This window comes from Lates calcarifer, linkage group LG11 (assembly GCF_001640805.2).
Source record: "Lates calcarifer isolate ASB-BC8 linkage group LG11, TLL_Latcal_v3, whole genome shotgun sequence".
Lineage (NCBI taxonomy): Eukaryota > Metazoa > Chordata > Actinopteri > Centropomidae > Lates > Lates calcarifer.
Window position 1 is genome coordinate 17,664,925 of NC_066843.1, and position 106,807 is coordinate 17,771,731.

General features: G+C 40.3%; 5 protein-coding genes and 2 long non-coding RNA genes across 8 annotated transcripts; 5 read left to right on the forward strand and 2 right to left on the reverse strand.

Annotated features, from left to right (window-relative positions):
• Nucleotides 1–297: 297 nt before the first annotated feature.
• Nucleotides 298–2,596, reverse strand: LOC108898622 (uncharacterized). Its single transcript, XR_001963464.2, has 3 exons — nucleotides 2,530–2,596; nucleotides 2,125–2,197; nucleotides 298–529 (listed from the first exon to the last, which is right to left on the reverse strand). It is a non-coding gene; the product is annotated as an uncharacterized LOC108898622 (long non-coding RNA).
• A 10-nt stretch (nucleotides 2,597–2,606) lies between these two features.
• LOC108898623 (uncharacterized) lies at nucleotides 2,607–15,083 on the forward strand. The gene is made up of 3 exons (XR_001963466.2): nucleotides 2,607–2,736; nucleotides 3,424–3,503; nucleotides 14,895–15,083. It is a non-coding gene; the product is annotated as an uncharacterized LOC108898623 (long non-coding RNA).
• Nucleotides 15,084–22,368: 7,285 nt separating this feature from the next.
• ntn1b (netrin 1b) lies at nucleotides 22,369–65,994 on the reverse strand. The gene is given in 8 exon segments (XM_051074005.1): nucleotides 22,369–24,896; nucleotides 30,697–30,771; nucleotides 33,021–33,074; nucleotides 35,016–35,165; nucleotides 40,851–41,039; nucleotides 64,500–64,749; nucleotides 64,751–65,545; nucleotides 65,735–65,994. Coding segments are annotated over 7 exon segments (1,803 nt in total). The 5' UTR covers nucleotides 65,516–65,545; nucleotides 65,735–65,994; the 3' UTR covers nucleotides 22,369–24,576.
• Nucleotides 65,995–67,871: 1,877 nt separating this feature from the next.
• On the forward strand, nucleotides 67,872–78,466 carry LOC108898700 (phosphoinositide 3-kinase regulatory subunit 5-like). Its single transcript, XM_018698695.2, is given in 19 exon segments — nucleotides 67,872–68,034; nucleotides 70,455–70,557; nucleotides 71,005–71,105; nucleotides 71,205–71,273; nucleotides 71,391–71,529; nucleotides 72,563–72,632; nucleotides 72,794–72,971; nucleotides 73,067–73,238; nucleotides 73,428–73,496; nucleotides 73,603–74,297; nucleotides 74,299–74,454; nucleotides 75,255–75,380; nucleotides 75,718–75,849; nucleotides 75,992–76,085; nucleotides 76,187–76,263; nucleotides 76,375–76,474; nucleotides 76,558–76,640; nucleotides 76,746–76,864; nucleotides 77,693–78,466. Coding segments are annotated over 18 exon segments (2,622 nt in total). The 5' UTR covers nucleotides 67,872–68,034; nucleotides 70,455–70,457; the 3' UTR covers nucleotides 77,835–78,466.
• Nucleotides 78,467–78,528: 62 nt separating this feature from the next.
• On the forward strand, nucleotides 78,529–86,054 carry pik3r6b (phosphoinositide-3-kinase, regulatory subunit 6b). Of its 2 annotated transcripts, none has more exons than XM_051073837.1 (20): nucleotides 78,529–78,743; nucleotides 78,969–79,048; nucleotides 79,185–79,277; nucleotides 80,034–80,149; nucleotides 80,296–80,364; nucleotides 80,513–80,648; nucleotides 80,771–80,840; nucleotides 80,949–81,132; nucleotides 81,752–81,899; nucleotides 82,000–82,092; nucleotides 82,195–82,552; nucleotides 82,710–82,806; nucleotides 82,896–83,009; nucleotides 83,111–83,221; nucleotides 83,894–83,996; nucleotides 84,103–84,176; nucleotides 84,297–84,387; nucleotides 84,510–84,562; nucleotides 84,696–84,796; nucleotides 84,884–86,054. In XM_051073837.1, exons 2-20 carry the CDS (start codon nucleotides 79,033–79,035, stop codon nucleotides 85,026–85,028), a joined length of 2,172 nt encoding a protein of 723 aa, XP_050929794.1. In that variant the 5' UTR covers nucleotides 78,529–78,743; nucleotides 78,969–79,032; the 3' UTR covers nucleotides 85,029–86,054. The 2 variants fall into 2 exon arrangements, with proteins under 2 accessions (XP_050929794.1, XP_050929795.1); XM_051073838.1 differs by having other exon boundaries at nucleotides 80,034–80,137.
• A 110-nt stretch (nucleotides 86,055–86,164) lies between these two features.
• On the forward strand, nucleotides 86,165–90,780 carry mfsd6l (major facilitator superfamily domain containing 6-like). The gene is given in 3 exon segments (XM_018698674.2): nucleotides 86,165–86,325; nucleotides 87,470–88,729; nucleotides 88,731–90,780. Coding segments are annotated over 2 exon segments (1,830 nt in total). The 5' UTR covers nucleotides 86,165–86,325; nucleotides 87,470–87,535; the 3' UTR covers nucleotides 89,367–90,780.
• A 712-nt stretch (nucleotides 90,781–91,492) lies between these two features.
• Nucleotides 91,493–101,562, forward strand: zgc:171844 (uncharacterized protein LOC100151763 homolog). The gene is given in 7 exon segments (XM_051074091.1): nucleotides 91,493–92,112; nucleotides 94,534–94,654; nucleotides 97,766–97,839; nucleotides 98,578–98,692; nucleotides 99,404–99,429; nucleotides 99,432–99,473; nucleotides 100,294–101,562. Coding segments are annotated over 7 exon segments (576 nt in total). The 5' UTR covers nucleotides 91,493–92,033; the 3' UTR covers nucleotides 100,413–101,562.
• Nucleotides 101,563–106,807: the final 5,245 nt, after the last annotated feature.

A 106,807-nucleotide genomic window follows, 5' to 3' on the forward strand; every position in this document is an offset into this window, starting at 1 on the left:
TTCTGTCTGGTTAAGATGAACTCTTCTTTGAAGTCTGTGCAGGTGAAGGAGAAGATTTCTGCTGAATCAGTACGTCTACCTACGACCACGTGGTAATCTAACCATGCACCTGCAACCACAAAATGCAAACTATTACATTCTATAAATCTACAGATTTCACAAGGGCAGCAATATCATGTTTGACCTCATTATTCAAAACAAAATGCAAGAGTGGATCCTATTTTATTTTGTTCCTGGAATAATCGTTCTTAGCTACCAAGAGTAGAGTTACTCAAAAACAGGGCAAAGGGATTCTTGTCATTTCTGGCTTTACTTTAAAATCAAATCAGGACGAGGTACAGGTCTCAGTAAACAAGAACTAATTTGCTCAGTTGCATCAATTAGACTGATGATGTCGAGTCATATTTAGACCTGAGGAAGAGCAACTGCAGGGGAGATCCCTCGGTGTGGTCAGTCATATCTGTGCTTCATTTGTTGTCTGTATATTCATGTCCTCTTCATGAGTCATCTGCAACTTGGATCCAGGGGCCTGTACCACAAAGGAAGTTCAACTTAGTCTGACTCTCTTGGGGTTATCTGGCTTCAGTGAACCTAACATCAGCTGTCCTGGATAACCTGGCTGGTTCGTCAACTGGCTCTGTTAACTCTGGGTTTACCTATCTAGCTACAAGCCTGTTCTTGTGAAAGAGGTGGAGTTGTTAGTGAGAGGTGACCTTGTCAGAACCATGGATGTAATGAAGTAATTCACGCGATATAAGTGCTTTATAACTGTGAGTAAATTTTGTTACATCAACAGCAGAAAGTGATAGAGTGGAACAAAATGTTGCCTTAACCCACTCTGGAGAAGATTAACCCTGCAGCATGAGTTACCATGGTGACCTATGCCTGATACAGAATAACCTGAGTTGAGCGCAAAGATAGCTGCATAACCCCACTAATCTGACTTCATTAGTTAGATGTTTGATTTCACTACATGATGTTAAATGTCCATGTTTGCTTGATTAATAATGAATGCAATGTTGTAATTCAGCTCTTGGCTTTCGCAACAGTGTCAACAATGTGACAGGCTGTGCTCCGGTGACATTCTTATGTTTCTAATTACATTTCTTTGTGTGTTATTGTTACAGTGATATTTCTTGGGAATATAACGAGACTGGCCTCAGAACAAGACTTTAGGAGTCACTGAGCAGCATAACCAAAGCCTGGTCTTAAAATCCATGAAAAATTTATTGGATGACGATGATAGCTGCTCTGGTGCTCTGCATCCAACTTGGCTGAACTTGAACTAATCTGCAAGGAAGAAGGGGAGGAAATCCAAGAATGCAGCCAGGATGACACAAACTCCTCTGACAAAGACTCAAAAGTCTTAATCACTGCTTCCACAAAGTACTGACATACTGAAATTTGTCATATAGTACGTTATATTATTGACAAAAATCAAGCTCACAAAAAACATGCAAACCCTTCTCTTCATCAACAGTGAGCCTCTCGCAAGCAAGTTGACATCTACATTTGTCGACTCTGTCCACAGGCAATATGAAAACAATGTGTATTGTTTTTGGCCATTTGTTAACTTACTCTATTTTCATTCTCCTACACTAAATCTCAAGAGAAAGAAATAACCAAGTAACTAAGCTCCACTGGTGATTTGCAGTATCACATTTTCCAGCTTCAGTGACCTGGCCAGCGGCTCCAAATGCAGGCCAGATTCTTGAGCTAGTGATGAGATATGCTACTTTACCAACTTCCTGTATTTATATAAGATGATATTCCTTACATTACATGATCCTTCCTGCCTAGTTCATCAGATAGAGCTTCATAGCCTGGAAGGCTGACACAGTGTGGACCACTAAGAATAATTTTACATCGGCCTCTGAGGCTAAACCTTATCTGTCAAAGCAGCTGGGTAGTTGAGTACAGTCTGTAAAATGATTTATATATAGGCCACTCTCTCTTTTGGTAACGTCATATGTCAGTGAAGGCGTGACTTTGACTATTCAATTACTTAAAGCGATTTTTGTTGATGACATACTAATATGATAGAGTCTAAAACAATGCTTTCAATGTAAAGTATCAACCTCTAAAATACATTCCTTCTTTCGTTTTCATCTTTCTTAACCTTACCTCCAGTGTAATAAACTACAGCAGTGATTGCCAGGGTGGAAGTCAAGGTCTCTCAAGGTGCTAAAAGACAAATCTGAGGAATAGTGAAACAATTAACAGGTCAGATTAGAAAAGGTTAACAAAGACCCCTGTTGCAGTAAGTTTTAGTTCTGCTAGGTCCGTGGAAAAGCTAAGAAACATCAGCATTGGTTTGTCAGCAGCTATTCTCAAGTCAACTAAGAAGTTGGTTCTGAATTTCGCCTTTTTAAAATAGAGGACAAATTTTATATACTACGTGTAGTATTTTCTTTGGCATCAAAAAATTTGTACAGCAAATCATGAATTTGCTGAATTAGTAGATAAATTACATGTTTGCAAGAGCCTGAAATACAGTGTGTGTGTTGTAACAATAAAAAAACTTCTAACCTTTCAGTCCTGTTTTGTTGGTTCCGGCGTCAGTTGTTCAAGCGGAAGGAGGTGTTTGTAATTAGCCTAATTTGATACACCTGTCGCACGTGAAGACAGTGTCACCAGTGGAAGGAAAAATTTCTCCAAAACTTATTTGCTATTAAATACAGCAGACCTTTTCTCACGGAAGACATTGTGACATGCCGAGTTTGAAGAGGCACAGGTGTAAGTAATAAAATCAGAGATGGCTTATTTCAATTTAGCTGCTTCGGTTTCAGGAAACATGCTAACCTCGTTGTGTGCCTGTCATATATTAGCATTATGGTAATCGTCTTCACAAGAGGCACTGTAGTTCGTTAATGTGATTAGTAGCAGCTGTCAAAGTCAATGAAAGAAATAGAGAGAATAAAAATACAGATACGATGTTTAAATCTTGTTATCAACCCGAGAAACTTAAGTGAAGTTGTAGCTGAGATCTATTTTTTCATGCGGGAGAATACATTTCATACTTAGGATGTCTCACGACTCAAAGTAGACCGCAGAGGTGTCTGTCTGTCTGTCTGTCTGTATGTATGTATGTATGCTAGCTATGATAAACTGTAATCCACTCTGGTTAAAAACATAGAATATGTTTTTACAGCTCCCCTGCATCCTGGATGTACAGTGAATAAATGAGTAAATGATCAATATACTGTATTTCATAATATTTGAAACATTTTGTTTTATATTGTAAAATTATCGTATGTATTGCATTCAAATACCGACAGTGCAGAATGTGTTTTCAGGGTTCTAAATCTAGTCAACACATGAACAATTTTGATTAATTTTGACTCATAAGTGTAAATATGTATGGGGCAATGCAAGTAAAATAAATAAGAGAAATGTATGTGACAGATTATTTTTTATTTGCAGGTTGGTGTTGAATTCTTTGAACATGCCTAGAGGACTCCATAGTATTAAAATATAAGAACCCTTGTGCTAACAAGATGAGGGTGAGTTCACATGGACTGGAGCAAAGTCCCACACTGTCTGAAGCATAGTTTCCTGATGCTGGTGTGTGACAAAAAGATCACAGTATGTGACATTTCATTTGATTTGATAAAAGTCAGCTGATGTCTCTGTGGTACATTTCAATGGCAAACAGGCGCTCTGTTTGTTCCTTTGTGTTTTGCATAATGTGTCGTGAATCAGTGCCCCTTGACACTTCAACAAAAGTGAGGTTCATGCTAGAGCAGGCGCTGCTCAGAGCGGCGCAGCACAAAGGTCTTTATTGGGGTCACATTCAGCTTGGCAGACCACCCAGCTGTGTGGGTGGAGACCCATTCATGACTATGTACCCACAGCTTTGCCATGGTGACAAATGAGGAAAAAAATAGTCATAATTCTCTCTTAGACATAAATGATCTGTGGCACCTTCGCTCAAAGAGCCTTCAGTTACACTCTGCAGCTGACCTCCAGGGTGGCATCTCAGCAGGGTGAATCATGCCAAACATAAAAGGCACAAAACTGCAATTCAAAAATGCCTTTAGAACTCATTGTATGAAACATTAATCTTTGAGTAGGAAGCATGACCAAAAAACACTGTCTCCCTTTATGGATTTCGATTCAGAAGTAGAATTTTTGTTCCCACCCATAGATCCATACTACTTCTGCCCTGCAGAGGGCAGTATTTAGCAGAGAATGGTGGAAGAGTATCACTGCCCATGGAAACTTCTTGTGGAAATGTTACTGGGAGTCCAGCGTAGGATCAGTGAGTGAAAACCGCAGAGGTGGCCCAGAATCATTATGCTGTAGGCTTTGGCACAGCTGATCCTCTAATTATGAATGACTTCAGGCAAATTGTTGTAATTTGTGCTGCTGGCGCGTCAGAGTCAGTCAACACAGTGGTTTGTTTTGAAGTGCAGAATGTTTTATTGACTGCTGAGTGTCATCCATCTTTGTCATATTTTCACACAGATAATATAATAGTCACAGTGATTGAACCCTCTCTGTGTAGTGTGTTGTATAGCAAGTTAAGCTTTATTAAAACCTCTGTTTCCAAAATAAGTTTTATCAAACAAAACTTGTTGTAATTTGACCAAAACATTTAAACTCCTCACAAGAAACTCTTCACCCTGCACAAAGTCTATCTAGCTTTTTGGGAATTTGTCTGACTTTGGCCAAGAGAAAGCTTAAAGACACAGTGTGGGGTCTCTTCACAAAATTATTCATGCTTGAATTATCTAAGCTTTCCTCTCACAAATAATAGTGTTCAAAACCAATTTTCGCAACAGCGTGTTAATTGAGAAAAACAAACTGAAAACAGGATGCCCCATTATTGCAGTATTTAGGCTTCACTTTTCTCTGTGGCTCCACTGATCTGTGATGGTGCCGTTGTGCCCTTTAGATGTGTCTGATTGGCTCAGCCAGTCTTAGCGCAGGGATAATTGGATAATCTTCTAACACCATTGCTTCACTGCTGGAGCCTAGGTGAAGGATTACACAAATATCTTTGGGTAAAACAGTTTAAAATCAAAAGTTGCAAAGGGAGATTATAAGCACAGACAGGACTTCTCAGATTCTGTGTTTCCAGACAGTACTCTTCAGCTTTTAACTCCTATTGCATTAAGGTGTTTGGTGTTATTGTGGCAGGACATAAAGCAGATACTGTATGTGTTGAAAATTGTGGTATGTGCTTGATCACCTCTGTTTACAAAGAATTTCACATGATGTAGTAGAAGCACACAGCTATGTTTTTGCAAAACCACAAAATAAGCTCTTCCTCATTTCACTTCATTGGCTGAGCTCCGGTCTTAAATGAACACTCACCAGCCATCCCTGACAAAACACAGATGTTTATGCAGTAAAGGTGATGCATGGAAAACACTGTGATCCATAACTGTGATTGTGTTTATGATGTATGTTCTCAGAGATGGTTTTGTTATTATTACATGCTTCATGCTACTCTATAAATATTCTATTTGTCATAACTACAGATGTGTTTTCAAGTTAAAACATCATGTACAGTAATTGCTCAGTACAGGTGATATTTAGAAATGTGATTTATATTTAAAAATGTAAACAAATTACATAGAACATGCAGTATAGTGAGTATATTGGCCAGGAATGTCATGTTAAGAGCTCGTACCAGGATATCCTTGCAAAGAATTCCCAGTGTGGAAGGGTGGTGGCTCCTATTCCATGTCACCAGATTCTGGAGGTATCCTTGTGAATGTGTATGTTTGTGCAGTGTTGAAGTCCACTTTGAACAAGTCCAAGTAAATTTCACCAAGTCTAAAGCTGGTTGAAACTGAATCACACACACTGTCCAAAAACAATAAGACTAGGTGGCCGTAGTGATAGTTGGATTATTGTCTGGTATGTGCACCTCCAAATGTTAGACTGGAAATATATTAAACCTTATGGTTAGTCTTTGGTGCGACCCAAAAGTTGAGATGCAGGTCTGTCTTCCAATTTTCACTTTGTCTAATATTTTGACTTACGAGCAAATACCTGCAGTCAAATAGTCAAAAAAATTATGTCCTGTGTGCATTTCTAGCCACTTTTCCTTGACCTAGATGGAAAACGCCATGATGTCCAGTGTAACCCAAGCTAAAGAAGATGAGAAAGGAAGCATTGAAGCACCTATTCTTAGCACTTAGAGAATTCAAGCACCTTATCACGAGATAAGGTACTCCTGGGTCATTTTACTCGGTTCAGAACCTTTTTAAGCAAGAAAAAAACAAAAAACAGTTTGACCGCAGCTTTAGTCTTGTTAACATATTTCTTTTTTTTTTTTTTTTGGAAAGTCAGGATCCAGCAATGGCTGAGAGTAATCCAGCATTTTCAGGCTATACTCAAGTGCTACAGTATGTGCGCCTGTGTCTCTGTGTGTTAGGATAAGTACAAGCAAACAACAGACATAAAAATTTATGTGTGCCACTATGTTTCCATCTGTTTGTTTACGCTGTGTGTGCGCGGAGGTCTTTGAGGTATTTCAGGAACATAAACTTGTCATTAATGAACACCATTAGTGACGATCATTTAGGGTGCACCAGCGGCTCGGTGCAGTAAGACATTGCAAAGGAATGCAAGATGTAAGCCCAAGTTAATCAGCTCCTCCACTGCTTTCCTTGGCGTTGGCCAGGCCCACCACAATGCCACAGCCCCGGAGGACAGCGTAATTACAAGCTGCTATCTCGCTAAATAGGGCTCTTGCTCCTATGCAGAACAGTGATGACATGATTAGTGTTTTCCTGCTCATCTAGGCCTTGTGAATGAGGATGATGACAGCTGTATGTGGCTGGGGAAACAGCTCTAGATTGTTCCTCAGTGCCTTTTAAACATAACAACACCTACCACAGTGAATGCTTCTTGTGTGAGCTGCCGAGATGAGTGTTAGCAGAATAACAGCAGTCTGTCTGCATTCCCTCATTACTAAGTTGAATTTGCGGTCTTTAGTATCAAAGAGTACATGATTTTTGGGGGCAAATGAAGACAAATTGTGTTGTCTTGTGGAGTAATAAGAGGAGTATCTTCTCCACATACTGTATAACTAACATTTATCGTAGCACAGACAGGACTATGTTTACTTTTTCAGCAAGAAAAACAGGCTGTTCCAAGAATATGAGTAAAACATTAGATAAAGCTCTAAATTAGATGATGAACAGCTCAGTACAAATTCTTTAAACAAACCTGCTGAAATTCAATAAATTAAGCCAAATAGTTTGCCCTTGGTATTGCACCATCTTCAAAAAGTCAAGCTTATAATCATACTATGCTCTATATTTTATATCTTCCATTCTCTTAAAAAAAGAGCTTTTATGGAAAATTTTACGAGGCTTTCCATTAAAAGAAGACCTCTGTGCTACAGTATCCTTGTCCCTGACACCTGTAGAAATATTAAAGGGAACTTTGCACTCCATTAAATGTGAGGCCCAGTAAGGAAGTGGTGGGTTCTCTCCTCAGAGTAAATCCTCAATGTGTAGGCAGGCCTTCACCCAGAAAGGCCTGAACTGGGATCTGCCACAGTGTGAGTTACTGGCACTCTCCTCTGTCCTGCAGGTGCTGGTTTGTGTAGCAGGGGAGCTGGTGGGAGCTGGCGTAGGTCGTTGGAGGAGGTTCTTGTAGGGAGTGAGTGATGTTCGATCTAAACAGCATGTACAAAGAAGTCAGGAGGAAATGGTTTTGGCCTGAGCGGTGAGGAAAGAGGCTGTTAACAGTATGCTCCAATAATATTTCCATTAACGACTTCTCATTAAACTCCTTCTGTTTTCAGCTGCTAAAAGAGGCTATAAGCTCCCTGCATTACACCAGTTCCATTTCAGCGTTTTATTAAAATATACGGACTGGGGGTCTTTTATAATATATAACCCTTTCTATCACATAACTCATCTGATTTTTCTAACTCACGCTTTCCTGTTGAGTGGATGAAATGTCTTTAAAGTGGTTTTACAGTATCAGTGCAGTGCAGAGGTATTCCATCCCCGGCGAGATTTGCTCTTGTTATTTTTAAACTCCAGAGGTTACTTCGATCCATAAATCACCTGGCCCGCGGTGTCTAAACGTTCCGGCTCAGCCTGCCTGTCCGATGGTGGATTTATGATCCGCGGGTGTAGCAGCAAGCGCCAGCACGGTCTCCTCTGGGCTCACTGGTGCTCTCCTGTGCACTTGTGTACATATTTAGAAAAAAGTGTGGGGTGGCTGAGTGCTGTTCGGTTGTGGGTCAGACAGCCTGAGCTATCTGTTGTGATGCTGCTGCACCTCTCTGGCTGCTTAATGAGACACAGCACTAAAATCTGAGCTCACAACTGCAGGAATCTTTTATAGGTGGGAAGAATCAACACTAAAAGACTTGGGTTCAGGACAACTAGAAGCACACAGATAATATGTAGAGCTGAAACCTGAGGAACGGCTCGGTGATTGTAGAAGCCGTGCTGTGGGGTCTTTTTTTTCACTTTCACATTCATCTTGTGAAACTATGTGCTTTCGACAAAGCTTGGCAAAGAGGTAAATAGCAATAAAAGAGGATTGGACCGTACATGTTTCCCTTGCCAAGTGTTGGAAAAAAGATCTTCCCTACATTGAGCGTCTGGCAACAGAGCCTTGGCTGGTGATGTCATCTCCAGGTCCACAGTTTCTGTTTGTTTCACCTCCATTATATGTGAAGGTTCAACAGACCTGAATCTCTTGTGGCTTCTACACCGAAACACATTTTCCCTTGATCAGTGTCCAGTTCAGGACTTAGAAGACTTTAAAGTTGATTTTTTTTAAAAAGGAAAGAAAAAAGAGCAGATACAAACTTGGTGCTCCTCTGTGACGCGTCTCTGTAGTCTCTGTAATGCCACTCATGCCTCACAAAATTTGGATTTGGCCAAATCTTGACACATTTATTAGCCCAACAAATATGACGACATACGATTCTCTCCATCTCTACTGACACTGATAGCAGCTCATAGCAGGTTGAACTGAGAACAAAGACTTTAAGGCCTCAGGAGTTAGAGGAAGTGGATGATTGGTGATTTGCAGGCCCACAATGGCAAGCAGAGGGCAAAGAGTATGCTTTTAGGTTGGCAGTATTAGGTGGCACTTTGGTCTAGACTGAATGACTATTAAATGGACAACAGATGACATATCAAGCAAGTTTCATGTACACACGCATATTTTTGTAATACTGTCTGAAACTGGTAGTCACCTACAGACTGCAGTGATGCACAGTAGGACTCAGAAATCATACCAAGACAAAAAGAAAACACTGGAGGCCTACATGATGATTGATGATTCAGTCAGTGCGCTGCAACGTGTGAAGATGTCAACAGCCAACTCTGCCACTGTGACATTTAACTCCTATGGTGGAAATACAGCACATTTACAGTTGGTTCCTACCCATGGTGCCAGGAAGAATTTGTCCTTTGCTGCTTCTCTGCAATGTGTGTGTAAGAGGATGTATGTTTCCTGTCAATGAAGAGTAGTCTTCTTATTTCCTGTGTGGATGTTTCAAACATTTCTACACAAACATTTTCATTGGCCCCAGAGCTGATTTTTCACCACAAAAAGCTTGGACGTGCCAGCCGCCGTGTTTCCTCAGCTGGTGGATAACCTCCACTCCTCACGCATCTCTCCCTCTGCCATCTATTTCCTCCTCTCTGCCTCCTACTGACCCATCTTTCCGCACATGAATAGGCAGTCAACATGGCTGACTGTGGCACACACACTTTGCTCTGAGCTCAAGTCAAGTAAATTAAATATGATGGACAGGAAAGAAAAACTCATTCTGAACTAATCAAACTTTTTAACGCAAGACAACAGACCATTTGCTAACCCTCTCCTCTGAACAGCGATTATTCAGCTGTAACTAGGTATGGCAGGCCTGTCAGGCTTTGTATTTTATCCACGTTGAAGTGATGTGCATTCAGATGTCATAAAGATACTATGCGTTTAAAGGGTGGGGCTTTTTAGCCTTTCCAAAAATACAGGAGCAAAAGTGCAAGGAATTGATAACTGATTTAACAGTAACAGTGAATGTGCTCTTAATCTAAGATGCAATCACTGGCATGTCCAGCTGATTGGCTTTCTACTAATAGTAGTGAGGCAGCATTACCTCCAAAGCCAAGAAATCTACACTGTGTAATGTTGCTTTAATATTTTTAGTTGATATATGCTATGTTACCAAGCAGAGAAGACCAATGTCAGAGGTGGGAGCTCACATCTGTCAGTCAATACTTGATTGTACTTCTGGTGTAGTCCTCTTACACTGAGGTTTCCAGCTAATATTAGCTCCTGGCAGATGTTCCTATCGCTGACTCACTTTAAAATGAGCCACAGTGAAACTTGAAAACTCAAGAGCATTTTCAACCAACTCACAGAGTTAACGTCAGCTGGTTAATAACAGCTGGTAAAGAGTCATTTCAGAACGACATGGCTTGTCTGTCTGAAGTTAAGGACCTATTATTTCATTAAGTATCATAAATAGAGGTAAATCTGCCATTACTATCACTTTAAACTGGATATATGCTGTGCGAAACTGGAAAACTTGACAAAAAACCTGAAGAGGAACTAATGGGGAAGAGGCTTAGCCTTTGCTAACTCGCTCTCTTACTGTCATGGTTTTGTTTCCTTTGTAAACTTATTTTCATTCCTTATGCTAACCTAACTGGCTGCAAGTGGTAGTGTCACATTTACCATACAGACTCAAGACACTTACATTCATTACTTAACATTCAATTGCTTACCTTGAATTACATCTTAGGGAATGAACTACTTACATTGATTCACAATTTAAAGCAGTCTTCAACAGAATTTACTTCTGCATTACAAAATAGAGCAGGAATTATTGTTGATTTCTCTCTTACAGTATATCTGAACACATTGCTCAAGCCTGTTCTCTAGCATCAAAGCACACCTAGACACCCACCTCAGTGACCTCATCTGTGTATGCCTCACTCTGGCTATGGCGACGTGGCAGGTTAGAAATGAGGAAGCCAAGGGTGAGAACAACGTTCTGAGTGAGACTTTGAAGTTCCTGCATGCTCTGGAAACAGGGCAAGGAATCACCTGCCATAAAGAAGTGTGCGTAAGAGCTGAGCTATTTGTTCTGGTGCCTGGGTGGTTATGGGTCCCCAGGGAGGGCTGGCCCGGGCCCCTGTGAGATCACATCAGTGTGGATCGGGCAGGAGTCCACCCGGAGGTGGAACTAATGGGCCCATGTGTTTGCAGACACTTCTAAGAGCCAGATGCTGGGAAGAGAGACGTCCATTGAGTTTTTCACAACACCTCCCCTGGAGAGAAGAGAGGGGAACCCAGTCAAGCTTCACACGCATGCTGGACATAGAAATCAGTGTATACAGATACACATACCATGTTAATTTGGTTTTGTACAGACAGGAATGCTCTCTATTACACAAAAACACACACACGCCTTTAGTTTGTTGAGTCTACACGGAGACTGTTTCCACTCTCGCTCTCACTGATGCAGCACGCAAGGTGAAATAGTCTAATAAAAGGGATTCGGGGCTCACATCTATCTATTCCATATGATCTGCCTGCCCCAGTAAAAGTCACGTACAGACTCTGGTGCCTGCAGTTTGCCGTATTATTGATGCAGTCTTGACCTCTCCGATCTGACGTCTTATTCAGAGTGGTTAATGATTACCATCTTTCAATGTGTTTCAGCTGTCGCAGCGGTAATCCCCCCCTCCCCCTGCTCCATTGGAAGGATTTTTCCTGTGGATGTCAAGGTCTGGACGTTGTTTTGACCTTAACTCTGTCTCTCTCAACATGGGATGGTCAGTCATTAGCTCATCGGTCGATTCTAATGTAACATAAGCAACAAATCTGTGGCAGTGATATATGGATGTGAAACTCAGATTAGGACCAAGACAAAAATAATTGAAGGCTTTAAGTGTCTTACATAGCTTACTGTCTTCCAATGCGTTAACTCTTTTCCATTTGTTTTACTGGTCATAACAAAGGGAACTCATATTTCCAGTGTGTCTCATCTTATTTATTTGGGCTTTTCTTTTAATAGACTATGGCTTACGAGTGTTAATAGCTGCCTTGTAAATCTCAAACAAAATGAGCAACACTCACTAACTCCACAAGAATTCATGCTGTCAAAAGCTACTAGACACATTAAAAGATAAATAATAAGGTTTGAAAAACGAGATATCTTGACAGAATCAGAATCAGAATCAGACTTTGCCAAGTAAGTTTCCACATACAAGGAATTTGTCTTTGTATATCTGCGCTAAAGAACAGTGATAGTAAACAAAGACAGATATAGAGAAGTAGAAGTAAAGCTGAGGAGTAGAAAGAGCAAAAAGCAAATACTATATTTACAAGGAACATAAACATATACACAATGTGACAGGACGGCCAATGAAAGTTTCTTCCTTTTAGGCTGATACACACTCTGCACTCTTACATGGTGATGTGAGAAAACTCCATGTGAAATGAAGGGGAATGTGTCTGTCACCAGTCCCCACGCTACCCCATCCAGTCCAAACCGGAAGACTGGTGCAGTCCAGAGAACACAGATAATGTGACGCCTCCCTTTTCCTTGCTTGTATATAACATCCTTGAGTTCTGTCTGGATCAAAGCAGAGATGGATCGCACACATCCTCAGTAAACCCCAGAGACCGACTGTCTGGAGGCCATCTCAGTGTCAAAGAGACTTGGTCCAAGCGATCCTCTGTGGTTGAGAGAAAAGCTTGGCTGCTGAAAGTGGTGGAGGATCACTGCACGGAGGAAAAACAAGCAGAAGTGAAGAAAGGGGGTCAGCAAGGCCTCAGTAATGATTGCTTAATAACAAAGACGGAGGTGAGAATGAATCAGAGAATAAGTACAAGACAGGAAATAATAATCTGACTCAAACTTGATCCATTGTCTGCAATACAAACTACACTAACAGGCGGGTTTAGAGACTTTTCAGTGGGGTGGGGGCAGCACTGGCTCAAAGTTAAGAGTCACATTTTAAAACCCTGATTCTTGGCATCAGTCACCTATAAATTAATTTCAATTCAAATCATTTACATTAATAATTGTTTTTGGTCATTTTGTGTCTCTTGTTTTGCATGCCTCTGTAGTTGTTTACATCTTTTTATGGTCATTTCTGTCTCTTTTTGGTCTTCATATGTCCCTTTGCTGTCATTTGGCATCTTGTAACTGACGTTTTGCGGGTCATTTGCAGGAGACATGCATGTAGACAGTGCTTGTCAAGGAGCTAAAAGACTCATACCTCCCCCTGTGAGATATACATGCATTGAGATGTACTGACACACTCTGGTACTGAGTTCGTGTCATTACAGGTCTTTGGTTTATCAAAGTTTCCCTCAACTCCATGAGGACAGCTTAGTTGTTAAATTGGTCTGAATGTGGAGTGCTTGTTTTCCCCAGCAAAACAAATCTGGGACCTGGTGATTTACAGGCATGGCTAATTATGACCACACACACACATACATATATACAGTATGTATATATAAAATATATAACATTATATAACATCAATTTCTTATTCAGGTTTACTGTATTATGTACTCTCTTTCATCAAGGAAAAAGAAGCTGTTGTCCAGCTGGAATTAGACACCACACATCAGTCAGGAATCTTAAACATGATTGGATGAGCAGAGAGTCTGACTCAACAGCACTGAGCTGTTTTCCTTCCCTGGCCACAGAGGACGAGCCAAGGGCTGGACGCTGTCTGCCTCTGGCCAGTCGCTCACAGCGGGAACCACAGCACTTCCCCCTAGATTTGGAGGATTTTTTTATGCTTGTGTTGAAAGATCCCCTATTGCACATTTAATGCTGCGCACAGAGCAACAAGTGTATCAGCTTCTAGGCTAAGTCTTCACTGGAGATCAGGACAGGCCTGACTGGACTGAGTGAAACAGTCAACATGACAACACCAGTGTTGTGGAGTTTGTGCGCTGTAACTGTGAGAGACTAACTGAACAGATGGTTGGGCAATCACCAAGCCACTTTAATTTAATTTAGCTTCGTAGGGTTTAGTATTTAGCCATGCCAGCGGCGTGGCTGTATGGTTGGCAATGTCAGTCCACCACTTTGTTTCCAGACTAAAATTCAATCGCTACTGGGTGGATTGGCATAAGATATTTGTACAAGTGGTCGTGGTTCCCAGAGGATGAAGCCTGCTGTCTTTGGCGATCCCCTGTCTCAACAACTAAAGGATGGATAACCATGAAATTTGTTTATGCACATTCATGTTCCCGTCAGGATGAACTGACTGCTCCTCTAACCTTTCATCTCATGCCCTCATCTGCTCAAAAGTTTTACTTGTACAAAACTTTGGTTTATAGCCAAATACTTGCAAAATTAATGACATCCCCATCAACTACAGCTGTATTTTGTCCTGATGTTTATGTTAATTAGCATGCAACTTGCTAAACCAAGTTGATGAACAACATTATACCTGTAAAACATCAGCATGTTAGCATCACAGACTGACTGAATGAAGCACAGCTGTATTTAGAGCATTAGCATCTAGCTGAAAGCTCACATAACTGGTAGCATGACTGTCACCTCTTAGTCACCATTATTATTATACTAATTATATTATCAATATCTAATTGATTTCACTGGTACTGCATGTAATAATTTATCATGATATTGATTTTAGGTCACTCTCCCCACTGCCTGTTGTACACTGTATTTCCATTCAACTCTCATTAAGCTGTGTTGAAAAAGTGACACCTGGTTTACAGTACAAACACAAAACTAAAACATTTTCTGGTTGTCAAAACAAAATTCAGTCAAGGCACTGAGGGATCTCTGTTGAATGTTCTTCCTTAAGAATATTCTAACAATAATCCTTATATTCATACAGCAAGAAGCCCAAGGTCACCATCCTGAAGGTGAACGTGTGTGTGTGTGTGTGCTGTCTGTGCAGGTGTCTGTAAATGGATTCCCTCCTGGCTGGCCGTCTGACCCAGGTCCTCCCCCTGTGACCCTGTGGATGATTGCTGTGACTGAGACGTGTTTGATCCCTGTGCTGATGCTGGGCTTTTGATGGTTTCCCCACTTTGATGCCATGACAAGATTGAATCCAACCACCCTCTGTGAAACACACACACACACACACAGGTAGGATTTTACAGACTCACACACCCACAGTTGACCGTATAGCACCATCAGACCTCGCATCTGAACAGGAGGTGCTATTTCCTTTCCTCTCTCTTTTATCTTGAGCATTGATATTTGTTGTATTTCTGACATTTTACATCCAGGTATTTAATACCCTGTGAGGCTTTGGGCTATAACCCTCAAACCTCACAAATATAATATTTTATTATCTACTTATGTTTTTTTATTCCTGTTGACAAAGATTTGTCTTCCTATGAGACCAGTTGCTACAGTGCTTTTTCTTAATACAGAAAAGTCATGGCTTTAAAGTGAAACACAAGTTTTCTCCTGTAGCTCTACACTGGTTTTTATACAACAGTTCTGTTTCCTGGCTGTTTGATGTCTTCCTGTATTAATCTGAGCAAGCAAGGAGCCTGATTTACTAGCGACACAGGACCACTTTACTTTTACTCCACTTTTATGTCAGGTTCAGTAGGAAGGAACAACATACTGACTAATGGCGAAAGCAGACCCAAACCCTTAAAACATACAGCTTGTTGAAATGAAATTCAACAGTTTCTGGTCATATAGTTACAGTATATGAAGACATTTTCATCTAACATGATTTATTGTTCTGGAAACTTTAGCAAAGTTTGAAGTGACCAGTGAGTCAAATATAAGTTGTAATGATGGAACCTTTTTGAGATTGTTGTTTATGAGAGAAAAAGTTTATGTCGCAGCCACTCTGGAACCTAAAGCGAGACATCCTGAGAGTTATAGGTCTACCCGTCTACATGAATGGCTTTCCTAACACTAAATCTCAACATAGGTCAACACTGTTTTCCTACGTTTCTGTCTCACTCTCGACCCAGAACTGTCTGGTACCTTCTCAGAGCTCCATAGATGGGCGAAAGTAAAGAGGGAAAAATGGCGATAGAAAAAGTGATTGTGAAATGTGGGAGCGAGGAGCGTTTGGCAGGGCTCATCTTGTTTGCTCAGTAAACCCCCGAGGCCTGTGTTTTTTCGCTGAGGGAAATGCCCGCATTGTTGGGCCCGGAGACCGTGGTTACGGGCCAGCCCGGGGCCCAGCCAGGCAGGTTGGGACAAACAACAAGATGAAGGTCAGCTAATATAGCAGTTAATTCCACTTCCTGGTCCCCATGACACCCAGGCAGGGTTTATTTGAAGATCCCAGACCCTGAAGTCACTCTGCACTTTGTTTAGTCCATGAGTATTTTTGGTCTGAGCCAACACTTTCAGATATTAATGTATTCGGATAAGAAGGAAAGGAGGGTGGAAGAAAGTGGGAAGGGGGAAACAGCCAAGCAGTGAGGAGGAAAACTTGAGATTTGCACACATCTCTCTGTCTCTGTCTCACATTTGCAATCGTTAATCATAAGTTTTCGCGTAAATACACATAAAGCAAAAAGATCAGCCTAGGTATTGTACTGTACTGGAGTTTTGGGGCTGATATTGGCATCTATATCTGTGTCAGTAGCTTTTTTTTTTTTTTTTTTTTTTACAAACAATCGTGATATAAATCCTTTAAATTTGTTAAATTGTGACCAAGCTACATACTGAGCATACATTTTTCAGGAAATAAATTAATTTGTCCCTGCTCTCTGGCGGACAAACTATATGTTTCCTCAAACCCAGTTTGGCATTTCTGTCCTTCAATTTTTTGTTACTAATCAGCCGACACATACATAGATACTGTTACATGTGGGATAAGCTAATTTCAGCCATTTTGTTGACCTGGCTGATTTAAAGAGAAGTTCAAAATTAAGAAAAAGACTAATTAAGATCAACAACAACCAACAAACCTGCATGGTTAAAGCTGTGATCCTTAAGATTTCAGTCCTCATGGACAAAAACATTGCATTTCCTGTTATGTTTTTCACAATAAAAGCCACCCTGTGTTGAATGCTCACTGTAGTCGCAGCAGTTGGCAATGCATTAGCCATATATTAATACAATGCTGATACATGCAGCCTCATAGAGCTGCATGTATGGCTATACTCTTGTCATTTTGTGCCAACAATTTAGTCTTATACCCCAATAGCATCTTATGAATGATAATGTAATGTAGAGTTGAGAGAATGAACAGTTAACTGTGAGGCTGATATCAATTAGATAAAATTACCAGCAGTAACACTAGATCACACCATTCCCTATGATCACCTCATGTGAAGTAAGCAGTTTGAATCCAGTGTGAGAATGAAAGACTCCACTACTAGTAATGATAAATTAATATACAGAATTGTTATTACTGACGGTAAATACACTGAAAAAAAGGATTTGGTGTAATGAAAATCTTTAGGACAGTAACTTTAAAGTCACATTTAAATGGTATATAAAATGTCAAATTGCTTTCAGTGTCTGTTAAACTGTGTTTGATGTCCTCTTGTCCCCATTAAAACCTGGAGGGTGAAAACAGGATGCTCTTATGAGGCAGCTGAAGGACTGTCCTCATGGCGCAGACTCCAATGAGATCCATCCACTCTGGCATCGTCTGGACCTGCCAGTGTGTGTGAATAGACATTAAAAAGAGCTGGTTTATGAGCTGATTGTCTTACTGATCATTTAACTCGGACCTTGAGAATGCAGTGGGGGGACGGGTGGGATGGGTGAAAAATATAGTACACACCATCCAAAAGCCAAGTGGCTTAATCCTGTATGGAAATGGTAATGAGAAAAAAGAGGACTAACTCTGTCTGTGTGCACTCTCCTATCCAGGATGGGATCGAGGCCTCTCTAGTGGGGCTTCTCCAGGATGCATAAGAAGAGCCTTTGTGCTCCAATCTAGTAAGCCAGAAATACAGCTTTTGAACCATGTGCATTGAAAGACAGAAAAAAATGGAGAGGCAGTTTGGGAGAGAGTGAATGAGTGAGTTAAGGGGTGGGGGGTGTTGGAGGGTCTTTAAAGGTGTTCGTGTCTAAAGCAGAGGGTTTAATACATTTGAAATCTGGATTGTGTGTCTGTGCATGTGTGTGCGCACATATATGTTTTTTCGCCTGTGTGTGTCCATGTATGTGTGTGTGGTGGTCACACAGTGGGCTGATATCAAGTACCTCTTTAAGCCCTCCTTCCATCTCCAGAGGTGCTTCAGTCTTTGTTCCATGGAGCCCCATTCCCCCGTTCTGCTGCAGCCTGACTGTGAATGAAGCCTGGGAAGCAAAAGAGTGGCCATCGTATGGAAGATGGCGCTAAAAACAGGAGAGTGCACAATGCAGCACACCACCTGGTTGTGTACAGAGATTGCAGTCAAATAGGTGACAATGAGGGAAGTGTGTTTGCGTCTCACATACGCACAATAGTGCGCAAAACACAATTTGAGCCAAATTCCTGAGGTGTGTTTTGTTAGTATTGATATTTATTTATTTCAGGTGCTCTTCACACACATTTGAATTAATTGAAATTTACACCACATTTGTATATTATATGATTGTGTTCTCATCATTGAGAGAAGCAAAGTAAACAGGACTTGGAAATACATTTAGTCAGCTGAGAAAACACAGTGTTATATTGTTCTCTGTTTAGTCGGGTGTTTAGGAGCAAACAAAACAGCATCTGTGGTGTAGCTCCAGTTTTACGGAGGGTTAAGAAGAAGGAGCAGGAGGCCAAGTGGGTTTCAGAAAAACAAAAGACCATGATTGCATATAGTTTTCCAGCTTAAAGTGGCAGTAGTAGAGATCTCATGCATAAAACCAGACTTGAAAACTGACGAGACTTGATTGAAATGATTGAACATCTTCGCCTGACTCTGCCCCAGATGAAATGTGGTGGTAGTGTTAAATGAAGTCCTCCTTTGACAGTCACTTCCCCTGAGGTTCAGGGCTCGTCTGTGAATAGAGATTAGAAATGGTGGCACTGAAGGTCCATAGCCGCAGGGTGATGCAAATCAGTCTCTGTGATCCTCTCCGGTGTTCCTCCTTCTCCCCAAACAACTAATCCACTTAAGTATCACAGGCCTCTCGGCTCTCAACTCATTTAGGTTGTCCTCAATAATTTGTTTTCTCCCTCCGTATGTAATAAAACACCAATCATAGTCATTAAAACATTGTTCACTGAAGTTAATGAATGTCTAGTCAATACACTGTAATTATTTGCTAATTAGATTGTTATTGGACATTTTGAATACCACCTTTTTCTCTTTTCCTACTGAAGGTACTGTTGCACCTGTTGGTGAGGGTGTGTAAATAGGTTTAGGCCATGCATTTCTGTATTTATAGCTTTAGACAAAACTTGTGATGTAAAAAACCTTTTCGGAAAACACCTTTGCAGAGTGTAAAAACTGTGTGAGTTCTGCTTTTGAACATTTTCTTTAAGTCAGTTCACTGATTTGAGGCCACTTGGTCTAAGCACCTCGGAGCATACTGTTAGCGTACCCACAGAATCACAGACACTGCTTACCTTTCAGGGAAAAACAAGAGGACACGGAACAATAAAGAAAAGGCAATAAATTTGAATCCATCACATATTTTTATGGGTTCAATCTGACAAAGAAATCAGGGTCTTTTCCACCCTGCCCTCATCTGTAGACCTATAGAATATACGCCATGGGAGTTACAGCAGTTTCATTCAACCACTTGCTGTTTCCATTTCCTGGCAGCTGTCAGCACAGCATACAATTGAAGGGCAGAGGGCCACCCTGCCACCAAAGCTGGGACAACCTCAGCGTGTCGCATCATCAGCACCGACCTGCCTGACTTTGTTTTCCGAGGAGGACTCTCACTGTTAGCAGGGAGACAATGGCAACAGTGTGACTGGGGGATTCATCTGTGTGGAAAGTTCCAAGTTGGTGGTGCTGCTGATGGAAACCTGACCCCCGCTTTCAGTCCGCTTTGTCTGATATGAATGCCAAAAACTTCGGTCACATCATGTCTGCGTGTTTGTTGTTCCAGCTTCATCTTTGCGCATACTGAGAGGGAAGTTCACACACACCCAGATCTCTTTTCAACTCTCCCGTCCCGCCCAAATCATGAGAGAAATCACAGTCCCATAGTGCTGTTGTGCAACACTCGACCTTAATAGGCTGAAGGGAGATTGTTCATGTATTGCGGCTGTATTGCAATGATGTTGTGATCTCATTATCAGGGATGCCAGGGAACCTCAACAGTCACGTTAAACATACCTTTACCAACAAAACAGGAGAACCAGATCACACAATCATCCACCGATCTCTTCATCCCTAGCTTTCTCTCCTCCATCTACCAAGATTTAGAGTGGTTTTATGGCTAGTAATCCTGGTGGCCTTATATTAATGGAGAACACAGCTTGAACTTTCAGCAGTGACTGTATAATTGGTTGGCCCCTTTGGAGTATTTTGCACTGGGCATTGAAGGAGCAGTATATCAATACTTGTTCCACAAGCCAAGACAGATGGACTCTCGTTTGGAGAAGGTTTAGAATTGTGTGTTTTTGTGTAAAACTCCCATAGGAATAAGTTAAGGGTTTCCACTGATGCCAAAACCTCACAGCTACAACAATAACATCTGCGGTTTGGATTAGACACGTTGGTGATATCACCCTTTTAGTAATATGCCTGCATTATAGCAATCTTACAGCCAGGCCTTATTGTCTGTGAAGTTTATAGAGGCACAGGATCCAACACAAATGATGACCTGCGCTGCAGGACATGGTTGAAGTTCTCTGGCAGCAGCCAATGTTTTAATTCATTTACTTCTAATGCTTTACTTTTGGCTCCACGTTTTTATGTCACAATGACAACTTCCCTTTAGAGTGTTCACTTATGTTTTTGAGGTTGAAAAAGTTCTCAAATCCTTTATTGAAGTAAATGTCAGCATTACAGTGGGATAATGATTCACTTAAAAGTTGTATTATTTTTCTTGAGCATTCATAAAAAACATATGTTAGTTTTGAGAGTTGTTGTAAAGATTCAATGTTTTCTGTGTTACATCACTGTTGCATGGTGCAGAGTAAAAATGCTCCTTGAACCCACAGAACTGTGTTTATACGCAACACTCCTGCACTTTCATGTAAACACAGAAAATGTGGCAATGCTTTAGATTACAGCCAATCATAACATTTTGAATATTTATTATGTAAGGGTTATCAATGAAGGGTTTAGTGGGTCCCTTTAGATACGAGACGAGGTACAGGGCATTTGGGTATGTTTATGTACGTTTGAGTTTGGGATCTAAATTACACTGCATGTGCTGTTTATATTATCCATATTATCCAGTAAATATTGAATAAGCACAAGGTAAAGACAGGCGAGCAACAGGCTGTGAATAACTTCAAAAGAGACAACTTTATTTTACAGTCTACATACTTTGGACTTTTCACATAGTGTTTAAAGTTTTGTTTTGATTGTAGTGCCACCAAAATGTGATAAGCTAATACCTCAGCTGTGGTTTCTGATTCATATTTTTCCAAAAAAGCATGTGATTTGTTGCATTTATGGGTAGCTTACACCTATCGTATCTTAAACTGTATGCTGTGCGGTAAACATCTATAACATTTTTTTGTGAGTGAAAGTATGTGTCTGTGGATTCATAAAACTCAATCAGGTTCTTCTCTCACATCAGTTTAATCATCAGATTACATCAATACATTTCTGTTACTATTTCATCATTTTAAATACTCAGAATTTTAATTAGCTGTTGTTTTAAGTACATCTTCATTGTTTTGATCTCAGCAACAATATATATCAAACTATAAAAGTTAGTAGTTAAAGTGCTCGTTGTTTTTTGTATATGTCATATTTTAATAATGAGTCATAACTAAGTCATTGCATATCACTTATATAATCGTGTTGTTTTCCATTCTTCTTGTCATGTTAATAGTAAAAATATACTATAATTTAAAACAGGTACTCTGTATTTAAAAAAAAAAGACAGTCATTAAATTTAAGTCCCCCTTAAATACAGAGTTGTTATCCCCACGTTCTCTGATCTCTTGTCTTCTTACCTGGTACTGACATACTGTATACATACCTGTTAGCTATTTTATTGATTCTCTGCATATACAAAATAATTACACTTTAATTTTTGTAATCTAACATGCCCTAAAATATTGTGGTTGTTTTCTTTCCAGTAGTTCATTATTTCATTATTATAATTATGAAGCAGATCTATCTCATATGCTGCTGGCTTCTTACATTTTGCATAGATGTCATAGTATGAATTTGCTAACATTTAGAAGTGACAGAATAAGTGATGTAGTATATTAAAGCATGTTGTGTTTTGCAGTGTTATAAAAAAAAGACACTTTTTGATTATGACAAAGAGATGACAGGGAGAAAAGAACTAAAAATATAATCTCAGCTGGGCTCATCCTCATTTTGTTTTGACACAGTTTATTTCAGATGAATTAATTTTCAGTTCTATCAGGCTGTTCAATAGCCAAACACGTATCAATACTTTTCATTACAGCCATCTACAATTCAATGCAAAAAGTAAAAAAGAAAAGGTCAAAAAATAAAAACCACAAAAGCCACATCGTTTCATGTGTCATTAAATATATTCATTTGTGATAAACATAATATATTAGTATTACAAGACATTACACAACCATTTGCAATGGACACTGCTAAACAACATTTACAAGCCAATGTATAAACATGAGAAGATAATTATTCAGATATAATATTTATGGAGAGCAGGGGTCTGGTAGGGAGTACCTTGTTGCAAATGCCTGCAAAACAAGTTGAAATGTGTCGGTACAGATGTGTTGGCAGAGACTTCACTAGCACGTTGTAAATTTCAGAGAGATACAGTGTGATGCACAGAGTACTGAGATGTACCTGTGTATCTGTGTGAGTGTGTGTGTTGCATGTGTCTGTATTAGATGTGGCCCTACATATGTGTTAGTGTGCTCTATGTTTTTGTGTATGTGTAAACTCAAAGTCTCTCAGTGTGTGAGAGTGTGTGACATACTCAGGTAAACATGAAGTTTGTCTGACATTCATTTATTTGTCTTTCCATTTATTAAGCCTCTAGTATTTAAAACTCTGGTTAAATTTACATGGAGATAGATCTAGTTAATGTTTAACAAAACTAAATAAAGTAATACTATACAGCTATATAACATGTAGACAATCGGTCATGCCTTTTTGTCGAGTACCAAATCTTGATAATGAAATCCAGTCCTCAAAAAGTGGCTTTGAGGTGACGAACATTTGACACACAGGGTGCTCAACGCACTCCACAATAAAACGTGATATTTTATCACTCCACAGGTTATTTTCCCACAACACTTAATACTGTATACAAATTAACTGTGTACATAATTCACAATCATTATCAGCTACAGTAAATAGTGAGCATGCAGTATGTCAGTGGTATGAGGTTTGTTTGATAGGTTGATATTCTCTTTTTTTTTAAAATGAAGTGAGAATGCATCAGTGCTCTCACTTGCAAATGTTTGAGACATCCAACTTACATTTAGTCCTTTATTGGAGAATAAACACTAAGTTCTGACTCATCTGTAGTTGTGACATATTTGAACAGAGCTGCTACTGTCAGATTCGCCCATACAGAGCAGTCAGGCGTGAGGAAAGCAGGTTTGAACTGTACAGCTTTTTTTGTCTCATATGGTACAGTATGGGATTCTTTTCTTTTTGGATGCCACTCTAAAAATAACTGTGAACATATCTCATATGTTCTAAAACTTCTGACTAGTAAAAATAAGTGCATGGTTGACATGTCTACTCTACATCTAGTTGATGCTGCGGCACCATCTACTAAAAATAATGTATGCACGTATGGTTACTTTACATTGCAGAGGTCACAACCACAACATACTGTTGATATATTGATAAGCGCTGAGCAAAGACTTGCATGTAATGAGATCATTATACAGAATGAGGAGAGGATCATTATGGCATTTTGTTCCCACAACACTGAGGTAACACTCACATATGAGCAGGGAGCTCTCAGGCAAAATGGAACTCTAACCACAGTTATAAACAACTTCACAATTTTTCACTCTCAGCTGTTGAAAAAAGTTTCTGCAAAGTTTGGCAGGTTGCAAGAGCAACTTATCATACATGAGTGGAGTCCTGCAGTAACTCTTCTTTTAGCTGGACACAGTTAGCAGGGGAAATAGATCCTCTGAAGACACAGGGGTGATACAGTAGATGCATTGCTCTTTAAAACAACTGAACAAGGGACTTTAAAAAACAACAGCATCACGGGTAGAATAGTCAGGATGTGACATATCTGTAACATTAGGTGCAAACTCTGCAATTACACGACAAAACAAACCTCAAAAGACGAACAGAAATAGAACAACTGTAGAATGAGCTCCTTCACAAAAGTTCCTAAAAAACACTAATCTCTTCGCTCCAACTCAGAGCAGCAGCACTCAGTCATTCCCCCATCCCGCCTACTTTTCACCTGTGTCTCTCTATCTTTTATTCTTCCAGTTTATTTATTTTTTATTCATCCATCCTCTCCTCTTCCTTGCATTCATCCCAGTAGAGGCGTTATTTTGCCTCCACCTCTCCCTCAATCTCTCTCTTTTCTCTCCTTGCCAGCTACTTTTAGCACTTTCCCCTCTTGTCACGCTGTTGGAACTTCCTCAGCCGGCGGCCCCACAGGTCCTTCCAAGGGATGAGCAGGCTTCCCTTGTCCGCCACCACGCCGCTCTGCCCAGGGGAATCGTCGTCTGTGCCCAGGAGCAGGTACTTTCTCCCGGGCTTGATCTTGGGGCATTTGCAGGCCACGTCCTTTGCGCGTACCCACAGCAGCTGGTCCCCGCGGCGGATGCGGTGCTCACCTTGTTTGTAGACTGAGATGATGTTGACAGTGAACTTCCACCACTCGCCCGCCTTGTCTCCTTTTAGAACGTGCACCTGGACAGCTGGTGGAGGAGAGGAGAAAAGCCAGAATTAAATTACCTTCATGATCAACTGATTCATATCATAACAACTGATTCCTTGCTAGAGATAGTACACCGCTGATACCTCTACGTCAATCAATACTGTACACTACATACTGCAACTGAGTGTTGGCAAGTGATCAGAGAAGTCTAAAAACAGTAGTTAGATAAAAGTAGTGGATAAATGGTTGAAATAGTTAACTAAGGATATGGTTGATAAGATTTAAATAGCTCACAGTAATGGACAAATAGTAAAAAAAAAAACTAAAAGTAGCTAAAACATAGCAGTAATTATGAGGTAAAAGTAGCTAAAAGCTAAGAGTAGTTATTAATAGTTTAAATTGCAAAATTGTGTAAATAATTAGCTACAAATAAGAGATGATGAACTATCACTTCCAGCCTTCCAAAACCAGCTTAAAAAGATAAATGGTATGAAAAATGCACTGTAAAATATCTACTTTAACATACATCATTGACTAAAATAACATCCAATTTCAAATAAATACAAATAAACATATTTGGAGTATGACATAGTGTTGATAAAGGGGTACTTGACGTCATATTTCAGAGTACATCGGACAAGGTTATGACCACTGTCATAAACTATAACAACTTCTTTTTTTCAAGTGTTGGCATCTGCCTGCTGCCTCAGAAAGATGCCAACACTTTTATACAACATTGTATAAAATCTCCAATAAAAGCAGCTGTTTGAACATGACCCAAAAGTTGCTGACTTTGCTGCATGTCACTGGTCCCTCCCCTCATCTCTGACCTATCGCCTCTCCTTGTTGTTACTCCTGAGCATACTCCCTATTACAGCAACAGTTGTCATAGCACTCCCTGCGCGAGCACAAAGGATTCTGGCGGAGAACATCTGAAAGCACACTTCTCTGTGGAGGGCAAAGAAACACTTTTCCTTCTGGTGGCCAGGCAGGGTTGTTTTTTTTGCAAAATTAAATGGCCAAAAGAAAAGTTTTATAGAAAAATGCCACATCTGCTAACGATATAACTTCTGAAAAAAATCTTTTCCAACTGGTTGATCAGGTGCTAATCTGGAGACTGAACATGTGAACCCTGAACAACCTCAGGCTAAATCATGCTAAACCTGGTAACTATTGGAACACCACTTGTAGCAGATATTTTAATTACCTGGAAATGAGTAAAGCTTTCTTTGCAGAAGCTCCCCTGCATGGATTCTCTGTTCAGCAAAGCAACTATTACTTCATCACATTGATTGGAACAAGAGGTAAACAGCTCAGTGGTGACAGAGCTAATCTGTGCTTGAAGTGAAGTGCTTTACTCCACGGGTTTAGCTTGGAATGTGCTAATACTGGTTATATGTGTGTAAATTAGAATTAATCTAATCTTTGATGGGAAACACTCAAGATGGAACAAATCTTATATTTTATCCATTTATCTTCCATGTTTAATTCATTTATTACTCTTTCAGTTATTGCTTAACCAGTTCCTGTGGTTTTTGCTGTACACACAAGGATCATAAATTGTCAGAGCATGGACTTGAAAGTTAACAAAATAATTGTGTAATAATAATGACTAAACTCCTAAAAGGAAGTGCTTTTTTCTTATTTTATTCTGATGGCATAGTAAGTTAGCCTTTTCTTTGCCTTTCTGGCTGAACATGATCACTTTCTGTGTTCATCGGTCGTCCCCTTTTACTGCCAAGAATGAAGAACCGGAGGAGTGGGGTGTTTGAGTATGTGTGTCAATGCATGGCGTGAGCAAATTGCACACAATTTCAGAAGAAAGAAGGTTTGTTGGGCTGAGTAGAGCGAGCTCTCACAGCCCTGCCATTCATTGCAGCCCTCTCCTTCATCCAGACACATAAAGGGTGTGTGAGGAGGGGTGTGTGTGGGGGGGAGAAGAGGAGGGGCCACTATTTGTCTTCCCAGCCACAGAAAAAGTTCCAGGAGAATCAGGATGTGTTTCCGACCTCATGAGCTATCCGGGTTCTGCTCCCAGAGCTCCATCCAACTTCACAGCGTGAGAATCCAGCAGAGATAGTGCTCTCCTCTCCGGGCTGAGGAGACTCCGTTACAGCGTTCGGGGACGGTCTCTGTGTCAGTGTCCGCCTTTCTTTCTCTCTCAAGTATGTTCTCAGTGTTTAAACACACACACAAATCCACACACACCTTCTGCCACTTGGTTGGAGCTAAATAGACACCAGAGAGAGACCGAGAGCACGGGGTCAAACAATCTATTACGAAATAGGGCACACTGTTTGGTGAGACAGGACTGTGAAAAAGGAGAGATAAGTGTTAGATGATCCTGGACTCGCACAATGGCTGCCAACTGAGCCTCCCTCACAGCCAAACTTCCCACTGGGTTTATCTTCTGTGGGCAGTGTGCTGCGGCTTGACACTGCATGCCACCAACAAGCAAAGGCTAATGAAATTAGCGCTCACTTAATTACCACGCTGAGGCCCCTGTCCCCTCTGGTTATCAGCTGAGTGAATGATCAGGGACCTGCTACCCTTGGGTGAGCTCGGAGGGGTGGCCGGGGAGGCTAGGGGCGCTCTGTCTTTGAGCACCACCCCAGAGCGTCGGTAAACACGCGGCCCTTTGATTCATTGTCCTCCCAGTGGCAGGGAGAGGGAGGGTACGTGTGTGCAGAGGAGGGTTTCAGGCGAGAATATAATCCCTTTGTGTCCACCGTCTCCGTAGCTACGGCAGTGATGAAAAACAAAAATTGAATAAACAAAACATATTTCTTTCTCTCCAGGGTGGCAATCCGTCACCGTCTGCCTAATTTACCACCTGTTTGTGCCCCGAGGAATGCTCGGTGCCGGCAGAGCGCACAACTGTGTTTAAACAGAGGGCCCCTTCCCGTGACCCCTCAGGGCCTGCATCACCACTCACACATGGGGGTTGTGGCCCCCAAAGAACAGAGAAGAGACTCTGAAGCCCCACAAAAGCAAGGCGACAGGCCTGAGAAATGAATTAGACCGAGGCAGGGGGAATGCATGCTAAGCAATGATGTCTGCCATACAGCCTCGGCGCGGCTCAGGCAGGATCATCTGCTTCCAGACTTTTTAGAGGGAACTTCAGAGGAAACCAACAGGAACCGCCCGCTTTGCTTGAATGAGCCTGACTGATTTATAGATGCAGTGCCTGTCTCAGCTCTGATGATTAAGATTTAAGTCAATGGAAATATGAATAATGGCTGCGTTTGGCTTCTTAGCAAAATGCAACAAATGGCCTGAATTACTATCTACTCAACTGTAAGCAGGAATAAAATTTATCTGGCCATTTTTCAGTTGGATGCCGTTTAAAGTATTTAAAGCTGGTTTTCTGACAGACGGTTGATGAGGTTTCACTGATGATGATTTTGAATGAGAGACAACTTAGTCAGCTCTGAAAGACATCAACATTAGGGGAGCTGAAAGGAGCAGCAGAGCGAAAAGAGTTTAACTTCAGTACAACTGATTAAGGCATAAATTTACATTTACTATCCACTGTTATTTACATGGCAGAAATTCTGCAAGTAACAAATGATACAGCTTTGAAATTTATGAGGAATACAAAATAGTTTAACAAATAAAAATGTAGGTTGGGCCTCCAGAGGCTCACTCTTATTATCTTTTTAGTGGATACAATACTTGCAAAGAGTTGGCTGAGAGAGGAGTGTATCCTGTGTAACACTGGATCTGCCTCAAAGGTTTTTTTTTTGTCTCTGTGGTTTACATGTGTGGATCCACCAATAACAGATAAACCATTATATTACAATGATTAATGGTGCAGAAAATCCAAAGAGCGGAGTGGATCATTTGCCATGTGGATGAATGTGCGGCTTCACAGCAGGGTAGTGAAATGTGTTCTCCTACTGCCTCTGTTATATCCCTGTATCCTCCTGTGTTGGAATCACAGGTATTGCTCTTCTTTTGTTGTGGTTTTTGGTCGGCAGATAATGGATCTATATCATTAATCATCAGAACATCAAATTTCCTTCTTGCTCCAAGCTGTTGCTTTTGTTTTATACAGCATTTAATGTATCATTTCAGACGCTGTAACATGATACTTATTTACCTAGCACAACTTTTTTTAGATGTATTTCAGCTGCACCACTTGTTCTGTGGCTTCATTGACAACATAATGTGATTGCTGTGTGTTTTGGCTTCTCTTATCAATTTGGGATTTGCTCTAAAATGCCTGAAACCTTTGCCAAAATGCCTGAGGCTGACGGGCTGGACAAAACATACTCGTACATACTCCTGCTGTGCCTTCCTCCTCCACAGGCTCTTCAGGGTCTGCAGGGTCTACAGGGGTGCAAGTCTACAGTACTTTAACCATATTCAGACATACATACTGGCCTGAGAAGAGGTGCTGTAGGGCGGGAGAAGGAGCAAAGTGGGAAGATGCAGATGTTTTTGACTCAATACAGTTGAGGAATACAAAAAGATAGAGGTGTGCTAAATGGGTAAATCTTGGGATGACCTCAGTGAACACATGCTGCTACTCTGGAAGAGGCCTGCATTCATTCGAGGTGTGTCCTAGTCGAGTAATTGGGACAACTGCAATTGGTGGGATTTTTTTGATTTGTGAAAATTTGGGGAAGTAATCTCTGAAATAACACTCATTATCTCCCACCTGTTGACCTAGTTACTCAGTTAGGACACATCCCTGTACGAATACATAAAAAGATCAGGCTTGGGTAAACCAGATGAACTAGCTTTTATTTTCTGGGCATTTTTATGCTTTTATTGTATAGTTACAGTGAAGGCCGATAGGAAACGCGAGGGAAAGAGAGTAGCTGAATGACATGCAGTAAAGGGTCCAGCTGGCTGGAGTCGAAGCAGGGACTTGCTCAATGCATTTACGCCCATTTGAGATGCACCCTAAGCACTCGGCTGTCAACTCAAAACTAATCTGATTTTTAATTGTTTCATGAACAAGCCATGTAGCCAATGTAGGCTTTTTAATAAAAACTGACTGGACTTCAATATAGGCCTAATTTAGATTAAATTAAAACCCTGTTTACATGTGAAACCACATTTTACCCACACTCGCATTTTCATAATTTTCCCACAAATTGGCTGTCCACAGTTTAAGGAGAAAATAACAGTATACGTTGATGCAAACATCTACAACTATAACATCTGGTAAGGAGCAGGGCTGAATTTGACAGATATGGCCATATTGCCTGTTTGATCCCAGCAGGATAGTGCTCCTCTCGGTTGCTTTATCTGTGATCTGTGATTCACGACAGATCGCACCACACAGGTGTTTTGACTGGCCTATCTTTCTATTTCTATTGTTATACCCATGACCCATGCTTTATGTAATTCCTGGGCATTCGTATTAAGACAGCCAAATCAAGTTGAATCACTTTTATTTAATTGCTTGTGCAGTTGCCTGACAGGAGGAAAGAAAGGTATGTTATGAAAACACCTGTACTGTTGGATCAAATCAGTCATATCAGCACACAAAAGAAGCAGTTATAAGTGACAGAATATTGGCTGATAGTCATACGTCTTCAAAATTGATCCACTGGAGAACGTTTTTGAAATCCTGTGTTTTCAAAGGTGGGAGCTGTCAGTTTAGTGCGTATGGAAGCTAACACCAGAGGGAAATTATATGCTTTTATATTAATCTGTGTTAGTGGACATGACCTGAGGTTGTGTAAGTAAACTATCTACTGAAACACGGAGAGCAGCACTAGGGTGCGGATTGGCCGTGCTCGGCATCTGATTAATTGAGACATCTGACCTCTTGACTGCTGGCTGACGTCTGGCAGCACACATTCCTGCATACTGGACTCACTCACCATAGTCTTTTTTACAGTACTTCTTCATGGTGATCTTCATCTTTCCCTTGGAGGCTTTACAGTGAGATTCACAATCTGAGGGGAAAAGGTGAGAGGGAAAGACAAGGTAATTAATTTCATCCTGCAACATATAAAATGCCTCTGATAATACCATAAGCGCATTTCAGTATCATCAGGCCTGACTGCAGCTGGATTGGCTTTACATGCGGTCCCTTGCGTCACACTATTTGTGCCCTCAGGGTCTTAAAGATGCCTTCAAAGTGCCACTGTGAAATGGATTAAAGCTTACACAGATCCTCCTGTGTCTGTCAACACACTCCTACTATACTCCTCCCAACTTTTCCAGTTCAGCCTGGTCCCTCGTCAGTGTCCTGGCATGCATTGTGTGATCTCTGAGGGCTACGGAGTTCACTCCTGCACAAAAGAAGGTCACGGGGCGAAATTAGCTAGTGACCTACCGAAAATTAGCAGGGACCCTTAGCAGCATCTCAGCCACATGAGGCGAGAAAGTGAATACTCTTAACTCTGGATGAGGCTAAATGTTCTGTGCCCTACCCCCTGAGATAGAAGCTCACAGACGTATTATTAATGTCCTACCGGTATGCCTTTTACAACAGTGTATGTGTACCTGGGTTAGTGTGCCAAAGGGCTTTATAGATGGCCACTGCTGTCGTACTGTCACTGCGCCAGGTACCTTTTGTAATGAGGGAGCTGGTGTTGGGACCAGAGGCCAAACTGAAAATTGAAATCATTTGTTCCCTCCACTTTCCACTGACTGACACAAATTGGAACCAGATCATCTCTGAGTGTTGCCCCCCTCCCAGTCCGCCTCTCCCAGAGCAATAAGCCTTGTGCTCTTTTCTAGGGGGGTGGGAAAGCTGGGCTGGGCAGTCTGAAGAGAAAGGAGGGGGCAGTTGAGAGAGAGAGGGGACCTTTCAGCTTGCCTGAATATGGACAAACTTCATTATTTCTTCCAGCCCTCTGTCCAGTCTTTCCCTTTCTTCCCCATTATACTCTGTGTGAATGAGGTTGCCTGGGTAATGATGGAGGAAGAAAAAAACACCCCTCTCCTCCCTCTCAAAAAAAAAAAAAAAGGAGCGGTTTGGGACGTGGGATGAGGATAGAATTCATGTACGTAGAGAATGCATTTCTGGTGGAATGCCTGGCTGCTTTCTGGGGTGGCGGGTGAAATAAGAAAGGAGGAAATCCCAAAGTAAATGAATTTGACGAGTCCATATCGAGCATGCCTGATTTCCATGTAAATGAAGTGGTGAGGGCGGGGGGCCTCTTTATCTCCTGCTGGCCCCTGGGGGCCTTCATCATACCTCCCTTTGATAGCTGACGTTGGCCATTAGCCCCTTAGTGCAATCACTGCAGTGGGCCATTACACCCACAGCTCTCATTAAGGTCCAATCTCCTGCTGCGAGGACAAACGCCCCCTTTGTGTGTCCCTGCAGCAGTGCCACGTTCATTCTGCGGGGTCCCTGGGGACCACACTGCTCTAATTTGGAGGGTGGTGTCTGTGTGGAGTTTCTGACCGGAGTCCAAACTCCTCACAGCCTCGGCAGTCACTATAGTAGAAAGTGGGACTCACAACAAAGCTCAATAAAATCAGTGGCGCCACTTTTGTCAGACACTGATCGATGATCAAAAATGACTCAGCCTATTCACACAAACCTGTGTCATGGTAAAACAAAATGATATACTGTAATCGAATAAATAAACAGCTGAGGCAACAGGTTTACAGCCTGGTTGTTGTTTATCTGTTTGCTCCTGGGCAATTACATTTACGTAAAATCATCCTAATCAACCTTTAAAGATAGATCCTGAAAATGATATTAAACCTGCAGGTAAATATTGCTGTGGCACATCTTCTAAAGTCAGCAGTCCAGTGTGGAGACGCTTGTCAGAGCACATGAACAATAGGGTCAGGCAGGGCTTCACTGCTGGTGCAGCCAGCCTTGATTGAAATACAAACTGGTGCAAATGAAGCATGTAATCAGATTAGGGCCGAAACCCAGGGGAGGCTGCAGAGCAGGCTGGGAATACAGGCAACGAGGCCACAGGGAGTACTGGCAAAATATCTGGAGTTTACATCAGCGGCAGTCAGACCTCACTGAAGTGTTTAGTTGACGAGTGATACAATGAATGGATGGAAAAACATGCATGTGCTAGAAAAACACATAAAATTACAAAAAAAGAGCAATACTACTAAATTGTGCAAGTGAGCATGAAAACAGGAAGGGTAGTAAAAAATATGACTCAAGTTGTTTTGTGTTGTTTTACTGTTCTAAAATCACTAGAGTATTTGCTGTGTTACTCACCTGACGGCTCCTCGTAGCTGCTGTAAGTTGCTGTCGGAGATGCAACTGGGATCTCTGTGGATAAATACATATTTCATATTGTCATCATACTGCAGTGAATACAAAATATAACTTATGAGATGGTTACACCTATGAGAAATTACAAGAGCTCAATTTCCTCTTCTAAGAGCAGACCTTTACCCCTGAGCATATGTGAAAAACCTCAGAGTGTAAATGAAAAACACTTGGGGAAGGCTTTAATAGTATGTCTTTAATGACAGCCAATTCTGACACACTGATGTGCTAAAAAATGTGTAGCACGAGAGTGAATCTGCTATTAATGTCCTGCTCCCTCCTGATTGTGGTATGTTGTAGGTACAGAGAGCCAAAGCCGCTGCTCTTGTTAAAGTCAGAGCTGGCAGCGAGGTAGATATAACAAAAATTTAATATCATACTATTAAAACCAAAAGACAATATCTCAAAAAATATATGAGAAACCAAATATATTCTGCTCTTAAAAAAAAAAAACATTTCCTCCAGTTTTTACACCACATTTGTTACTGTCCCAGCAAAATTACAGAAATCCTGTTCCAGCAGGTTCACAGGTTTAAATTATTGTTGTGGTTTCTGGCCAAACATATCGCTCTGATTCTTAGTCCACAGGGACCATGTCCAATTTCCACACGACTTTATCAGAAATGTCAACCACAGTAACATAGTGGACAATTGTTGGTGTGTGCATGACCTCCCAGACATCACTGTTATCTGTTCATGCCAGCCAGCTACTTGATGTGCCTAGCTAAAGCAGCTACTACTGACCCATCTCTGTTTCTGTGAGGCGTTGGTGTTTATTGTTGAGGGCCTGGAATCTGCAGCCAGCAGATACAGCCAATAAACATATCAGCCATCATTCCCTTGGACTCATTCTGGGGATTTATTGTCAGACGGACTGTTAACGGTGTTGAAGGAACACAAGGCCATGTTAGGCGAGCAGTAATGGTCTGTTTATCCAGGCTCTGGTTTAAACAGCCAAATATCTATCTAAAATAATGGAATGGGGGTATAAAAATAACACAAGATGAGTGTTAGCCCTAAATTCACGCATAACAACAACATGTCCTGTCCTTTTCAAGTCTTGTTCTGAGGTAATTATCAGGATTTGCTATCACCGATGAAGCCTTGGTATCAATTCTTGGACTGTAGGATTTGGCTGATATAACTTGGCTAAAGGCTGGGCTGCAATGAATTAATTCAGATGGAATCCACCACAACTGGTGGAAGTGCTCACAGGTGCAAAGTAAATCCACTTGAATGTTTTGCACCAAGCTAAACTTTTATCCATGAATTTTCACCATTGACTAATAGCAAGCCATCTTGACAGAGTTAGCCTTTGTGAGAGGTAGGTGTCTGTCTGGGCATAAGTAACTGAGCTTATTTAAATGTAAAATAACATTAACATTTTAGCTTACAGCAATTGCTGAATTTAATAATTAATAAAGAATTTATGAATTGCAATATTGGGTTATATTTATAATACAATAATTTGTAAGAGACCAAACACACTGGAAGAGCCTGCAGTTTCCAAGACCAAAGAATGTGCGACCAAGAGCTTCACGTCATTGTCCTCGACATTTGTGGGATTGTGCACCATGAATTCTTCCCTCAGGTTTAGACTGTCGATGCCAAGTTCTACTGCATTGTTCTGACGCGTCTGAGGAAGGACATTCAGCGCAAACAACCTGAATGGTGAGGTGATGGCAAGCTGGAGGGTCACTATTTTGATACAGTGGAGGAGATCCAGCACTAGTAGCAGATGGTGCTTGACGCCTTTACAAGACTTACAGAGAGTGTTCCAAGCATAGCAGGAGCACTGGGAACAGCGTCTATCTACACAAGGTGACTACTTTGAAAAATAATGAACTGTGAACCCTGAACTGTTGTAATTTATGACCTATTTGTGCTGTTAAGATGGATTAACACTCCATTGTGTGTAATGGTTCTAGAAGTCAGCCTTACTAATACAGGGAGCGATGGGAGAGCGGCTCTGCTGGTAGCCCTTGGCACAGCGGTTACAGGTGATTCCTGTCACTCCATCCTTGCAGGGGCATTGGCCTGTCGTCTGGTTACATGTCTTCCCTGCTGCTCCAACTGGGTGGCAATCACATGCTATGGAGGGAGAAGTGAAAAATAAAAAGCATAAGAACAGCAAGCTAGATTGTACCCAAGTAAACAACTTGTGATTTGAAAAATGAAAATGTTTACAAAACCAGCAGTATTACAAAACAAATATCGGCTTTCAAATGACTACAGTATGTCTCTGGCTCTGGCTCTGGCTCTGCTGACTCTACATATTCCATACAATAAAAAGTAATCTTAGCACTAAAACCTAGTGAGAAATCATTCACATTAGCGCGGGCTGTGTTTTCCTTCCAGACCATCACAGATGGGGAACTGGGCCTTGGACCAGCATAAAACCTCAATCAAATTACACCGCTTCACTCCACCCATAATGACCGTAGGATTCTTCATTAGGTCTGCTCTGGAAGGCATATAGAGGAGTAAATAACTTGATTAATTATAGTATTTCACTCTCACCGCAAAGTGTCAGTCGACTGTGTATATCACAAAATGTATGGTAATGTGTTATGCGTATATGTGTGTGTCCATGGGTGTTGTGCGCATGTGTATGTGTATGTATTAGCTTCTTGAGTGCCGGCTTTGAGTCCTCTGCAGTGTTGTGATCAGACAGGCTGTGTGCTCTTCGGATTGAGTTTCCAATGTAAAGCTTTTTGGCAAAGAGTTCCTTGCAAATACTGCCTGAATAATGTTTCCTGTTAATGGACAAGTGGAACGCACTTCAAAGTCTGTGTAAGCTGTTAGTTGGGAGGATTGTGAGTTAAATGTGAGAAACTTGTTCTCTGTGTGTGTGCGTTCTGCCAAACATTTACCATAAAGCCAGTGTTTGAAGTGGAAGCCCAGCCTCCCTGTTAGGCCTGCATGTGTTATATGTACCAGCAGAGTCATTTCAAATTAGCTTGAAGTGGTCCAGTAGAAGTTGGAGTTACTTTGCGTTGGAATTTATGGAGCCTCATGAACATAATGAGATCTTATTAAATTTTTAAAAAAGAGCTAACCTCTTTGTTTTTGTTCTACTTTCTGTTTCTGCCAAGTGTATTTGTTGAAATAAAACCAAATGGTGAAAGTTTTAGGGATTCAGTTTATTTCCTCTAAGAATTCAACACCATTATATTGTTTACATAAAAATGCAGGAGGACTTTTTAATTACAAATGCAATGAAATAATCATCACATAACACAAAAATTAACAGTGATGTCACAGAGAGATGACACAGAGGCTTCTACTCTCTAAAATCACTGAAATATTAAGTATTAAGTTCTGTGACTGCTTATTAAAGTAGAAGTACAATACTGTTATGTGTCATATCTATCTCATAGATAGAGAGGCCAAGTAAAACTGGAATTTCCTTTGTCTTTTCTAAAACTAGGGAATTTTCAATCAAAATTCCATTGACATTAATAATAACATGAATTTGCAGAGCGGCAGTTCACACCAGCAAGTGGCTTTATTTCTATATCTTCTATATAAATGTCTATATATAAGCGATCATAACTTTGTGTAAATGTAATTTCTACTCTAACGTGGTGTGTACCTCCTTGATTTTATATATATATATATATATATATATATATATATATGTGTGTGTGTGTGTGTGTGTAAATATATGTTAACAGGAAACCCATCTATATTGTGGTTTATTTAATATTTCAGTTTTTTTATGTGGCCTTTAACGGACTACAATACCCATAACTGCTAGACTATCCTGGGTTAAATGTCACAGCTCATCTGTACATCTGTATGAGTTTTTAGACAACAGATACTACAGCTAAGAAGTTGGAAAAACAACAAGAAGTAGATAGTGTTGGTGACTTTTAAGGACACTGGTGAAATTAAGTTACCATTATGCAAGTAACACGGGAGCTGTAGTTTTTGTGCATGCTAACAAAGTACTTAATTAAATCATGGAGGTTTCATCTCATTCTAGCAAGTGCTGCAGTGGATACTGATTTGTCTCAGAATGTGGGAAATTCAGAGGGAAGTTCAGAAAGACAGAAGAATGAAATGCTCATTAAGAAATTGCATTGAATTAAAGAAGCTTGTGGAAGGGAGGCTAGCGCAAATGTGATGTCATGATTTTAGCTCTGTGTGGTTACAGCTTAGCTTACCCCTTGCAAAAATGCAGTGTTTATTTTTACACTTTGGTTTTTGATCAAACATAAAAGATATAATGTGTTAAGTAGATAGTGCTGGTACCTAGATTTTGTGACAGGCCAGTTGCTTCCCAGCTGCTGTTGGCTATAGCTTCAGATTTACTGTACAGTCATGAGAATGACTTGTCATCTAACCCTAAGAAAGCAAATAAGCCTTTTTCCCAAAATGTCAAACTACTCCTTTCAGAAGCTACAAACAGACTGAAACTACTTTAAATGTCATGGACTGAATAAAGTTTTAAAGCAATAAAATATCATATTGCTACTTAGTTGTTTTTTGTTTTCTTGTTTTTTTTTTTTTTTTACTTTTGATGCCAGGTCAACTGACTACCACTACTACAGTCTCAACAGCCTTAACCAGGAGTGCTACAAACTGGAAACATTAATTAATTTCAACCTGCAGTGGGGGGCCTGTGGAGCTGAATGTTTGCCGAGGGGTTTTGGGGAGTGCAGTGCAATGAACCATGTACCAGCTTCATCTCTGTGGACTTGCTGTGCCTAGTTAAAGGCTTAGACTGCCAAACATATGAGGGGACCGGGAAAAAAACAAACTGTTAGGGGCGGGGGGCGCGTACTGTGGTTCTCCAAGAGCCATGTTTACACTGCGCTTGATGAGGGGTGAAGTTGTTAATCTGGGAAATAAAGCATGAGGCATTCCACACTGCCACTGGAGATGTAAGTGCTATATAGTGCAGAAGAGCCATTTTTTTCATTAAACCTCCAGCTATTAAGCAAATCGTTCAGAGGACATTTTGTTGAGATGTGGAGTGTTTGGGAGGGAGGGGGGTAAAGGAATGGGGAATGAAAGCAGACTTCCTCCTGGCTGTGTTGGCGCAGCGCTGTATTTCCTCTCCAACAACAGCAGAGTGAGATGGTTGGCTGATTTGAACAATAAATATAGTGGTTTGTAACTGATGTCACATTGCCCTGTTTTTGTCACCTGAGCAGAGAGGCAGCAATCAGGGTGTTTGGGTTTGATTCCATCGCAATGAGCTGGGTATGTGGAGGGAGGGGGAAAGGGGCTTTAAGTATTCAGGTTACCAATCCAGCTGTTTGGAAAGCCTTTGCAGAGATCTATGGATGTTGCTACATCATTAGGCAAAGTGAGAACCTCTGTTACACTAACCTGCTCCCAGCTCCATTCCCCTGAACCGAACTACTCCCCAAATATAGCTTGTGAAAATGTTTAGGCTGGCAGAGTGAAACAATGCTGCAAAGAACCATTTGTCATTTTTGAGTGCAGATGATCTATCAAGTTTATGTTCAGCACAACACCACCACATGTAGTAAATCAATCCCAGTGCTCTGTTTGACAGTGATCTCTGACTGTCTCTCATACAAAATAACTTTTGTAGGCCATGTTGCTCATTCCTTTGCTTTTATTTAATCTGAGTTGAGTGAGTCAGAGTGAATTTAGCGGGGATGACTGTTGTGGCACGCAGTAGGAAATATCATGTTGCTGTTTCCGTGTTTAAATAGCCAGCGGTGTACCAAGGACAGGGGCACCGGAGGATAGGCATCTTGAGACCCTGTCAGCAGCCAATCACAGCTCAGCGGTGGATGTGGCTGAAGACCACAATATGTCTATCTGCCCAAAGTCACTCATTTATCATTAGCATGTGGTAACAGATCAGGATGTTAACGTAGTATGATATCCAATAATATTTTTTCAAAAGTTGCACACAGAACTACAGCAGAAAAAATATTTTTTCCTATGTAAACAGACTATTAACAGACGTTGACTCAAAAAACTATCATCAACCATCTTCATAATAATTCACTCAAATTTAGGACAATTTCATTACACAAGCTTTGGACATGGATCCTTGTCTACTCTTACTGTTAGGTATGTCTTTCACAATTCATCTCAGATATCATCCTCCTCTGTGTGTTAGTTTCTCTCACATAGCCAGATACAGGCATTGATATGTACAAGTATTTTGTGCATCTATGGGATACTTTTCCGGCGAGTGTTTGGACTAAGTGATTGAGTGACAGCAGTTTGTTTGCTCAGGGCCTCGGAGCCTGCCTTTACTCCCTGAGGTGCTACGAGACAGAAGGAGCTCAGCTTTTGTCTCCCCACACATTAATCCTTGGCAGCTTAGTCTCAAACCTGACGTATGTGCTCACACCTGTGCATGTGTGTGTGGTGGTTTTTGTACCTGTGCACATGTGTATGTGTGTTGTGAGGGACGATTAGCTAGTTGTTTCCACTGCTCTGTTCAGTGGATCAGCTCACACCTCTGTTCTGTTTGTTATGTTTGTCTTGTCAGGGATCCACAGAGGACCTCGAATAGCTTGGGAGCTGCATGGGTCAGTTCGCTGACACCAAGACAGCTGGGCGCTTTTTTTCTAAACTTAAAAAAAAAAAAAAAGAAATTCCTCTAATACCTCAAGTGTGAAACACAGCATGGTGAATGATGAACATCAATTTTAGAGGAAAGTTTGAAGCTAATGCCAATTCCTTTGTTGAAGTTGAAGTTTATTTTTCAGAATATACATGTATATCCTTAGTGTGTGTGTTAGTCCATTTGTGCTGTTCTTCAAATCACAGAGTAATGTATGGAGGGCTGAGGGTACAGGATTTCTCAGTGCTGTTAGTTTTGAATGTCTGGTTATTGTGTCACCATGTCTAGACCCATAAAAGAGGGACAGCCAACACTGGCTAGACCCCTACTTTGCATAATGTAGGATAAACACAACACTGAGTGTACAGGAGTTGCCAGTGATTTAGCAGGTTTTGCAATAATACAAACTAAGAGTAATATCTAGTGGGAAGTAACATTAGCAAGTTAAGCTGGCCAGCTTCAACTTTTCGAGTAGAGTACAAACTGAACAGATCCCAAACGCTGAATGTTGTAGGGGGACCAATGGCTTATTTTGCTAGCAGAACATAAGCAGCACAATGTGTGCTTGTAAAAACTGTCTTGTATCAATGTTTGTAGGCTGTACAGAGTAATTATGTGTTCCAGTTAGTGGCTGACCATGAAAGTTGATAGTGTGTCCCCTAGCAATGCTGGCACACAAATGTTCGTTGTGTTCAAAATGTGTTGGATCGTTCTTTTGTGGTGCTGTTGAACTACATTATGTTATGTTGTTAGGTGTTCCTATTATTTTGTCCAACCCATTCAAATCAGTTAGGGTAGGCTAAACAATAGACACACTTCTTGGCATAATGCAGTACAGTTCAATAGCACCACAAACTGCAGCCTCCATACTGGTCATACAGTTAAATCAACACCCCTTGAACACAGTTTCAAAAAAAAACAAAAAAAAACAGTCATCTCCCCCAGAATGAAATACGCAAAAAAAAAAAAAAAAAAAAAAAAAAGTCATTGCATTTTGCTTTAACCACTGTCATGGAAAATGTCAACCCAGATATGTCAAAAAGAGGAAAAGAGCTATTTTTTTAAGTTGGGAAAATATGCACAATAGCTTCAGTGTCATTATAGTTCATATCTCTCACACAAAGACTGCGTAAAATTCAAAAAAGTCAAATTAGATATGTTTTTTTTATAATTAGATAATATTACAGCATCCAGTCTTTGTCATATCCTCTTACCTTTGCAAGCCCTCCGGTGAGAGATTGACTTGGTCATGTCCCTGTAGTAGCCCTCCTTGCAGTAGTGACAATGGCGTCCTGCTGTGTTGTGACGGCAGTTGAGACAGACCCCACCACTCCTCCGGCCTGACAGCTTGTACAGCTCCATATTGAAGCGACAGCGACGGGCGTGCAGGTTACAGTGGCAGGCTGAGCAGAGACAGACAAAGACACTGAATACTACAAGAACTCCCTCCTTGACATTTTGCAGCTCAGTTTGACATAATGCCTTAAGTAAAATAATACATTCAGTGCTCAGATTTTAAGCAATCCCATGTGGTACTATTGTTATGTGAAAACCATGTAATTCCAGTTTTGCTGATTTCCATGTTTTCACTCTAGTTGCATGGTTACAGTCCCCTGTCAGCTGAGAAACTCCAAACCCTTGGACTCATGAAACCAAATGCAGTGTCATCAAGTTGAAAAACAGCACTGTTTTTCTTAGCTTCTGAAAAGTTGACATTTTGGAAATATGAGCTTGTTATCTGACAGTGATGAACTCAGCACACAATGTTTACAGACCCTCCAATTTGCAGTTGTGGTTTGGAGCCAAATGCAGTCAGTTGAGATCCTGAGAAAATGCATTAACTTGAAAGACATCATGAAGTCTCAATCTTCTGGTATGAGTTTCATATTAAGACAACAGGTTACTGAAACAGATGGCGTGGCTTGGCCTGCTTTGGTCTGGCATGAGAATAATGGAGCCTCTAAAAGGAACGTCCTGGTTCAGGCTCCTTTTCACTTGGCCACCTGTTTGTGAATTTAACCTCTGAACCTTGGTGATGTCAGGCAGGAAAATGCTCTTCCGCTCTCCCACACATCTGAGAGACTGGTGTATTCTGTGATTTATTGTCATTGCTATTTTCACTCGTTAATATTGACCTTGAAGTTCATTTTCCTCACGCACTGGTGATGCATTGCCATGATTTCAGGCTGTTGCCAAGTTTTCTCTCACAGTAATGTTCAATATTAAAATGCATGAATGGACCGCCAATATGTATATTATTATAAATATAATTTTCATAGTATCATTTTCATAATTATTTGATGTCATATTTATTTCACAGCAGAAATTTATGTTTCAAAATGCCCATTGACTAGTGTGTTTTTATTCTACAATGGTATTTTTTTATCAGTAAGAGTCAACATACCTCCTGCTCCTTTAACTAGCAAAGCGCAACCATTGCTACCAAATTTTGTCAGTTAGCCTCTGGCCTTTAGCCACAAGCTAACTGGCTAAAAGCCACAATTTTGACTCTGCGGTGACGTAATTCTGGTGGTTCTGAACCAACCCATTTGTGGGTACCACTGTAATTAAAACAATAACGTCTTCCTCAATTTAGCTTAACAAGATTGCTCATGCTACTTACCTAACTGGTTTATTATGTTGGCTGGGATGTGAGCTTGGATTAGCACTTAGCATTGTAGTGAAGCAACACCATTAGCAGTGTTAGCTAGCTCCTGTCATTTTGCTCCTCACAGAGTTGTGTGTTCTCTGAGGAACATTGTAGAAGTAAAACACTGCATAGGTAACAGGCTTGTTATTCTATGTAAATAAAAAAAAAAAAAAGGAAAAGCCTATTTATTGTGACTGCTCTGCATAGCAGCAGCTAGTTGTGGATTACTTTGACATTGCTGTTGTTCCAGCCAACTGGAGCTAACTAGCTAAATTTGATAGCTATTGTTTAGCCTGTTAGCTTAGGTGGCAGGGTGAATGTGATTGACTGAAAGGTGAGGGGGCATGTGTGGCACCACTGTTACCAAAATTGGCTGTGTGTAATAAAAAGATAAATGTGAACTAAAATTGTCACTGAGAAAAAAAATCAGTTATCAAACAAAAGCCAACTTACTTAAAAGTTTTGAAATGAAAATGTCTAAAAGGAATAAAAAGGCCTGTAAAACTCTATTATTAAAATAAGAATAATTAAATATAATTTCATGATAGTTAAAGTTGTTTTATTATTGTTTAATTTATATATTCAATTTCAAACAATTAATATGCTTATTTATTTCACAATTGCTTTTATTTAATCATTTATTTAATACTGAACAGTTTGGGGCACCATATTCTTGAACTGTCACCATCCTCATGTTAATGATGTTCTGCCTTTCAGGTTACTTTTTTCCTTTATTAGGCTGAATCAAGAGCATGCCATTCATATGAGCAGCCCACAAAGCTCCTCACATTTCAGTAATCTCTGGGCCTGTCTTAATGTTATTACAGGGAGATGCAGGCGATAAGACTGTCACATATGCTCCACGTTCATCAGTGGTCTAAATCACGTACAAACCAACTCACACCTGCCATAAGGGACCAGAGCTGGCAGGTGGCTGGGATTCAGAAACACTCCTTCTGAATGGGGGCCCAGATGCCACACACACACACACACACACACACACACACACACACACACACACACATACACACACACACACACACACACACACACACATACACACACACACACACACACACACACACACACACACACACACACAGAGGTGTTTGGCAGCTGTCACAGGCTTATCTCCCACACTTCCCTCCCTGGGCTGATTCAACACACACTACACAAGCTTTGAAGAGCTCTCTCTCTCTCTCACTCACACACACACACACACACACACACACACTAACACAACCTCCTCCCTTTCCCTCTTACTCTTTACTGCTTTCTTATCCCAGATGTTATCTCCACTTAAAGGAAGTGTGAGGGTAAATGCAGTTTTTTTTTTTTTCACGAATAGGAAATGGAATGCTCTTAGTTTTTGCTCTTAGTCAATGCTGGCACTGTACTTTTATCTTTCAAAATCTTCAGAAACAGATGTGTTTATTGTAACACTGCATCCATCACTTCAAAGAATTACTTTTCAAAAAACAGCCAAAGCTCCCACAGAAAAAACAAAAGTAGGAGATATATCATAATAATGCAAAAAGCGGAAGTCTGTGATTCTATGGCATGAATTTCAATCTGAATCTGTCAGTCTCATAGGTAAAGATGTGGGCTGCTTTTTTACATGTGCTTGAGAGTGTCATGGAATTAATAAGCACTATCTACACAGCTGTCCCCGGGCCCTTCTACTGCACACTGTGCTATCTCATCCACACATCCTCATTCTGCTCACACAGTCACTGCAGTGGTTGTCCAGCAGTGACAATAGCTCGAGCACTGATAAGCTGTGTTTAGAGCAACAGGTTCCCAGTGCCCCTTGCAGCATCTGTCAAACGTCTACCAAATAACTGAAGTCAGGCCACAGGTAACACTTTCTGGTTTTGCTCTTTAACAGTTTGTGTGCAAGTGGTCCCTAGCCCTTTTTTTTTTTCAGAAGTAATCCCGTAGCCCTGTCAAATCAACTCACGAGTGCCTCTTCATTGACACCACCAGTCATGTTCCATTTGTGACTTTAAACACTGTTACTAACTATTATTATTATTATTATTATTAATAACGTGTTATAAAAGTTGAGAACAGCATTACAGTATTTTTCTCAATAGTGACAGTATTATTTTTTTTTCATTTTTAAGTTGGTTTGGCGTGCATTTTGTATTTGTGCTACTAAACATTTCAAACATATCCATTACTTTTAGCTAACTATAGTATTCTAAGGTTATAGGTTATAGGAAGATTAATAGACAGAAAAGTGTGGAATGAGAAACCAACATGTCACAGTAATTGTAACACTGTTTGGGAACAAGAAAAATGAATATAAAAGGACTGGTTACTGCAAACCAGCTTTTCACTGTCATTTTGTACTGGACATCCAGAGAAGCAAGGTGTCTTTTCTGGGTCTGCTTTCATTTGGTTTCAAGGGCCTACTTAGAGCTATGCTATTCCAATCTATTTATGTTCAAGTGCCATCTATCAGGCTTAGTGAAGGAAGCGCTCGTGGTGGGTGTGCATATTGGATGGAAATTACGCATCCCACAGCTCAGTGGAGGCGGTTTTTCGCTCTGTCTGGAGAGGAGAGCGCACTTCAGAAACAATCAAACATCTGTAGCTACATGACAATCTCTAATGAAATCTGGTTATGGATGGTTTGAAGAACTCAGTGCCGCAGCAGCAGGAATTTACCAGCCCTGTCAACAGGTGTCAGATGTTTAACTATACAAAGTGTGTGTATTGGAGAAAGACTTGAGGCATGTTGTGTGTGTGATCTGCACTGAAAAGAATGCACGGCTTCTTTGGAGATGGAGAAAGATGGAATTCCAGCACAATTGTTGTTTATCCAGGATCAATTACTCTCTCACTGTGTATAATCCTGTACAGTCACTCATATCATGAGCCGACGACGTGCGCCAAATCAAACAGGGTTCATGTCTCATCGCAGCCTGGGATCTGAGAAGAAGACAACACTCAGCCCTCAACAGATTACAGAGGCATATTTTCATGACAACAGTTGGTTTAGTGGTTGGATATTTCAGAGACACGCACACATGCAGACATTAACTCTGATTGTTGTGAACGTCTCTATGAGTTAGTCAGTATCGTATTTCTATGAGGAGGCTGCACATACTGCACATCCCTGGCCTCACTCTCACTGAGCTCTCATACACATATGCTGTTGTAGCTACATCAGATACACTTCATTTCAAGGTCTCACCTGCAAAGCATATAGAGGGTTACACAATGCTTGCGTAACACCTGTGTTGCATGTGTGGGTGAAGTTTCAGAAGTGTCACAAGAGTTCATTAATATGCATGAAGTGCATATGTTCTTTTTATTTTGATGTATTTAAAAAAAAAACATAGGTAACACTTTAGATTACAGCCTTACATACTTACACTGGTTGATGCTTAATTTTACAACCCACACAGCCCTGACTCCCACTGTAATAAGGGACCTTTCTGACACATTTTCTGAGCTTTGTCCTTGTTCTGGTACTTAAAAGTAATGGTCATTATCTCAGCTGGTAATGATGAGACAGGACATAAAAGTTGTTCCAGGATCTTCTTTACAATCAGTTGTGATTGTTAGATGGATTCTGCACTGGATGTATTACTGTCCCCAGTATTTTATGTTCTTTTTAAAACCAAGCAGGTAACCATTGAGAATTAGCCTCATATTTTGTTTTCCCACAGCAATAGGCGCTGACCTGGCAATCCCAGTGCCGGACACCACAGGATACCCTCAGAGGTCTAGTGGGTCAGTGCTGTTTTGGGACCTACACAATTTTAGACATATATATTGTGGTATAATATTGTGGTTGATTGGTGTAGGTATCCACTAGTACTGAATATATCAGTTAATTACACTGTGATCTGCGGGTTGTAATCTGAAGTGTTACCAAAAACAGAATTGCATGGAGCTTTGATGGATGAAGTCATTTGACACTTGATTGCCTTTGCAAATAAGATAATGAATAAGTCAGTGATATACTTTAGTGTCTGGAAGTGGTCACTTTGTAATGATAATAAAGACATAACTTAGAGTCACTGATCACATCGCGTTGCATCAAAATAGATGGCACATACTTGAAGGAAATTAATGATTAATGCTGGGAAGGCTCAATAAATCATTTTCAGAAATACAATGTTATAGAGGACTGGTGTCAGCTGCCATGGCTCTACAAGTGTACACTGAGACTAATCTTTATTGAAGCCAATACTCAAACATACTTTCCTGTCATACAGCATTCATGGAATTTCTCTGATGAAGCTTGTTTGACTCGGTAGTGCACAAACATAAAAAGTGCCATGATTCGTCACCCTCAGCTGCTCGAGGCCCACCTCCACCAGACCCACGCTTCCCATAATAAAAATTTCAATCACACATCACTGCAGCAGCTGTGATTTTGATGAGGGCAAGGACAACAACAAAAGACCTCTGCAACAAGCCCTCCAGATGATGAATCCTTTTATAAGTTTCCGGACCTCTTTTGATGATTTCACTCAAGGCAAAAAAAAAAAAAAAAAAAAAAAAAAGTAGACAGTGAAAGAAAAACAATTGGAGCTGTTACTGGGAGATTTTTATCTCGCACAGAATGGAGCGGGTTTACGCAATGACCTCTGAGGACTGCTTCATCAACAGCAACCCCGTCACCTTGGTGTCACATAAACAAATAAAGCATCAAAATGGTGTGCCAATATGAAAATGATTTAAAGATTTTATTCTTTGATCAAGTCAAAAACAAAATGGCACGGTTGAGATAAACAAGTTGGAACATGAGGAGTTAGTATATGTAACCTGGTTTTAATGAGACACATATTAGACACAGGAGGAAGTTTGAAAAATGGGAATGGGCTTCGCTACACCTGTCCCTGTACTGAGCGGGGCTGCTGCAAGAGTTTTTTGGACACAGACATTCATATCAACTCATTCCATCAGTTCATATTTCTTCTGTTGTCCCTCTAGAACATGAATAGGCAACAGTGTGCAAACCAAAGACAATGCTAAATATTAGTTAATCTTTTCTCTTAATCATGAAAATTAGCTGCTATAGTGTTTGGATGGATAGCCTACACACTTAGTTTTTACCCAGGACAAGGACAGAAGCAACATGCATTCTACTGAATTGTTCCCAAAGCAGAAAACTGGACTTTTAGTTTTTTAACAGTTGACACTAGCCTACAAGTGCCATACAACATGTATTTCCTTTAATGTCCACTAGATGGTGGCTTCAAAAGAAACCTTAGAGTGTTAGAAAAACTACCAACTTCTGTGTTGAAATGCAGCTTTGTTCTCCACAAGATGTTTGGGTCTTAAGAGACAAATAATGTGCATCTCAGGTAGTGGTGATACTACAAATTAGTATTGACACAAGCATTATTTTAAAAATGCAACTTAAGTTTTTTCGTTGTGGTGTTACAAATTTGACCAAATAAGTCAAAACAAGTACCAAGGATGGATCCAAAATCTGAGACCACTTTATCGTTCATGTGGTCTCAGACTTTTGGATCTGTATATATTTACTTCTTAGCAAAAATGAATTTTGATTTCAGTCCAGTGGCTGACTGTTTGCCAAGGTTATCTTTTTTGTTTGTCTGCCAACTCCACCACTCAGGTTGATTGCGGCTGACTATCAGAACTGTCACTTGTGTTCTAGCCCTGAATAACCACACGTTAAAACAACAAATATGGCTGCCAGATTTGGCTAAGTACTGACAGTGAAAACTAGGGCTGAGGACTGGCTCTTGTTAGCAGCGCTGTGGCAATTTTAGGGTCAGGGTCAAGCCACGGACATGTCAGTGTGGCACATTGCTCATCACAAGTCTGGCGTATGTCCAACAATTAAGCAAGTATGAGAGGCTTAACAATATCCTTCAGAAACCTACAGGTGATATCACATTTGTTTTCTACAGTTTGTGACAGCAAAGCAAAGATGAGAAGAACCATTACCACTGTCCACTTCAGAAGTGATGTCAAGGGCAGAGGCTAAGAGAGCAGCTGAGTTGCATCTGCCTGGTTGTGTTGGGACAGATGCTATCAGTCTAATGATGCCATCATGGCCAATTTGGCAGCAGCACCTCTGTTCCCTGTGGGGAGTTGGGATGTCTGCTCTGCTACCATAACAGCACACACAGAAACATAATGACCCATCACTCAGCTCACCTTTCACCTCTGAGCAGCTGCCAAACCACACAAGAGTGCACTCTGTGCCCTGAGACCAGATAAGAGATGAAAAGGTATAAGCTGAGCTAATGAATTGAGTTATCCTCATGATGAAAGGCTATCTAAAGCCATCTCTCTCTTCCACTTCAACCAGGCCTGAGCACGTTCTTATACCTGTGTAAAAATCCGCTTCTCACCGTGTTTGTCCACATTTAGCCTTAGTGTAGGTTAAAACTGACCTGATCATTGTTAAGCCATATGTCAGATGCTGGAGTCCAGGCTGATTAGAAACATAAAAGAGATAAGAAAAACTCTTATTGTAACATTTAACCAGGATTATGTGAAATAAAAGTCATTTAAGTGTGGTAATTGTTCCTTAATTCAAGGGAAAAGTTCCTAAATTGTCTGCAAAAATTTCATCTGAAACTTTTGTATGTGCCTTTAAAACCCTGTAACCATAACAAGGATACGGTTCCAATACAAGATGAAATGTAAATGAAATATAATGATATCAAAATGATGGCACTCCACTCAAAGGACAAATGGTAGACAAATAGTTATTCCACCACACGTGAAGCATTAAGTTACCATCGTGTTTAAAGAGACCTCTCTAACTGGACAATCTGAGTTCAAGCTGTCATACTTCTTCATCCTTACAAGACACTAAATACCTGTTGGCTCAAAGGGAAGCATCTGTTTGACCCATGACCTTCAAAGAATTTGCCCACGGGTGCTAAGAATAATCAACATCTAGTTAGAAAATTGTCCTTTTTACTGATTTTACTGTAGAAAATGCACATTACAAATCTTTCCCAGGCTACGCAGCTCATATGTCTGTTATTTTATTTTGCTGAGGTCCAACAAGGTGGTCTTTATGCCACCAACCCCTCCAGTCTAGAGGTAGAATACTCTGCCTAATATGATCCATTTGCTTGTTCTAACTCTTGATTAATATTTGTGTGTTTGCGTCTATGTGTGTGTGTGTGTGTGTGCTTTCCACCTGACACTTTGCCCCCCCCCTCTCTGCAGACTGCCTCTGTAAATCTGGGAATAAGTCTCTCCGCTGACTTGCACGCTTTTTCTCACCATGCAGCATGGTGGTGATGTCATGGGAGGCGTTCCCTGTCTTTATGAGACCAGCTCTGTGATCTCTGGTGGAGATCAATTAGCTGAGCAATCAACCCGCCCCATACTTTTGTGTGAGTAACTGCTCGTAAAGCGTTTGGTTGCCTGGCGAACAGGTTTGCACTGCCTCAACATAAACAGCCACCCAAGTCAGTCCTGGCCCTGGAACCACTCCAGGCTCTCTCTCAGTACAGTGTATTTCATTAGGTAATGCAATGTGACATCAGCTCACGCAATGCACCATTAGCCAATGTAATTTAAGATTAGCTGGTAATAATGTGTGTGGGTCATGGTAATGACCTGTTAGTGGTGACTCTGACAAAAACAGTAGTTCTTTCTAATAGACTTTAATGACACCAGGTTGAAGTACATAGAGTGTGTAGGGTAAATACTCCATATTATCATAAGTATTCTCTCTGAATATTATATTGTAATCCATATTTATTGTTTATGCCCTCACACATACTGCATGTGTGGGAGGTACAGTGAAACATGCCAAATACACTATACATATATATGAGCCATGTTTGATCTGAACCATAAACCCTTTCTCATATAAGAAAAAAGACTTTTCTAGCAGCAACAGTTTGTAATTGTGTAATCAGTAATGACCAAAGTTATTCACTCCCCTTTCTAAACAGCCGATGCTAGGTGGTGCCAATGATAACACACCCTCTCTTATGAATAATAATGCATAATGGCCAGCATATCTCAGCCCATTTATCCTCTTGTTGCAGCGTTGGAAGCGGTCCAGGGGAGGCGGGAGTGGGCGTACTGCTGGTTCGGTTTGTTGGAACTTGTAATTGCAACAGTCTCGCCTGGAAACTTTGCTGTGTGTCACCCGTTTTCTATCACCCATTTGTCTTGTCTTTCTATACTGTAAACTTGTTAATTAAAGAAGCAGTGCCATGAAAAAATAGGCAGAAATAGAAGAAAGACACAGAGAAGAGGGGGAAAGGAGAGAATGTATTTTAGTGTATTTTTTATTTAGCATTTCCTCAGATGTCCAGGGCAGTTCTCAAGGCCTCTCTCACACCTGATCCTTCCCACATTAGAGGTCATGTTTTTAAAATGTAACATTTAGCCAAATGTTGAATGGAGTCACTTTATCAAAGTGAGGTTTCCTTCCTGAGTGACCACTGGAGAAAACAAGAATGGACTTAAAATGACTAATTAAAGCATAAAACTAATGGAGTGGTGGAGGAGCATCCTGCTGTCACTGGTTGGCAGGAGTGTGGGGCGTTGACTAGGGAATAATTCCTTTTCCTGTCTGTGTGTATTTGTGGGGATGTGTGTGTGTGTGTGTGTGTGTGTGTGTGTGTGTAATAATAGATATTCAACTCTACCAGCACTTAAACACGCCTGATGTGACTGTAGCTAAAATATTCTCTTGAGTAATAATCTCATAAAATCTTATTAATTTCAGGTGTATGTGCATGTTTGATGCCTTGTATATTTTCATTTATGAACTTGAGTGCTCTCACAGTGTAGGTGTGGAAACGCACTGACAGGAGTGCTGCTCTTTTCCTTCCTCAGCTCTATTTCCTCAAGTTTATAGGAGAGGTGATGAAAAGGTCCATGGTCATTAAGCTCGTTAAGTAAATTCTGTTTCCTCTGCTGTGTTTCTAAGGGAAAATTTCATAGTATGCGAATGGGTGGACTGCATTGATACAAAAAGCTTTTTTTTTTTTGTTGTTCCCCCACAGCCCTCAATTTTGTCTGAGGGAGGGGGGCACAATGTGAGACCTTTAAAACTCCTCTTTATAAGTAACTATTTGTTGCTAACAATTTAGCTAGCAATTTCCAACCATTTATCCATTAGTTTTAAGAATTTTGGCTGTTTGTCCATTACTGCTAGCTAATTACTTCAACATTTAGCTAATTATTTTAACAGTTTATGCGTCTAGCTAAATATTTACGTAGCTAACTATTTCAAATGTTTAGCTATTTCAGCTATCTGTTACTTCTTAGTCAACTGTTACAGCTGTTTACTTGACTTACTTTTTCAGCTGTGTATCCATTACTTCTATCTCTCAAATTTAACCATTTAAAATTACTTTCAGCTGTTTTATCTACTTAAACTATTTGTCCATGACATTTAGCTTTGAGCTGCAGTATTTTTAGCTAGTACTGACCCATGGGGTACCAGTATCTCTGGTTGGGAGTCTGTTTTAAAGTATTTTCTTGACGCGCAATCTTAACTACCTATTTCTTTACATAAATTGTTATTTATCCAATAAGAGGTTCACTATACATTCATATTCTTGTAGGTCTGAAACATATTGTCTGGAAAAACTACAAATATCGCTGCCAAGATCCTTAAATATCACTTGAGCATTTAGAGGTCAGGCTGGATATTAACCAGCCTCATGCTGTTAAAATATGATGCAGGATCTCCTTATGCAATTTTACTCAGCAGGACAAAGGTTTTTAGTTGGTGGACAGGATGCTATGACAGGCAAAACATAATATTTGTGAGTACTGCGGTCTTAGTAGCACCATATTATTTCTGTACCTACTCTACCCTTTGAGCCAAATTGTCTAAATTACTGTATTTCTTACTCTTTGTGCCGTATGAGTAGATTTTGGATAATAGGGATTTTGGTTAGAATGTTGATACAGTACGGAGACATCTGAAAATCCCATACTTATCCCAACTGTAATCACCAACTTGTGGCTGACCTGAATAGCTTTCCCAGTTGGCAGCTTGTATTTACAGTAAACCTGACATTACATGAATGCAACCTAATTGTGCTTGTGGTTTGAAGGGACGTTCTCCAGACTAAACCTGCAATAAACATCTAAACAGGGCCAGGTTGCTGCGGGACTATACTGGCTTGTGTTAGGCTGAGGTCCAACTCTTCCCCACAGAGCAGGGAGGTTATTTTAACACTCCGGCACGCGGCTCCTCCAGTGTGTTCTCTTGTGCAGTGGGAATAAGGGAGATGGAGGCAGGAAGCCACTAGACTGTAAATCATGAAGCTGAGGTGACAATTCATCGTTCTTGTGGCATGTTTATTGTGCTTTTTTACACTTTTCTCCAAGGGTCTATTTATAACCAGCCACATCCTCATGTCAAAAATATCTCTCCTGTGTGTTTTTAGATTGCATCAAAACATTTAACCCTATAGTTCAATGATCAGAGATTAAATTTAAGTGCTGTTGTTGTCCAGTTTTTATTCAGTTCATTGAGATGCTCATTGAGTCCTTGCATTACAATACTGTGCACTCCCTACACAAATTAAAGGAGGTGTTCAACTCATGAAGTGGCTTAATGAAGGAAATCTAAAGAATACCACCTCCGGAAAAGAGGGTACAGACTGAACTCTGTGGTCACATTTTCTCCGGATGGGAGGGAAATAGTTACGGAATGAATGGTTAATAATTGTTTTTATGGAAACGCTGAGGGGTCATTGTAATTGGTCCTTACTACTGTGTTCATTTTTATCCCAAAGTTTGTTCTGCTTGTTGCTAGGTGGCTTCCAGGACATGGTATTGATTTGAAGAGGAAAAGGCTTGGTTCTTCCTGAAGCATGCCACCCGCTGGCAATCTTAGCAGGAACCCAGTGAACCTTGACCACAGTATTAATAAGTAAAACAAATCAAATTAATGCAGACATCCAGTATGAGGAGCCTCTACCTCTGTCAGTCAAACCCATGTGACTTAACTCTTTGGATTGTTTCATGTAATTCATTTCACAATAGGAATTAACACCATCTACGTTTTGTACATGTCAGATCATCATCTACATCATCTTCATCATCACTCTATATTAAGGCCCCCAGCTTAATGGAAATGTAGTATTAATTGCTGCAGATCCTATTTAAAGTTGTAATGAAATCAAACTCAGTTTCCGATCCTGTTTATGGTCTGCATTCTTTCTGCAATTGCTCTGTTAATGTTATTACTGTTAATTACTGTTCTGTATAATATTTTTTATGTTAGTGGTAGAGTCTGCCATTCATGTCCTGGAGTCAGATTGTCTTCACACACTGGAGGGATTCACAGGAAACAATGAAGCATGTACTGCTTCTAATTTTATCTCATTCATATCAGCCTCATTGTTTTCTGCTCACTCTCCTACAGTTCAGTATCACAGCTATATTAAGTTGCTCCAAATGAAAACCAAATATTTCCTAATTTGAAGCTTTACAGTAAAAACATTAAACTGGCAAAACACAGGGTGGTTTTTGTCGTGAAGCACTCATAGGAAAGAGCTTAGGAAGAGCTAGGAATTTGTCACAGAGGATAGCACTGACTGCAACAGTTAATTAAAAATGCATCTACAAAACAAGAAAACTATCATTTCATGGCATTTTTAGTCAGTGGATCTGTGTTTTAATAATGCAGGGTGTAATGGATCAAGAAGGAACAGCCACATTGAGGTGTTAGATGAAAGTTGTGATTTCTAAGCAATGAAACCAACTCCTGCTACTGCTTTGGAGTTGAGTGGAAAACTACTTGTTACACTAGCTAATTGATTGGTTGTGCTGTAAACAGATACACCAGTTGCTTCTCTGTCAGTTTTAAAGCACATTTGCTGTTTCCACCAGTGACCACCAGTGTCACCAAATCAATCAGGATTGAAATCTGGACTATAACTTAAAAGCAACAGAAGACAGTATGCACAACACAGTGTCTTCTATAAGCATATTTCCATTAGTCAAATGAAATCCTACCCAAACCTTGCAACCACCTCTGTATCTTTTACTGCCCTCTGTTCAGTGTGACAGGTCCATTGTTTAGGCATTTTCAGATCTGTTCTTGTCACTCCTTGAACATAAAAACCTGCTGTAACAGAGAACAGGCACTCCAGGCTTGTTGTAGATCACAGTTGTAATCTAACATGGTCTTTGGGCCTCACTGCTCTGAGGTCATTCTTTTTCCCAGCTGCTTGTCTAAGTGGGAACCAGATACAGCGTGTTATCTCTGACTCACTATCATGAGAAATTGTGCCTCACTATCTGTGTAAATAAACCACATGGCACACACACGCACAGACACATGTGTGCATGTTACAAGCTGTGTGAGTTTGCATCACACACTGAGGTTCCTGAGGTTTTCCTGCAAGCAGAGACGAGAGGAAAGCGTCTGATGTACGTCTCCGAGCGCGGTTGATCATGAGAGGAAGGAAGTCACTTTCTCCTGTTTGGTGCGAGCATGTGAAGGAGTCGTGAGCCATCTGCTCCACAGTAGCTGTGGTGACCTGGACAAGAGATGAGAAGAGGATGGGAACAGGCAGTCCACACCCCTATCTACATGCCCACTCAGACTGGAAGAGTTATGGAAGACTGAAAGGGCGGCTTAATCCCCTGTCTGTGGATGGTTTCACTGCTCCCAGTCTGACCGGGAGATCTGCCTCAATCACAAACACACAGCGTGCAGAGGGAGGATTGCAATTGATGAATCCCCAGGTTTTCTCTCCTTTGAGCAGATGTTGAACCCTGGGATATTTATAGTCATGCAGGGACCGGTGTCTAGTAGCTAGTGTTCTCCTGTCTCCCCTATCTATCCTGCTGGATATCCCCTCAGATCCAGTAAGTGGTTCCTCATTCTCTCTGAGAAAGGAATTGGTCACAGGGGTATGTGAGAAATGGAGGCAGCACACAGGAGGATGTAGAGATCCATTATGGAGCAGTGGAGACCTTTCGCAGAGGCCTGTGCAGAATTTATATGGAAAAATAAATATGACACAGGAACCAACTACTCCATTTCCTTCTCAAGGGCTGGGCTTATTATGTCTACATTTTGTTTGTTTTAAAGTGTTCTAGAGATAAGAGACTGTTAATGAAAAGAGAAGCAAGGTAATTAGCAGCTGACCTTGCTGATGCTTGGTGGAGTATTAAGCAAGTCACATTTAACTTACATAATGTTATTGAGTCAATAGGAGTGAAACTAAAGAAAAATGGCACACATGAGGCTCCAAACTATTGAGAATTTCCCCAAAACTGTATGTGTCATTCTAATAAGGATCAAGACCTTATTCAAGTACAGTTGATCCAGTTGTTGTCTTTGTCCGTCCAGTAAAAAGACCCCTGTGTCGACAGCGCAGCAGGGAGGATGGTACCAGCCAAAGGAGCTTACGCCTCCACTGCTGAGTTCCTTAATGCTTTTTGGGGGGAGAGGGGGAAGTGGCACAGGGGGTAAGTTGGGTAAGTGACACTGAGAAAGTGTGTTGTGTGTGGGCGTATAAACGGCGCTGTCACTGAGCCGGTTGTGTCGGGTGGCAGCGCAGCAGGGGAGCTGGCTGGGGGTCTGAAGCTGAGCTGCGGAGCGTGTCACTCCGCTGGCCCATTAGTCATTCCCAGCCTCCCCTTCTTCAGTGCCTCAAAAGGGGTTCTCGATGCGCACGCACTAGGTGGTCCCGATGCCACCCTGGAAGTCCCGGCTCCAGTCGGCTCCATGTAGACAGACGGTGGACACAAAGAGTTGAGGATCCACACATAAGCACAAACATGTGCATCTCTTTTCATCTTGGCTCAATGAACAATAAGGCACCCCATGAACAAACAAACATAAAGAGCCAAGAAAACAAACAATTTGAACTGTCCCAGCCATTCAGGATCCACTCACTGCATAGTACATTGTTGTCTGTTGTGTTTATGCTTTGCATTGATGAACAGAGATGAGGCCCAGATAATAGCATTTCAGGACTCATGTCTGTATTTGTATTTGTTAATGTCTCAAAAATATCCGTGCTCATACCTATATTTGAATTATACTGGAGGTCAGCAGTGCCTAGATTGACCCAATGTCCTATGTTAAATTGTCTTCAACTGTCATTTATACTCCCCATATGTGTATGTTTAAGTTTAGCTACTCATGCTGTTGGAAGAAAACCTTGTATGTCCAAAACTGTAACTCTTTGTGTTTTTAAAATGACACTGCGAGATTTAGTCATACGCTCTTGTTAATACTTTTAATTGGTTAAATATTTATAAAAGTCAAAGACAGACATAGGGTGACCAATAGCATTGATCTATTCAAAGATAAATAAAAGTGAGTTTCCACCAGACGGTGACAAAATAAAATAAAATGACATTTGAACCATAAATTAATCAAATAATAATCAAAAAATGAAGAATTAAGTCTAAATTGAGTTCTAGTTGAGTTGAGGATTACTATTGACAAAATATGTCAAACTGTCTCAGCCGTATTACATGAACTTCTAACTTCCACTTGTCAGTTTCCAGTCCACTTTCAAGTCACACAAGATGGCAGCCCGTTCAACATCAGTCATGTTTTATTCTGCACTGAACGATTAATCTGGTGAAGACTGATGAAAAGTTATTGAGGATGAACTTCCCTGAATATCTGAATATTGAACCTAAACTATCAACGCCAAAAATTATGTATGTCTTGAGATAGTAGACAGATTCATCACCTTTTACTTAAAGACTGTATGTGTTGAACAAACCCACTGTATTCTGCATGTCTTCCATTCTGATCAACATTCATGCCATGATGTCCAACAGCCCACGCATGAAGGATACGAGCATTAAATCAAAGCTAACATACTCTTCTCAAAACATTGAGTCACCTCTCCAAACCGCCATCCACAACATAGCAGAACAAGATTTTTCAGTATGCTCTTAAAAGCCTGAGTGAAACCTTTCTGGCTCGAAACATCGTGTCTGTCTTGAATTATGAGCTCAACAAAACAAAATCCTCAAAACATGCAGCCTTTACCCAGAGGACACTGGATCGTAGCAGAGCATGGATTTTTTGAGATCCCCCAAATACATCTCTTTGTTTTATGGTCTGGTTGTATACAGAGAAAGCTCTCACCAAAGTCACTCCAGCTTATGTTGCAAGAAAGACTGGAGGCGACAGAGAAAAGGCCAATTTACAAGTATTGTTCTCCGTGTGTAATTGTGACAGAGTTGAAGGATGTTTTTGGGCATGGCACAGGTTCTGTTATCAGTGTTAGCATGCAAACATTAAGCTAGCCTAACATGGACAACACTCTTAAACACAGAAATGAAGGTTTTAGTCCTATTGCACAATACTTGCATGCCTTAGCACATTAACTCCAAATATTATTAAAGATCCTTTTCCAAAAGAAGAAGTAGAGACCTACAAAAACAAATAGCAAGTGGAGAGCAGCGATTGCAAAACATGAAGCAGTTTGACAGTTTGGCAGTTGGACAGAGTCATCACACATCGCTTTTTTGTTAAGACTGTATGCAAATTATCCCAGGGAAGGGGGGTCAGTTAAGTCTTTTTTCCCCAAGTTAATTCATTTTGTTCACTTACCAGCTCCATATAAACCAAAACAGTAAGTATTCACCATTTAATTATGTTTGCCAAAAATGTGACATTTTCTTGTTGAGTTTTTAATGTACAGTTGGTGGCTATGTGAAAATCATTGTTCCATACAGACATTATGGAGATAGACTCTCCTTATTTCTTTGTGCTATACCTCAGTGATGGAATGAGATAAACCAATGCAATATTGTTGTATTATTTAGCCATGCTGGGGTGCTGAGTTAAGAGGAGTGTTCAAAGAGATGATGAGTAATTCTAGGGAGGCCCTTGCTTTTTTACATAAATTGAAACCCTCTTCACCACCAAAATAATTTTCACACAGTCCCTAAGCATTGCACGTCAAGTCATCGGAAAAAAAAAAATCTCACAAAATCCTCTTTTAAACACATTTCACTTCATCCTTGTGAACATGAACTTGAATCTTGAGCAATTTTAAACTGTGACAGAGCTGCAGAATAGTTAGTGACAATAAAATTAGCTTCAGTTGCTGTGAGTGACCATGGTTCCTGTCACAGTTTCCACAAAGTCCATCTCCAGCTCTCTGTTAGTGGTTTAGGTCTGTTTGTCTCCAGAGGAGGCAGTCACGCCAGTTGTTCTGATAAAGTTAGACACTTTCCTAATGTTCATAAGAAAAGCATATGCAAGTCTGCTTTATATTTGATTTTGCTGATTGAAACTGATTGGTTTATTATAAATTTTTGCTTCGAGGTCACTTGTGATTACTAAACTCCCACTGGTCAAACCATTTAAATTTTCCTCCCCAGTGCCCCCGAGCAGCACTCAATACGTTCTAGATGACTGAGACTCGTCAGTCCATCTAACTGGCACTCTGCTCCTGGTGGGATTTTCAGGGGTGTCTGACTTTCCATGCTGCTGGAATGCCAAAAAATGTTCCTGAATGTTTCCTAACCTGCAACACACCTGGTTTCTATTAACCACTCCAGATTTTCTAGTATCTATTTTTTTGTACACACTACAACTATTTCCATGTAATTTTTATGAAATGCACTTTGTAGAGATGTGTTCAGCTCTTGGTCTTATTTAGACTATTTTCACAACACATCTGAAGGTTGTAATGTTGTTAGGTTGTTGTGGACCCAGGGGAAAATGGCTGTACCCCTGTAATCACTAATGGGAATACAAACAAACAGCCCACAACAAGAGCAAGACGCTCACAATCACATTTATTTGTTTTCATTTTTTTCAGACATGTTTTTTCCTGCATGACCAACATCTGCTGTAAATGTTTACTCCTCCATATTGGTGAATTTGGGTATATCATGCTTTATTCATCCACAAAGGATAAAGTTCTCTTTGCCTACCAGGGTGAGGTCAAAGGTCAAAACCTGTGCTGGTGAGGACTCATTGCCTTGCATGGGTACTTCACTTGCTGCCAACGGGATTGAATCAGGACTCTCTTGTTAAATGAAATCTTTAGGTGGTTTTCAATCCAAATGTTAATCGAATTTCAAGATATTCAGCAAAGAAAATATTGATTAATGAACATTTCATTTGCTCCTGTTAGCAGCAGCATATTAGGAGCTGGTTTGCCAAGATAAACAGCTGGTGGCACTAATTTAGTCATTAAATCTGTTTAAGTTTACACTTTGTTGCATTTTGCCGTTGGGGTTAGCTAATCGAAAATGTACATAAAAACAGGTGCGTGAAAACCTACCTTGCTTCATCTATGACACATTATAAACATGGGTTATGACACATTAACTTTGCAAATGCAGCCTGTTTTCATTACTGTATTATACAACGTATTTAAGCAATATATTTAGGTAAAGTATTTAAACATGAAACCCATTAAAACAGAAGTCTACAAAACAAAAACAACCACAGAAATTGCAGTGTCCTGTGGCTATTGTTGACTAAAAACACATGAGAAATCAAAACCCTAAAATATGTCTTAACTTACAAATTAAATGGAAATGCCTGACTGTGCCCCCCTGGCATTGTCACACAGTGATGAGCAAGACAATGACTGAGAAAGAGAGGGGAGAAGGAATGAAGGAACTAAAATACCAGAGAACAAGCGAGACAGTGTAACTTCTATTGCAAAAAAATCTATGACATCATGTTTTACAGAAATTCTTCTCTCCTGTCACATGGGCCGCTGCCGTGGAACTGAAATGAGACCCAGATGGTGAGCAGGCCTGGCTTTGCCCAAGCTGGCAACCCAGGGGAGGCTGGCGACACAGTCATCGTCGGCAGAAACAGTGTCAATGGTCCCAGTCAGCCACATGGACAAAGACTGGTCCATACTCTCAGCCTGCAACCCCCTAAAATGCATCTTGGGATTTAAATCATTGTGTCTCAATTGTGAACCAAATAGGAAAGCTGATCTTAGATGTGGAGTGGCTCTGTAAAACAGACCATGGTGAATGTGGTGTCCTTGTACTTTAAGGGTCTGGTTTCCTCCTGTCTGTACCAGTGTTTCCTCTCTCTCTGAGCTGCTGTCATGCAAGTGGGTTAGAGTTCAAAAAATAAGCTGTTTTCTAAAGGCAGTCTTGACTGATTTGTTGCAGTGACTCCCAGCCAGCAAAAATGTAAATACATTTTTGATTTTTTAAAAATCTATCTATTATTATCTATCTATCTATCTATCTATCTATCTATCTATCTATCTGAGTGTGAAAGTAATTAGCAGGTTAGCAGAGAAGTCTAAGAGTGGTTTATAAATGATTGGAACAGGTCTGCGGTCTAAAGCTAATCCAATGGCTAAACAGTTAGCTAAGAGTATTGAATAAATGGTTAACTAAAACTGTGAAAACAATCAGCTAAAAGTACTGGATAATGGGTTAAAACAGTTAGCTGAATGTAATAGATAAAGGCTTGTAACAGGTAGCTAAAAACACTGGATAAGTGGTTAAACAGTTTGGTAATAGAACAGAAATGGATAAAACATCCAGCTTCTAAGTAATTGTACAAATGTGAGCTTGACTGACACAATTAAATGTTGTGACTATTTTTTAAATATTGTAAGTAAAGTTCACGTTTATATAATTAACAGTGCTAAATAATATCAAATTTAAATCATTTTAGAATTCAGGTGAAGTCACTGGTTGTGTTGATGTAGGGAACATATCTTCATCTGACAGGGCTGTGGATAAAGTGCCACTGATCTAGACTCATTACATGGCTTAAATGAGTCTATAGCATCGATTTTAACATTCAAACACCCACCCCTGTTAGTGCTTTCAAACCTCTTCCATCATATTTATATTTGTAACCAAACCTTCTTTGTATTTATATTCTGTGCTCTCTCTATTTTTGGAGCTGTTGCAGAGAGTACCAGTATGTGCTTCACAGACTGGGAGCAGAGCCAGCAGGCAATTGATACAATCATATCCTAATTCAGCTACGTTGTGGGTGGCAAACATGTCGACTCTTCCTCACAAAGATTTCTGTGTAGGTTTAATAAATACCGAGTACTTTGAGCAGAGCACAAAAACAGAGTGTTTTCCGGCAGGACAGATGGTACCTGACTTTGTGATCAAAGATGCACAGATTTGTATCCCATGAGACAGGATGGCTCGATGAAATTACACATCTCTCTTTAAAGTTTTTAATATCAAATACATCTGAAGCCAGAGAAAAGCCAGCTGAGTGCCAGAACATGTGCGTGAAAGTGTTCTCTGAGAGCACATCAGAAGCGCAAGGAAACAGGAGTGATTGAACCTCCAGCTGACTCTCGGACATTATAACACAGAACGTCGCATGGCAGGGTGACAGCAAAAACAAAGTCGAAATTGAACAAGTGCAAAATTACACGTATGAGTGACTGAGGCTACCATTTTCAACTTGCCTCAAAACCCACTTGGCAAGGAGAAGTTTCCCACAGTTCCCTTCACAGCCCATCAGTCAGGCCAGGAGAGGAGTGGGGGCCTGACTGTCAGGGGTCAGTGCTACGCTGAACATGGAGAGAATATGAAGCAGCTGCCTGGGACAGGAGAGCCTGACGTGTCACCACATGTGTGTGTGTGTGTGTGTGTGTGTGTGTGTGTGTGTTTCTCAACCTTCTTCATTCCTTTACATAAATAATTATAGGTTGTGGTCAAACATTATCACACATTAATGTATTTAAGCTTTTTGTTTGTATGTTTTAGAAACATATGAATGGGACTGGGGCACAGTTTCAAAGAAGGACTGCACCTTTGAAAAATAAGTAAGGATGTGTTAAGAATCATTTAAAGCTGTGCTTCTTGGCAGAAATAAACTATACATTGCCAAATGCCAAATAAATGACTTTATATAATGTCAAGTATTCTAATATGAAATAACATCAATTAATAGCTGTTATTCCAAATAGCCTACAGACATGGGCAGATTATGGGACAATGGGCACAACTGGACACAGACATGTACAGGGCCCCCAACCACTCCTATATAAGAGCAAGACACCCTGAATGAAAGGCGGGAAATGCCTTTGTGTCTCTTTCTAGCCATTCAGATGCTTTTCCAACCAGAAATGCAAACAGTCATATCATACAGAGGCTCTGGTCCAGGGGACCGTGGGCCTGTACCTGGCAGGCCTGTCCAGTAATCCATCCATAATACTAACAAGCCAACTGAGCAGAGGGTGGGGGGGCACCAAAGGGGACCAATCAGACTGCAGGGGGGACCAGTGCCACTCTGGCCCCGTCCCTGGTGTTATGGACATATTTGTAAGTCATGCAGCTCCGCTTGATAGGAATGTGAAAGCTGCTGCTGCCAACATAAATGCCTCCTGACAACATGATGGCAACCCTGCATGCAAAGTCATGGGAAACTGACTCTGTCTTACTTCCTTGATGCCTGCCACCAGTGAGTGAAACCAACTACTCTCCCACAACCACACCTCATCTTAATGTCCTAATGTCTTGCAGCAGGGAGGAGAAATCCAGACAGATCATTAGCACCAACCACCCTGCATCCCCACTGCCAGACCATATGGACCCACTGCTCAATGGAAGCAACCCCTCCCCCTGGGTCTTCTTCTTTCATGCTAAGGTGTCAGGCCACCCTTATTATTTCCTCTTTGGAAGACATGCAGTCTGGCTTTTCTGTGGTTTTATCTGATGACACCGCGCGCACAAAAAGGCGAGATGGGGCTGGGGGTGGGGTGGGGCTCCCACTGACAGCGAGATGGATGCCACAAGTGACAAGCTTTTGTTTTAGTAAAATACACTCACATGCTGGCTTTGCAGAGGCGAAAGGCGGAGGCCAAGGGGAACAACTTGTTCACTTGTTCCGTTTGATTGAGCAAACCATGGCAGTGTTGGAACTTGTTACTTTTCCAGGTTTGCTTCGCTGTAGCTCAGGGGGCTTGAGCTGTTGATATAAGCCCCCAGCTCTGTTGAAAATAAGTATCACAGCAAATACGCTCGCTCTGTGCCGCTACAATAAAAAAAACTCAGATCTGGCTTCAAATTACCTCGCGCTTTGTCCTCCTCTCTGAATAGTTTACTGGCTCTAAAGTGGCAGTTTATACTCTACGTGCCAAAAATGTCAATAAAACCGCCCTAATCGCCCATCCAATCTGTAATAGCACCTGCTTATGGAAACACAACACGCCCCTGCAGTCTATCTCTGCAGCTGCAAGGTTTCCTTCCTATTAAACTGCTACTACAGTCGGAAACGCAGGTCAAAACGCAATTACGCATTCGGACAGGCGCACTTTGTTCACTGAAATGACTTCCTGCCCTTTTTCCTTTCTGTTCAGGAATTTCTTCTGGATGTTGATAAAAATCAAGGGCCAACAAAATGCATACAAGGTGCATTACTGAACAAAATATATAGCTTCTGAAACACTTAAAATTCTTTATTTTATCTTGGAATACTGTACATGGTTTGAACAATGTCCATTATAACTCAGCTAAATTATGTGCCTTTAAGTTTCTTTTAAAAGGCCGGTGCTGTTTGATAAATATAATGATGATGATGATGGTGATAAATATAATATCAGTTTCTCTCACGTAAAAGAATTTAACAATTTAGATATAAATTACCTGCAATTTATTTAGGCCTAAATTCTTCTAAATTAAATTACGTTTTAACCAGGTTATGTAAATACGTGTCACTTTTTTCCTGTGCTTGTGTCAACAGTAGTTAACTTTGTTTTGGACATATATTAAGTTGTGATAATACCAGCAAGGAGATATGCTGATTTTTGAATTAGTAATTTCAACAAAGATTTCATTTGATTTTATTAAACCGTTTCTTCAGTTCTTTCACCATTTAGGTTGTAGGATTTCAGCTCGAGGCCTTCCTCTCTCTCTCTCTCTCTCTTTGCCTCAACCAGGATTTATTTGGCCACAATCAAATTAATTATACCCTAATTTACATTCAGATCACCATCTATAAATCCGTTCGTGTTCGCTAATATTTCTTTTAGTTTAAAGATATCTCAGGATATTTACAAAAATGAGAATATTATCTTTTCAGGAGAGAGTTCCTTCTGTATTTCATTCCCAGTAAGAAAAATAAATAAATATAAAATTCCCATTAACGAATAAACAGCTGGCCGGTGGACAATTGTTGTGCGTAAAGGCTGAACACAGTGGTAATAAAAGTGTCTTATTTTTACAACATCTACTACATGAATAGAATAATATAATTTAGGACTGAATTGTTTAAAACGGTAAAATATTTCCACGGTGAAAGACAACACAATGAGGGACTTACCGATACACTCGTTGGCCTCTCTCGCCGTGGCGCGCTGCCAGGGTCGGTCATAGTGGAAAGGTTTGCACCTGTCGCACTCCGGTCCCGCCGTGTTGTGTTTGCACTCGCACACCAGATTCCCCTCTCTGTCCTTGACGCACTTTGAAGCGTGCCCGTTGCACTTGCACCGTCCTCCGACCTGCAGGTCCGACACGGCGTAAAAGTAGGAGTCGCGGGCCAGTTCCGAGTCGTCCTCGTTCTCGTCTCCGAAACGTGTGAAGCCGGCTGAAGATCACCTTGATGTCGGTGGCCGTCACCCAGTCCTGCAGCACCGGGGAGTTGTCGAAGTCGTGCGCCGACGGTCTGCCGTCCAGGGTGCTGAAGGCGATGAGTCCACCTGTCAGAGGGTGCATGTCTGTGTGGGAGTCCGTGCAGATGGCCTCTTGCTCGTTCTGCTTGGTGATTGTTGCCTTATTCTGCCTGTTATACATCTTCTTGCACTGAGTGGAATAAAACTGGAACGGCACCCATGACTTGCCATAGTCCATGGACTTGTAAATGGCCATGGACTCGGGTCTAGGTGAGCAGAACTGCAGGCTCACATAGGTGACCTCGAACTTTTTACCCAGCGACAAGGTGAGGGTAACGTTCTGCGGATACTGCACGTAGTTTTCAGACTGCCAGCAGGTGAGGTTGTGAGGGTTGTTGAGGTCTGTTAGATACGCAGGTGGATGGGACTTCTTGGGATCCCCGGCGTCGCACGTGTGACAGTCCCTCGTCCTCTCCTCTCCCTTCTCGGTCACCACGCAGTACCTGGCGGCCGGGTTTCCGCAGGTGCTGGAGACGCGCACGTCCTTCCCAAAAGCGGAGTTGACGAAATCGGGGATGCATCTCCGCGGGTTCCCGTTCTCATCATAGCACGGGTCTGGAGGGGAAGACTGTGCAGCAAACATACTCAGCCCGTATCCTCCAAAGACCCCCTTGGTCAGCGCAGAAACTGTCACCAAGGTGACCCAAACCTCCAAAATCCTTTGCATTGTAATCCGTGCACCGCAGGGACTCTTGCGCTGAAAAGCAACGAAGACAAAACAATCAAAAATATATAGAGATATATATTAAGAATTAATTATGACAAAGGCAAAGTCAATGCAAGTATAAAACAGTAACACACTTAAATGATGCTCAGAGAGATATTTGGAAAAACTTGGACGCACTAGCGAAGCATGTAAGACTAAATGTGTATGAAATATTCTTACGAGGCAAAGAAAACTCCACCCAGGACACTACCTCCAAATACACTCCTCAGTCTGAAAGTGTAGCAGAACTCCTAAGAATTTTGGAGAGCAAGCTATCCCGTTTACGCACGAAAAAAAAACTACTGCTATCAGCTCCCCCCCCCCTCTCCTTTGAAATTCCTAAATAAAAAATAAGATATGGCAAATGCCCAGCTGGCTCTGAGTCTGCCTTTGCCTCTGTCTGACCACTCAGTCACACCTCTGCCCACCTCTATCTCTTTCTGTCCCATTCCCTCTCCTCTCTGTTGTTATAGAAAAAAAGGGGGTCCACTCATTCAGACGAGAGGAGTTGGAGCCTTTAGGGTGTCTCTGCGGAGGGAGAGGGAGCAGCGACATCTTGTGGTGGAATTATTGAACTACACGTTAAAAATACTACTTTATTTCAGTAGGAGGAAATATGCTGCAGTTAAATTTTGATGAAGATACAAAAAAGTTTTTAGAGTTTTTTTTTAGTTTAAAACACATCAGAATGTGTTTTGGTTTCATTATCAGACACCAAGTGGGGTTTTCCTGCTGGTCCTACCATAAACCATCAGGCAACATTTTTATGATCAACTGATGTGTTCAAAGGAAATCATTGGCTGTCATGCAGTTATCAGTAAACTACTAGGAAATGGCATATAACACACAACAACTATCACACACCACTCCTTGTATATGAGTATTTATTTTCTGTTGTTGATTGTCTGATGTTGCAGCTTTTGCAAATGGAAGTAAATATGTTGCATTACCATTTGTATGTACCATTTCCTGACACAGCAGGCAAACTGTGAACACCCCTAAATTCCTGAAAGTGTGCAGATGGTGTGGATTTTGGTTGTTGTAGGTATGTCCACACTGGTGGCATGGTGGTGCAGTGGTTAGGCCTGTTGCCTCATAGCAAGAAAGGCCCGGTTCGAGCCCTGGTTCACCTGGGGCTTTTCTGTATGTCTGCGCCTGCATGGGTTCTCTGTGGGTACTTCAGCTTCCTCTCATCAATCCAAAGACAAGCAGGTTAATTGGTTTCTCTAAATTGCCCAAACACCCTTTTAAAAGTGTTAATTTAACACTGAAAAGAGTGGACACATATAAACGCTTTTCTAGTGATAAATGTAACACTCTCAGTGTTAATTCAACACTGGCTATTTTGCTGTTTACCTCATTTTACATTTACTCATCTACTCATTTACCAGTTTTGGCCAGTAGTATGATATGAGATAGGAATGTCCAAATATCAGATATACTATAAATGTAAGATCATGTGACTTGTAGCCTGTCAGCAGGCTTCTGCTAATCGGCCTTTTTGTGTGCATATTTACTTTCTTTTTCTCATATTGCAGCAGATAATATACATTGTCGTAGCATTTGCAAGTGGATGCAAATTTCTTGCACAAACATTTGTTGTAGGCCATTTTCTGAAAGACAAACTGCACTTTTTGAACATTAATCCATGCACTTGCTGGGCTCTTCTGGGCTCTCACTAAGAATGTGTATGTGATCAAATGCGCTGGTGATGTCGTCAGATAAGTTCAGGGCAATCAGATAAATTCATGGTGATAAGTACACAGTGAGATAAATAATGCAAGTACAAATGTTCTTAGTGTGAACATCGACACACTGAGTACAGCGTGCATATGTGCAAAGGATAGGGAGCAGAGGAGATCAGGAATCTGTGATGGGTGATACATTGTGAGTCTGTGTAGTAGGGTGCAAGCGGCAGAGATGAATTGGGGGCTGTGAGAGGGAAGTGGTGTTTTTAGGGCTCTCACTCTGACTTTTCACTGAGAGAGGAACAACTGAAAGAGTGAGTGGCCAGAATGAGTATTGTCTGTCCTGGATGAGTACAGTTCTGTCAGAGAGGTGAGCTGACATCCAGAGATTTTACATTGCATTCACATTCAGCTCACCTGAATATGAATACATTGTTTTCATGTCACATATACAAAAAACACATTTACCATATTTTCAAGTAGATTATCAGTATACTGTAAGAACATGATGAAACAAATAATTTCAACAAGGCAACAATGTTCTAAATGAGTTCTTGTGTCAAATGAGACTCCTCCTATACTGATCATCAACACAATGTCATGTACACCACCTCAGCATAAAGACTCATGCAGTTCCTGTTTTGCAGCACACACTCTCTTGACTGTGCAGTTGGAGGGTCTATTTTTGAAAAGTCACAGGAGGATGTGGTCTCCGTATTGTTTCCCTCCACTGGTGTATGACAACTGTGGTCGATCTGGGATGATCTAGGACAGAGATAAAAGCAGTTACAGGTAAGAGTTGTGTCTCTCTGTGTGTACCCCCTCTACCAAGCAATGCCTTATTTCTTTCTCTGTTTTATTTCTTTTTCTTGCTTCAGCATATTTGCTGTATGTTCCATGTATCTGTATTATGTATTATCAGCCTGCCTCAACGTTGGACACACATTATTTTATCATTTCTTATATCCTTTCTGTAGTAGGAAGAAGCCTCTGTTACGCAGCTTTCATCAGATCTAACTGCAAAGTGTTATTCAAGCTCTGCAGATTTCCTGTTCCCCTTCTTTTAAAAGCTGCTTACAGCTGAAGTCAGTGCAATCAGGATTACACAGCAGAAAATCTGTTTGGTGAAGTATTTAATACATTATTGAGTATGTCAGCTGCACATCATCCACTCTGAGCATCATGGCTGAGCCTATTCCCCTCTCTTTCACTCACTTTAACACATGCAGTTAAACAATATCTGCATTTAAATAATCTTAACGTTTAGAGAAGCCCCAGCAGAGATCAGTATGTTTGTGTTGCGGTAGTAACAGTCAAGTTTGCATGGCAGGGCTGGACAATATAGCCTGATTACATACAATGGAATAACACCTGCTTCCTCAGTAGACAATTGATGGGCTCACTTGTTGAAGCGGGATATGTCAGGTACTGCCATAAACAGAGCTGCTGTCTGCACAAGTTTCCCTGCTGCAAATAAATCTTCATGGTTTCATATGCCACATATACATGTAATTATTTTGTGCTTTGTGGTATTGGGGTTAGGTTAATTTTAGTGTTACACTAATACAACCTTGCTAAATCAATAGGCTGACTTACCACAGCTTATCAGTTCATTCTTGCCTTTTGTATACTCTGTTATATTGACTTGCAGTTGCCAGGGGGTGGAAAGATTGTGAGGTAGCTTAATGAATTTGAAAAAAGGGAGCTTAATTAAAAATATAAAAACTATAACTGAGTCAGGTGCAGAGAGTGCGTCACATCTAGTTTGCAAGCGAGCAGAGAACTTAGTCAAGATTTACTGGTAAATGGTTGAAATAGACAGCTAAATGTAATGAAGACACACAGTAGTTTAAATAAGCTGTAAGCACAGTATAAATCATTAAAACAGCTAAAAGTAATGAATGGATGCTAACAGATAGCAAAGAGTGTATGTAATAATAATAATAGCAACAGATACACAGCTGAAATAATTTGCTAAAAATAATGATGAAGAGTTGAAATAGACAGCTAACAGATAAATGTTGAAATGACTAAAAGTAATGGATAAATGTTTGAAACATAGCTGGACTGGTGGTGTTGATGAGCCATACTTGAGTTTTTCTGATATGGCTGTGGCAGTATCTACTCTGATACACTATTATGCAACCGGTTAAAATGTAATTTCTCCCCATGTCTTGTCTTAAGTAATCTGTTAAATTATTTTAAAGAGCATTTATTTGCATCACATGCTTCCCGGGAGGGCCTCTTCCTGTTTTGATGGGCACAGGTGACCCCCGTTTTCCAGTTGTGTCACTACAAACATTATTCACACTGGCAGTGATATGTCTGCCACAGCTGGTTACAATTACAGCTTCCGTATGCACATCGACATCCTGGAGACCAAACATGCTGAGGACTCCCAAGGGAAATATTTGTTTTCATGTCTCATGGCAGTCTGCTGGTTTCATTTGATTTTTTTCAATTAATCACAATAGGAACTGAAGGAAGCCCTGTCATGCATAATCTGCTCACATATTAAGTCTTTAATTACCCCAAAGAAAAGTTATTGTTTCCTAAGCTGCCTGTTTGTTTGTGTGGTCACTGTGTTTTTGTCATCAGTGCACCCTAACCACAGGTGTCATGTGATCTGTAGTATGTCTTTTGTTTTTCAGAATTGTTGTGTTGTTGTCATGTAGTTTTATTATTTTAACTAAGTTGAATGATACTTTTACACTGAAATTTTGAATAACTGAGCAAAGAAACTGAGGATCAAATAGGAAGTTGTCCTTTGGTAAGATTCATTTCCATCCCAGTTTTGAGTCATGTGAAATCTGATGTCACCAGCTGATTTTAAGAATGAAAAAGTAGAAGTTGTGGCGGCTGTTTTTGACCAGCTCACCTCCGGTCCACTCATACAGTCTATGACTCACTGGCTCTGGTAGGAAGTGGCAGGCTGTATATTCCGCCCTGACGTCTTTGCTGTGGACATTTGTGTTTGCATCTCTGTGCGAGTGAGCCTGTTACTCTGGACTGTGTTTGATTGTTTCTGGACAGGAACAACAATGACTGTAAAGTGTTGGCAACAGCAGTGACAGGAAGTTCAGACTACTGAAGAGAAATAATATATTGGTTTCCCGGAGCACAATAATAGGGTGTAATTCTTGTTTATGTTTTGGGACTTCCTGTTAGTTTACCTTCTGTATTCATCTGTGGATATTGTGATGCCTCTACAGAAGATGGAGCACACCTCTTGCACGGAAGATCGTATCCAGCATGTCCTTGAGCGTTGCCTCTGTGACCTGGGTCTTGACACTCCTGACAAACAACTCTGGAACGGTAAGACCTAATCCAGATACATATATCTAGCAAAAAGTACAGATGATATGTTAAAAGCATTGTTGGGGGAAAATGTAATTAGATGGGTAACCAGGATAATATTCAAAACACATTCTGGATAACCAACAGGGAACATATTGTCCATGATATAGAGTCAAGTGGGAAGTGAAAGTGGTGACACAGAATGAGGAGTGACAGAGTGACAGACACAATGGGGGAGGATCATGTTGCTTTATGCAAGTTTACTTTTGAAATTCTTACTTGGTAATAGATTCATTCAGAACTTTGGCAACATGGAAAAGTGGCGTAATCATCAGCATCTCTCTGTTATGTGTAATATTGGTTGTATATCTTAGTAATATCTTGTTTACTGCTAGTCTTCAGAATGAAACCCAAAAGGAGAAATAATGGTTGGTTCAACTTGTGTGTTTTTCTATGTCTGACTAGCTGGGTTGTGCATAAACCGCTGGTGTTTGGAGGAACTTGTGAAGAGAGATCCCCACAACTTCCTCATCCTTCTACAGAAAATACTGAGGAAAACAAAAGAGGTCAAGAGCTAAAAAACCAACATTATTTCACAAACTGGTCAGTGTAATATGTGGTACGTCAGTGTGTTTCAGTTCCGAATTTTTTTTATTCTTTTACAGGTGCTAGAGCAGTGTCAGTATGAACTTGTGGTGCCCCTCTCTCTCTTGTTCTCTTCAACCCTTCTTAAAGTGAGTGGGTGTAATTTATGTTAAGTGGATGAATAAGCAGAGACTCTTCCAATTTTGAGTATCCATTGCACAGTTTTTATAAAGCTGCATCACTCATTTCTTTTCTGTCTCTTTCAGGCTCCTTATGTGGCTCCAGAATGTGGCGTGCTGCAGAAGGCCTACCTGTTGTTCCATAGTTTTCTGTCCTGGCCTGAGCCTTGCTGCTCTGCCAGTAAACGCCTGCTAAATATCATCCAGCAGGAACTCAGAGCACCAGGTAGTGCTGCATTCTTATGAACTGGAGTGAAAAGTGCCATCCCTCTGCTTTCCTTGGAAAGTGAGAAATCAAACTGTTGCTTTATGGTGTGATAACCAATCAGGGGTACAGGCACAGTAGTGTCAGGCAGCAGGTGAAAAGATTATAGCTCTACTAACTTGAAAAAACTGAAAATATTGTTTGATTAAAAAGTATTCATTACTGAGTCATCTGTAACACCTGAACACAGGCTTGCAAATGAGTGTGTGAAAACTAGTTTGCAAACTAGCAGAGAAGTCTAAGAAATTGGTTAACAGTGACGGGTGAATGGTTAAAAAAAATATAGCTGGAGGTAATGACAAAACAGTTCAGCTAGCTAAATTTAGCCTAGTGAATAAATTGTGAATTAGCTAAAATGGTTAGGTAAATGGTTGAAGTAGTTAGCAAAAACTATTAAATGCATTGTTAAAGTAAAGCCAATAGAGTATAAGGGATTAACTGTTGCAATAATAATATAGTATATATATATATATATATATATATATATATATATATATAGTAATACAAGAAACTGAAATGCTCAGCTGAATGAATTGTTGAAATAACTAAAAGTAATGAATAAATCATGGTTCAAATAGGTAGTTTAAAGTAATGGATACCTGGTTAAAATAGTCAGCTAAAAGAAATTGTTAAAAGAGTTAGCTGGTGATGGATGAATCGTGAGATAGCTAAAAAAAAATGTTTGAAATGACTAGCTCTTCCTACTAGTAGCACAAATGCAAAAATAGAATAAAAAAAATAACTGTACAAATGTCCACTTTGATATAGTTAATGTTATTTAATAACATGCAGTTTAAAGTCTGTTTAAATGAGCACATTTGGAACGTGGTAGTTGGTACTGATGGTGATTGGGTTGGAGGTTATGCTTTAAAAAAGAAAGGCTGGTAACTACTGTTTTTGGCATCCTTCATGTGTCATCTGTCATCTCTGACCATACGGGGGTGGTGTTTGCCCACTAAATTTATACTAAATTGTCTGTCTGCTTTTGGTACAGGTATTTCATTTCAAAGACTGGTGAGAACAGAGCAGGGGTTTTCCCCTGAGGTTCACAGCCCTAAAACCACGTAAGTTATTTCCAACTTTATACACAGTCACTATAAATGCCATTAAAACAACGCTACTGTTTCTGCACAGCTTATAATTCTTCTTGGCACTTGAACAACATTCAACTTGAATTTAACTTTAAGTCACATCATTGCTTTTCTTGTATATGTGTCTGTATTAGGATGGTACTGTTAGTGAGCCCAGATGAAGATGTACCTCCAGAGGTCCAGTCTGTCTCTGAGCGGCTGAGTAGTACTCAGCCCTCCAACAAAGATGTCACTATCACCCTCATCCGGCATGGCTTTCAGGCTGTTCTGGGCAACAAACATGAGCTACAGGCACTCCACACTACCCTGCAGGTGACTGACCAACACTGCCTTGCACTTGGTCTTTTTTTTTTTCTTTTTCTTCTTCTTTTTTCGATGTTCCCTAAAACAACTTCCCGTTCCTCCAGACAAAGCGCCCTGAGGAGTTGGAGCAGCTCCTGGAGGCAATGACTGAGAGCATGGAGATAGCAGCCTCCACAGCAGATCTCAGCACAGCAAGACAGTGTCTACTAAAAAGCATGGAGAGGCTCAAAGAAAGCCTTGCTGTTCCTGTTCCTGCTGATGGCTGCCCGGACACTGGTAAGACAGAAAGTACAAAAATAAAACATCATGGACAAACTGGATGTAAATACATTTCAGACTGAGATCCAGACTATTGTTAGGAGTAGAAGTACTTATTATCTGTTAGGGCATTGTTTGTTTTATTCTCAAACATCTGAAACATCAATACTTCTTAATCTTAATCTGAGTATCACCTCCTCTCATTAGGGACTATTGAGACTTTCATGCTGCCCCTCCCCAAATGTCACACATGTTCTTGGGTCAACGGCAACTTTGGTAAGTAGTTCTGTTTGAACAACTCTCCATGCCTGCACCTTTTATCAGAGACCAGTCTTTAGCTTTAAAAATTCTCTCTGTTCTCAATTCTTTTACATTCATGCAGATATTCTGAATGAAGTTCTCTCAAATGAGTGGGACCTGGATTCACCTGAAGACTGTTTCCTGAAAACAGAAATAGACGAGGAGGATAATAATGACACCAGTGTGGATGAGGAAGATGAGTTGGAGATTAACAAAGTGGACCATGAGTTTCAAAACCACCGCATCTCCACCGCATCTTCTTCTTCTAGAGACTCCATGTTTTCTAGCTACTCTCTCTCCTCCAGCTGGTCTGTGCCATCAGGCTCATCAGGCGTGGAGAGTGATTTCAGTGAGGACACAGGGCATGAGGACACAGAGGAAGGACAAGACAGCCAGCCAAAAGCTAGAAAGAAACCTAAGAAGAAGTCCAGATCCCTGTTGGGTGTAGAGCGCTTCTCTATGCTTTTCAAGAATCCCAGCAGCCCGAACGTTTGCCGCCGTGTCCAGAGCATGGGCTATCGTAATGATGTCACCAAAGACTTTCAAAGAACCGGGTTACCCCTCAAACACTCCAGGTCCCTGTCCAGACAGGGCCGCCTTCTACAGGCATCCTCCGCTACTTTAGATCCTCTCTCCCCCCAGAAGCATATGTGTGTCCGCAGGAGGCCGATCCTGAGCTGTGATGAGGGGGATGTGGTGGAGGTGCCCACCCTGGTTAAAGTGGTGGTATTTGGAGGTGACAAAGAGGCCGGCAGGTTAGCCAGGGCATACAGCAATCCTGCAGCAGAAAGAGAGTAAACATCCACGACTCACCAAGACATGCAAACTGCAGTTTTACTTTGTACCCACCAAAAGAAGAACTACAGGAAGCCCAGGAGGAGGACACACACCAGCTGAGGGGCAGACAGGAAGTTCAACCAAAGCTGCATCTGCGGTGAGAGCATGTGTCACTGTCACATCTTAGCTGATTCAACATTTTAAATGTATGTGTAAATGTGTAGTTATGCAGACGTCACTAGTACAATGCCAATTCACTAAGGACTCCTTTATAAAGGACGTAAAAGTTGTAAGTAATGACTTAATTGTTAATTGTTAATAAAACATTTACACATGTTTTATAGATCAGTTAGTAAACCACTGATTAAAAGTCATGTAATTTATAAAGGGTAAGCCACCAAGCCTGCAGTTATAAATGTTAATAAGTCATTAATAATTAGGCTCGTGGGTTTATCACTGCAAACAGCAAACTTTAATGAGTAACTTCTAATATAAATATAAATAATAAGTCAATAAAGTTAATACAAAGTTAATAAAAGTTATTACAACAATCCATCAAGTCTTAAATTGCTTATTATATGTTGCTAATAATTGGATTTTGGTCCAAATGCTCTGCAGCACCTTTTCTTAAGGTCAAAGGTCAAGGGGTCTGTTACTCTATTGTCAAACAATAAAAACCAGCTAGAAATAATTTTCTCAACCTGGCAACCCTACAGTTTATTTGTTTTTATTCATTCTTATCATGGATCCATAAATCATTAGTATCATAGTCATCATAGTAAATGATTTAAAAGCCATCAGTCACAGTTGAGTATAAATCATTGTTAAAGGACACTTCATTAGAAAGTGGTACAGATAGTTCTGTAATAATTCATAGACCTTTTAACAGGACAGATACTGTGATAACATAAAATGCTATTTGCTGAAATGTTACTTTTTATTCCTTCATTCTGACAGGAGTCTAATGACCTTGTACTGGAGGACAGTACTACAGATATAGCCCAGATGTTGGGCATGATGGATCCCTGGTATGAGCGGAACGTCCTCAGTCTGCTCAGCCTGTCCTCTGATGTTCTTTGTCAGGTACGTTCTGTAGCGGCATCATCACCTCTCTCAAAAGCCTCTGCTACTTCAAATTTGACTCCCATGTGTTTTTTAATATGTCTCACAAATCTGACAACATTATGGAAGGGAAATACTGAATAGATTGAGCACCCTTTTAACAGCTGATGTGTTGAAAACATGTATTCATAGTTAATCTAACTTTCTCTGGGTAAAAGACACTATTAATGTTAATCCAACTTTACTGTAAATCTACTCTGACTCACTGTTGTAACAAAGTAAAATGTGAAAACTTTTAATGGCACTGTTTCCATTTATATTAACCTGTGAATTCCTTTGTTTGTTCTCTATGACTCAGACTGTCTGTAAGGAAGGTGATGTCTCAGAAGGCAGTGGCAGTGTGGAGCGTCTTCCCCTGCTGGCCGACCTGGTGCTTTACTACTGCCGACATGCAGACCAGCCTGTTCTGGTGCAGCTCTACCAGGCTGAGGTTAGAGAAGCAACACACACACACACACACACACACACACACGAACACAAACATAGTCAGTCACCCCAGGTACTACTTATGTGACAGGACACAATGGCCATCAATCAGTACCCACTTATGGAATTTTTTGTTTCTTCCTCAGCTGACTCTGGCTGGAGGAGAGAAGCGAAGGGAGGTGTTTATTCACTCTCTGGAACTTGGGCACTCTGCTGGAACCAGAGCTGTTAAAGCCATGGGTGAGTCACACACTGACAGACATTCCCAGTCAGCCACAATACCACACTGACACACACACACACACTCATATAGTCTAATGTGTACTGTGCTCTGTTTATAGGTGCTGCCAGCAAAAGGTTTGGAATTGATGAAGAACGACAGGCTGTCCCTTTAACACTAAATGTTGCCTACAACAAGGTATTGTTCCCACAGACTTCCTGCAAGTCAAACAATAAGATGTGTATTTAAGTTCACAGTCTGAACTTTGTTTTTTTTTTATCTGGTCAACACATCTACACTCAATTACAGGTGGCTGTTAGTGGGAGGAGTCAGTGGACCCAGACGGAGATAGTCTGCACATCAATTAATCTTTACAAAGTCTGCAGGAAGCCAGAGCAGCTATGTGACGGTGATTATCATAGTCCCATTCGCTCTGTATTTTCTTTTTGTTTACAGTGTGGTTTCTGAGTTAATCAAATTCTGTCTGTCCAGATTCAAGAATAGAGAGTCTGCAGCTGACAATGACAGAAGTCCTAAAGAGACAGTGCTCCAAGTCTAAAAAGCACTACAACCAGGTGAATGGTGGTTTTACTCATGATACAAAATACAATCTCATGCACACTGTTCCTTTGAAACACCCCCTCCTTACACTCCTTCTCCCCGCTCATTTCCCCTGGCAGCACATCTCAATATCAGAAGTGAAGGTGGACAAGATGCAGGTGAATGGTGGAGAAGTTGGGACAACATTTGCTGTGTGTCTGGATCAGGATGAGAAGAAGTTCATCCAAAGTGTGACCAGGTACAACACAGCATCATCACTGATATCATTAAAACTTTACTTAGGTAAAGTCCAAAAATCCACAGAAAAAAGTAAACTGTACAGATGAATCTGCTGGTAGGCACCTTCATACTATTGCACCAAATTGTTTTCATTTTTGGGACATTTCTCTTGCTTTTTTTAAGCCTCAACATGTAAGTTTTTGCTATCATTATGTAGCCAATGTTAGCATTAACAGCTGCTTACTTATCAGTCTGGAAGAAATGTTGTGAGTTCTGCATCAAACATCATTCCTATATGCACCAAGAGCTGTCTCCAGTGGTCTTGTCACTTTCCAATAGCAGTTCACTGTAGTGTCCAGATTGCCCTGAAGTAGCAGCACTGCTCAGAGTGCACATCATTTATGTAAAAGCAACAATGGCTGAAACTCTTGGCAAGGGAGCATCACCACCACCCACTCCAAGCAAGAAACCATGTTTGATGGCAGAGAAAACTTACATATAGCCCCTTTAAATGAAACCATTTGAGAAGTTTATAGAGGTGAAACTGCTAACAGCTTATAGACGCCTGAAACATGACTACATGTAGACACACCTTTTTTGCAAGGGGTCACATGCCTACAGTCCTTTCTAATGTTTTTATGTAAAATCTTAATTTGAAAAGTAACTAGCAACAGCACTTAATTGTAGCAGAGTAAAGAGAACAATGTATCCCACCAAAGTACCTCATATCTGTACCGTACCTAAAATATTTGAGTAAAAGTACTTGTTTACTTTCCACAACAAGTATAAGTCATAACATGGATTTATCGACACACATGCAGTGATGCTGTATCTTCTGTATCTGCAGGTGTGAGGTGTCTCTGTGCTGTAAACCAGGAAGTAGTTCAGACTGGAGGTCCTACAAACCCTTACCAGGCCAAATCCAGCCTCTGCACCCGTCCTACTGCTCTCTGCTCTGCCTTCCCATCACCTCGTTCTCCACCTCGTAGTCCTGACACACTTTACACTGCACAGAACCAAACCACGGAAATTCCACTTATACAGGGATGATGAAACTAAAGCAACACAGGAGGCAGAACATAGCTACTAGATAACATCTGGAAATGCATAGGAGAGAAAAAGTTGCATAATACTAACAACAAAGGTGACATTTAATAACCCACTTCCTACATATTTCAGGTTTGTCCTGGGGCTGACGTCAAGGTGTGTCACATTTACTAGCAGGAGGAGTGAGTGCCTATTAAGAGGATTGCTTTCCAGCTAGCTTCTAGTGTTTTCTCTTATCTCAGAAGAGGGCTTACTATGTATTAATTGACACTGGTGTTCTTGTATGGAGGATTTCATATGGTCTCATGGTCTCAGGAGGGTTTATAGAGACCACTCATTAGATTACGTCAATTATCTGCTGTCAGCAGCATAAAACTAATTACTTGATTACCATTGTGTACGTTCTATTGCTCTATGACAGAATAAAACCCTTTTTTTAAAAGAAATGTGTAATGAAATAAGCTATTTATTTTGAAGTGATAGCAACAAAGATGTGTTTTTTTATGTTTTTAAAATCTCGTTTAATTATGTTTTTTATATGTCACTTAACTGAAATAAAATCATGTTTGAGTCACATCTGTTTATTATTGTTTTCACTCTTTAGACGGCACCTCTCCTGAACTTCCCCTGAGGAATTAAACACACCCTGTTTGACAATAAATACTACTGTTGTTGTTACACAGTTTCACTCACAGTTTGTGAGTGTGTTTGTTTCACAGCAGTGGAGAATATTCAATGGGAAACTCATATTTCTTAAACTTTTTTTTACTTTGTTTTATTTGGACAGAGAGTGACTGTGTTACATTTTTTGGTTGTTAAAAGTGACATTATTTTATATAGTGCATTTATAGGTAAGTTCATAGCAGACAGGATTATATAATTGTTTTTACACAGCGATGGATCATATCATGTTTTTATTAGCTGTCTTAAACTTGTGCAGGTGGTGTGTGTGAGTTATCATTCACATTAAGTGTGATCAGTTTGAGATTTGTCTGTTCTGGGCTTGAAAAAGAGCCTTTACAGTTGAGTTTTCAGGAACAAGTGCATCCAGATCATTGTTGAACTTTTGCTGACAGGAGGAAAGAAGATCAGGTGTAACAGACTGAAAACTGCAGAGCCTGTTGTAAGATATAAGAAAGGATGGTTGATGTCACAGGTAACTGCTTTTATTTCCTCTTCAGCCTCTGGGAATTACTGCACTACACAAACTCGTTTTGCTAGTTGAAGCATGGAGTGGTAGAATGTAAACCTGACAGTGGCTATCATTGCAACAACACAATCTTCATTTTCAGCTGATGGGGCTCTCGCAGCTATGGAGACCAGTCTGCACAAAGACCTCCAGGCTCTTCTCAAAGGGATGAACAGCCGAAGTGGTTCCCTGAAAGGTAACTACAACTGTGAGAATATAGGGCACTTACAGGCAAATAAGTTTTAATACAACCAACAATATAGTTAATTACTTTTTAAAGAGCCGACATAATTTTTTTGGGAAAAAAGCATTGATATCACATTCATGTTTTTACAGTGTATACAAGGCTATTGCCAGCTTCCAGTTAGCTTAGCTTATCTTAGCTTAGCTTAGCTTAATTGGGGGGGGGGGGGGTAACAAGGCTAAGTCTGAAGGTAACAAGAGCTGCTTTCTAGCTTATAAACCGGTTACAAAACAGGAGACATAACATCTTAATTAGTGATATTTGCCTTTTATATTCAGGCTGATCCAGGCTAGCAGTTTCCCCATTTCCCGTCTTTATGCTAAGCTAACCAGGCATAAAAATGGTATCAATTATCTTATTTAACTCTGGGCAAGAAAGGTGTATTTTTCACAATATTGAACAGTTCTTTTAAGATTTTACAGAATAAAACATAAAGAAAGTATCATTTAGTTTAACACAACATAAAACTAACTTTTTCTTTTCTTTACTTTTGTGGCTTCATAACCTGTCTGGAGCTCTAATAGTAAGGAGGCTTTCTCCATATTGTCATGATGATTTATTTCATTTGATTATTTAAAATGATGAAATTGTTTTTTATTATCTGTAGAAAAAAGTGAATTATACACTGGGCTACATGCCCCAAGATTAATAGCTGAACTTGACTAAGCCAAACCATTGTGTGTAATCAACTACCTGTCTTCTCTGCAGGAATGTTAAGGTGGAATCTGGAGAAGAAGATAAAGACTGATCCATCCTGCAGTGTTTCACTGATCACAGTGCTGGTCAAAGAGCTGGAGAAGAAGCTAAAGAGGGTTGGCCAAAATGTAGACTTACAAAAGCTTGTGTGCCTCTCTCTGATGTTTTCTCTTTTCTTTCTGCCTGCACACTTAATTTGTTAAAAAAGAATATTCACAAGAGCTAATCAAGAAGGAAATTGTAACATAACTTTTTGTCTTGTCATTTGATATAGATCCATGAAAGGCCATTCTCCATGCATATCATCCCAATGCTGCACACTCTCTATTATACGGCTCTTCAGGTAAGATCCATTTATGTGACACAGAGAGAAATATGTTTATAGCAAGTCTGTAACAGTGGGGAGCTTTTACAGTTGTGAATAGTGTGTAGATGAATGAATTGAACAAGCATTATTAGTAATATTTTCTGTCTTACTGATTTGATTCCAGTCAGGTTTCATGATTCCTACCAGCCTTTACAAGAGAGTGTATAAATGCTTGACAAATCTGCTGATATTACCGTTGCCTCTCTCTGCTGTGGCCCTGAGCACGCTGAAGAGCATCAAAATGGAAATGACCACTCCAGGTATTATGCATTAATGAAAACACTTTCAAAAATCAGCTATACACAATACCACACATCCTATTCAACACTGGTATAATGCTTTAAAATAAACACTCCTCACAGAAATGTTCTTCGCTCAACAGGCTCTTTATATCAGAGAAGAATCATTGCAGAACAGAACTTGAGGAATAAGCATTTCACCTTGCAGGAAAAGTGAGTAATGATTTTCAGCTTGTACTGTGTAAATGAAGCAAAGTTTGACACTAAATAAACTGTTATTATAACGACATAGTGTCCTCCCTGTTTTCTGGTTTCCCTCAGGGTGTTCGTGCTTGCAGACCCAGCTGTGTTCTCGGCTCCACTGGAAGCAACAGTGAGAGCGTATTTGGAGGTGTCCAGCTCGTTCAGGGACACACCAACCATTGAGAAAAATCTGATAATACATGTGCTGCAGAAGGGACTGGGGACGGCATGCCAAAGCTCCAGACTGGCTCAAGCTTTGGAGGTAAACAAGCTTATGATGACACTTTGGACAAAAGGACATTTTAGCCATGATAAAAGTGTGGCTCTAGGGATGACAATGTCAGTTAGTCCTGTCTGAAATATCTCAAAAACTCTACTGTAATTATCTTGGTAATCCCCTGACTTTAAATCTAACGCTGCCACTAGACTAGATGGATTTGCACAAAATTTTGGGAAGACTTGACTCATACTGTAATCCCACTGCAATTATTTTGCTTATTCCCTGACCAGCAAGTCAGAGGAATCACATGCTGAGAAATATCTTAATATTTACTCAATTGATCTGCAAGAAATTTTGTAAATACTTTCATCGTCCCAGAGAATAAATCCTATTGACTTTGGTGATCCCCTGACTTTTCATCTGGTCCCATCATGAGGATCGCATTTGTAGTTTTGAATCCTCTGAATTATTTCAAATGTGGTGATCTGTTAACTTTATCAGGTAAAAATTTAAATTTGTCCAGTACTTTGGTTTATGAGCAAAAACTGCACTTTATGTGTTGTGCTTATCAGCAATGTTATCATGCTAACATGATAAACTAAGACAGTGATCATAGTAAACATGCCTGAATCAGATCTTCTTTTTCTTTCATGCATTTCAGGCTTTAGGAGACCAAATGGTAGCAAAGCATTTCGATAGAGTGGTCTTAGTCATGGAACAGAGTATAAGGCACGGTGCAGCTGGTTCTGCAGCCTATATGAACAGACTACAACACATACACGGAGACATCCTGACTGCTGTTAAAGATGGTACGTGTTCTGTCTACTGCTGTTAAAATGTACATTATTATGAGGAGAGACAGGAAAATTTGGACAAATCTTGCCCTATATTTTTTCCCTGTTTTCTCAGAAAGAACTGAGGAAGATTATGGCTCTGTGTGCAGCAGGGCAGTGCCCTTTCCAGAGATCAAATTCCACTTGTGGGAAAATGAAGATGATCTTTGTGAGTAAAAGAGACCAAAAAAAGGCCACTGCTTTATGTCTCTGTTCATACAAGAAGTAAATAAATCTCTAAAGCTGTACATTAACTTTTTCTTACCTGAAGGGAATCTGCTGGCAAACTTCACCCTGCGTTCTCACTCTAGTGTTGATGAGGAGGAGAGGGAGAAGAGGGACTCATTTCAATCTGAGGATAGCGGGATAGAGACATATCTAAAGCAGAGTGACTTTGATGACACAGAGCAGCCTCTGGTCAGAAAATATGGGTCAGCATTCTCACGGAGAAATGCCTTTAAGAGCACGAAATCAGCGGACAAACTGAGTCTAATGAAGGAGAAGATCGACACGTCTCCTGGAAGCGCTCCTGTCCTCAAAGAAGACAGGAGGTGTCACACAGCACGGGTGGTGATAATGGGGGATGATCGTGTGCTGGGAAGGCTAACCAGGGCTTATCACTCTATGCGGTGAGCAGCTGTTTTTTTCACTTAGACAGGCCTGCAAATAGAGTTATGGCAGAGTGGTGTTTGATCCTCAGGCATGTTTCTGTATTGTCACTGTGTGTACACTTGTGAATGAGTACAGTCTACTTTTCAGTAACAGTTTCTGTATATTTCCCAAAAGAGAGAGAGAGTCAAAATGTCGTGTTTTGACCAAGAAACTGAACCTACAGTTGTACTACATCCCAGTCATGGATGTGGAGCCTTTGCTCAGTTCACCTGTGAGTTACAGCGAGTTACTCGAAGCAACATTGACTGACTGGTATGAATTTACAGTACTCTACATAATATATTTTCATATTCTTAATAGGACAGCTCATGTCAGGAAGAGGGGAGATTGTCTCTCGCCTCCTTATTGGGAAGAGTGGATCCATGGTACAACAGTAACATCAACAGCCTGAGAACTGAAATCTCCAAACTGGCTGTAAAGTCAACCATAGATTTAAACATGAGTCTACAGCCATATGCTAATACAACCAATACTGCTATCTAATACCATTGTCCTCTGATGTCTATCTGATGCAGCACACTAATCAAAACGAGCCTTTGGAGCAAAACCTCCTCCTACTGGACACTCTGTGTTACTACCTTCGCTGTGGGACACACCCAGTTAATCTACCGCTGTATTCTGCTAAGGTACAGAGCAGCTGTTGTGTGTATAGATATTAAAATTTGCATGCATGTAAATGTCAAAGAGGACAGATGGATTTTCATATGTTAACAAAAGCAACAGAAACACCATATTACCACAGTAAGACTGTATATTTTCTTAAAGACAGAATGATGGAGTATATATTGTAATATTGCTACCTTTACTTAAAGCTGCTCTAATCAATAATTCTTTAAATTAACAATGGATTAAATGACATGTATAGTAGCCCTCTTACAGCTCATTGTTTCTGGCCCATAAACTCTGCTCTCTTTACCCTCATGTCTGCCGCAGTAGGCCACTGTTTACTTAAAAAAGAAAGTTTTAAATTTACTATCTGAGAGCCAGACACTTTTCTTTAATTGAGACCAAAACAGCTAAAAGGGGAACAAACATGGTGTACAAAAAATGACTCAAAATGAATGCTAATGTTGTACTGTGCCTGCTGGATGTGTTTAATGGCATCTGTTTTTTAAGACATTCACCTATATAACTAAATAAGCAAAAAACACCTGTACATGTTGTTGTAAGCTTGTAATGCTGCCCCCTAGTGGCCAAACAAAATGAATACTGCTGTGTACAGTCTGGTAGATAGTGTCAGTTATTTATCTGTGTTACACATGTTCTTCCCACCTTGACTAAATACAGTGTGTGTTTAGATGACTCGCTCCAGCTGTGATGTAAAGTCTGTGGTGGAGGAGGTGTTTGTGTCCCATCTGGAGGCAGACATCCCAGAGTTCAGACACCTCAAAGAAAAGAAAAGTATATTCCATATTTTCCTTTTCTCTGTGTGTGTGTGTATGCATGCAGATACTGACAAGAGTGTGTTAATAGCATAGCTACATAAAGTGAGGTGTGTGTTTGACAGAGGGACCTTCAGCAAGCAGGAAGAAGTCAAGAGTGGTAGTCTTTGGGGCGGTCATCACAGTGAAGTATATAAAGGTTTTTAAACGTCCTTATTAATAATAGTTATATTGTAATATTTCCTATTTAGTATGTATTTAGTATTATCAGCAGCATTACAGCTAACTAAGGCCAATTTTGTTTTTATATCTTTAACAGACCTCTTTAAGCAAACGAGAAGTTGTGAAGGGAGAAGCACCCATGACCTGTGGTGTGGTGGTTACATCAGAGCCAGCAGCAGTAACACCAGGTTGATCTTTTGTATGGATTGGTGTTTATATTTAGTTGACAGCTTTACATTAACATTATTATTAACACTTACATTATTTAAGAAGAAGCCTCTAAAAATAATATCCTTTTCACCTTGTCTAGGTCAGGATTGTCTTACTGTCAGTTTTGACAGTGTGAACCCAGAGTTCAGCACAGTAAGTAGTTATTTACTTCTATGTAGGAACATAGGCCACTTAGATGATTGTTACTATTATCATTTGAAGTGATATTTATAGTAGGAGTAGTACAGCAACTGAGCCGTTAATACAAACTGTGTTTTGATCAAAGAAAATCCAAACACAAAACATCAGCATCAAGACAATGGAGCATCGAACACTCTCTGTGTGTCTGGACAAGGACTCTCGCAGGATATACACTGATGTCCAGAGGTAATTTATCACCCTACAAACTGTCTGTTTCACCTTTTTTTTTTTTAAATTGAAACTTCACTACAAGGTCATGTCATTGCTTTCCAGGATAGAAATTTCTCCGTGCTTGGACCCAGGATGTAATATCCGCTCCAGGTTCAGTATTGGTGACGAGCGAGAGCTGCCTCTGAACAAGTACCTGGATAAAGTCCTGTCACTGCCAATCAACACCTTCACTGGTGTGACCCTCTGAGGGACACTGAGCTGTTTACTACATGTGTACAGATAACATATACTGCTGTATATAATATTCTATCAGCATTTACACAGTGATAGAAAATTATGTTGCATGTTTTCAGTGTTAGCAAATCTTTTTATTGTATTGTATTAACCATACTGCAAGTGTTATTGTCATGTCAAGCCTTTAGGATCCTATTATTTGATGATATGGGTTCAGTGCCTTTTTCATGTGAAAAACAACTCCAGCTGGTAGAGTGATGAGTAATGTAAAAATGAAGTTAGGTGTGCATCAACAATCAGTGGTGGAAGAAGTACTCAGATCCTTCACTCAAGTAAAAGTAATAATACCTCAGCTTAATAAAACAAGTGAAGTCCTGCAAAAGTATTACAAGAAAAATGTACTTAAAGTATCAAAAGTAAAAGAAGGTCTACTCATTATATACAAAGGCCTCTTTCAGAGTGTTAAATCACACACAATTTAATGATCGTGTACAGCAAGATAGTAAATAAAATTTGGGGCTTGGGCTTTATCACTTTACCATTCTTGTAAGTACATGTTGACATGGTGATTTCATTTAAATCCCAGCAGAGTTTTGTACAACTACAAACACATAACTGAAAGCACACAGGGTCTCTGCATGTGGGCATGCAGGGTCTTTATTGTATAACAATACATCATAAGCAACTAGTAGCTTTCAAATAAATGGAACAAATCAAAAGGACAATATTTTCCTCTGAGCTGCAGTGGAAAATAAAGTTTATCATGTATTGCTTAAGCATCTGTTCACTAAGATGGTCAGTTTTGTTGTGATGGAAGATTTACTGAAAATTCTCTGTGCTGAGAGGACAAATATAAGCATTCAAACCATTTGACATGAATTTAAGAATCTGGTAAATAAAACTTCCCTTGAATGTGTTCCTATTGAACTGTTTTCTTGTATTTGGGAAATGAACAGCGCTTTGGTGCCTGAAAAAATACCCAGCTCCACTTTCACACACAAATCTTATTCACTCAGTTTAAATCATCTTTTTATTCAGATCAAGCCAGGAGAGTTGTGCTACAGACTGTACCCGGGATCATCTCTGTGGACGCACAGTGGCATCCGCACCGTTAGGCGGCGCTGTAGTCATGGAAACAGCTGCAGGTGTAAACTTAAACGTTCAGTTGATCACTGTTGAATTCGTTCCACTGCAGGTGCTCTTCGCTCTGAAGTCCGAAGAGAACATATCGTGGATGTAATGCAGAAACCAGGGGAGGAAAATGGTCGCTAGGACAGTGTAAGGAACCTTGTGCATGCAGAAGTCCAAAGGTAAATGTTTAAAGTTTTCTTTTTATCTTACAAAGTTGACGTGACGTGGACTAGTTCTCCACAGCTTGATATCCCGCAGCGACAGGTGCATCCAGCCTGACAGGTGTTATTGACTGGCAAGTTCCTTTTAAACTTTTATCTTCCTCTTTCTGCTAACAAAACTACACTGGGCTCACCTCTTATAACGCTCATTTTAGAGTTACAATAGTTGCGGGCCTGTACTTAATTTCCGTGTTTGTGACACACGTGTCATTCTGCCAAGATATCTATCTTATCTGTGTAGATAAGTTCATATAAACCCTAGTGTTCTGTTTCTGTAGGAGGTAAAGTTCGATAAATGAGGAGACGTTCTCAACTCTTCCACTGACTCAACCACAAAATCAAAAAGTTCTGTAAACAGGATGCAGGATGAGTCAAACACAAACCAGAAGTGGCCTGGAGCAGACTGGATGTCTGAGACAATGACAAAGTTATTGTACTTATTTTACCACCAGAACAACTCTACATATACAAAAATAACTTGCTAATAATTTAAAAATAAAAATGAATTTATACATTTACAGACTTTACACATTACAGATTTATTCGTCTTTACTATGTGAACATGATGTTTATGATATGATGAAATAATTGACTGAACAAAAAGGACTGTGGTGTGGGCTATGGGGATTGCTGTATCACTATGATGTGTTCACTGACATTTTTAAAGCAATACAGGAGAAAAAAAACAAACATTCTCTAGTTCTCATGTCTAAAGTAAAAGGTTTTATCACTTTTCTTTGTCATTTATCAGTGTGAACTGAATATCTTCGGGTTTTAACTTGTGATCAAATTAAGGAAGACAGTGGGCTCTAGGAGGTTGTGTTGACATTTTTTCAATGTTTTTCACTGACATTTCTAACATAGACTAATCAATCAGTAGATGTATTGGCAGATTAATTGATAATGGCAGTAATTACAGCGCTGTATCAGAGCTGGAGAATAGTAAGAATTTTGCAACTGCAAACAAAAAGCACTTATATCTTTCAAATATGTAATAATATCAGATGAGTAGAACTGGAGGAGATAAGCAGTCATTATTTTTTATTTGTCTGGTTTGTAAATTTGATCATTTCCCATCTCTCTCTTTATTTGTGTCTCTCAGTTTGAGTCCAACTTCTTGCTCCATGTTGCTCTATTAGAAGAGACTGAGCTGCCCAGAAGGACAACCATGAAGAGGAACAAGCAGATCGACATCAAGCGTGCCCTCGCTCTGGCTGGCACCTTTAACTTCCTGTGCTCTTGTGCCGATGCCTGCCTACTCCCCTTCCTCACCCTGTACTTCAGACAGCTGGGCCTGACTCCCGTGATGACGGGCATCATCATGGGCACTAAACACCTGATATCACTGGTGTGGAGCCCCATGTCGAGCCTGATCTCCAAACACTACAACAAGAGGCAGGTGGTGATAAACGGCTCTCTCGTGTGTTCGGTAGTGGTGGCTCTGGTTCTGCTGCTCATCCCTCCTGCGGATGTGCACACTCAGAGCAGCACCTGTAACATGACTAACGTGAGCAGCAGTCCAGTCCAAAGTGTCCTCGGTGATGACCTGCTCATGAGTAGCGTTGGACCTGAAGCATCATCGACTACCACTTACCCAAAAGATCGTGTCTCCCAGCCTGGCGTCACGCTTCCCACAAAGACACTTGCTGATACTAAATCTGCTCCTGTCACGAAGAACAAAACTTCACTCTCTCAGCATGATGAGGATAAATCTCACCCTCACCTGAAACAGGAGAATGTTGACGTTGTGGTCAACGACAGTCAACCGCTGGTCAGCACCTCTGTTGTTCATCATACCACCAGCTACTCAGCAACTGCAGTGAGGAATAGGAGGTCAAACCCAAAGTCTGGATCTGAAGACCTGCAGGGAGAAAAGACGACAGAGGAGGATAGCCGTTTTGACTTTCTGGGCAGCCTGAAGGTCATGGACACTGAGCACCAACTCTTCTTCATGGTACTAATCATTGTCTCTGCGTGGGAGTTGGTGTCAGCCCCTCTGGAGTGGACGGCAGACGACGGATTCTATGAGTATCTAGACTTTGCAGATTCTTCAGACCGATACAGCAGCACTCGGCTGTGGAGATTACTGGGAGCAGCGTGTGGAGTTGGAGGAGCGGGAGTGCTTGTCAGCCAGTTGAGCTGTCTTATAGCCGGTCAGACCACCAGGAGCACGGTGCATTTCTACTGCTATGCTGGCTTGGCAGCTCTTGCCCTGCCCGCAGCCGCCTACCTCCCCCTCTACCTGAACAAAAAGCGAGACAGGGCCAACGGGCTCCTGAAAGCCGTGCAACTGGTGCGCGGCTCCCCCCGCGCTCTTCTCTGTGCTGTCACCACCCTGCTGGTTGGGCTGTCAGGCTCGGCCTGTGGATAACTTCCTCCTGTGGCAGATGCAGGATCATGGGAGTGACGAGCTGCACATGGGGTTGTCTCTAGCCCTTGCTCTGCTCTCTCAGGCTGCCTTCCCTCTGCTGGCCGGCCGAGTGTCCAAACTCCTCAGCCCAGGAAGGGTGCTTGCACTGGGGGCCGCAAGTCTCTGCCTACAGTGCCTCTATTACTCCTTCCTCTGGGCACCATGGGCCGTGCTGCCTGCTCAGGTGTTGAGCTGTTTCAGCAGTGGAGCCGTCTGGTGGGCTGTGAATGTCCAGTGCGAGGATGTTGCCACGCCAGGGACTGAGAGGAGTGTGAGGAGGGTGTTAAGTGCACTCTCTGCACACCTGGGAAGTGGGCTGGGGAGCTTTGCTGGAGGGTTCGCGGCGCAGAGGTTCGGGCTGGCGTGGCTGTTCAGAGGAGTAGCAGCGGGTCTGATGGTATGGTGTGTGTGTCTGCTTCTGCTCCTGTGGAAGGCCCCTCGCCAGCGCAGGATTAACTACTCTCGCCTTTTGGCGGCTGATGCGAGTGAGGCCAGTGACTCTGAGTCTGAACAGGAGAGAGACTGGCTCGATAAAGCGATGGAAGACAACAGAAGCAATAACAACTATGGAAGGAGGATAAACCACTGAATTCCACCATGTGAGAGTACAAAGGGACACAGAGAAAAGTGCAGTGGATAAAGGGGATTAACCTTCACAGAATAATTTCCTATGGAAATAGGAATTATGATTACCCACCAGGATGACACTATCCTTTAAAGACATGTCAATCTTTATCAAGTTCCATGACCAAAATAATTGATTTTCTACCCTGACAGGTTTAATTAAAATCTAAGTGTTGACTTTGACTCTCATTACTGCAACTTCTTTCATCAGAATTACATTTTTGTGGCACCTCATCTGTCTTGCCAGTTTATCATTCTGCCAGTGTCAGCTGTACTGATGAACTTGGGGATTGGACTCTGGGCCATTCATGCCTATACAAATTCACATTTGCATAAGCAATCATTCCATTATGAAGCAAACAAGATAGCAGGATTATGGGTGGGCAGAAGAAGGATTCCCACCAGGGAAGTTTAACAGCTTAGGCATCATCACAATAACACTGAAGCCTTTTACACAGAGTGTAAACACAAGACGTATGCACAAGGTGAGGCTAAACCAGACTGACATCCTGTTTCACCACCACACCTTAACACTCTGTTTATCTGATGGAAAAGTGGATGACTGACTGCTGTCAGTTATTATATTTGTGCCTTTTTTTGAAACTGTGAATGATAAAATGATGATGATGATTATACAGTAAATGATTGTGTATTTAACTGCAGTGAGCTCAGCATGTTAAAATTATTATTATGTTTATGCTGGTGTCTGCAAATGCATGCGGGACAGTTGGAAGGCATATGTGTTTTCTAAATCTCTGTCAGAAAAATGTTGTCTAACCTGTATCCTTAGGTGGATTATTGCTTAGTAAACCTGATGTCAAATGGTCAGTTTCAAACTATCAGGAAACACATTCCAAAGGTGCAATATGTAAGTTCTGTCACTACATAGCCAATGTTAGCATTAGCAGCTTTACTTGTCTAGAAGATACATTGTGAGTTCAGCATCAAACTTCATTTCTTTACTCACCAAAAGCTGTCTCCAGTGGTGGAAAGAAACACCAGTGTTAAGTTCTGTTTTGCTTCTGTTTCTATTAGCATGCCAGCCATCTAGCCATAGCTCTTCCTGTCTCATAAAACCACTTTGTGATAGTGAGTCACTGTAGAATCCAGTCTGCTCTCAGTCCAACATTATAGGATAAAGAAGTTGTGCTGCTCAGAGGATGTATAGCCTTGTAGAAGATAAAGAAGGTATAGTCTTGTAGATGCAATGAAGTAAATAGCTGTTAATGCTAAAGTTGCCTTTGTAGCATCAGCAAAAACTTATATATTGCACCTTTAAACAAATGTCTAGATTTGTATGAAAGTACAAATGTTAAGTTCTGATGCAATTCTGTGCAATGAGGTCATATTAAAACTGATAAAAGGGTTCCCTAATGTAACTTCTTTGTCCATAAGGTTTCTGTAACACCAGTGTCTGTATGTTTGTGTTATACTGGCAGGTATTAACCTGCTGCAGACTTTGGTACTGTGATGAATAACTGATAATGCTAAACGAATCATCCTCTTTTTATAGCAGAAACATTTGGTGCGTGACTCCAGCACTATCTTCTCATTGGCATATGCAATAAATAAATATTCCTGCGGTCACTTATTTCATCTGAAGTGCAATCAGCAGCTAAAGTAAATGTTTGCTTTGGATCCAAATCATGCACTTGCAGAGAAATACCTGTGGGTACAATACAAACTCTGTATGTCTTAATATTCTTCTTCTGTCCTGTAATTTGAATGATAGACTCAGTAGTGTAAACTGTAGTGGCTGTACCTATGGACACACAGCAGGGGACAGAATGAATGAATGAACCAACACAGCTGTTTGCTGTCCACTCCCAGGTGTGGGACACTGCTACCTGTGGCACAGTGGCAGCTCCTGCATGCAGACAGATGCCTGCTGCACTCCCCGAACATCTGGTGGGCCCCTGAAGGGCCTCGCCGCATGAAATCAAGTCATCCCTGGTTTGTCATTAACAGCTGAACTCAATCAGGCACAATGAAAGATTCATGATGAAGGACAGCTCGATTCTCCTGTGTAGAGTGCTGTAATGGTTAGAGTGCAGCAGACCATTTAACAGGCAGCTGTTGGTCATTTTATTTTGTCTTTTATGTTGTTTGTTAAACAGCATATTTAAATCAGAATTTCATGGGCAACTTCTGCTTTGAATCTGTGCTCATGTTCACAAATTTTTTTCAGGTAAATGGTTACACTAACACAAATACCTCTTTAATTTCACATATTTGCATTCTTTGCTAAATTAATTCAGTTACGGGTAGTCAGCGTTTTTCTTTTTAATGGATTCAAGTTAACTTTTCCACATTTAACGTACTGTTTGTGCAGTGGTAACTGGGCTGTGTGCCTCTAAGGCTGTGGCTCCGTGTGATAGTGTGTCTCTGTCAGTAGGTGGCGCCTCGGAGCGAGGATCAGCTACATCAAGCTCCTCCAAGCGGAGAAATCCATCACTGTAGGACTGGATTCAGTATCTGTTGGTGCCTCTTCTTCTTCTTGTCTATTCCCTCACATAAATGCGGCGATGGTGCATGGACTCAGTCGACGCGTTTTAGTTTTTAATTGCACGCAACACTAATATTTCTTTTTTCTGTGCAGAGAGTTTGAACGGGGAACCACTTTGAAAAAAATATGGACAAAGAGAGAAAATCCTCTCAGCAGTACGGCGCTTTGGAGAAAACGCAAGTGGACGAAGCAACGGAGAAATCAAGTGAGTGTTGAGAAGAATCCAATACACACGTGGTTCTGTTAAAATTTAACACCGTGGATGCTTGGATAGTGTTACAACAACTTCAGTAGACAGAATGAATACTGAGCATCCTGTTGAAGTTCGCTGTCAGTCAGCAGGGCTGTAGACAGAATTTCTAAAATCCTCAAGGGTTAACCTCGACTTTTACCCTACTGGGTAAAATGAAATGTAACCTGGTGGATAATTTCTATTTACAGCATTCTTCAGGAAAATAAGGTCAAATTAATGAATTCTAGTTAAAACAATAAATTATAATTATTCTTATGAATGACTAACCTGACAGTTATTTTCTCAATCAATTAATTCATTGCTTAGCAAGACATTTTCTCAAGTTGTTTTGTCTAAGCAGTCCAAACCCTTCACATGTTCAGACTACTGTCGCATAACACAAAGAGAAGCAAATATAGAGAATATTTGGAATTTTTGATTCTTGAAAAATTATCTAAACAATTAATCAATTATCAATTGTTACCGTTATTATTCTGTTGATCAGTTAACTGATTAAGTGACTTAATCGGTTCAGCTCTAATTCCAATTCAGTCTAGGAAGTCTTTTAGTCACTGCACAGCAGGTCAGCTGAATATACAAGAATCTGTTATTTGTCCAAAGGCAAGAAAACAAAGCAACATATATGGAGAAGAAAGCTTTCAGTAATAAACTGAAAGTAAATCAATAATTGCTTGTTTGTTTTATGTTATTTCTCAGATGTACATATTTTTTCCCAATAATTTTGTGCCATATATGACTAAATATACAGTTGTTTTATCAATTTGATTGTAACATTTTATTTTTGGCGTTCCTCAAGGTTCCGTTCTCTGTTCTCTGTTATTTCTCACCGTACAAGCATGTGTAAAATTTTACACACATTAATTTTGTTACTTTCTACATAGTGCATATACCTCATGACTGACTTAAAGAATGCCTCAAGGCTGTGTATTACTACCACTGTATTCTTTCAAAATAATATGCAGCCATTAGGGAAGTGAAAAGAATACACAGCCAGTGATCAGCACAAACTGTATATCTAAACGAACCTTCTAATTAACAAGTATTGTTAAAGTGTGAAATTAAAAGTCAAGAATAATTTTGACAAAATGCTGGAAGCCTGTGGGAGGGCTTGGAGCAAAATAATGAAAACAAGAGGGAACGAGCTGCAGGCTGTTTTAACATTAAAACACCAAATCACCTGCTGGGAATTTATATGTATGAATGCACGCATGGGGTAATACAGTTTTGGATGAAAAAAGTTGTAGAATCACCAGAAACATGTCTGGGCTTGCGGGGGTTGTGTATTTGTGTAGCCCTGTTATCCCCAGTGGTTCAGTGTATATGATTGTAATGTCTTTTCACACAAGGTCAGGTAATTAAAAGCCAATCCAAGCTCTGCTGGATGACTCATCGCTCCTGGTGAGGAGTAGGAGGCTGGGGGGGGCAGTTCAGTTATTCAGGTGATGCTGGATTGCGTTAAGAAGTACTGGAGGAGAAGTACCCACAGAGCTCTGATCAAATCAGAGCGGGAAGGTGAATTTGATCCAGGGTGGTGTTAATGTTCAGAGCAGAACAAAGATTATTGGAGTTTGACTGTGTCATTCACAATTTCATGTGCTTCTTGTGTTTTCTTCTGGATATTTAGGTATTTCCACATGAAACTAAATTTTCCCTCATTAATTATTGGTTTTGCTATCGCTACATTGCCAACATGAGCATTAACAGCTGTTTACTGATCAGTCTCGAAAACATGTTGCAAATCAGCATCAAATTTTATTTCTTTACTCACCAAGAGCCGTTTCCAGTAGTGGAAAGGCATGGCAATGTTTTGCTTCTAGTTCCATCCTTTCTACTGAAGTTAGCATGCTAACCAGCTAACCTTCAGCTTGGCCAGTCCATCTCATCACTTTCTGACAGCGACTCACTGTAGCATCCAGACTGCCCTGAAGAAGTAGCGCTGCTCAGAGAGCATGGGCTAACCACTTGTACTGTAAACATAATGATTGTTGAAGCTCTTGGCTAGCGACTATCATAACCACCTGCTCCTGGCATGAAACCACATTCAGAGGTAGAGAAAGCTTCCAAATAGTCCCTTAAAGACCAAGTTAGGATATAATGAGTGTAGTGAGTGTAATAAATTCCTCTAATTAAGTATTACTCAAAGTAGAGAGCCCAGGAACTGGATTATTTTAATAGCATGCTCTCATCAAGAAGGTTGTCACAAACACCAGTTGTTTTGTATTTCTTAAAAATGTTAAGAGTTCCTTGTTTCATTTCTTTGATGTACAAGGTAGTTGAGCATAAAGTTTTTGAATCTAAAAAACAAATCATGTTTGTAGAAACTCAGATGGTCAGACCCAAATAAACGTGTTTTGGTCTTGTTTGTCTTTTCAGCTGAAGATGTTGTATCGATGGCTGACTCCACAATTACAGTCGAGGACATTGAAGGAGAGCTGTTCAAAATCGAGCGGATACGAGACATCCTCGTACGGAGAGAGTCAGAGCTCAGATACATGTAAGATCTGCTTCTCCATGATTTCACAACTGCTCTTGTGTAGCACATTTAAATATGTGTCAAACACAGACACAATGAACACTAGTTTTAGTCTAATTGATTTATGGTTCTCCAAAATAGTGTTTTGTTAGAACTAATAATATTTGAGTGGGAGTTTTATTGCATTAGACTCAAGGGGATAATATATGCTTCTCTTCTGTCATGATGTTCCACTGTTTGGTCCTCTGCACCCACACATACAGTAAAGCTCTGCTGTGCAGGGAATCTGAATACACCAAGAAATTGTCAGGAGTCTCTCAGGAGTAGGAGATGATGCACCACAACTGTCAGCTACCAACACTGGGAGCAGTCATGTGCATGATGGCAAAAAGGGTGTGAACAAAACAGCAGTGCTATTTAAGGTCTCACCAGGCTACCAGCACACACACACATCCACCATATTTTTTCAGATCTCAAAAAAGATGCCTTTTTCGCCTTTCTCTCTCATCCTTGCTTTTAATTATTTCACCCTTTTTCTGTTGAGACCTTCCTCATTAGTTTGACACATGAGAATGGAGGTGGGAGAACAGAGACTATAAGAACAGCAATATGATGTGACTATATGATGATTTCTTCTGCTAAGGGATTTTGTTTTTCTTTGCAAGCCTTCGAATTTACCAGTCTGATCAGTGTTGCCGTTCATGATGACACATACCAGTTTCACATCATGTTTGCACACAATTCACTGTCTCTGTTCACCCACATCCAGAGGGTGAAAAGTGGTGCACAGTCTCACTCCTAATAATAGGCTGGCGTCCTTCTCGTCCCCACGGGCCTCCATGTGTTGACATGTATTAAATCAACTGCAACGCAGATAGCAACTTGCGGGGAGGTTTGGTATAACAGGTATATCATGGTGGGATCTGTTGGGTTTCTCTCTGTAAATTTTATAAGATAAAGAGTACGGTCTAGACCTGCTCTATATGTACAGTGCCTCGAGTACTTCTGTTGTGAATTGGCGCTATATAAATAAAATTGACTTGAGCAGAACTGTACTATGTGAAAATAAGTCACTCTTACATTCCTGAGACAGTTGAGGATGAATGTTAAAGGCTATAACCTGACCCTGCTTGTGTTATTAAAGTAATAACTCAACATTTGGGGAAATAGGCTCATTTACTTGCTTGCAGAGAGTTAGATGAGAATATTGACACGACTCATGTTTCTGTATTGCTAATATTAAGCTACAGCCAGCCACCAGTTAGCTTAGCACAAAGACTGGAAAAACTAGTGTGGATCTGTCCAAATCCTACCCACTAGCACCTCTAAAACTCATTAATTAATACATTTATTCTGCTTTGTTTAATCCGTGCAAAAGAAAGTGTAACAGCGTTTGTTTTTTTATCGTTGGCCACATCACAAGTCTGATTGTAATCACTCTTGATTTTCTGGGACTGCATTTAAATTCAGATCACCCCTGCTTTCTGTTGATGCCAGTGGAGAGCCAAAGTGAAACTGGAACTTCTGAGTAAGAAAACGCTCATTCAAAATGCTACTGACATTTATACACTAAGGTGTAAACTGCCAGAAATGCCAGAAACAGTTAAAGTACATCAATAACATTTAAGCTAGCTAGTTAACAATTATTAACTAGCACATAATGGGAACCTGAAAAAGATGCTCCCCAGCTTTGTATTTGATAAATATGACATGGCTATTGTGGGAACTAGTCAAAGGGGTTTTGGCTCTCAGTACAATAGGCCTACACTTGAGGGAACTCAAAGGTTAGGGTTAGGGTTAGGGTTAGGGTTATAATGGATTTATGAAACATTTTAATTTGAAACAGGTCAAATTTGACACAAACACAATAGAAAGGTTAATGTGTGCCAACGGAATATTGAACCTAGGATCCTGAGAGCATAGAACCTTGGAACATAGTAACGTTCCCAAATCACATTGATTATTGTTTATGTGCCAAGAACGAGAAAAAAGTTTTATTGTCTTCACAGGCTTCCATTAATATCAAACCCTCACCCATACAGATAATACAATGGTCTGCCTGATCAGCGATCAGATAAAAGCTACAACAGATAGGTGTGTCACTATGGACAGACCTTGTGGCTATTTGTACTTACTGATGTAGTTATACTTGGGAGGAGTAGAGATTACGTACATGTCTTAGAGAGACAGATGCATTTACACCTTTTCAACATCTGGCTATAATGTGTCTCAGTGGTCAGTCAGTCAGTCCATCTTGTCTTTCTTGGATGCACATTCAGTGTGCAGAAATGAGAATGGTATCAGTCTCTTTCTAAATTTGTGTATTTCCAAAGATCATCTGTTCCCTTAAAAAGAATTGTTTGTTTTCAGCATGTAATATTTGGGTTGGTGTTTAAAAATTATTTTCAAATATTTTTAGCACTAAAATCCTGCTGCAAGTAGCTGATGCAGCCCCATCCTTTGGGCTGACTGCGACATGAGCAGACTCATGCACATACACTCTGAATAAACACATCTGGGTGGCAGCATATGAGTCATCCTGAAATATATACTGCTGAAGTACACTGAAGTGAGACCTATTTTATTAAACCAACAGCTCAGAGTGTGTATTTCTATCACAGTCATTTTCCTCTTTTAACAGCGGCCCACACACACCAACTCAAACAAACACTTGTGTGTCCAGCCCATGATGTTTTGAAAACGGTATCAGAGTCAGGCGGCGAAATGAGATCTGATGCTGTCAGGTGTGATTCGTTCACAGAGGGCAGTGCGGCAGTGTTATTTCAGCTAATAAACTCACAGACCTCACAGCCATCTGAGAACAAATCTGAGTCCAGTGTTTTTCTGTTTGATAAGCTCATACAATTTCACAGTCACACTGTCGTATGCAAAGTTAGGAAGGAAATTAGTTTGCTGCCATAATACAAAATCTGTTCTATGTTTTCAAAGCCCTTTGAAGGCAAAACTAGACATCTCAGTCAATGTGTTCTTAGAGTAAGCTGATTTGGAGGTCTAGTTTAACAATATGTTTTTATAATGGAATGAGCTGATTTCCTGCAAATGTCTAGTCATTTTTTTTTATTTTTATTTTTTTTGGGGGGGGGTATTTTTCCCTGTTTGTTTTCCCCTCAGGATGGATGACATCCAGCTCTGCAAAGAAATCACAAGGCTGAAGAAAGAGCTGCAAAAACTTGTCTCAATTCCAGGTAAATTAAAAAACAGTCACCACCTTTAACCTGCAGACATTTTTTGCTGTATCCCTGGAAAGAGTGCTGTCGTACCGTAGTAATGTCTTCGTCCCACCAGTCTTTAACCTCTGTCACGAGAACTTGGAAAGAATTAAACGCAGCTTCAGAATAAAGTGGCTTTTGGAGAAAGCTTTTCACATCAAGATGACCTCAGCTGTTGTCATCTCAGACATGTATGCAATGCAAATAATAATGCACCTCTCAAGGCTAACACTCCCATTCCTCTGGTCATTAAGTTTAGATGACAGCTCTGATGTGGGAGAAGGTTGCTGTGGCAACTATCAGGATAAGTAGCTAATATATAACAATGAAGAAATGTTTGGTAGCTTATACAACTCTATCAACTGCTTTACATTGTAGGATTTTAGGCCATACTGTAGGGATGGCACTGTCATTTGTCTGTTTGTACACCACTTGCTCCAGACTGAAATATCTCAACAGCAGTTAGATGGATTGCTATAAGATTTTCTTGGTTCCCAGAAGACAAATCCTAATGAATTTCCTGATCCTCTGACATTTCCTCTTTGCACCATGAGGTTCACAATTATGTTTTTTTGTAAAAGGCATGCTGTCTGAAATGAATATTATATTAAATAACTACTGAAAGTATTCATGGCAGATATACGCTGATGATAATTTTAACAGTGATGGTAATCAGTGATGGCTGTATTGTGTTGGCATGTGACTGTTGAACAGACAAAGACAAGTCCAAGGAGGACAGGGAGAGGGAAGAAGATCTACTGCTGCAGCTCAACAAGCTGGTGGAGACCAGAGACTTCCTTGTGGATGATGTGGAGTTTGAAAGGCTGAGGTGCAGTTAATGAATGAAATATTGGAAAATGACTTTGACGTATGCTGTCAGTTTTTCAAATGGATTGTGGATAGCAAACATGTTCTCATTTAAACAAATTCTTCAGATTGGTGAATTCTGTAAAAAAGCTATCTGTAAGTTCTTATTCTTTTGTTACAAAGAATGAACCTTACAGATAGCTTTTAGCATGTTTATCAGTCTGAAGAGTCTCATTGGACCTCATTTGCTCAATATCTCTGACATTTGACAGTCTCCGTTTTCACTGGTGAAAGGGCCTTCCACAATACCTATTGCTAAAAAACATAGATGTATACTCTCTGTTTTGTTTCTCCTTGTTCAGTGCATATTCTCTGTATATTTACACTGAATAACAGTAGTCCATCCATCACTCAGATTATTTGTCTGTGGTGCCAAATTAGCTGTATCCACTGATAAGCAGGCAGTTGTTATTGAGAAGGAATATCTTTGAGTGACATTTTGATTGTTCCCAGCAAGACTGGGATGTGAAATTATTCAATGTGGATGTGAAAATGAAATGAGGAGATGACTGTGTAGGTGCAGTCGTGAAGTCACACCATGCAGATTAAAATCTAAAAAAGCTTGTAGTCTAATTTTCTCAGAAATATAGCTCAGTGACATTTAGCAAGATGGAATAAAATCTCAAAACCCAGTACTAAAGAAATAAAAAAAAGCATATGTTTTCCTCCACAGGGAGAGAGAGGAAGACAGAGAGATGGCAGCTTCCTACAGACCAAATTTCCAAAGGCATTGGCTACAAAAGGTGAGTCTAACTATGAAGCTGTCATGTGCAAGCTTCCAATTAAAAAGAAATCTTGGGTTGCAGTTATCTTTGTTAGCAGCACTTCTCTCCACTCATTGCAATTTTAAATCATAATTCTTAAAGGTGCTATATGTAAGTTTTTTCTATTTTGCTACATAGCCACCATTAGCATTAACAGCCGTCTGCAGCTGTGGAAAGCAATGCCAGTGTTAGCGCTGTTTCTATCACTTGTTTTCTTCTACTGAAGTTAGCATGCTAACCAGTAGCCCCAGCTCATCCGGTCTCATAATACCACTTTGTGATAGTGAGTCACTGTAGTGTCCATTTCGCTCTCAGTCCCACAGTAGCGATGCCCAGGGGGTGTATTCTAACCTCTTGTCTTGTAAATGCAATGATTACTGAAACACCTGTTAATGCTAACATTGGCTATGTAGTGATGGCAAAAACTTATGTATAGCACCTTTAAGATTTCAATCCGTTACTTGTGGTTTTGGTGGTTATTTGTTGTAATAACAAGTACAGTTTTATTTCTACCATGTACTGTGCAGCCAAACAACCATAAGTGAGTTTTAGGCAAGCTGGTTGGTGTATTTTATTGCCTCTGGACAGAGCTGGGTTAGCTGTTTCATCCTCTTTCCAGTCTTTGTGCTAATCCAAGCTAACCAGCTACTGCTGGTTGCCTCATATTTAATGTAGTGACATGAGAGCTGTATCTAAAAGTACAACTTTAGAGTATAACTTTAAGTAAAGATGTATATGATGAGGTTGTGAACATGCTCTGGTGAATTAGAGTTTTCCATCATGTCTTCTCTTCTATCAGGTGCTTTGCAAGATCAAAGAGTGGCATCGAAATCACAGCAGACATCAACGCCATTTATCACTAAAACTGGACTTACATTACTGAAAGACTGCTGTGGCTTTACATGCTCTATCATGTAACACAGTGTCTAGGGGAAAACAGAGGACTCTATCTGCCAAAATGGAGAACTGGTGTATTGTATGTCTGGCCTACTAAGAAAGATTATCTGCATTAATCCTCATATGCTCATATGCATATGATGTAAGGGATGTGTATTATACTGTTTTATGTGCTTTGCTACTGTGAAATACTGTGCTTATATGTCTTGCTGTGCAGAAGCTGACCAGCTTATGGATATACTAACAGTTTCTCTCCAGTTAAGTTAATTAGATATTATTAGTGCTGCTCTGACTAGTGCCAATTATCCATTTATGATGTATTAGACAGTGTAAGTGTAGACATCCCTCAGGAAACAAACTACACTTGCTAATCTCCCTATGCCATTTGCTGTTTTAACTGAGTATTATAATGACATTGTTAGGGCTGTAACTAGTGAGTATTTTAATTACTCATTAATCTGTTCTTTTATTTTTTTAATTTATGTCAATTTTTGATTAATTTATTCATTGTATGGTGTCTAAAATGTTCCCAAAGTTCCTAAGTGCAAAGAGCCATCCTCCAAAAATGAAAATTATTCAGTTTACAATATAAACCAAATAATAGCAGCAAATTGTAACATCTGTGAATCTGGAGAATGTATTTTTTGTTGATGAATGACTTTAACAGCCAGTCAATAATTACAATTATTGTGGTGTAATTGAAATCAATTAATTGGCTAATTTACCACTTGACATCATTATTTCAGCTTTTACATATGGGACATGTAGAGTTACAGTCAGCCCTGATATATGGTTCACTTAACACAAGCCTTAAAAGAGGAGAGATGGAGCATATTGAAGAAACTTAAAATGATAATTTTATGACTAAAGTTAAAAGGCATTGGTCATTGTAAACAGAGTTGAATCAATGTGATCCAGAGTTATGCAGAGGGCTTTTCTTCTGCAAATATCAGTTACTCAGAAGTCCACAACATAAACCAAAGTCTTTGTCTGAGCCAGATATAGTCATTAACCCGTAGAGTCTGTTTATGTAAAAAGTATTTTCACATTTATGTTTGTTTGTTTGTTTGTTTTTAAAACCCACTCCATTGTGTTATGTAGTATTTTGTGTGACTATGACTGTAAACTTGTCATCTTTGAAATGCTGTTATAATAAAGACTTTTAATGTTTTCTGTCATGGTGCTAAGGATTTTTGTTGAAATCATTGGATGTTTAAATTACTCTTCTCTAAATGGGCTGTAGGAGAAATCAGTAGTTTCTGTTAATAATATATATACTGTATATAATCTCAACATATTTAAAGAGAAGGTAAGAAACATTTCAGATAAACTACCTGTTTCTTGCTGTGACCATCTCACTGTGGTATATTGCACTTTACAAAACTGTTTAGTGTGCGTCACTTTTAATTGGGAAGATCTGACTCTTCACTTAACCCTGTTTGCTTCACTCCTGTAGTAAGTCTAAGAGAATATTCTAAATGAACGTCACTATATACATATAAATGACTGTAAAATTATGAACAGTAGTCTAGCAATAAATGGGTTTATTGAATTCATAGCTATGCTCAAATTAATAAACTAGAAAATAATATAATGGTAAGAATCTATCTCTTTAAAATATGCCATTAGCTATTGAGCAAAATAGCTAAGCTACTAAGCTACTCAACTCACCTACAACAACCACTGTGATGTTAGTGTAATGTTAGGCATAATGTGGGCCAATATGACTGTAACAGCAGATGCTTTTTAACATAAAGACTTCATATCTGAACAGTATCCAAAGTAGGTAAATGAAAAATATGAATGGGAGGATATCATAAACAAGGTTTTTGAGTAACAGCTGAAATATTTTTGACAAAAATGGAGAGAAACAGACCTGCTGGAGTTTCTAACCATGCACCATATATATCTAAGGTTTAAACTAACAACTAAACCACAGGGACACACAGTGCAGTTAGTTTTGCAATGGATCTGATCAACTAGATGCTTTTCTTAACCCCACTATCTACACACCCCATGCTTTCTCTCCCACTACTACACATGAACACACACACACATACAATTTAGAGACATCTGTGTAATATGAAAGAAAAGGCTGCTCTGACAAACTGGTGCCATAAATGTGTAGGAGCCAAGACTCTAAGTGCCTGACCCATTCTGAAGAGCAATCCTGCCACATGAGACGTTTGCAGTTGGGTGTTGTTGTAGTTATTGTCCTAATGAAGAAACCAGATGGCTTCAGTTCCACACTGGAGCATATAGGCACCTCAGTGTCATCATTTGAGGTCACTCGGGTCAAGAATAATGTCTTCTGTAGCAATATTCTTCATGTGGGTGAGTGTGGTAGCCAATTTCCGATCCCTAAAGCCTAATGTCTGTGCAGTGTGGACAAAAGCAGCAAGAGATGGCTGTTATTGATTGTAGGATTTTAAACATTCATTATCGCTTTTCAGAGCTGCTGCTGGTCTCCTGCTTTCTCTAACTGAGATGTCCTCCAGGTGTACATACTGTATTTATTGAAAGACTATTGTGTTCAATACAATGAAGGTACCTCATAATAAGCAAACAACCTGTTTCAAAGAGTATCCTGCGGGCATCATATGTGTTACTGCCATGACAACAGGATGAGTGGTATATGTGTGTGGTGGTGATGGTTGAGGCCAATAGTTTTCCCTGTGGTGAGGAGAAAACCAGATGGTATCAGTTCCACATAACTTACCTCAGCTGCCTGCCTTCACCTCTCACACAGAAATGATACACACTGCAGCCACAGCTGAGTCATACAGTGGATTTAAAGAAGCATTGCCTCCAATAGCAAGGCACTGCTTTAAATGGCTCCTGATAAGCATTTTGTCCATAGAATACTCTACTATTTTAGTGTAGTCAGGCCAAATTGTAGAAAGACTGGTGTGCAAGGTTTGTACAAGGCTTTTTTTCCTTTCCTTGTAGCAGACACAAATGCACATTTATGTATGCATACACTCTGTTAGTATTGTCCATACAGGTTTTGCCTGAGCCGCTTCTATCTGCAGTAATGTGGTTTATTTTGCAGCTCCAGTCTTATGGCAGTTGATAAGGGCCGTCACAGCTGGTTGCGGATTAACAGACCTGTGCACAGGCGAGCAGCATTCTCCACTGTGTTTAATTTGCAGGCTGAGAAGACTAATCAGGGGGCTACATACTGTGAATATAGACCAGTTACTGCCAACCCACTGTAATTGGATGGTAGTGAAAAAGCTGCTTGTTCTTGTATGCAGCGTTGGCTGAGACAGTGCCTGGCAAGATATGCTCTGCCAATTAAAGACTTTACTCTTTCTTTTGCTTTTCTCTCTTGCTCTCTCTCTGTCTTTTTTTTTTTTTTTAAATTGTTGTTGTTAAAAAAAACAGATTTAACTTTAACGCATGTAGGGAATGCTGCACCACCCTCCAGCTGTTTATATTTTGTCCCCCTGGAAATTGTCTGTGACATTTACTCCATGGAAAGTAAATGAAAGATCTTTGTTTGTGTACATGTCAGCCACTGAGAGCTGTGTGAAGGAACAAAACCAAAGTGATAAAAGGTTGTGCAGTGTGAAGGGGGAGTTATGGCATAGAAGGGAAATGTGGTGGAGACCAATCTGTGAGGTATTTAAAAGGAAATCTATAGCTAAATACATGAATCGAAATGTTTTATCATGGCTACGGTTGAGTGGATGGTTGGGGTATAAGAGAAGTTGCTCGGGTGTAACATTGAGAAATTCAATCAATACTTCAGGCTGAGTCTGTTTCAGTCAGAGACCAGACATGCTTTTGCCCCTGAAACTCACTGTACATAACATAAACCCAAACCTATTTTACATACTGAAAACATGTAAGAGTGGTACCAGCATCCAGCATGTGTTCCCCGCTATCTCACAGCAAATGACTGCGGTCAAATGTCTGCAGAAGATAGAAAAAGATTTTCTAGACAGTGACCAGCTTCTGAATTTCAAGAAACCTGTTTATGTTCCCAGCTGATGTTTATCAAATTGACAGAAATGATGTGATGTCTGAGACATTTCCTTTCTCTCCTGGTAACACTTTATATAAGGCTACACTTATTCACAATTAACCATTACTTATTAGCATGCATATTGGCTCTTTATTAATCATTGTAAAGCACTTATTAAATTATATAAGAGTTTTCCCTCAATAACCTCCTAATTACTGCTTAGTGATAGTAAGTAAGGAAGTTGTTGTACATGAATTATGATCTTAATATGCTTTGCTCAGTGTGGACCTTATAAGATAGTACTAGCAGTAATTCTCTCTTATTAATGCTTGATAAATATGGTCTATTCTTACACAACAGAAGACAAAACTACAAGTGTTAATAGTGTCCAAATAAGTCTAAATTAAGTCTCTGTAACTCAGAATGTGTTCCCTTTTCTAAAGTGAAGATCTTGATCATCAGTTTCCTGTTTAGTTTCCTGTTTAGTTATGTAGTTTAGTTATGTAGGAAAAGACCATATTTATCAAGTGTTAATAGTTATAGTAGTAATAGTGTTACTACTACCTACATATTAAGATCATAAATTCATGCACAACCACTTCCTTACTTATTATCAGTAAGCAGTAATTAGGAGGTTATTTAGGGAAAACTCTTGGGTGGATTAGTAGCCATAGAATATGATCATGCTTTATAATGACTAATAAATAGTCGATATGCATGCAAATAAGAGCTAGTTAATAGTGACTATGTCTAGCCTAATATAAAGTGTTACCTCTCTCCTTTCATTTATTTTTTTTAAATATGCCTCCCCAAAAGAACAGCAACCAAACACACACACACACACACACACACACACACACACACACACACACACAAACAAGGGAAGAACAAAAAACAAAATATTTCTCCCTCCATAGCAAAAAATGACATTTATTTTATTAATTATTATTTATTTTTTATTTTTTTTTCATCAGAAATGTTAATATGCTTCCATGTCTGCCTTGGCCCAGGTATGAACATTTTAGCAGGTTATGCTAATCTTCTCCACATTAGAAAACTGCTCTTTATTAGTAAAGTTATTACTACTACCGGTGTTACTGTTGTTATTTGTAATTGAAATGTGATTTCTAAATAATGAGTCATACATTTTCATATTGATAAAGATTTTACCAGTATTTTACCGCAATGTTAGTTTAGTATTGCATTTCCTTGCTGTGACCACTGAAGGGCAGTGAACACTCATGATTTTCAATGCAGTTAGGTCAATAGTTATTTTACTAATACCTCCAATGAGAAAAGTTCAAAATAAAACAATAAAGACAGAAAACTGTGTTTGTTTATTATGTCCACAACATCCATAAAGAGTGTTTGTCCTGTTTGATAACGAAATGTGTTAATATTAACATCAGTACTAATATGACAATGAATATCCTTATTACTACCTTGAAAGAATACTAATAATAATCAGTATAGTTATCTGTATTATCTGCACTGAAATTTAACTGTGATTGGTCATTACATGCATTTGTCTTCATACAGTAGCATAGCAACCACTGTGATCAAACAAACTTGTTGGGCACAGTGGTTGCAAGCATGCTGCAGCATTACTGCTAGGTAGTATAGGACATTGTGGACTGTGGGCTCCTCCTTGTTTCTGCAAGATCAAACAATGAACTCTACCAGGTCAGACTTTTCTTGAAGGAAATCTGTGATTAGAAATTGTCTGCATTTCTAGTTCTGTGATCACCCACATAAACCACATATGGTTCTTTATAATGGGCAGAACTGTATCATCTCTGCTGGTGTAAACAGAAGAGTGGGCTGTGTGTCAGCAGTGAGAGTAAAAGCTACAATCTCTGTTGCTTACTGGGCAGTGAGTCACTGTGTCTGAGTCACACACTCACATCATGGCCATGATCAAACACAACTAATATGCCTAGCCTACCCAGTGCCAGTGAGAGTAACATTTCTGTGTGTAAACACTCTGTCATTTCTTGGAAATGCACAAACTCATCCCTGTATTTTGTTCCATTGATAGATAGTGTTGAAGGTTACAATTAATGTGTGACTTTAGTATTCAGAGGTCTTTAGGTTCAGGCAGGAGTGTTTGTTTACTGTAAGTAGAACCACAATAACCTGCCCGGGGCAAAAATGAGCTGCTAGGCCCTTATGAACAGTTTTACAATGCTGGAATATTACCTGACCCCAGGTTTACTCTATGTTAAACATACAAATTACAAATTCATGTTGTAATATGGAACATATTGGCATGATAAGAAATAATTATGGTCTTTTACTTTTACTCACTGAGTTGAATCCCTGACAAAGATGCACTCCTTGAAGGACATATTGTAACCTCTTGTATTGTAAACACAACAATGGCTGAGGCTCTTTGTAAGTGACCTCCACCTGCTCCCCGCAAGAAACCATGTTCAATGGCAGAGAA

Excerpts from the sequence above, each read along its gene's own strand:
- pik3r6b (XM_051073837.1), top strand. Across the intron at positions 84,177-84,296 it reads TCACAGTGAAGTATATAAAG|ACCTCTTTAAGCAAACGAGA; the intron begins GTTTTTAAACGT and ends TATCTTTAACAG. Across the intron at positions 84,388-84,509 it reads GCCAGCAGCAGTAACACCAG|GTCAGGATTGTCTTACTGTC; the intron begins GTTGATCTTTTG and ends CACCTTGTCTAG.